The sequence below is a fragment of the Manis pentadactyla genome, chromosome 4 (assembly GCF_030020395.1).
Source record: "Manis pentadactyla isolate mManPen7 chromosome 4, mManPen7.hap1, whole genome shotgun sequence".
NCBI lineage: Eukaryota > Metazoa > Chordata > Mammalia > Pholidota > Manidae > Manis > Manis pentadactyla.
In genome coordinates this window covers 166,060,559-166,204,039 of record NC_080022.1, presented here as the reverse complement: position 1 = coordinate 166,204,039, position 143,481 = coordinate 166,060,559, and the positions used below count along the sequence as shown (strand labels likewise).

General features: G+C 44.3%; 4 protein-coding genes, 1 long non-coding RNA gene and 1 other non-coding gene across 25 annotated transcripts; 3 read left to right on the top strand and 3 right to left on the bottom strand.

Moving 5' to 3' along the window:
• Positions 1 to 4,298: 4,298 nt before the first annotated feature.
• Positions 4,299 to 4,370, top strand: TRNAQ-UUG (transfer RNA glutamine (anticodon UUG)). Its single transcript has one exon. It is a non-coding gene; the product is annotated as a tRNA-Gln (tRNA).
• A 10,057-nt stretch (positions 4,371 to 14,427) lies between these two features.
• Positions 14,428 to 18,138, bottom strand: GNGT2 (G protein subunit gamma transducin 2). Of its 3 annotated transcripts, none has more exons than XM_036879749.2 (3): positions 18,044 to 18,138; positions 15,965 to 16,054; positions 14,428 to 15,567 (listed from the first exon to the last, which is right to left on the bottom strand). In XM_036879749.2, exons 1-3 carry the CDS (start codon positions 18,110 to 18,112, stop codon positions 15,442 to 15,444), a joined length of 285 nt encoding a protein of 94 aa, XP_036735644.1. In that variant the 5' UTR covers positions 18,113 to 18,138; the 3' UTR covers positions 14,428 to 15,441. The 3 variants fall into 3 exon arrangements, with proteins under 3 accessions (XP_036735644.1, XP_036735645.1, XP_036735646.1); XM_036879750.2 differs by having other exon boundaries at positions 17,948 to 18,129; XM_036879751.2 differs by lacking the exon at positions 18,044 to 18,138 and adding an exon at positions 16,820 to 16,944.
• A 183-nt stretch (positions 18,139 to 18,321) lies between these two features.
• On the top strand, positions 18,322 to 27,724 carry ABI3 (ABI family member 3). Of its 2 annotated transcripts, XM_036879634.2 has the most exons (8): positions 18,328 to 18,728; positions 22,716 to 22,883; positions 23,886 to 24,062; positions 25,416 to 25,501; positions 25,676 to 25,771; positions 25,960 to 26,114; positions 26,616 to 26,747; positions 27,098 to 27,724. In XM_036879634.2, the coding sequence occupies exons 1-8, from the start codon at positions 18,612 to 18,614 to the stop codon at positions 27,259 to 27,261; spliced, it is 1,095 nt and encodes a 364-aa protein (XP_036735529.2). In that variant the 5' UTR covers positions 18,328 to 18,611; the 3' UTR covers positions 27,262 to 27,724. The 2 variants fall into 2 exon arrangements, with proteins under 2 accessions (XP_036735530.2, XP_036735529.2); XM_036879635.2 differs by lacking the exon at positions 22,716 to 22,883 and having other exon boundaries at positions 18,322 to 18,728.
• Positions 27,725 to 27,882: 158 nt separating this feature from the next.
• PHOSPHO1 (phosphoethanolamine/phosphocholine phosphatase 1) lies at positions 27,883 to 34,715 on the bottom strand. Of its 16 annotated transcripts, none has more exons than XM_036879637.2 (5): positions 34,472 to 34,683; positions 33,970 to 34,119; positions 33,283 to 33,375; positions 31,309 to 33,080; positions 27,883 to 29,640 (listed from the first exon to the last, which is right to left on the bottom strand). In XM_036879637.2, exon 5 carries the CDS (start codon positions 29,631 to 29,633, stop codon positions 28,761 to 28,763), a length of 873 nt encoding a protein of 290 aa, XP_036735532.2. In that variant the 5' UTR covers positions 29,634 to 29,640; positions 31,309 to 33,080; positions 33,283 to 33,375; positions 33,970 to 34,119; positions 34,472 to 34,683; the 3' UTR covers positions 27,883 to 28,760. The 16 variants fall into 16 exon arrangements, with proteins under 16 accessions (XP_036735532.2, XP_057357367.1, XP_057357364.1 ...); XM_057501384.1 differs by having other exon boundaries at positions 27,883 to 29,519; XM_057501381.1 differs by having other exon boundaries at positions 31,309 to 32,854.
• A 42,218-nt stretch (positions 34,716 to 76,933) lies between these two features.
• On the bottom strand, positions 76,934 to 136,711 carry ZNF652 (zinc finger protein 652). 2 transcript variants are annotated; one of them, XM_036879585.2, is made up of 7 exons: positions 136,323 to 136,711; positions 101,468 to 101,563; positions 97,185 to 98,340; positions 94,615 to 94,762; positions 94,140 to 94,255; positions 93,549 to 93,693; positions 76,934 to 86,066 (listed from the first exon to the last, which is right to left on the bottom strand). In XM_036879585.2, exons 3-7 carry the CDS (start codon positions 98,088 to 98,090, stop codon positions 85,555 to 85,557), a joined length of 1,827 nt encoding a protein of 608 aa, XP_036735480.1. In that variant the 5' UTR covers positions 98,091 to 98,340; positions 101,468 to 101,563; positions 136,323 to 136,711; the 3' UTR covers positions 76,934 to 85,554. The 2 variants fall into 2 exon arrangements, with proteins under 2 accessions (XP_036735480.1, XP_036735479.1); XM_036879584.2 differs by lacking the exon at positions 101,468 to 101,563.
• Positions 135,530 to 139,958, top strand: LOC130683566 (uncharacterized). Its single transcript, XR_008997362.1, has 2 exons — positions 135,530 to 136,072; positions 138,682 to 139,958. It is a non-coding gene; the product is annotated as an uncharacterized LOC130683566 (long non-coding RNA).
• Positions 139,959 to 143,481: the final 3,523 nt, after the last annotated feature.

Genomic DNA, 143,481 nt, shown 5'->3' with positions numbered 1-143,481 from the left:
AAAGTGACATGGATGAATCTCAAAAACATTATGTTGAGCAAAATATTTTTTTTGTGGTATGTTCTTTTTATTACTGACAGTATCCCATTATATAAATATATCACACTTTGTTTTTTATATACATAAAGTTTAAGAATAAGCAAAACTAATTTTTCAGTGATAAAAACCAGAATAGTGATTTCAGGGGAGCAGGGTAATGATCGGAGAGGGCCCCAGGGAGCTTTCTGAGGCGATGGAAATGTACCACATCTGCACCTGTGCAATGGTCACGCAGGTGTAAACATTTGTAAAACATAATTTATTTCTTCAGTTACGATTTGTGCCTTCTATTTTGTGTAAATAGTATCTCAAAATCACATAAACAGAATGAGATATGTATTGCTGTGGAACAATCCTCAAGTATGGTGCTTAGTAAATAAAACAAAGTACAGAACAGTGTCTTAACTTTTTTAGAAAAGGAGCATGCATATACATGTATATCCATATAAAAATAAAATGTCTCTAGAAGGGAAGTATCAGAAGTTGCCTCTGAGAACAGAAAATTATAGTTAAGAAATGTTATGTATCTGTGTCTTTCCTCCTATACCTTCTGAATTTTGTATTATGCACTTAAATATTTTTAACATTTTTAAGGAAAGAAAAAACAAGGTTTGTAAGTAATATGTTGTTACTAGGTTAAGTGCAAAGGCAGATATAAAATTATATATATAGTAAGACTGTAAAAATGGATCTGATAAAAGGAAATAAAATACATCAAATGTTAAAATTGTTGGAATTGTGGTTTTTAAAAATCTTTCTACTTTGCTGGGTTTTCTACATTTTGCATAATGGTTTACCTTTATAATCTGAAAAGGTAAAATAATTATTTTGAAAAGAGAAAGTAGAAACATTCAAGATAAGGATAAATATGTGGATGCTGTTTTGTTCAAAAAAAGTAAGTAGCCAGATTTCCCCACCAAAGCCTTAAGAATGACAGGCCCAAAGCAGGAGGCTGGGCGGTCGTGGTTGTGTGGGGCAAGTTTGGAGACTCAGACTGTCACTTATCACCCTGTACAGGAAGTGCTTATGGTTTGTCTGCCATAACCAGGGCTCCTGAGGCAAAGTAGAGGATTTGTGACAGATGTCACCTATTCTGGGTGGTACGGACACAGAGGAAGGCCAATTCTACCCCAGCTAACCATGAGCAGCCTCAGCATAGATAAAGGACTGAGCATAGCCTTGATACTGAATTTGAAGATTTTCCACTTCGCTCAAACCGTTATTGTACCTATTATTCCACTCACTATCTATTTACAGACTCACAAGAAGCTTGGGAGAGTATCTTAAAAATCCCTTGTCCTGGACTTTAGCCCTCTTTTCTTAACCGCCCTGTCTTCAACGTGCTTTCTGGGGTACACTCTGCCGCAGTTCAGCCTTCAGTCTGGGCTCCACAGCTGAAGCTGGGTAATCCCAGCTCTGCAGACCCCAGACTCCCCCAGGCTTCCAGAGCCACCTCGCAGAGGTTGAGAGTCTGTCCTCAAAGACAGCATGGGATGCCAATCTTTGGGATATCATGCACCATGGATTTCTGTTAAAAGAAACTAGTTATGCTGGTGCAGGGAGATTTCATATTGTCTCCGTTTTCTCTGTTACAAAAAATTTAATGAATGTGATGCTTTTTGTCTCTGACAAAAAACTGGAATGATGTTTTTTCCTCCTAAATTCTCCTGTGCCCTTTAAGGGGGTTCAATGAACATGTTTAGTAAGGCAATAGCCACATTTAAAAATAGCAAGTCCTGGGCTCTATTCCCCAAAGGCATTCACAGCCCAGCCATGCAGGGGAGAGAGGGAAGATGGGAGAGACTGAAACACAGGATACAATTACCTATTATTTCAGCAAGTAATGACAAAAACTCTAAGGGAGATCATCCTTTTATGACACTGAGGAATGTGCGAGTGGAGATTTCAGTAAGAGTCTCATTTGGGCTGGTAAGATTTTCTTTTTCAAGCTCAGAAAGAAGGTGGAGGGAACTGGCAAGGAAGTACTAGGCAATGGGGTTCAGGAGAAGGGGGAGTCACTCCTTAACCCTCATACTGGACAGAAGGAAAACTACCTCTTGTAGTTTCAAAGGCTATAATCATTACACCTTAAGATTTCTACAGTAGCTTTTAAAAAATTAATTTCAATACACTCTTGCTGGTACAGAACTCTTGTAGGAAGGGAGTAGATAGGAAGCCAGAGATGCTAAGGTTATTTGATATTAATTCAATATTAAGTCCCTCCAGGCTTAATGGAGACAGATTCCCATATCTCACCATAGGAGCTGAGCAGGAGTTTGCTTCATCCCTCAAAATGGAAAATCTTTCATGTTTATTTTGACAAAATACAAAAGTCAAAATTTTTTTTCAAGCAATACAGAAAATCATGAGAAAAAGCCCTCATAAATATGCTCCTCCAAAATCAGCAGATGTTTTCATATTTGGGCTAAGCAGGTTTTTTACACTGTATGCGGTAGGAATGGTCTCTGGTACCTTAAGCAGAAAAGGGACTTACTGGAAGGATGTCAAACAGCATTGGAAGGAAAGCAAACTCAGAAAAATGGGCAAGAACGAGGTGAAACTAAGCAACCAGGAGCCCAGCCAAAGTCAGGATCCTGGGCAGCCTGGTTCAGGCACCACTTCTGCTGCCAGTGGAGATGGCATGGCTGCTGTCATTGTCCATGAGACACTGGATGTCACAGCTCCCATCAGCAGCAGCACAAGTTCTAAAAGACCCTGTTTCTGGACATTAGTGACTTGGATTCTAAGTCCAACTGACAAAGCTAAGCACGCATACTTTTCACTCTGGCCGCCAGAAGCCTGGAGAGTGAGTATTATCTTCTTGGGACACAGCCCTACCGTCACTTGGACCCACACAGTGTTAGATCCATCAGGAAAGGGAGTCAGATACCACAGAGCAATTAAATGGCAAATGTTCTTTGCACATGCATATAGTTTTTCTGTTTGTATACAAGTGGGATTTTATTACACATACTAATTGGTAAGTAGGTTTTGGTTTTGATTTTGTTTGTTTAGGCTTGTGGATCTTTTCATGTCAATACGGTAACTTTCACCTAATTTTTGCACAGCATGTATTGTCAATATTAATCAATTTGCCCTTGATGGATATTTATTTTCTATTTACTCTCATAAATATCACAGCCGAGAACATCCTTGAACACTTCCACATTGTCCTAATAGTTCGTTAGGATGAAGTCCCAAAAGTGAAATTGCTGAGTCAAAGATCATATAAAATTTTATATGTTGGTGCCCAGATTGAGAGCTGAACTGCCGCTTGCTGACTGTGCCCCCGAAGGTACGATGAAGACGGGGTTTAACAAAAGAGAGCTAAAGTCCAGGATTAGGGACTTTTAAGATACCCTCCCAAGCTTCTTGTGAGCCTGTTAATGGATAGTGAATGGAAAAAATAGGTACAACAATGCTTTGAGTGAAGGCAAATCTTCACGTTCACAGTCAAGGGTGGGGTTCAGTCGGTTTTATGACATTTGACTCAGATGCCGTCAGACTGACCTGCAGAAGCATTGTTCATTTACATTCTCACTAATATACATGAGAAAGTCCAAAAAGGATCTTTCTCATGTATATTAGTGAGAATGTAAATTAGCAGTTTTAACTCCTCCAAGTTAGCAGTTTCACCAACTAGATTTTAAGAGTGGGACACAGGTAGAAGCGCAAATCGAGCGCTAGAGGCCTAGGCGGCGGTAACCACGTGGAATCTCACTGCTGAGCAGCCAGACCCAAACATTCCCAAAGCCCCAGGAGCGACCTGGGGAGGCAAGGCCTTGAACCGCTTTCTCTTCATATGTTAATCCGTTTCTCTCTCCACTTGGCCACACTCTCTCTCTCAAGGAACTTCTAGCGTAGGTAAATAAATAAATAAGTATGAAATCCAAGATGCATGCGGCAGCCTTCCGCTTGGGGTCAGGGGGCCTTCTCCCTCCGCCCCCCAGCCCGGCCCACTGTCGCACGGCGTGCTCCAGTCAGTCCGCCGCTCTCCCGGCTTTCCTGGACGCAGTCAGGACCCCGGAAGGAAAGCCGGAAGAACGGTGGCAAGCGATGATACCCCGGGACCAGGAACGTCTGGGACGCGGGGGACGCGGAAACCCTCACTGCTTGGCTTCCGCCCGTCCGCGCGGCCTCTGGGCCAGAGCCCGGAGTCTGGGCCGGGCGTCCCCGGCGTCCGCCGCTGTTCTGGGAAAGCAGCTCTTCAACGTATCATCTGGCTTGAGGGAGTTTCCGGCCGCCTAAAGTCGCCAGCGGGTCCCATGGTGTAATGGTTAGCACTCTGGACTTTGAATCCAGCGATCCGAGTTCAAATCTCGGTGGGACCTCACCCTTCGTTTTGATCCTACAATTACTACTGTTTTGGAGCCCGCAGGCGGCAGCACCAGTGTCGACCTGTGCCAGGTGCCCCTCTGACCTACGGGGCGCGGTTTAGGGTCCCACCCCCTCTCTCATCACGCTCTCAGGACAGTCCTGAGGGTCGCATTGCGCATGCGTGCGAGTCGGGGCGGAACTGGGGACGAGCTGATGGGCCGCTGACGCCACTCGCTTCTGGAGGGGACAACCGAAGGACCCCGAGGCGTCCCGGGGAGCTGCCACGGGCGGCAGTCTCCGGGCCTAGGACACCCGCCCCGCCGCAGGCCTCCAGGAATCCATCTTCTATGGACCACTGTGCAGAGTGCGACAAATCACTACTTTCTAAACCAGAACGTAGTGGCGGGACGGAGCCAAGGCACGCGAGGAGGGATGACAGGCTGGCGAGAGGGTGCGTGTTTGGGGGTTCGTCCGCCTGTGACCCCGTCAGATACAAAGTGTGCCTGTCGTGGTTGTCGGGTGCTAGGCAATAGTAGGGTTGTTCGTGTCTTTAAATGAGAAACAAACTCCGCGGGCAAGGTAATTGGTTCTCCAGGCCCGGCCAGCCGTCAGGTCTCGCCGGCGGTGTCTCACCACGTCGATGGAGCGTTCCTCCCGAGCGGACGGCAGGAATCTGGGGCTCGCCAGCTGGGCGGAGCACGTCCCTATCGGCGAATCTGCCCAGGATCGGTGTTTTGTGGGCTGACCAGGAGCATGCGATTTGCAGGAAAGGTTGCACCTCTGGGATACCGGGGGAGCGACGTGCGTGGAGTGCTTCCTCTTTGGATTGTACGGTTTTGAGAGCTGTCTCGTCCTCCGGGAGAAGTGACGAGGGAGCTCGCTGACGCATTTGTGATCTCCCCACAGGGTGATTGGCACTGTGGTTATATGCTCCCTGCCCTTGGGAGGATGCCATGGAAACAGGATCCTCGCAGTTCTATCCACATTTCTCCCGTGAGCACCCTTCGTCCCCACCCCACCCAGTACACTCCTTAAACGTCTGAACGGATTTGTGTGTTTCAGCTATCCCAGCCTCAAAAGTACCTAGGCCTGAGAGGTTGGAGGACTTGCTCTACCAGATATTGAAGCTTATGATCAACTGTAAGCTATAGGAATCAAAATAGTGTGGTACTGATGCAGGGACAGACCAATATACTAATGGACTACAATAGAGAGAGCCCCGCAGTACTCGGAGAAGTAATGTATGACAAAGTAGCACATCAAAACAGTGGGGGAAGGAAGGACCTGCTTTTCGGTAAAATATCCTGGGACAACTGGGTGTCCAAACAGAAACGTGAAACCAAATTCCTCCCAACTTACACTCAACACAGTAAAACATTCCATGTGAATTACAGGCCTTAATGGGAAAGGAAAAGTAAGAAGGCTTTTGGAAGGCAACTTAGGAGAATATGTTCATGACCTCAGGGTAGGGAAAGTCCTAAAGGAGACACAAAAAGCTCCAAAAGTGTGGTATATGTCACCACATTGATATATGGTACTCTGTGTTCTTATCAAAAGACCCCAATGAGAAAGTGAAAGGTTAAACCACAGTATAAGAAAATATATTTGTAATGTATGAAAGCCAAAGAATTGTATCTAGATTATTTAATGAATTCCTAAAAATCAGTAGGAATATAGGCTAACAGTAAAAAAAAAAAAAAAAAAAAAGCAAAATAGTTGAACTGGCATTTCACACACACAAAAAAGGAAATCCAAAGTAACTGATACACATTTGATAAGATGTAAAACATCCTTAGTCATTAGGAAAATGCAAATTAAAGCTCAATGAGATACCACTCTACACTCACCAGAATGATAGTGCTGAATGCTATCAAGAACATGGAACAATGTGAACTCTCACAGGAGTGTAAATTAGTGGAAAGCAGTTTGACATTAACTATTAAAGTTGAAGATACTCATATCTTATGATCTAGCAGTTTCACTCTTGTGCATAAATTTGTACACTTAAGGACACGTATAAAAGTGCTTTGGCAACATAATAGCCCAAAATTGGAAGGAACTCAAATCCAACAGTAGAATGGATAAATAATTTATGGTAGGGCCATATAATAAAATATTATACATCAGCAAAATAGATTTTTTTTTTAATGAGCAAAGGAAGGCAGACACAAAAGAATATATATGATTCCATTTATAGAAAGTTCCTAAACAGGCAAAACTAACTCCTGTATATTGTTTAGAGCTGCAAACTTAGATGGTAAAACTATCAAAGCAAGGAAGTAATTCACATATAAGTGAGGATACCCAATACCTTTGGGGAAGAGGCAGGGGCATGGTTAGAAAGGGGCCAACAGCAGTCTTCTGGGGGTACCAGTACTATTCAGTTTCTTGGGTGGAGGTTACATAGATTATTCACTTTACAAAAATGTGTTAAAATGCACATTATGTTGTATGCACTCTTCTGAATGTGTGTTGCATTTCTCAATTTAATAAGGCAAAAGTACCTATCCCTTACAATAGACAAGAAATGGAAGCAACCTAAGTGTCCACCAGTAGATGAATGGATAAAGAAGAGGTGGTACATATACACAATGGAATATTATTCAGCCATAAGAAGAAAACAAATCCTACCATTTGCAACAACATAGATGGAGCTAGAGGGTATTATGCTCAGTGAAATAAGCCAGGCAGAGAAAGACAAGTATCAAATGATTTCACTTATCTGTGGAGTATGAAAACAAAGAAAAAACTGAAGGAACAAAACAGCAGCAGACTCACAGAATCCAAGAATGGACTAACAGTTACCAAAGGGAAAGGGACTGGGGAGGATGGGTGGGAAGGGAGGGATAAGGGGTGGAGGGAAAGAAAGGGGGCATTACAATTAGCATGTGTAATGGGGGGGGCACGGGGAGGGCTGTGCAACACAGAGGAGACAAGTAGTGACTCTACAGCATCTTACTACGCTTATGGACAGTGACTGTAATGGGGTTTGTGGGGGGGGACTTGGTGAAGGGGGGAGTAAACATAATGTTCCTCATGTAATTGTAAATTAATGATACCAAAAAAATACTGTTATGACAAATTTTGATAGGAAAAAAAAAAGTACCTATCTGGTACATTTCTGCCCTGGATGCAGATGAGGACTCTGAGATTGTTTGTCCACAGATTGGGAGTTAGGATAGAGATCCTCTACTCTGAGCCAGTCAAATTTATTCAGGGTATTCAGAGAATCAGTTTCAATTCTAGGCATCACACAAAGGCATTGATAAATTTCATCCTGCCACTAACTGGCTGGGTGCATTTGGGGGAAGCAGTTTCAATGTTCTGAAATTGTAACTATGTGAAGTGATGAATGTATTAATTAACCTTACTGTAATCATTTCACAGTATATACATAAATCATTCTGTGTACATCGTAAACTCATACAATGATATAGGTCAATTATCTCTCAATAAAGCTGGAAAAAAAAAATATTCTGAGCCTCATCTGTGAAAGGACCACAGTGGTGCCTTCTGCAGAGTAGTGTTTTGAGAATTAGTAAAATAGTAAAGTGAAAGTCCTTTTCTCTGCCTCTGATCCACCAGAAGCTCAATAATGGTAACTGCTACAAGGACAACCAGAATAGTAAGACTGTGGAAGCTCAGCTCTTGAGAAAATAACACTCGATTATATGGGGAGGAAAACAAATGGAGGATTCCAACAGGCAGAGAATTAGCACTCAAGCGTGGAAGTTAGCGGGGCAAATAGGAAGAACTCTTCATCAGTTTGAGCTGCCATCAGTGGAACAGGCTTGAGAAACTTCTGAGCTTCTGATGGAAGTCTCAGGGTGAGGGCTCAGAGGACTTTGTCATTTGTGGGTGTGGGAAGATTTCGGTGCTGAAATGGAGACTGGGCTCCTGCAAAATTGCCTTGCTTTCTGCTCTGAGGTTTGATTCTGCTGTGAATCCTTGTGCCCACTCAGGACTTTACTCACTAGGACCTTTCTTTTCATTAATCCCGCAGCTTTCACCATTTTTATTTGCTTGTTCCTTTGTACTCAGGCCCTCAGTAAGATACCTGTTTTACATCACAAACCAATACGGCCTGCACAACACTGAGACAAAATAACAAATAATAATTCACCTTTATTAGGAGTAAAAGTACACTCTGATATTTTCTTTTTTTTATTTCTTAGAAGTTGGTCACAATCTACTAACTTGATTTCATAACTCACTAATGATTCTTAACCCACAGTGAAACTCTTATGAGCTCACCCCCTTCCTGTCCTAGCTCCATCTTTTCTGAGACCGCTCACTACACACACACACACACACACACACACACACACACACATACACACACGCGCGTGCGCGTGCGCGTGCACACACACACACACATTTCCTTCTCTGTCCACTGCCAGTAGTTTAAGGGAGAGCCTCTCTGTTCAACAATTTGAAGAGAAGTCAGCACTTCCCAGAAGGTACCTTCTGCAGTATGTTGTTCCTCACCAGAGTCACCAACAGATGGCAGAGCCCTAGGACCACCAGGGATGCCAGGCCTGTGCCTAGTAGCTCTGCTACTCCCTCCTGCCAGTCTCAGGGCTGTCCAGCCATTATCTTCTTTGTTTATTCATGTGCCCATGAGATAATGTAAATACAACATTTACCATAATGCCTGGCACATAGGAAGCCTGTAAATTATATAGAGAGCATGCAGAGTCATTTAACACCCGTTTGTTGAATGCCTACCATCCTCTAAGTGCTAGAAATACAAAAATCAAAGACTTGACCCCCACCCTCAAGGAGTTTGAAATCTTGACTGATAAATTGAAGACTAAAATAGATATTAAATGAAAAGCAAGGGGCTCAGGAGTGTATGTGGACAAAAAGGTAAGTGAGGTCCAACAAGACTGAAAAAAATAAATCCAGATGACAGCTCAGAATAACAAGGAAGTGGCACTATTTGTGTGAAAGGGGGGAGAACATTTAGACTTATTGGCTTGTGTATATATAATGCAGCTCTGAAAAATTACATAAGTAACCGGTACAGTAGTTTCTCCAGAAAAGAAACTAGGGGGAGAAGAGCAGGGAGGGACCGTTCTGAGCACCCTTTCACACCTGATTTTGAATGACCTGTTTATTCAGTCACGAAGGACAGGGTCAGGGACAGCTTAGTAGAAGTGATGTTTAGACCTAGTTGTGGCCTTATGTGAATTAGCTAGGCAAAGAAGGGGTAGCAGCATAAGGGGTTTGAAGCACAGCCTAGAATTGAAAGAATCTCGGCTGGCTGGAGCCCTGGGGGCAGCTGAGATGATCCCCGGGGAAAGCTGAGGCCTAGAGGGAAGCAGGGCTCCCGTGGATGGGGGGAGGGCCTTGGGCTAAACCTGGAAGTCTCGACTTGGTCTTACACGGGGTGGAGAGTCAAGAAGGGATTTAAGAAAGGAAGCGGCAGCGAACACACTAGGAGCCCAGAGGAGGAAGGGCTGGCGGGGGGCAGGGCGGAAGGGGCGTCCGCAGGAGGCTGTTGATTCACTGGGTGAGAGGGGCTGAGTCTGACTGGCTTGGCAGAGGAAGCAGAGGGTAAACAGAAAGATGAATTGTCAGAGGTGTAGAAGGTAGAAACGTCATGAATTTGCATCTGAGTAGATGGAATGGGGGAGTAGGCGGGGAGAGGCAAGTCCTTAGCTCTTCTTTGTGTCCGTCTCCTCTCCTGGCCTCCTCGGTTTCCGCGGCTCTGAGCGGCAGGTGATGAGTCACCCACTTCACTCATTTCCCGTGGTCTGGTAGAGAAGAGAAAATTCAGGGGGGGCCAAAGGGATGTTGAGAAACTACCCCAGGTCCTAACCTTCAGACATGGTGGAGAAGGCAGGAAGTAGGATAGTTTTGATGTGATTTTGAACCCCCACCCTAAACCCTGCTCTTGGATAAGCACCCTGCCTCCAACACCAGGCCCCAGCCTCTGTACCCCTAGGCAGGACTGGATTCAGAATATGTGCGGCCCAGTGCAAAATGAAAATGTGGGGCTCCCATTCAAAAATTATTAAGAATTTCAAGACCGTGACAGCAGTGTTAAACCAAGCACAGAGCGCTTCTAAGCAGGAGGCCACGACACTGGTAGAACTAAGCAGAACACAGCCATAAAGCTGGGCTTGTCCCCAGGCTGAAGCTCAGGTAAGCAATCCGTGGTGGTGGTGGTTCCGACTAGCTATCCTAGAGGCCCGGAGGTCGTGAGTGGGTAATCGTCCCTGCCTAAGGTACCAGGATGCCAAGCAGACCAGACTCCACCCCACTGTACTCCTCTAGGCTGCAGGGGTGAGATCGGGGAGGCACCAGGGGTGGGAGGGGCTGGCTGCCCGATCCACTCGGAGGGATTTCGAGCTGCGGCCAGCCCCTGGAGCCGAGCCCTGGTTTAACCAGGCAGCTGTTCCCCCCTTGCCCTCCCCTCCTAAAGGCCTGGGAATCCCATTGGGAGTCTCTGGTGAACGTAGAGTGTGGAGGGAAGGTGATAGAGAATTTGAAACTTGAGAATTTTCAGCTTGGTGTTAGTTGGCCAAGAAATCAGAAATCCTGGAGCATCACCCCTCTCTTCCTCTTTTCATAGCTTGGCATCATTTTACTGCTCAGGATCCTCAGGATTTCAATTATCTAGTCTCTGCTTGGCACGCTCACACCTCTGGTCCTCCCTTCTTGGTCCTTCTCACAGCCCTTTTGTGTCCATCTCAGCCTGAGTTACTGACATTCTCCAAGTTCGGTTTTTGGCCCCTTCTCTCTGATCCATGCAGCCATCTTAAACAGCCTCACCTACTTTTGTAGTATTAGCTGCTATGTCTCAGTGAGTCTCAACGTCACAAGAGGAGGGAGACAAAGCCTGGGGAACCATCTAGAATCAGCTGGTGGGAGGGCTTCCCAACTGGGGACACCACCATTCACTCAGTCATCCCAGAAAGAAGCCTATAGTCATCCTTGTAGTTTCCTTGCCATCCTGCCAACATTTAATCAATCTCCAAGCCCAGAAAGTTCTACTTCCTCATTATCATTACCTCCTGGTTCTTACTCTACTTCCCCAGTTCAGCTCCTAATCACATCCGAGTGCCTGGATCCCAGGATTCCCCTTTCTCTGGGAACTGTCCTTCTCAGGGGTGGCTCTGAAAGTCATCAGGGAAAGAGATTCCTTCCTGTCTGATTCCTGGGAAGCAATTAAGGATCTGGGCAGATGATCAAGGTATTGAGAACACAATCGAAGGACTGAAGACAAGGTTATAAGGGGTGAGCTATGTGGCTGGTTCCGTTAGGGTGAGTTCAGAGACTGCAAATATTCAAGTGTCACTGTAACTCCGGGGGAAAATCCTGGGGCAAAACACTTCTGAAACTGAATCAGTCAATGGGAGAAAAAAAGTTTAAAAAACCGGTTTACTTCTTACAAGCAGTCATCCCATCTCTCTTGACCAGGCTGCAGCAGAAGAGAGCTCCACCCATTCTCTCCAGTCCAGATAAACCCTCCCACGCCCTGGTGATTACCTATTGATATGTAGATGACCACTTTTCTCCACCCCTTGAAATACCTACTGATATGCAGATGCACTAAAGCCAGGTGAGAGATTCTGGAAATATTGCAGTTTTACCCACAGTCATGAACAGGTTTACCAGAAGCCCTCCCCGGCCCGTCTCACCCGGCAGAAGAGGCTCTTTCTAACCCCATAGATGGGATGACCACTAGGCTGACTAGGGCTCGTGAAACAAAGTAACCAGAGAGGTGGGAGTAGAGGTTATGCATGAGTGGAACAGCACGGGCTTCCTCTATCAAGGCCAATGCAGTTCCACCAATGAGCCAGCAATGGTGACAACCCTGAGCCCCTCACACAATACCAGACCTCAAGGCAACCTCAGATGGCAGGTCACTGGACGGAACAGGGAGTTGTTCCTGGAATAGGCACTTATGCAGGAATTGGAGTTGCGTTCCCTTCCTGTAGGGTTCCTGACAACATTGCCATCTATGGGCTTACTAATGTCTTCTGGATGGCCATGGTATCCCAGACAATACTACCGCCAATTTAGAAGCTCTTCCCTGCAAAAATAAGTAAGACACTAAGTGTAATGTGGATCCTGGAACAGAAAAATGACATTAGCAGAAAAGCTAGGGAAATCCAAATAAAGTCTGGAGTTTAGTTCACAGTACTGTACCAACGTTAATTTCTTCGTTTTAATAAAAATACAAATGATGATGTAAAACGTTAACACTAGAGGAAGTTGGCTGAAGAGTTTATGGGAACTTGCTGTACTCTCTTTGCAACTCTTCTGTAAATCTAAAATTTTTTCAAGATAAAGCTGTGGAATTAAAAAAAAAAATGAAGGCAAGAGGCTAATGTTGGCAGGATTTGCTGATCTCGCCATGTGACCATCATCTGGAAGCTGCTGGCTTTGCAGAGAGAAGAGACTGACGTGGTAAAGCCCCAGTTCGGTGCCAGCTAGCAAACATCACTTTGCAAAGATGAGGGGCTGTCAAAAGGCTGCTAGGTGTGCTCTGAACCACGAACAACACAAGATGCTTTTCATTCATGGCTAAAAAACTCAGGGCTCTATGGGATAAAGGTGGGGATGGATGGCTCAGTTCACTTCAGTGACCCACTCTCAGAATGATCAGTCTCATCCTCTGAACTTGCTAATGTGAAGGGCTGCAAGGAGGGCACACTGCAGCCAGGGCACAAAATATTAATTCCTTCGACACAGGAGCTGAGATTGCCCTCAGCCACTGGAGGCTCGTTCTGGCGCTAGGAAAACAGATCGAAAAGGGGGTCAGGGTGTTGGGCCAATGACTGACCTTGAGACTCAATGGACCTATGATTGTTACTACCCTACTTGGGATGTCTGGGAAGAGTCAACACATGGGGCACCCAGGGCACCATGCCCTGAGAAAAGGTGAAGAAACTGCTACTCAAGGCAAAGCACTACCACGAGGCTTAATATCTCAGGAGTAAAGATTAGAGGTACTCCCAGACCAAGAGCTCCCAGCCAGTGAGATTCTGCCTGAAGGTAGGAGCACAAGGTTGGGGTGGGTGAAAGAAGGAAGCCATAGCTTGTGGCCTGCAGCCCTGTCTGTTTTTCCTTCCTTACTGCTGGGGCCACGTGGAAATATTTACCCTTCCACATTTAGAAAAATAAGAATTACTGTATCTCAACGTTTTCTGTTTCTCATTCCTCTTCTTTTTCTTCTCTTGAGTGGAGTATATTGAGAGTGGCTCAGTTTATCCTAGGTTGCAGAATGGTGAGAGGGCATCAAGATGGAATTGGGAAGGGAACAGACACTCCCCGGGAGATCCTGGATTCTGACCAGTGGCCTATGACCTCACCAGCAGGAGGGTCCTGCCCTTGGGTTGTGACCTCCAGGGGACAGGACACTGAGCAAGTCCGCGGATCTATATGGCATCACTGTTTTATGTTAGGTTTGTTTTCAGATACTTGCTTTCAATTCTATCTAGTAATGCCCAAAGCCAGAAACTTGTCATTCTTGATGACGCCCACTCCCTCATCCATCATTCAGTGAGATGTCAAATCTTTTATTTCCTAAGAACTCTTCACCCCACCTGCCGGTCTAGATTTGCAACCACTGCCCAGTCAGGCCTTCCTTGACTTTCCCGATTAAACAATTACCTCCTTAAGCGTCTCTCCGCCTGCACTCTTTCCCTTTCAATCTTGTCAAAAGCCAATTTCCTGCTAAATCATGTATTACCAACTCACTCCCAGAAGATAAAGTTGTTTAGTACAGCAAACAAGACCCCACTGATCGCCTCCAACCCCACCTGTCCAGTAGCATATCCTCAGGATCTAGGTCTCTTCCTTGACATTCCAGAAACTCCGACCTGATGGGTGCTTGCATTCAAACCTGGTTCCTTTTGTTTTTCTCATATCTATGCCTCTGTTTATATTGCCCTTCAACCAGATTTGCCATGCATCCTTCTATTTACAACTTAACCATTTAGGACTCAGCTCCAGGTATCACCTCCTTCTGAGGCCACCTGACTTTCTCCCAGGATGCAACACACCCATTCAGCTGGAGTAGGTTAGCCCTGCTATGGGTCCCCCTCACTCCCCACAAAGGCCCACTAATGTGTCATATCACAGGTGTCTTTCTGTGGTTCCTTTAAACAGTTATCTCCTTGCTAACAAGGCCCAGAATCAATCTCCTCCTTCATTGTACCCCAAGTCCTTAGCAGGATCCACCCTACTTCTGCTAATCAAAGTCTCTCCCTCCGTGCTTAAATGCCTCCATAGGCTTCCTACTGCAATGAGGGTTAAGAAGAAAGTTTTAAACTGAGCTCACAGCAAGCCCCTTTCAGGCCTGACCCCATCTCCCTCTCTGGCCTCATGCCTTACCTCTGCCAGCTCGGCCCCCCACCACCACTGCAGTGCTTCACCATGACCTTGTTCCGTACCGTGGACACCAGTCTGCAAGGTGCTCCTACACCACCTTGATTTTCCTTTCCCTGTAGCAGCGCTTACTGCATTGATTGTGAGAATTTTGTTCCGTCTTCTCTGCTAAGTTCCATGTTAGTTTGGCTCACTCTTCTAGGGCCCAGCACACAGCAGTGCCCAAGTCATATTAATAAATCATGACAGCATGACTTTACAAACTCTTCTTGTCATCAGGCCATCTAGGGTGATCTAAATGACTAGGAGGAGGACTATGTGAGATGGAGAGAAAAGACACCCCAACTCAACCCCAACTACTCTGAATGGGAAGGCTGGTTCCTAGGAGGGAAGTGGAGGGGAAAACGGGAGGGGTTCGGAGGAGTAAGGGCTGCCCTCGGGGAACTCAGGGTTTTACAGGCTCTTCAGGCCCCAGCCCCAGCGGCCGAGCCAGGGAAGCTTTCCTCAGAGTGTTAGCGAGTGCAGTCAGCAGTGACGCAGCAAGTGGAGGAGGGAATGGGGGAGAAGGGCTGAAAGCGGGCTTGGGGAATGGATTCACAATGCATGAGCCAGGTAGCTTTAATTATTCTGTGCCCTAGAGAAAGTGGAAACTCACTGGTTCCCTGGATTTCCCAGAACACTGGTTCTTGGTGAGGAGTGGGACTAAGGGGAAGACATTCAGGGTGCCAGGCTCTGGTGCCATCAGCTTATCATACAAGTGCCTTTCTCCTTGAAGGGGTTCTTGTCCTCAGGGATGCCTTTGAGAAGAGGGTTGTTTCCTGCTTGGGCCTCCACATAATCTTTGATCTCCTTTCCTGTCTTGGAAATCTGTGAGAAAACAAAGTGTTTCCAGTTCTTGTTTGTTGCTCAGGGTCCATGATTTTGGTCAGTTCCAGAAAACAGGCTCCGGGCAGGGTACGGAGAGAGGCCGGAGAGGAGAAGGGACAGGCAGGTGTGGGCGGGGTGTGAGTTCCTTGACAAGAACCACAGAGCCTGCCTCTTACCTCCGAGGGACACTGGGCCGAGCCCAGCCCGAGACAGGGCTGGACACTAAGGCTTTCTCCCCAGCACCTCCACAGGGTCAAACCCCAGCCTCCTTCTGCATCCTACCCCAGCCCAGAGGCACCTCCCGCTCCTTCTACTGCCCCAGAGAGGCCCACCGCCCCGCTGCCCATCACTTCCTCCTCCGTCTCCACAAGGACCAGGAAGAGGCAGGGGTGCTCACTGGAGTCCTTGGGTTCTTCACTTCCTTCCTCAGCTGCTCCACCTCCATCCTCAACAGCTCCTTCTCACCGAGCTCCTGGGCCATCCTGCCCTGAAGAGACCCGGTTCCAGAGAGGATAACACAGCCGGGATTGCAAATCTCCTGGGCCCTCCAGCTCCCTCCTGTGCAGGCTCCACACCTCAACATCTCCCCTTTCCCTGGCCGTGCCCCCAGGTCCAGGCCCCTCATCACCATATAGTCACTGCCTCCACCTATCCCTGCCTGGTCACGGGCGAGGCTCAGGGGGGAGCATGCTCTCAGTCAGTCGGGGAGGCACAATCACTGCCCCTGGATAAGGACCTGCCTACTGAGGAAACAGGAGTCAGAGCATGGAGAAAGGAAAGGAGTTTCTTTCAGTGAGAAAACAGTTATTTTTCCACATAAGGACACAGGTGGAAGTTTTGTGTCCAGGACGCTCCAGGTCCATCAGGACAGAGGGTATTCTAGGGGTTAAGGGAAGGGCTCTGGAGTCTCCCAGCCCCGAGCTCTCCTGCTTACAAGCAGTGTGGACTTCGGCAAGTCACTCAACCTCCTTGAGCGTTAGTGTTACCCATCTGCAAAATAGGTACAATAAAGCACCTCTCTTATCCGATTATAGTGAGGACTAGGAAAGTAATGCATATAAAATATTTTAATACACTACCTGGCATATAATGAACATTAATACATGTATTATTTATTATTATAGTTACTAGTATCAACATCCTCTTCCTCCCCCTCCTCCATCACTACAGGGTTGCAGGAAGGCCTGCCTGGTGCCTAACCTCAATAATTCTAAGACTAGATTCCAGCCCATGCAAACTCAGCCCCTCTCACCTGCCAAGAAAAAGTGCTCACTTCACTTGTCCCCGATTCAGACAAGATGGTGTTTGAGCCTCCTAGCTCCTCATCAGCTCAGTCTTTAGCTAAAGCAGATGGTCTGGAAGCCAAAAGCTCTGATGCCTAAGCTGCTCATAGGCTCAAGATTCTAAGCCCATCCACCACCAGCCTGAGCCCCCAAGCCCTCCCCCTGCCGCCAGAGCACACACCCTGCCCCCTGCGTCTGCCCCAAGCCTCTGGTTTACAGCCGGTTCTCACCCTCCAGCCCTACATGTTCACCTCCCCCTGCCTTCTCTTCCAAGCCCTACCTGCAGCCTGCTCTGAGGCTGTTCTTCCCAGTGAGGTAAGTCCTAGGCCAGCTCCCAGCTTCTCTCCATGAGTCACCCAACAGTTTCACTTTCCAAAGTTCTCCTAACTCAGTCTTCATTCATTCATTCAACAAAAATGCACTCCCCTCAGGATGCTGGGCCCGTTAGCACTTGGGGCCATGCCCACCTCCCACACCTGTAAGCATGTTTCTTTGCCTCCATGCCTCCCTCTGAGATGCGAGTGTGGGTCTCCCTCATGAGTCCCAGAGCACAGGGCCCACATCCTGATCTTTCTCTTGCTCTCCTCCCAGGGCCACTCAAGGGCTATGCCGTTTAACAGGCACTGAGCTCCTGGTCAGGCTGACTCCTGTCCAATGGCATGGGGACCCTCTCGAGGAACAGATGCTTAGGGGACCAGTAAGGTCAGTGAGGCATCCTCTTTTTCTCCTGCCTCTAGGATAACAGACTGGGTGGTGGGAGGAGCTGGGAGGAGACCCGGAGTCCATCCTAACTTCCCCTGCTCCAGGACCTGCGTCCACTGACAGCTGTGAGCTCTAAGAATCTGAGATCAGGACAGGACCCTGGAGGTCAGCGAGTGCAACTCCCATGTTAATGTAGGAAATAGAGCCCATATCTCCTGAGACTGGCATGGTGACCTGTCCACTGCTGCTTCCTAAAACTGACCAGTTAATCTGGAACTTTAACTTGATCCAGGTGCTTCTCAAAGTTAAATCCTTCCTGTTGTCTAAGCTGCTCTCCTCATACTACATTTGGTCTTCATCTAGTCCTGCCCGCATCAGACACAGAGCATGCATACCACGTCTTCATTGCGTAGAAGCCTTTGGAGGCTTGGTAACACTTTTCAGGCCACCTCTGCTTGTATCTTCCTAGTGCCCAAGCTGATTCCTCTTACTGCTGCATTGGCTGTTTTCCATAATTGCTGTTCCACCACCATGCAGCCCTCAGCGTGACTGGCCTCCATATCCCATGCACCCTCCACTTCCCTGTCCCTTGGTGACTCATCCCTGAGCTTCCCAAGGAAGCCCCCACCCTCTGCCCTTTCCTCCCCTTCCATCAGTGGAAAATCCATCTCCACCCCCCCAGAGCAGGCCTGCCCCCTTCCTCCTCAGTCTTCCACCCCATCCCCCCACGGAACAGTTTCCTCTCCAAGCCCAGGGAGCAATCAGATGCCCCGACCTGGGTTTCCTCTGCTGGGAGGGACTGGGGGGCTTGTCCCCCAAAAGGGCCCCCGGCTTCCCCCTTCCTCTGGGCAGGGGACAGAGAGGCACAGGCCCAGGGAGCAGGGACTGACTTCCTCTTGTCCCGGAATGAGCATGCCTGCCCTTTGCAAGCAGGTTCAGGTCTCTCGCGCAGAGGAAACCAAAAGTGGTGAGAGGGAGGGAAGGCCAGCGACCAATCAAGGGCAGGGTGAGGCTCAAAACTAGCGGGCTCCCTGGGGAGCCCGCCAGAGGCTGTGGGCCATGGCGGAGCTGCAGCAGCTGCAGGAGTTTGAGATCCCCACGGGCCGGGAGGCCCTGCGGGGCAACCATAGCGCCCTGCTGCGGGTCGCCGACTACTGTGAGGACAACTACGTGCAGGTAGGTGGAGTGGGCACAGGCCCGACACTAGCCCTTCGAGGGACCGGAGCCCACCCCAGGGCAGGGCTGTGGGAACCGGCCCGACAGGTACTTGTCTGGGGCCTGTGGAGGTCCTCCCACTGCACTCCCACTTCCTCCCAGACCCCCAGACGTTCACCCCGACCCCAGGCCACCCGAGCCCAGCTGTGCTCCTCTCTCTCCCCGTGTCACATAGATGTCCGTCCTGTGATGGGGCCTCACCCTGGCTGTCTCCCTCTGGGACTCGCACTCAAATATAGAGGCCCAGAGACTTGTCCTCACACAATGTTGACACCATCACTCCATTTTCAGACTGCAGAAGAACTTCTCAAAGTTTGTAGGGAACTTGTAATGGACCAGGGAAATAATTCTTTCTCTGATATTTGAGAGTGGAGAGACCTCAGGCTAGGCAGGGTTAAAGAGACAGGGTCTGATGCAGAGGCAGGAGATGGATGACATGACTGCTGGGAGCAGGCTACCCCCAAAAGTGGCATTTTAGAACCATTTTCTAAATCGTGTGGTTGTCCCAGGACTATGGATGTAGATTTCTGGATCAAGGGATGAGGGGTGAGGGAAACTTAACAATGTGTGAGCACTTCTGTTATTTCATTAATTTTCATAACCACCTTGTGAGACAAGTATTGTTATTATTCTTATTTCATAGATGAAGAAAATAGTGGAGGGAGGTGAGGTGACTTGTCCAAGGTCACACAGGTTGGACCCAGCAGAGCTGGGCATCAGCCCAGGTCCCCTGGCTTCTGAAGCCAGGCTCTTGCCCTTCCACCTTTCCCTTTCTTGACTGGCTGTATGACTTTAAGACAGTTTATTTGCACTGGGAGGTGCAGGGACCTCCCAGCTCAGTAGGAGTGTTGAAAATAATAACACAAGGAGCAAGTGCTTATGGGAAAATTAAATAGAGTTTATGATAATAACAGTTATCTGCACCCTCACTTTAGACAGGCAGGTTGCCACATCGCCTCTTTTATTCCTCACTCCAGTCCTGTGATGTGGGGACACTCCCACTTCACAATTGGGAGACTGAGATTTGGAAAGGTTACTTCACTTTTCCAAGGTCTCTGAACTAGTGACAAATCTGGATTCAAACCCATAACTGACTCCAAAGCCCATCCTCAAACCTCCGATGGAAAATGCTGCCCCCAGTATAATTTCTGTCTGTGTAGATGTTGAATGACTTGTAGATGAGCTGGGATGTGGCTTGGAAACCAGCTCGGTTCCCAAAGCTCTGGAAGCACGCTCCTCCTATCCACAGGGATGGAAACACTCCCTCCTGGTCCTTCAGTGCTTCTGCGCATCCCGAAGCACTTCCAGATGGGTTCTCATTTGCACCCAATTTGCACACAGGATTTGGGTCTACAAAGACCTGAGTCCAATTTCCAACTCCACTATAGTCAGCTACAGGACCTGGGGCATTTCTCCTCTGATTCTTCTACCTTCCTTCCCTGAAGGCAGTCACATGGGTTAAGTGGGAAATGTGTTGAAGCCTTTAGCCCAGTACCTGCCCCTAAAGAAGAGCAGGAAAAATGGCAGCTATTACCATTGCTATTATTGTTATTATTATTATTATCATTCATCAGAAGAATGAAAGGCATGTATAGGAAATAAGATTCTAGTGAGGTGAAGCTGTCTTTGCTAAAACACCCAGGGTGTTGGAAGCTCTGACCCAGATCAGAAGCCCTGGGCTCCTGCTTCCTTCATGCAGAACACTGACTACTTGACCAGACAACCAGTTACCCTTCCTGGCCTGTCTGAATATCTGGGGAACAAATGCTTAGGAAGGATTTGGATGACTTCTCAGAACTGCTCTTAAACAAGGCCTGGTTCCCACGCCCTCTGTCACGCCCCCACCTGTCTCTCTCCACCCCAACCAGGTGTCAGGAAACCCGTGGGGAATGGGGGAGGGCAGGCTGGGGTCACCTGCAGCATTCTTTGTCAGGGTCCATTGAGTTTACAGACAGGGTAATTTGCATGACACACAGGCAGTCAGCCATGATGTTGGATCCCAGACCCTGTCCCTCCAGACCTAATTTTGGGCCAAGACCAAAGCCAGGGGTCAAGAGGTTTCCAGGTTCTAGCTTCCCAGAGTTGGACCCAAGCAGACATTTTTCCTGTTTGGGCTGACAATTCCACATGCCAGTCCAGGGAGGAGACAGTATAGAAGAGGTGAGCTGAGAAATCTGGCTGAAGACCAAACGAGTAGGCACTGCCCCATTCTAGGCCTTTGTTTCCTCACCTATTAAAGGGAGGTCTTAAATTAGAACAAGACCTGCCATCCTTTCTGGTTAACATCTGGGTTGATTTCTGTGCCTTTTCAAGGCTGTTGGTTATATATGCCGATGAGATGTAAATCATATGCAGATAAGCACCTCTTTTCCACTGTGAGAATAGAAAGGCAGGGAGGGCTTGTGAGGCAAGTATTGTCTTTACTTGACAAGACCATAGGAAGGGCTGTCCGGAAGGTTCTGGGCCTGCTCTTTGACTCTGGCCTGGCTCAGGCTACATCGGAGGCACCCAGGTCTCCCTCAGCACCCTGTTCTGATAGGTTCTGGGTCTCCAGTGACATGCTCTAGGAGCACCCAAAGGTCCTTGGCAAGGAGACCCCATGGTGCAGCCTTGCCTGGCAGCGCATTTGCCCAGACTTGCCCTGGACTCACCCCTGCCCCTTGGAGCCTAGAGTGCAGAACTCCATCAGATGAGGAAGCTGCCTGGGGAACCAAATGGCCAGAGGAGTTTACCCCAGCACCCATGGTGTTGTCTGGGACTGAAAACAAATCTCTTCTGTTTTCAGCCACTCCCTGCCCACCCCTCCACCACTGAGGTCAGCACCTGGCACTGTGCCTGGCATGCAGTAGGAAGATGCCCAGCAAGTGTTTGGGTTTGCATTCAGTCTGTTAGTTAACTCACAAATCTACATTTATTAAGCATCATCTGTGTGTTGGGCACTATTCCAGGATAGGATACAGAATAAAACAGACAAGTTCCCTGCCCTCCCACTGCTTATATTTTTATGTGTGTGTGTTGGGTGGGGAGGGATATAATAATAAAGTAATTTAGATAACTTGGTTGTGTTAAGTGCTATGAAGAAAAGAGGGCAGTGTAAATATGATAGAATCAATACAGAAGTGGGCTGAAGGAAATCTTAGGATGGTGAGGAGGAAGGTATCTCTGAGGAGCATATAATAAGAAGGATTCTAGAAATAAGTACAGCAAATGCAAAGGCCCTGAGGTAGAAACAATCTTAGCTTGATCAGGAACAGAAACCCAATAGCCAATGTGGTAGGGGTAGTGGTAGGGAGTGAGGGTGAAGAGGAGAGCAGGATCCAGCCCTGTGTGGACCTATCTAGGCCATGGTAACAAGTTTGGATTTTATTCTCAGTGTATTGGGAAGCTCCTGGAGGGAATGAACGAATGAAGGCACTCTCCTTCAGGCCTCAGTTCCCTTAAAATGGACCAGATCATTGGTTCTGAAGCACCAACATGTGCACTAGAGCTAAACAAGGAGCACAAAAGTCACCCAGGGAGCTTTTAAAGGCACAGATCTGTCAGCCTCACTCCCCGGATATCGTGGTTAGACAATGGAATGGGGACCTCACATTGGTTGGTTGGTTTTTTAGTTTGAAAATATCTTCTCCAGCAAGTCCTTCCTTCCACTTGTCTTCTATTCTTCACCCTTTACACCCAAGGTCCTCAGGAGGGTAGTAGGGTCTTGCCTCTTTGAGGAGTGGTTTCTTTCCCTCTCCTGGTACCCATTCTCCAGGGCTGCAAATTTGCTTTCCTAAAGTCCAGAGTCTGTCATACTACATTATTCTTATGGAAACCACCTCAAACATCTAAGGGTTTCTGCTTGCTCCCTATTCAGTCCCTACCTTCCCTATTCCCTCTCCCATCCTGCCTGCCCAGCCGAGGATCCAGTGCAAGGTGCAGGCCTCAGACCAGGGCTGTGTTTTTCAGGCCACAGACAAGCGGAAGGCACTAGAGGAGACAATGGCCTTTACCACTCAGGCACTGGCCAGTGTGGCCTACCAGGTAGGCAACCTGGCCGGGCACACACTGCGTATGTTGGACCTGCAGGCAGCTGCCCTGCGGCAGGTGGAAGCCCGTGTGAGCACTGTGGGGCAGGTAAGCAGTGTGGGAAAGCCTCTTGCATCAGCTTCCAACTCTTTGCCCCACTTGAACACTTTTTCCATCAAAACTAGTCTTTCCTGCCCACCTTCAAATGCCTGGCTCCTCCACAGATGCTTGGCACTTTCCCAGCATTGGAGCCCCCTTTCCTCTGTGGCTGAGTCTCAGTGCTAGGCCTTGCCACTCCATCAGAGTAAAATTCACTGAAGGCAGAACTCTTGTCTCTGAATCCTGCCCTGTCCGGCAGAAAAGCAGCCTCTACCAATCACTGTAGCCGCACAGTTCAAGAAAGAGGCCAGTGGTTCCAGCTTCCATCTAACCACAGGCAATGACTTCATAAATGTCCTAGACCCAGAGTGCTTGCTCGGCAAGGTCATCTTCAGCCCTGGCAGTATCACCGCGGCCGTCCAGTGCCCCCCGCCCATCTAGCACCCACACCCTCCTTCTTCCTTCCTGGATCCTTGGCCAAGGAATCGCCCCATCAACCACACGCATGGGCCCGTCTACACGTTGGCCCAGCCTGTGCATCACTGCCTGCTCAGCGTGGGGGGTGGCTTTTCCTCTCGCCAGCAGACCTGAGTTCCCAGCCTCTCATTGTAGGTTTCTGCACAGAACATTCCAAGAACAATTAATTCACTGACTTGTCTCCCAGAAGCTCATCCAGCCACCTCCACATTAGCCCGTTCTGAGCCAGCCCAGTGCTTGTCTCTTCCTGGCATCCCCTGGGATGCTGTATTCTCTTTTCCTCTGGTTCCTGTTCGCTAATAATAACCCTCATTCTCTTCCACCAGGAAGTTGCTGCAAAGTGGTTCCATCCTCCCCTGGCAATTCTTTTACTAAATGCCATGTGGCCTCAGGGACAAAACTCATTTTGTCTCTGGATCTCACTGCCTCCCATGGTCCCTGATCCCTACCCCAAAGTCTCCACCCTCTTCATTCCTTCAGGGGAAGGGTGCTGTACAGAAGCCACCCGCTGTCACTTCCAATCCTGTCATGCAGATGGTGAACATGCACATGGAGAAGGTGGCCCGAAGGGAGATCGGAACCTTGGCCACTGTCCAGCGGCTGCCCCCGGGCCAGAAAGTCATTGCCCCGGAGAGCCTACCTCCCCTCACGCCCTACTACCGGAGACCCCTCAACTTCGGTTGCCTGGATGACATTGGCCATGGGATCAAGGTAGAGAGAGGGGGCCCCTCCTCATTCTCCATGAACCACCCCCTTCTGCCTTGGTTCCCATCTTTCTAGGCCCCCAGTTCTCTTCCACATCCATGTTCTTGTCCCAACCCTCAACCCGTCTTTCCTCAGTCCCTGAAGCCGTCACCCTAGGAGGCCCCCTATCCCCACATCCTCCTTAGAGAAGCCCCCCTCCGCCTCCTTGGAAGTGGTGCATAACCCTTCTATCCCTGTCCTTTACCCTGTACTGAGATGATCTGCTGAGCCACCCCACCCCCATCCCGCTGGTGCTGGGTGAGGGTGTGAAGGGGAAGAGACGGGTAGGAGGGTGTCAGGGTGAGCATGAGAACGGCTCCCAGCCACATGAGAACAGCAACTTCCTCTGTCTGGAGGTTTGAGGTCACTGCACTGAGCAGTCACCCCAGAGATGCTGTTGGGTGGGGAGGGAAGGGATGCAGCCACTCAAAAGGGACATGATGAAGACAGGAGCATAAGGCTGGTATTTTCTTCTCTATCTCATTCTGAGAGGTGGGAACAGACACACACTCCCATCCCATTTTGTCAAAGTCCTGTCCCCACACTCCAACATTCCAGATTAAAGTTCCCCTGTATCTAAATGATCCCTTGAGATCCTTAACACACATCTCCAAAAAAGGAGGAAACTATACTTCCTCCTTCAGGGAGGAAGCCTTCCCAGGCTTCCACCCCAGTAAGTTCTTCCTATTGTCCAACTTCAGTTCTCTATGCTTCAGCTCAAGTCCCTTTTTCCTTGTGCCCGGTGGAGCAGAGGACATCACTCCCCATGTCCCCACTCTTGGGGAGACTCAGTAACAGAGGTGCTCTCTTGCATGTGGTTTTGCACCTTGCCGTTGGTATGCTCTCTTCTAAATGTTCTGCTTCTCTCTGCCCTGGGCTCCCCAAAGCCATTTCCACAGGCCTATAAAAATGACAGGTGGGTATTTCCAAACGTGATGGTCCTCTCCTTTTCCCACCACCTTCTCAGTCCTGTGCTGGGTTTGGGGCCTTTCAGAGTTAAGGCCCACCAAGCTGGATGCTGAGATGCTCTGGGAGAGGGGTGGGGATGGTGGGCCATGCAGAGGAAGTGGCCCTCAGACCGCTTCTATGGTCACAGGTTTCCGTGGGGCTTGTGGCCAACTTGCGGCCCAGGCAGTGTGCAGGAGGGGATGGGGTGGGGGTGGGGGTGGGAGTGGGAAGTGGAAGTGGGAACTCACTGTGCCTGCACCCTCCCTCCCAGTTCTCGGCCTTCCCTCACCCATTTCCTCTCTGGGATGACGGGGGTTTTTGCAGGGCCCCCATAAATGCCAGCCCCTGCCCTCTGTCCCCCTACCCCCGCAGGATCTCAGCACACAGCTGTCGCGCACTGGAACCCTGTCTCGAAAGAGCATCAAGGCGCCTGCCCCACCTGCCTCCGCCACCCTGGGGTGAGGCCTTGCTCAGACCCAAAGCAGCCCTACGCCATCCTGAAACTCTGCTCGTCCACCCTCACCTCCAAGCTAGGCGCCACACTTCCTCCTCCGCCGGCTGTCCCCCTCCTCCCCGCACCGACCCCGCCGAAGCCTTCCTCCTCCTGACGGCATCCTCCCCTCCGCCCCTAGGAGACCGCCTCGCATCCCGGAGCCGGTGCAGCTCCCCGTCGTGCCCGACGGCAAACTCTCCGCCGCCTCGTCTGCCTCTTCCCTGGCCTCGGCCGGGTGAGCCCAAGCAGAAGTGGGGACCAGCCATAAGGGGAGCTGGTGGTGGTAGTGGGGAACTCTCCTGCCAGCTGTCACGTGACTGCTGGGGTTAAGGGCTGGGGATAACAGAGCGGCACCTGCTGAAGGACGCCGTTAGGGAAGGTGCCCCCCCAAACTAGCTGAGCCCCACTTTCTCTGGTCTTTAGCAGCGCAGACGGTGTCGGTGGGGTCCCGCAGACCAAGGGGCAAGCTGCACACCCAGCCCCACCCCTCCCCAGCTCCCTGGCGCCACCTGCTCCACCAGCCACCGACGCCTTCCGGCTGCCCCCTGCGCTGGAGGACCTGGCCCCGCCCCTGCCGGGTAAGGAGCTCCGCCCTCTCCTAGCTCCCCTGCGGGGTCGCTTTCTCACCTTCAACCCAGCCCACCCCTGTTGGATCTAACAGGCCAGTCTCAGCTGAAGGCTTGGTCCAAGTTGGCAAGTAACAGGAAAGGTAGAGGACCAGGCCCCGTGTTTGAAGCTTCTCATCCATTTTCTCACCCGTAACCACCCGGAGAATATTCCTACTCTCATTTAACAGATGAAGCTGAGGCTAAGCGGTCACATTAAATGACTTGCCCGAGAGTCACTCAGCTAAGTGGTAGTCAGCCTACCCTGCTCTGTTCAACGGTTTCATGTTTGCTGAGCACCTACTGAGCTTTAGAGGCATTGTGGAAAGATCAGGATGGGGGAGGGCTGGGGGAAGGTGACATACAATGAGGGGATCCTGGTGCCCTGCTCTTGATCCCTGAAGTTCCCAGGGGAAACTGGAGGGGGTTCCCTGTGCCACACTTGCAGCCTTTCTGCTTTCCCTCCCACCCCAGAGCTGCCCCCACCCCTGGACCTGCCACCTCCTCCAACCCTGGATGCAGATGAATTGGAGCTGCCACCTCTGCCCCCACCAGGCTTTGGGCCAGAGGAGCCCAGCTGGGTGCCCCCTGCATACTTAGAAAAAGGTATCTGCTTCCCCGGACTTAAGGGCACCATATCCCAGGACCAAGGTTCCCCCAACCCTTCAACCCCAGAGCCATTCTCCCCTCCCTCCGGAGGTGTGAGCCTGCTGGCTGTTCACTCCCCACATGCATTTTCTGATGAACTGAGCCAAACAGGAAGAGAGGCAGCTGGCCTGGCATTAAATGTTAACTCAGCTGGGGAGGAGTCCCCAAGGGCTTTGGAGAAGGCACTCCCTGCTCTACTCCCTGCAGCCTTCTCCCCTAGATGCTCCCTTGAACCCAGAATGTGGGCCCCGGGGATCCCCACAGTTGGGGCAGGAGGCTTATCTCCCTGGCACTTTCTCCTCCTGCAGTGGTGACACTGTACCCATACACCCGCCAGAAGGACAACGAGCTCTCTTTCTCTGAGGGTACCATCATCTGTATCACCCGCCGCTACTCTGATGGCTGGTGTGAGGGTGTCAGCTCCGAGGGGACTGGATTCTTCCCAGGGAATTATGTGGAGCCCAGCTGCTGACCCAGGCACTGCCTGGAGTGAGCCTCTTGAGCCCCAGGCCAAGGCCAGCTCCACAAAGCTGGACTAAGCCTGCGCGCCTGTTGGACTGGGAGCTGTGTCTGCCCCTTCCTCTCACTGCAGTGGGAGGGGGTCCTGGAGAGGAGGTACACGGAATCCTGCTAAAGACAGCAAAGAACTGGAAGCCAAGGAGTTTGATGATTTTGACCAAGGACGACCCCTACTCCATGCAGGATGGGGGCTCCAGCTGCAAATGCCAACTTTGAATAAAACTCTGACCTCCTGAAGATTGGCCTGCAGGGCTAGAGGGCCAGAGGACTGAAAGGCATCCCAGCACTAAGGCTCCTGCTAATTGAGTCCCACTCTGTCTGCTCCTAGCAGCAATCTCTCACCCACCTTTTTGGTCCTCCTTAGGTGTTCTCTGCACTAGACCCCCTGATGCCCCCTTACAACTGACTGCACCTTGCTTTCACTTGTTGGTCGCTGTATTACCTGTTTAGTTTTGGTTCCTCAAGCTGGGTATTCCTCCAAGATGGGGACCAACTCCCTCACTGAAGTAGGACTCTCTGAGGGCAGAGATCACCTCACCCCTCAGGCTGCGGCGCGAGAGACCTCAGTCACCTCTTCCCCCTTCACCTCCTTTATAAGCTCTGAAACACCAAGGGGGAGGCTTCGACATCATGGCTTTCTGTTCCAGACGTGAGGGAGGGAGTGCAGAGGGCCCAGACCGCGGGGCGACTTTGGTTAAGTCCCTGATCTTTTGCTGCATAGACGAGATGGGGTGAGAGTAGACACCATCGCATGCTGCGAGGTCCCTGTCTGGTTCCCGAGCAGGACCGTTGCTACCTCACTACACCACCAGGAGGCAACTGCTCCCTCTGGCTTTTTTTCCTCTGGGGTTGCTGGCGAAGTGGGTGGGGAAAGACAGGCAAGAAAAGGGGTGTAGGGTGTACCTTGCTGTAGGACTAGGGTGTAGTTTGCTGTAGGACTATGTTCGGGGCTGTCGGTGGAGAGCATCATCTCTCCCTGCAGAGAGACGGCGCACGTGGGGAGGACTTCAAGACCTGAATCCCCTTGATAGAAGACTGGGGCAGGGAGGTTACGTGGCCCAAGGCAGCAGTTAAAGCAGTGGGAGATCTTCCTTTCCTCCCCTGCCAGGGAACCCCTTCCTCCCAGTTCAGAGGACAAGGTTTCTGGAAACACTGCTACCTTCCCAGGTATGCACACCACATTAGTGGGGCCGGACTCAGAATTTAACTGCAGGGGAATGTGAGGAGGCAGCAGAGCTGGGTTAACTGCATAGATAAGGACTCCCTCCCCCAACCTCCAGTGGACGAGCCCTAAACTCTAGAAAGTCCCGGAGGGACATACCAGAGTTAAAGGGAAAGGAGTAATAAAACTAGGTTTGTCTTTCCTATCTACCTCCACCTCTTGCCCCTCCCGCCGCAGCCCTCGCCCCTTCTCCACTCGGGCTCCCTGGCGCCCTCTGCAGGAAGCCGTTCTCAGCACGTCTTCAGCACCTGTTGGAGATGCAGGCGCACTTCGGTGGCGGTTTCCCAGGGCACCACGCTGGCGTGGAAGGAGCTGGGCTCGGACTTCTGCGCCTCCTGTACAAGGCGGTGCATGGGATAGCCGCGGCGCGGGAAGGCCACGTCGCCGCCCGCCAGCAGACCCATGGGGCAGAAGTCGTTGGCACCGTCGCCCACATAGAAAAGGCGCTCGAAGTGCACGCCCTCATGGGCCCGCTCACGCAGGTAGTCGCTGAGCGCCTTGTGCTTACACATGTTGGCAGGGCAGCGTGCGCAGCTGTGCGTATGGAAGGGCCGCAGCGCCAGCAGCCCACGCGCGTCAGGCCCCGACGGGTTGCTGAGGATGCGGCGAAACAGGCCCTGGTGGCCAGCAGCGCGCAGCGCGCTCTCCACGCCAAAGGTGTTGGCATCCGAGATGAGAATGACCTCGAAACAGTCACCCTGCTTAGCCACAAACTGCAGCAGGTCGCCCATGCCAGGCGACAGTGGGATAGCCTCATAGATTGCGCGCAGGTCCCGCGGCCGCACGCCCTGCTCGCCCAGGTACTGGAAGACGCGCTGCATGTACTCGTTATAAAAGCCTTCGCGGTAGGTGGCGCGCAGGCTCTCGGGCAGCCGCTGGCCCGGCGCCGCACGCACGATCGAGTCGTCGCTGTTTTCGTCCACGATAGTCTCGTCAAAGTCGAAGGTCAGGAGAAAGCGCGGCGCGCCCTGCGCAGCCATCCCGCCGTCCTGGGAGCAGGGGGGAGAAGAGCAGGAGGAGGAGGGAGCAAGCGAGAGGAGGCGCGGCGGGAGCCGGCCGGGGAGAGGCGGGTTAGCGGGCCCCTGCCAGAGGCGCTGGCACATCCGAGACCTGAGGAGGACCCAAGGTTGGTTAAGCTGGGCGGGGTACCCAACGCCGCCGCCCCCACTCCCAGCCTCCCCTGCCACCCCCTGGGCACCTCCAGTAAACTGGGCTGGGATTTATCCTCGGAGGACCATCCTCCTCCTGAACCCAGTGAAGGACTTTCTTGGCACCTGTTTCTGCTAATCCAGGGCCATCGGGACTTGACAAGGATCAGCTTAAAAGAGGGAAAGAACAGCTTCTAAGTGGCCACCCATTTGGAGAGGTTTCTGGACTAGACCTGAAAACTTCCAGTGGCTCCTGTCGTCGGTGTAGATAAAGGAAGGGTGGAGGGACCTCTCACTCCCTTCTTTCCTGACAGTCAAGGGAAGCTACCCATTCACCCAACTGGAGTGGGTAAGCAGCCTCCTCATTCCCCTTTTGGGCCACACCCAACCAGTGGGACTGTGGAGGGTAAGAAGGAGCCAGGCTCCAGGGAAGACTTGATGGCTTCTTCCAAGGCATGTGCACAATGTGCATCAGGTCCTTCGGCCTGGAGAGGAGCTGAGTGCCAGGCCTGGAGAGTTAGATGTACTGGCCAGAGAACTGGATTTTAGCTCTTGGAATAACCAGGTAGGTCGATGGACCACACAAGACCTAGCAAAGCTCTGGGAACTGCGTCCAGCTAGATGGCCCTCAGCAGGGGTCCAGGGTGGGGACCCAGCTTCTCCTGGGAGTTTTAGGGCTCTATGCTGACAGCTCATCACTAATCACTTGCCATCTCCCCAGGAGGAACACATCAGGAAGTGGAGTTTTTGCCAGAGTCCGAAGCAAGCAGGCAGCAGGAGCAGCAGGGGGCCTTGGGGAGGTAGTAGCCACATGCACCAGGCCACGACATACCTGGGAGACAGGTAAGGGAAGAGAGCAGAGGAAGAGGGAACATGGTGGGGATAAGGAGGCAGCGGTGGGCAAGGAGGGCTGGAGAAAGTCATGCTCCGGGAGCTGGGATGGGAGACAGACCGGACAGAAACAGAGCAGGGGTGGGGAGTTCCCGGAAGTGCGAATTTGGGCTAATTATGCTGACAGGGGACATGGGAGAGCATGAGGTTTAACAGGGCAAGAATGAGGGCACAAAGAAAAGCAATAAAATGGCAATAGCAGAGGCCCTCTGCAACTTTGCCTGCTAGCATGTGTGTGTGACAGACGGGTAGGGTGAGCAGATCAAGTAGCTGCAGAATATCCAGTACACGGCCTCTCTCCCGCTCGGCCTCCCACCCCACTTAGCTGAGGCAGAACCACTCCTCTTTCTGGTTTCTACCTAAACCCTTCTCTGGCATCCCCGTGGTGTTTATGGCCTGCCACTCCTTGTGAAATAGAAGTCCAAGCTCCAAATATCAGAGCTGGGATTTGAACATGGCTATCTACCTCCCTAAGAGACCTGTCTCTTTGACCTCATCCCTAGAGTCACCCTGGTCTCACTAAAATCCACCTGGGTATCTCAGTGGCCCAGTATCCCTGGAGTAGAGGACATAAAGCATCAGGACCCCATAACAGGGATGGAAGCTTCCAGGAATTAGTGGAGATTCAGTAGAGGAGGGAGCAAGACTGAAAGGGGCTAGCTAGGGCTCCTCCCACCCCATGATCGGAATGTGGGGGCTGAGACTTCATCGTAAGAGATCCCTGGAGGGACACACTTACCCTAGACAGGCATCGGAGGCCAGCAACTGGAAAACACCCACTCATTGTTGGTACATCACCCTGGGCACCACCTGTAGGGACTCTTTTGGCCTCCAACTGTTGTCCAGAGCTCCTGATAAAACCACACAAGGTCTGTCTGAGGGTGCCCAGCCAGCTGGCTTTGTTTCCACCACTAATGCCCACCTGGTTCAATCCACTCTGCTGAGCCCCAGGAACCTCTCCCAGGGGCTTAGTAAAAACAACCCCTCAGATGGGCATAGACCACAGAGCCCTTGCTAGGCTTCCTCTTAACAATCCTGTACAATGCTGGAGATTACAGATGATGATATTGCAGCCCTAGAGAGGTTAGCTGACTTGCTCAAAGGTCACCCACTAGAAGTGGCAGAGAGATCTCAAAACCAGATCTCAGAGTCTTGAGACCATTGATTTTTTTCCTCTATGATCAACTGCTCTTTTCTTGCATATAGTATGTCATAGTTGACAAATCCCCTTCCCTCATACTCTCACTGCTCATCACAGTCCCATGAATTCAGCACCTGAGAAGGGCTCAGAGTGGTTACATAACTTGCCCTAGGCCAGACTGCTTCCATGGAGCAGAGCCTGGTTCATGAACATTTGCTCACAGCCTTGCCTGCCCTCTGCCCTCAAAAGGGAAGGGGCTGATGACCAGGCTCACTGTGTCACAGCTGGGGTGCTGGGACCACTGGGCACACGGATGATCTGGGACTGGCTTCCTGGTGCTTTCAGTGGCTGGCAGTCAGCTAGGAGTTAGGTTGAAATTTCTGCTGGACTTTGCTGCCTGGCTTTGGAGACAGGGCTTGGCTTTGTGGGGGCTTCACCAGCCCAGTTACAAAGGAAGCTACCTACAGCCCCCAGTGCTTCCCCATGCCCCACCCAACTCCCCCACCCTCAAGTTAAATGAGAGACTGGAGGCACAGAAGACCCATCTGGAAAGATTAAGAGCCAGGAGACCAGACTGGGAAGGAGCAAAGGTCTGGCTAGCTGCTGCCCTCTGGTGGTGACAGTGGGTGACACTGGAAACCCCTCTGACTTTGTCAAGGTGACACTTTCCCCAGACCATCCCACCACAGACTGAAGAAGCTATTGTCCCCAAGACAGAGACTGGGACATCCCAGGGGCAGGGCACAGGTGGGAGGGAGGGGCTTTATCACTCTCCATCTTCAGGTACTCTATCCCTCCCACTCTCTGAGCACACCTTCACTAAACCCTTTCAGTAGGGATGAATGCGGGTCTCAGCCTTTCCCTAAGAACGTTAAATCTAGGAGTTCGGACAAGTGGCAGAAGCTGAATTGGGCAATGGGCAAAGAGAGGGAAAGGGTTGGGAGAGGCGACACAGTTCAGGGAGATGGGAGAGAAGGGGAGGGAAACACAGAGGATGAGGGAGTGGCATGCTTCGGAGGGTGAGAGGGCTGTCCCCAGGCCCTATCTGGAGGGAGTTCCAGCCTTCCAAAATCCTGGCTGGTATCACATGTCTGCGCTGGGGCCAGATGAGTCTGAAGAGAAAGGTCAGGGGATGCCACTTCCACTGTAAAAGCAAACACGGACAGACACGTTCTGTGTACGTGGAGAAACAAGGGTCTCCGGCATCCACCCAGAGACCAACTGTCATCCCACAGAAAAGGGGCTCCTTATTTTGCTTTTGTTTCTTTTTCTTCTTTTTTAAAAAATTTGGTGGAATATTCCACTGATTTTTTATCATGCTCAGAACTTCTCATTTCTCATAGCAAAAGGCACAGTTGCATTCTTTTCATCTAATAATAGTATAAAATGACATTGGTTAAACATTTATTGTCTGTTAAGTTACCCTTATTTCTTTAAGTCTCCAAAGCAGGTCTCTTCTCCTGGAAACAGACAAGGCTGTACAATGATACCCCACCCCTAACCCACTGTAGTCAGAAGGACCCTGGGCCCCATTGGAACCTTTGTGCCATGACTTTAAAAAAGGTTACTCACCTCTGGCAGCTCTGTCCTAAGTAGTCAAATCCTTCTGTGGTCACCAAAACTGTGCCTCAGAGAAAAGGGGGACAGGAGCCCAGCTTCTGCAGGCTAGAGCAGAGGGTAGAGAATGGTTTCTTTAGAGTGACAGGGAGTCCATTTATAGTGCCATTGAAAAGCGGTGCCTGCCTCCTGATTCCTCCTGGGATCACCACTTCCTCCCTGCTTCCTCCTACCTTTTACACAGATGCTTAAATGACATCTGTGGGAATGAGGTGGGAGCATCCCCTGGGACTTAGGGAGGAGGGTCTTTGGCAGGCCCTAAGTTTGAAATTCTCCCCATAATGGATAGATGGAGCCCACAGGACAACTTTCTACAGAAAATGTACAGAATAAGGATGGAAGGCAGTGAGGACCCCAGAGACATCACAGTAACAAGCCCTCTGTCCAGGGCCAGGTCGCCTTGTATCAATCACTAGAAATCAGACTCTGCCTCTAAACTGGTTCTCCCCCTCCCCCAGACAGCACTCCCAACTTCACCAGAGTCTCTTCCTTGCTCACCACTGTCAACAGCAAATAGGAAAAACAGAGGCCCAGAGAGGTCAAGCTAACATCCTGGGGGTCACACAGCATCAGAATCAGGGTTGGAACCCAGGGGTGTCTGGTGCCTTTTGGGAACACTGCAGCCAGAGCTTCCCTAATGACCCTGGAGACCGCCTTCAGCTGTGAGCTTGCTATCCTGGCTGGCTGGGGGCGATGACCAGTGAGGAAGCTGGGACCAGGAGTCACCTCTAGGCTCACCCTGCCGGGGTGAACAAGCTAGGAGGGGATCCACACTGGGCAGGGAGGTGGCAGCTGCGGGCGGAGTTGGGGGAAAAGATATTTTTAGAGGTGGCTGGAAAGCAGGCACTCTGGCACACCCCCAGCTGGCGGAGCTCCGCTCTAATGCGGGGCGGGAGGTGTGCAGCTTGGGGAACCCAGGGGACTCGTGGGTAACGGGGAGTAAGGGGGCACGGATTCCTTCGCGTTGCCGAGTCGGGGTCGGAGGGTACCGGGCACCACGTTTCTGGGGTAGGAGAAAGAAGACTCATTCTTCCACTCCAGGGATTCCCCAACTGGCACGATTAAGGAGCACCCTCAAACTCCCATAGCCCCACCCCACACTGGGACCCCAGCCCTCCCCTACCTTGGGGAGCCCAGGACTCACGAGAGGAGCGGCAGTGGCACAAGTCTGTCCCGGCTGAGTTTGGAGTGTGAAGAGTGGGGAGAGGGGCTAGCTGAGGTATTTGGGAGCAGGATGGGGCAGAGGGTGCTTACGGGAATTGGAGGGGACGCGGTGTCTTTTATCCACCCCCGGATATCTGGGCTCCGGCTCACGAGTCCCTCCAGTCCCGAGGGGCCATGGATGGTGTGCGTCTCGGCGGTCCCCTCCACTTGCCCCCCATCCCCCCGGCCGCCGCCGCGTCCCCTTTAAATGCCCGGCAGCCGGAGCCCAAGCCGCGGCTGGTGCTGCGGCTGCCGCAGCACCCGGGCCCACCGCAGTCGCCGGACGTCACAAGCGACTGTCCAATCACAGCGACGCCGGTGCACATCAAAGGGGCGGGCCGCCTGTGGGCCACGCCTTCTGGCTGTCCTGGAGGCTCCCAGAGCGCCAGCAAGGGTGGGATTGGGCGCATGGGGGAGAGGAGCGCATCCCTCCAGAGGAGCGTGGGTGGGGGGGCCTAGTTACAGCGTGTGGCGGTCTCAACGTGCGTCCCGCCCACACTCCTAGAAGTGCCAAGGCCGGGGACGTCCTCAGCCGCTACCTTCTGGGCTCTGATCCCTGAGAGCTGCAGAAATCAACACCTCCAGCCCTCATTCGGTTCTTGCTCCTAAGCCCGGTGGTAGGTGCCGGCTGAAGCCGCGTAGGCAAAGCCGTTTCTCTCCCCCGTGCGCGTAGCTAGGTGCCGTCTACCCTCCAGGCGCAGCCACAGCGCCCTGCCCCTTGGGATCCTTCTCCCGTTACAGGTTACAGGGGATTGCCGAGAAAGGGACTCTTCCGCTCCACTACACTGTCAGCAGAGTCGGAGAAGGAACTGTGTCTCTTTGCAAGTAGTGTTATAAGTAAGAAACCCACTTTCTCCTCTGCTTCTGAGTCCGTTCCTAGCCACCCACGGCCGCTCTTCAGCCGTCCCGGCCTGATGGTGTGAAGGAGAAATTATGTTCAGAGAGGACAGAGGTGAAACTTAATTTGCTAAGAACACATTGTGAACGGTGCTATACTGAATCGCTGCACTTAAGGTTGAATGTTCTCAACAGGAGCAATTACTTTCCGGAGTTCAAACTCAGGCGCAGCTGATTCACAGGGTCACAAAGGGGCTGTGTGGGTGGGAAGACTGCAGGCTTGGCTCTTAACATCAGTCCTGCCTAAGCCTCCAACTGCTTCGCTCCTTGAAGAGAGCCAGCAAATGCAAAGGCTGTAAGTGATCTGGAAGGTGGTGGGCCTGGAAACCAGAGGGAGTGAAGGGGACAAGGAATTACCCTAATCTCGGAGCAAGGGGCTGGGGGTGCATTAATGAACAGGACAAATGTGTGCCATATTTCCACATATGCCAAGGAGAATGAACGCTCCAAAACTGCAAGCCTGATGCTTAAAACTGGTGACAGGAACTCCCACTGACCCAGCTCCTTAAACTGGCCTGCTGCTCCACTCCATACCTCTGTCGGCACTCCTCACCCTTGTTCCGAATCTCCAGCACACCCTGCTCTTTGCTTGGGATGTCCCTCCTCAGGAATACACCCACCCCAATTGCTGGGCAAGCTCAGCCTTGACATCGTCTCTTGTCCTGTTAAACATTCTGAGGCTCCTTTAATTACCCTGATTGTGTGTGTGTTCTGCCAGAGCATGTAGTAGGTGCTGTCAGTATTTTTCCATATGTCAATTCATGAAATCCTCACCACCCTCTGAAGTGGGTTCAGGACTCATTTTACTCCTGGGAAATTAAGGCACAAAGAATTGAGCTCACCCAGGGTCAAGAATGGTAGAGCAGCTGGTAGGACTTACGACCTGGTTGCCTTAACCATTACCCGCACTGTCCCTCTCATTCAGTGTCTGCGATCTTCCCCTCCTGTAGGCAATGTGAGGGCAGAGACCACATTTGTCTTCTGTATGAACGTTCCCCTAGTCCCTAGCATAGAGATCCTGGCACACAGTAGGCCTTGGATGTTTGTTGACCGAAGCAAGTGCCCTGTTGTGTTCAGCTGCTAGTGCTCCAAGTGTGTTCCCTCATTATTATCTAGCACTACCTCCATCTTACAACAGGGAAATTGAGACTCAGAGAGATCAAACTGCCTGACCAGGCTCACAAGCCCCCAGGAGGCACTAGATTCAAATCCTAGACCTTTAATGCAGTTAGCAGCCCTTTCAACCTTGTTTCTAGATTCACCAATGGCCCTGGGGGAGGGGTGGGCAGGTAGCTTTCTGTTCCTGCCTATCACCCAATCACTTCCAGCAATGGGAATAGCACAGCTCCCAGGCGCTACACGCTAAGAGCCTTTGTGGGATAAATGAAACTCCTAGTTCTCTCCACACTAAAATTTTCAGGACACAATCCTATGTCTCTTTAAAAAAAACTCCGCTCTCATTGTGCCAATGAGCACAATTGGGAAATTGGTCAAGTTGGATGATCAGCCATGGGTTGGGACGGAAATGGAATGGGAAACCCCTTTCCCCACCTACCCCATCACCGCCGGCAGCATACTGAGACCTTTTGCCCAGCATTTGGGTTGCAGAACTTCCTCTCCTCCGGTGGAGTTCACCTTCCAAGGCAGGTCAGTTGATCTGGCAGAGAGCTTGTGGAGGCAGGAGTCATCTGAGGTGACAGGGAAAGGAGTCCCTGGTGAAGCCTGACTCAGGCTGCCAGGGAGAGAGCCTTCCAGTTGGTCTTCACAAGGACGGTGCGACTCTTGTCCAGAGTTCTGGTGTTAGAGCCGGTGAGGCCAGGAATCCAGGCACAGGGCCTCTGGCTCTCCACTTGGTCTGGTGGTGGGAGCGGTAAGGGCAGGAGTGGGGGGAGGGCGTCTGTGAGTTTGCCTGTACAGGCAGGACAGTGGCATTCTGGACACAGACTGGCTGCCAGGCACAAAATCCCCACAACAACTCTGGCAGATGAGTTTTAGTATACCCATTTTTACACTTAAAAAGCAAAAGCTTGGGGCCATTAAAGAAAGTGCCTTGCCCCAAGGATGCTGTGCAGCAAGTGGCAGTCAGCCCAGGTGATGAGGTCTGCACTTCTCTAGCTGAGGAAGGCAAAGGGGCCTTGGCAGGCTGGTGACTGAAGCAGGTGGGCCTGGGGGAAGAGGCCACCGAGGCACTCTGGGTCTAGGGCATTGTGCCAGGGATTAGGGACCAGGACTGAATAAATCCCTTTCCAGGTCTCCTGTCTCAGACAACAATTGCTAGTGTTGATGGAGCACTTGCTGTGTGCCAAGCAGTGTTCTAAAAGGCTTGGCTCTCTTCATTTTCATCGCAACCCTAATATCTAACTAATTCTCCTATTTTACAGGTGAGAAAAATGAGGCACAAAGTTGTATGTAATTTGCCCAAGGTGACAGTTAGGAAGTGGTAGAAGCAGGACTTGAACCCAGGGCATCGGCTGCAGAGCCCCATCCTTAACCAGAACTTCACTTGGCTGACCTTAAGAGCTTCTGCATTTTGAGCTGCCTTCTATGCATGGGAATAGGCACTTTGGTCCTTGGAAGAATCTGGTGATAACATAGATCAAGGTTCAGACCTTCAGGGTTGGGTCCCATCAGTAGCTGTGGGCAATCTCCTGCTCTCCAAGTCATCACTACAATTTGGTATTCTTTTGTTTGTGCTTTCATTCATTTAATGAATATTAACTGCACCAGGTATTGAGAGAGCTGACTTTGAACAAGGCATAGACCTTTCACTCAAGGAGCTTATAGTCTAAAGAGGAGACGCAGGCAAGCAGATAGGTCTTCCCAAAAAACTATCAGAGAACAACTGTCAGTTCTGTTCTACCTGCAACCACCAGGTACCTGCTGTCTCACCTTTCAGCAGCTAAGTCTGCTGGGACCTGAAGTGCCCCCAGGATAAAGAGGATCCATTGGTTGGGTGCCCCAGCAATGCCCATCTTGACCACTCTCCTTCCTTGTCCCACCCCAACTACTGTTCTTGGCTGCTGCTCATTGTCCCCTCGTCTCTCTTCTCCACTTCCCCTGAGCAGCCCAGAGACACCCCAGAACATCCTCTCCGCCCCTGCATCTTTCCCTCCCTGCTCTCCCCAGTCCCAGACGCTCTCCATACAACAGACCCACCCTGACAGAGCTGTCCACGGTCCTCCCTTAATAAGCAGCAAGGATGGGGAGTAATGTAGCGGAGGGAACAGGAGAGAGAAGTGAATGAGTAAACCTTCTGCTACCTGGCAGACGCAGCAGGTAAACTAGAGAAAGTAATCCCCCAGGGTCCCCTTTGGGCCAGGAAGTTCCCACTATCTGATTCAAATCCCACTTGCTGGAGTATTTCCTCTCATTTGGCTTCTAGGGCACCCTCCTGTATAACAGCTTTCGGGGGCTTCACATCTGCTACTCCATCCAGTTCCTTCATCTTTGCAAATGTCACATTAATGAGAATGTGATTATTTAGTTTCTGCCTGCTTTCTGTCCCCGGTTACTTCTTTCACCCCTCTCCCTCTCATCTGTACTCTAAGCATACCATCCTTTCAGACTTTCAAATGTGCTACCACAGGCCCTTTGCAGTTGCTCTCACTCCCACCGTCACGGCCTCTCATTGAGTTCAGGCTCAGCTCATATGTCACTTCTGAAAGGAAACTTGTCCTGCCTCCCACCTCACCCACCCACCCTGAGATCTGAACTCCCATTACCCATGTCCACAGCACACTATCTCCCCTTAGTGATTGATTAATATCTGCCTCACATTAGTCTGTCAGCTCCAGGATGGTAGGGACCCCCAGAGACGGGTTTACTCCCATGGTTTCCCCAGCACCTGGCACAGGCCTTGATCTAGAATAGCTGCTCAGTGAATATGTGTTGCCTGTAAATATGTGTTGCTCAAAAAATGTGAATGATTGCTGGATTCGCAAACTAGTCACTTGTGTAGGGTGTGGCCTTAAGCCTGGAATGAAACCAAAGTGAGCTTCCCAGCTTCAGCTGACTGTAACCTGGTCATCTGACTCTGGGTAAGAACAAAGGACAGGGCAGGTACCTTCCTCAGGGCTTACTGCCCCACCCAGGAATCCTCCCATCCCCTAGGCAGGTCTGTGTGATGGAACTGGAGGCTCTGAGGGCTGGTTGATGCAACTTCCTTTTGCCTAAATCCAGAAGCACCCACTTAAGTAAGAGTACAACCAAGATAAGAGTAGGTGTTGTAGCTTTGGAATGCTGTCTGTAATTCACGTTATTTTCCTAGTGATGAAAATGAGGCTGAGGTTAGATGACAGGTCCCAGGTCATACATTTAGTAAAGTAGCCAAGGCAAAACTTGAGTGCAGCTCTTTTGAAACCGGCCAGTTTTCCTAAGGCACTTAAACAAGGGGAGAAGATGTGTTGCTAACTAGCAAAGTCCAAAATTCTGGCCTTTTGGGCAATTAGTTGACCCTTTGTTCTTTTTTTATTCACGCATGCATACTTTCATCCACTAGTTCAGGAAACACAAGCCCTGGTCACTGCCCTCAAGGAGGCTACTGTCCTGTGCCAGCGTTGTGACTCTGCCGTCCGTCTGGGAATGGCCTAAGCTTATGATAAATACTTTGTTGTGTTTACATACAAATGTGCATTTTTCATGTAGACTTTCAAAAGGTTCCATGACACCACCTCCCCTCTATTCCTCTCCCAGCAAAAAGGTTAAGAACTACTGGTATTAACACATTTTACTCCGTATAAGTGAGCAGCAGCCCACGTGCCCATCTGTCTGTCCTGCCTGTTTGGGTAACTAAGGCCCCAGCACATGACCATCTGTGGCTCAAGTGATAAACCTGGTGTCTGAACCACATGACCCATCAAGGCACTGCCAATCTGGGACAGCCGCTCTCAGCCACTGCTCTTGGAAAAGCAAGCAAATAACAACATACAGACACACACACACAGACACACAGCTTTAAAACTGCCCCTGACACCTGCAAAATGCTTTGATCTTCCCTCCAGCATTAGTAACACCCAGTACTGCCCATGGTGGCTGTATTTCCTGAGGGCTTGTGTGTGTGTCACATGTTATTGCAGGGGTCAAGAGCAGGCTGTCCCAAAATGTGCTATCGTGACATGTGAGCTGAAAACAATCAAGGCCCAAGACTCAGAACATTTTGATAATCCCCTCACCCCACCCCCCACCGCGGCCGCCATCCGCAACTGCATAACAGGAATTTGGATGGAGGAACTGCTCCGGGAAGAGCGCTACATCGCAGATAACCACATTGTGATGTGAACTAGGTGTGGTAGGGTGGAATATGGCTACATTAAAAAAAATCCCTCTTTGTGCCCCATTGTTTCTGTGTGGCCCATCAAGTATTTGTTTACCAAACATTTACTCTTTCACATTCCTGCGAGTTGTTTCCCTTTTCCTTTGAGATCGCAGACCCCTACCCCCTTATCCTTGCTTCAGGATGACATATATACCTCGCTGTCCCTGACTGCCTTTGCAATCTATGCCTATGGATTCCCCGTTGGTACAGAAGGAAACCATTTGTTTTTTTCCTCCTGTTCATCTGTCTCATGTCAGTTTGATTCTTAGACGAGCCAGTAGAACCTCGGGGGGCTAGAGAAAACTCCTTCCTTCGCAACAGTATGGTGCTTACACCCTCATCTCTTTTAATCCCCCCAACAAGCTTGTGAGTTTAGCTCAAGGCCGCGTGGCTGGGCAGAGGTGGAGCTGAATGAGAAGAGGGCAGCATGGGGGCAGGGTGGGGGTTGAGGAAAGTTGAGTGTGTGTGAGCTCCTTTGGAGGTGGGGCAGCCTGCAGGGCTATTAACTTCCCACCAGAACTGAAGCCCAGACACAACATTCTGTTGAAATCCTTCCTTCCTCCTTTTTTTCATTCTACAGTCATTTCTTGAGCATCTTCTATGCGCTGGGTATGTATTGGGGATTGGTGGCCAGCTGCCCACATGGCCTCGAAATGTGGCATCCTGGTGTCCACGCCCTTGTGCAGTTCCTTCCCACCCCCCCGTACCAGGCTGGTCTGAGTGAGCAGTGGCGATGGGCAGAAGTGAAGGCACATCTCTGCCACTGTGGGTTCTGAAAGATCATGGCTTCTGTCTTGGGTACCCTCTTACTCTACTGCTTTCTCCACTTTTTGGATGCCTTACTCCGGGGGAAGCGAGCTACCATGCTGTGGACAGCCCTACAGGGAGGCCCAGAGGCAGGGAACAGAAGCCACTAGCCAGCAGCCAGTGCAGACCTGGGGCTTCTCAGCAGCCACAGAGTGAGTTTGGATGCAGACCCTCCAGCCCCGGTCAGGCTTTGAGATGACACTTCGTGAGGATCCCTGACTTGAAGAAACGAAGATAATAAGTGCTGTTTGTAAGCTGCTACACTTTTAGGGTCATCTGTGTGGGTAAAATTGTAATATTTCCAGAATATCTCACCTAGCTTTAGTACATCTGCATATCAATGCAGGCGTTCAGAGGTGGAAAGAAATATGGCTTTAGAGTATTTGCAGCATTCCTCAGGGAGGGCTTCTCTGTACCTGAGAGGTGAGGGTAGGGCCAGTTTTGCTGTTGCTTGAGCTGGAGGGAGAGGCAGTTTTGTGAGCAATAAACAGATTTTAAACTTTATTTCTCCTTTTGACTGATTTCGGTTTTTAGAGATGTTTTGCCCCGAGGATTTCCTCTCCTCGGACTTACACCTGGCGCAGTTGGTAAGACTCCTCTGAACCCGAAATCTGTTATAATGGGTGAGACCTTTGGGAGGGCCGCCCCAAGAAATGATGGGGAGAAGTAGTGCTCATGCCGAGGAACATGTGTCTACACTCGTGTGGTCGTGAGGGTACCTCCACCGCTGCTGGCCGCACTGACCCCGGCCCTTGGCCCAAGCCTAAGGCTACTGCTTCTGCCACTGCTGCTGCTCCTGCTGCCGGCTGGAACCTGGTCACAACTATGGAAAGGAACAGAGGTCCGGGTCACCTTGATGGAGAAGCAACTGGCCGCTGCATATCACGCTTTGCTGGCTACGGAGCCCATCGCTGAAACAGCTCCGACCAAGGTAATAACCACCTATCCCATCGCAGGGTGGGTGAGAGACTGGACCCAAAGGCCATGCAGTGGTGTGGCACAGACACCTACTGTATATCATGTGACTGGCCACTTGCCTTTGGCATCCCCAGGGGATGATGAAGTAGGCACATTGGCCCAGGTGTGCTGGCTAGAAGGAAAGCCTGCCTCTGATGTGGCCCAATGGCTACATCAGTGTTTATTGCACGCAGGGCAAAAGACAATGTGGGCCTGTCGGTGGGGCTTGCCTTTCACCTTTGAAGAAGTCAGCCGAGCCCAGAAGAAGTGCCCTGCACGTTGTGCAGATTAGCAAACCACCAAGAGGGGCCTAGAGCATCTTTTGGTAGCCTATGGCTGGTCACCGGTGATTGAGAGCAATTAAGGCACCCACTTATTGGACATGCATTGCAAGGATGGGTGCAGCAGTTAGGAGTAAAATGGACTTGGCTTTGGACATTTCAACACAGGGACTGGCAATGGCTGTCTCTTCTGGCACCTTGGGCAAAAGGCCTTGAAGCTGGCCTCCTGTGTTATTCCTGGAATAACAGCAAAGTGGCCCCCCACAATCGTGGTTATTTGCTTCTACAGTCGTGTGTCCTGGATGTGCGCCCTGGCTGCAGCTGCTGCTTGATGGCTGGAATGGACGAGCTTCGGACTTAATCTGCATGGGACTTTGAACATAGCTGAATCCTCTGGCTTGAGAATTATCATGATTGTGTTGCTGTTGTCAAGAAAAAAAAAATGCTTAAAGAGAGGCTTGACTTTGTCTAATGTTTGGTAAAAGTTTTGTGATCAGTCTAACATGTTAGGAATGAGTAAACAAGTGTAGAAACATATTTTTGCTTAGTGAGAGATTGTGCTGTAAAGTACATTTACCTAATCTGCATAGGCTGAATCCTCTGGCTTGAGGATTATCAAGTTTTTATTGCTGTTGCTCTTATATGTTACTAGATTGTTTGAAAGAGGGGGAACGAGTATATTGTAAGGCGAGATTTCTGGAGGGGTGGCCTGTGGGTAAAATCGTTATATTTCCAGAATATCTCATCTGGCTTTAGTACATCTGCATATCAATAGGCATTCAGAGGTGGAAAGAAATATGGCTTTAGTGTATTTGAATCATTCCTCAGGGGTGGAGAGAAGTTCATCTCCATGTCAATGGGTAATTAATTACCTGGGCAAGAAGGGCTTATCTGTACCTGAGAGGTGAGAGGAGGGCCGGTTTTGCTGCTGCTTGAGCAGGAGAGAGAGAGGGCCAGACTGCAGTTTTGTGAGCAATAAATGGATTTTAAACTTTATTTCTCCCTTTGACTGATTTCGGTTTGTAGAGGTATTTGCCCCAGGATTTCCTCTCCCCGAATTTACAATCTGTTACACAGCAATGGAGAACTGAACCAGAGGTACATTCATAAACACAATCGCCATGGTTCTTATGTTCTAGGGAAAAGAGGCAGATGGTGGGAAGAAGGAAGGAAGGCAGGAAGGGAGAGAGGCAGGGAAAGAACCCAGTATGTCAGAGAGCAGTAAGTGCTATGGAGAAAAATAAGGCATGGAAATACAGTGGGAGTGTGTGGGTAAAATTGTAGCATTTCCAGAATATCTCACCTGGCTTTACTGCATATCCATATCAACAGGCATCCCTCAGGGGTGGAGAGAGGTAGTTCATCTCCATATCAGTGGGTAAATTACCTGGGCGGCCAGGGCTTATCTGAACCTGAGAGGTTAGGGGGAGGGCTGGTTTGCTTCTGCCGGAGAAGGAAAGAGAAATGGCCCCAGACCACAGTTTGTAAGCAATAAATGGGTTTTAAACTTTGTTTCTCCCTTTGACTGATTTTGATTTTAGAGGTATTTTGTCCCGGGATTTCCTTTCCCTGAAGTTACATTTGATGGTTGTCAGCAAGGACCTCTGAACCCAAAATCTGTCATAATGGATGTGACCTTTGGGAGGGCTGCCCCTAGAGATGGTGGGGAGAAGTGGCACTCATGCCAAGGGATGTGTTTGTACTCGTGTAGTTGTGGAGATGCCACCACCTCTGCTGGCCGCGCCGACGCCAGGCCATGGCCTGAGCCAAAGGCTGCTGTTGCTGCCGCTGCTGCTGCTCCTGCTGCTGGCTGGAACCCTGTGGGCCAGGGAGGCCAAGGAGAGGAGTGCCTTGTGCTCTCAGAGGAACTTACACTGAGTCCCACAGCAGCATGGGACAATAGTAAGGGGGTCAGTAGCCCTCCTCAGGTGGCAGGTAGACTATCCTGGGCCTCTGCCCATATCAGAAGGACAGCGGTATGCCACCACTGTTGTGGACACAGCTACTGGACTATTGGCTGCTTTTCCTGCACGTCATACAGATCAGCAAACCACCAAGAGGGGCCTAGAGTGTCTCTTTGCAGCCTGTGGCTGACCATAGGTGACTGAGAGCCATCAAGGCACCCACCTTACTGGACATGCGTTACATGGATGGGTGCAGCGTTTAGGAATGAACTGGAAATTTCATGTACCATATAACCCTACCGGGGCAGGCATGATAAAAAGGTACAACGGTTTGTTGAAATCTGGCCTGAAGTTGGACACCAGTAGTCTATGGGGCTGGTCGGTTTGCCTATGGGCAGTGCTTTGGCATTTGAATAAGTCACGTAAAGGAGCTTTGAGCCCTGTGGATATGCTAACACTCCTTGCTGCCTCTCCTATACAACTGTATGTGCAAACCAAAGAAGGGCTATTAAAGCCAGGATATGACCAGCAGAGCAACATCCTGCTGCCAGCCCCTACTGCATTAAACCCTGGAGACACTGTTGAATGGACATGGCCCTGGACATTTTGACACATGCACCAGCAATGGGTGGCCCTTCTGGCACCTTGGGGAAAAGGCCTGGAAGCTGGCCTTGCATGTATTCCTGGAGTAACAGCAGAGTGGCCCCCAAAGACCACGGTAGTGTACCTTAAACATCCAGGAGGTTATTTTCTTCTACAGTCCTTGTGGCCTGGATGCACCCCCTGGCTGCAGCTGCTGTGTGATGATTGCTCTGAACCCTCTATCTGAACCCTCTACCTCTTCAGCTACTGCCTGTCTATGGAATGGGTGAGCTACAGACTTAACCTGCATAGGACTTTGAACCTAGCTGAACCCTCTGGCTTGAGGATTATCATGATTTTATTGCTGTTGCTATTGTATGTCATTAGTCTGGTCACAATCCTCCAGTTTCCTCACCCAGGGACCATTGTGGAAGAGGGGGGACAAGTAGATTGTAAGGGGTGGCCTGTGGGTAAAATCGTAATATTTCCAGAATATCTCACCTGGCTTTAGTGCATCTGCATATCAACAGGCATTCCTCAGGGGTGGAGAATGGTACCACATCAGTGGGTAATTACCTGGGCAACTGAGGTCTTATCTGAACCTGAGAGGTTAAGGGGAGGACTGGTTTGCTTCTGCTGGAGCTGGAAAGAGAATGGCCCTGAATTGCAGTTTGTAAGCAATAAATGGATTTTAAACTTTATTTCTCCCTTTGTTTGATTTCGGTTTTAGAGGTATTTTGCCCCAGGATTCCTCTCCCTAGAGTTACAGAATGAGGGAGGTTCCATTTAAATAGGGTGACCAGGGAAGGTCTGACTAAGAAGGGGCCAGTTAAACACAGGTCTGCAGGAGTGAACACTATAGAAATCTGAGGGGAAGAGTGTCAGGCAGAGCGAGCAGCCAGGGAAAGGCCCTGGGATGAGAGTGTGTCTGATCATGTGACCCACTCAGAGCTCCTCTTTTGTATATTTTGCCCCTAGATTGATTATCACCAGGTCTGGCTTTGGCCACCTCATTGTCATGTGGCCTCTAGGAGTGGGGAGGCAGCATGCGGAGCACTCACTGCTCTCCTCTTCTCTCCCTAAAAGGCCTGGGTCCTGGACCTGTGCTCTGTGGCTTTATTTTCATGCTCCCAGAAGGTGCAAGCAGCCACAGTGACTGCATTTTCCTAGCCTCCAGCTGGGGCAGGTGATCTGGGACAAATCCAAGTGAAACTGTAGGATAAAGAAAATGCTGGGGAAAATGCAATTCAGATGCAGAAATACTAAAATTCCCCAGGTCCTCCTGTCATTCATGGGGATAACCACTAGAAAAAGTCTCACTCCAGCTTTGCTGCTGTAATTGTAGGTTACTTGCAGCTTCCCTCTTTGGAGCAAGGAAAATATAAATGTGTCTGCTTATCACAGGAGAAAGTGCCACAATAAGAGCCTGCCTGCCCACTTGGCATGCACACCGCCTGGCCTCCTGGTAACAGATTTGCTGCTTTTCAGTGACCCATGGCCTGAGGACTCCTTTTTGCTGTGCTCCCCACTTTCACCCCAAGGCTGCATGCCTTGTCCTGCAGTGCATCCTCAGAGCCCCCAGGGCTCTTCACCTCCCTCCATAGCAACTGTATTTTCCAGATTAGGATGGGTAGACAATGAAGCAGGCCTGAAGTTATACTTAGAGGACAGAGGAACAGAACAAAGTTGCAAATACCCTTCCAAGAGACCCCCTCATCCTGGAGGGACAGAGGAATCATTCACTTATTCATTCATGTATTTGTTCAACAAGTTTTTCTTAAACACCTACAGTGTGCCAGGACTGGGCTAGGTGCTGGAGAGACAATATGAGCAAGACAGAGTTCCTGCCTTGGGAGTGTTTATAGCCATCTAGGTCAATAGACAGGAGCATAGGCAGGGGCCTGGTTCTTCCAGTAAACATGGGAGGGTCATACATCTTAGTCCAAGGGGAAGACCAGTGGGGTGTGTGTGTGTGTGTGTGTGTGTGTGGTGACGGCAGACAAAGGTTTCCATAAGTGACTTCTAAGCCAACACCTGCAGGATGGGTAGGAGTTAGATGAAGAGAACTATATCCAGGCAAGGGGACAGCTTGTGCAAAGGTCCTGAGGTGAGAGGGGATAAAAATGTCAGAGGGTCTTGTGAACTTAATCCATAAGGGAACCACTGAAGGTTTGGAGCTAGGGGTTGACAGTCACATTTGCATTTCAGAAAGATCACTTTTGTTGTTGTTATTGACTGACCCCTTTCTTTTCATGGCCCTGTGGCTAAGCAGGAGCCTTTGGGGAGACCACAGGCCAGCCCAGGCAAACCCAGTTCCCACAGTGTTGTGGGGATAATGACAGACTCTACTCTTTTCTGCACCCGACCCTGCCTGGCAGACTTCAGAGTCAGGTTCTGAGGTTGCTATATCGGGCTCTTGTGGGTGAGGGTTCCATCCCGTCTCTGTCCACATCAGGCCAGCTTTCTCCAGGATTGAGGGGTCATTTATATCTGCAGGGTGTCAGGGCCTCCTCCCCAGAGCCACAGAGCCCAAGATAACAGGGCAGCTTGGCTGTTTATGAAAAGGCAGTCTAGCACGGGTGGGCAGGGCCTGTGGGATGGTGACTGCTGCCACAGATAGCATTTGGGGTGGGGAAGGCTGTCTCAATTACAGCTCCCAGAATAGAGGGGCCCAGAGGGAGTGGCAGGGCATCCTACCAGGGAAGTGCTGGCAGTCTGCCAGGCATGTCTGGGTTCTAGGCCCTGCCGCAGGCAGAGGTGGGGTGACCACTGGCCCCCGGGGCATGGGTCTGGGCAGCTGCGAGTGGGGCCAGGCAGTGGCAGGGAGGCTCCTGGGGGGTGTGAGAGAACCAGCCTGGTGTGACCTTCTGGAAACCATAAGGATGTGAGGGGACTGGAATGCTGGGAAAAGGGAGAGGGGGACAGCATGGCTGTCCCTGGAGGAGACTCCAGCTTGTGTGTTTGTGGATATTTCACATAAGAAGTGGGAGATACTGTAAAAATAACAAGAGTGACAGGCGTAATAATAGCAGGTATGTGTCAGGCACTGCTCTGAGCCATAATACACATCGCCTCAGCTCACCCTCACAGTTTGCCTCAATGTAGGCATTATTATCCCCACTTTATAGGTGAAGAAACTGAGGCCCATAAAGGTCAAGTATGTACTAAATATTGCTAGTGAGTGGTAGGCCTAGGACATGAGTCCAGGTCTGTCTGACTCCAAAGCCTGGGCTCAGAGTCAAGGACTCTGCTTGGAGCTTTCCCTTCCCTGGGTCTCGGTTTTTCCTTCTGTCACATGGACCATAGTCTCCTGCTTTGTATCAGCCTCCCGCAGCTGTTGCAGGAATCACACGGGGTTAGCATCATGTGCTGGGAAGAGCTTCAAGTCCAAAGGCCTGGCTGAATGGTGTGATCGATTCATTCCATACCCCAGTTTTCTCATCTGTAAAATAGGGTCATTATAGGCACTTCGTAGTGTCTTCTGAGAATGTAATGAGAATTTATGTGAATGAAAGTGTTCATGTCTTTGAAGACAGCTTATAAATCAGAAAGTGCCACATTTCAAATGATTATTAGTAGAAGCTGAATGTTTAGAAATGCAATGATTTCCAGTTCACTTGGGAGCTCACATACACACCATGTGCCCAGGGAGTGAGCATTTTCTTTAAAATGAGGAACTGATGGTGGGGGGGTGGGGGGGCAAAATAAAATGAAACGACCTCTTTGTTTATCCTTGGTAGATTGTGGGTAAGATTGTAGTATTTCCAGAATATCTCGCCTGGCTTTAGTGCATTTACATATCCCCAGGGGTGGGGAGAAGGTCATCTCCATATCAGTGGGTAATTACCTGGGCAACTGAGGGCTTATCTGACCCTGAGAGGTTAGGGGGAGGGCCTTGCTTGCTTCTGCTGGAGTAGGAGAGACAGCCCTGGACTGCAGTTTGCAAACAATAAATGGATTTTAAACTTTATTTCTCCCTTTGACTAATTTTGGTTTTAGAGGTATTTTGCCCTGGGATTTCCTCTCCCCGGATTTACATAGATACAGGCATATTTCAGAGAAATTTTGGGTTCAGACCACCCACAACAAAACCAATGTTGCAATAAGGTGAGTCAGAGGAATTTTTTGGTTTCCCAGTGCACATAAAAGTTATGTTTACACTATAATGTAGTCTTAAGTGTGTAATAGCATTATGTCTTAAAAAAATGTAGATACTTAATTTAAAACTTCTTTATTGCTAAAAAATGCTAGCCATCATCTGAGCTCTTGGCAAGGCAAGTCATAATGTTTTTGCCGGCGGAGGGTCTTGTTGGTGGCTGCTGGTCAGGGCGGTGGTTGCCGAAGGCTGGGGTGGCTGCAGCAATTTCTTAAAATAAGACAGCAGTAAAGCTTGCCTTGTTGATTGACTCTTCCTCTCACAAACAATTTCTCTGTAGCATGAGCTGTTGTTTGATAACATTTCACCCACAGGACTTTCAAATTGGAGTCGATCCTCTGAAACCCCGTTGCTGCTTTATCAACTAAGTTTATGTGATATTCTAAGTCCTTCGCTGTCATTTCAACAATCTTAACACTGTCTTCACCAGAAGTAGATGTGGTCCCAAGAAACCACTTTCTGTGCTCATCCATAAGAAGCATCTCTTTGCCCATTAAAGTTTTACCAGAAGGCTGCAGCAATTCATAATAATAATAATGAAAAAGTTGGACCTATTTCGAGAATTACCAAAATGTGACACAGAGACATGAAGTGAGCAAACACTGCTGGAAAAGTGGTGCAGACAGACTGGCTTCTTGTGGTTTGTAAAAAACGCAGTATCTGTGAGGCACAGTAAAATGGGGTGTGTCTGAAAATTCAACATCCATTCATGATAAAAACTCTCAACAAAATGGGTATAGAGGGCAAGTATCTCAACATAATGAAGGCCATATATGACAAACTCACAGTCAACATCATACTTAACAGTGAGAAGCTGAAAGCTTTTCCTCTAAGATCAGGAATAAGACAGGGATGCCCACTCTCCCCACTGTTATTCAACATAACATAGTACTGGAGGTCCTAGCCATGACAATCAGACAAAACAAAGAAATACAAGGCATCCAGATTGGTAAAGAAGAAGTCAAACTGTCACTATTTGCAGATTACATGATACTGTACACAAAAAACCCTAAAGACTCCACTCAAAAACTACTAGAACTAATATCCAAATTCAGCAAAGTTGCAGGATACAAAATTAATACACAGAAATCTGTTGCTTTCCTATACACTAATGATGAACTAGCAGAAAGAGAAATCAGGAAAACAATTCTATTCACAATTGCATCAAAAAGAATAAAATACCTAGGAATAAACCTAACCAAGGAAGTGAATAACCTATACCCTGAAAACTACAAGACACTCTCAAGAGAAATTAAAGAACACACTGACAAATGGAAACTCATCCCATGCTCTTGGGTAGGAAGAATTAATATTATCAAAATGGCCATCCTGCCTAAAGCAATCCCTATCAAAATGCTGATAGCATTCTTCAACAAACTGGAACAAATAGTTCTAAAATTCATATGGAACCACAAAAGACCCCAAATAGCCAAAACAATCCTGAGAAGGAAGAATAAAGTTGGGGGGGGGGTCTCACTCCCCAACTTCAAGCTCTACTACAAAGCCATAGTAATCAAGACAATTTGGTACTGGCACAAGAACAGAGCCACAGACCAAGGGAACAGAATAGAGAGTCCAGATATTAACCCAAACATACATGGTCAATTAATATATGATAAAGGAGCCATGGACATACAATGGGGAAATGACAGCCTCTTCAACAGCTGGTGGTGGCAAAACTGGACAGCTACATGCAAGGGAATGAAACTGGATCACTGTCTAACCCCATACACAAAAGTAAATTCGAAATGGATCAAAGACCTGAATGTAAGTCATGAAACCATAAAAATCTTAGAAGAAAACATAGGCAAAAATCTCTTGGACATAAACATGAGCGACTTTCTCATGAACATATCTCCCTGGGCGAGGGAAACATAAGCAAAAATGAACAAGTGGGACTATATCAAGCTGAAAAGCTTCTGTACAGCAAAAGACACCACCAATAGAACAAAAAGGCATCCTACAGTATGGGAGAATATATTCATAAATGACAGACCCGATAAAGGATTGACATCCAAAATATATAAAGAGCTCACGCACCTCAACAAACAAAAAGCAAATAATCCAATTAAAAAATGGGCAGAGGAGCTGAACAGACAGTTCTCCAAAGAAGAAATTCAGATGGCCAACAGACACATGAAAAGACGCTCCACATCGCTTGTCATCAGAGAAATGCAAATTAAAACCACAATGAGGTATCACCTCATACCAGTAAGGATCGCCACCATCCAAAAGACAAACAACAAATGTTGGCGAGGTTGTGGAGAAAGGGGAACCCTCCTACACTGCTGGTGGGAATGTAAATTAGTTCAACCATTGTGGAAAGCAGTATGGAGGTTCCTAAAAAAACTCAAAATAGAAATACCATTTGACTCACGAATTCCACTCCTAGGAATTTTCCCTAAGAATGCAGCAGCCCAGTTTGAAAAAGACATATGCACCCCTATGTTTATCGCAGCACTATTTACAATAGCCAAGAAATGGAAGCAACCTAAGTGTCCACCAGTAGATGAATGGATAAAGAAGATGTGGTACATATACGCAGTGGAAGATTATTCAGCCATAAAAAGAAAACAAATCCTATCATTTGCAACAACATGGATGGAGCTAGAGGGTATTATGCTCAGTGAAATAAGCCAGGCGGAGAAAGACCAGTACCAAATGATTTCACTCATATGTGGAGTATAAGAACAAAGAAAAAACTGAAGGAACAAATCAGCAGCAGAATCATGGAACCCAAGAATGGACTAACAGTTACCAAAGGGAAAGGGACTGAGGAGGAGAGGTGGGAAGGGAGGGATAAGGGGGGTGGGGGGAAAGGGGACATTATGATTAGCATGTATAATGTTGGGGGGGCACGGGGAGGGCTGTGCAACACAGAGAAGACAAGTAGTGATTCTACAGTATCTTACTATGCTGATGGACAGTGACCGTGAAGGGGTTTGTTGGGGGGACTTGGTGATAGGGGGAGTCTAGTAAACATAATGTTCCTCATGTAATTGTAGATTGATACCAAAATAAAATTAAAAAATGAGGTATGTCTGCATTCCACTTTCCTGTAAGTGGTGGCTTAAAGCAAGACACACCTGCATTCATCTCCTGTGAGGATCTGCTGCCTTGAATCTGTATTTCTGCTACTGTTTGTGCCCAAGGTGATGATTTTCAGCCAAAGTTGGGCACCCCTCCATCCCCAGGTTCCTAGTAACAGCTGTTTCCTGAGCTGGGGGTCTCCATATATGCACGCTTGGTCCTGGATGACCTTTGTCCCCAGGCTGCTGCTGGCTTCCTGAGCCTCCTGCCCTCCCAGGTGTGTTACTTAATGTCGTGCAAGATCCTCTAGTCTGCCCCAAGGGAAGTGCAACAACAAACCTCAGAGGCTGGCACTTGCTGACTCACTGGGGAGCCAAGGGCAGGTTAAGGACACTTGAGTGTGGGGAAAGGAGCAGGCCCCTGCCTGGCAGCCTCAGTGACACTCCTGTCATGCATGACTGCCTCCTCTGTCAGTCCCTGGCTCAGTGTCTGTGGTGATCAGGCAACCACGCCTTCCACCTGCTCCTCCCAACCCCTGTGGTGGTCCTTTTCCAAGGCAGAGTTTTCCCCTATCCTTCCAAGATCCTCCTCATCACCATGAAGTGCTCTTTCTAGTTGGCGTCTATACCTTCTGGTGAGATTTACAATCACACTGTTTCAGCTGCTCATGGCCTGGTGAAATTGCACTGGGATGTAACCTGCTCTTATCACTGTCCATGAAATCAAAGCTCCTAGCCAACGGGAGCACCCCTTTCCATCCTGGGAGGACTGTACAGAGAATCATTAAGAAGGAGTCACTCATGCACTCATGCATTCACCAAACACTTACTGCGTACCTACCACAGGTCTGGTGCTATTCCAGGCATCAGGGGCACAGACAATTTTGCCCTCGTGGAGTTCATGTTTAATGGGAGAGACAACCAAGGAAATAAATAGAATGCCAGATGGCAATACATGCTTTGGCGATATAAAGCAGGGAAGGGTGTTGAGAGTGGGGGAGAGGTGACATTTAATTGAGGGCAGTTGGAGGAGGTCTCACTGATAAGGTGTGCACAATGAGAGATCCAGCTGTGCCGATATCTGGGGGAAGGGCCAGGAGGCCGAGGAGGCTGGCGTGTGGATGGAGTGGAGAGGGCAGGAGGGGCACACTGGAAGGATAAAATTCTTATTTATGGAGAAGCAGATCTGAAGGATGGGAGATGTACTGTGCAGATCTTCCTAAATGCAATGAGGGTCCCTCAAGCAAGCTAAGCTGGGGTTAAGGGTCAGGTGCAGATTTCATCTGCTGTTCCGGCCACTCTGATGGTCCTGGAGGAAGAGTGGTGAGGCTTCCCCTGGCAGGCAGGGTCTCCCCCTGCAGCTCCGTCCCACCCAGCCCAGCCTTCCTGCGGCCTCTCCCCCCAGGCCTTCCCCACTCCCCTGCATCCAGAGCAGACTGGTCTGCCCGTCCACCTGCCAGTACCTCTCACCCAGCACACACCTGCCTAACGTCATCATTCTTTTTATGTCTTCTCTCTCCAGCTCTATTGAGAGCAACAGGAGGGTGGGACTGGTTTTAAACTGCTTGGAGTTTATTGTGCTGGGCACATCAGACGTCTCCATAAATACACTTGAATTGATTAAGACATAGACGCTCAAAGGAGGCATCTCTTCTCGGGGTGTGTGGGCTCCAAGCAGCCTTCTCTGGAAAACAGCCCTCCATGGGCTTGAGGGATGCAAGGAGGACTGAGTTTACCAAGCATGGGGGACTCCAGGGCTCACATTGAGAGAGTTGAGCTTGAATTTCTAATTCCCTTCTCCCACTTAGGATTTGACCATCTGAATACCAAATTCCTGTCACCTAAGATGAGACTGTGGTCTTTCAAACCCTGGGTTCCAAGGATGTGCCCCAGGGGCTGCCATGAGGCATGGGAGGCTTGGTGAATTCCCCTGACCCCACCCCACCCCCACATCCACAGGAGGAAGGGCTCTGTTTTTATATATCATACAGGTATTTCCAGGTACAATTTCATTTCAAAAAAGTATTTTCTTCTTCTAAGGACACATACACACATACACACACACATACACATGTGCACAGCTGCAAAAAAATTGGTGTAGTTGAAAGTGCTGGGTACTGGTTAAGGATATGGCATCATTTGACCAGGCCTGGCCACAGTATCCTCATCTAGAAATAGGAATATGTGGACATATTTGTTTTCCCAACTACAGAATGATAGATAGCCATCCGATGCTTCAAAGCACTGTTCTCCAATGTTAATATTTGCAGCCTGAGACACAGACACTGCTGATTTTGACTCAGGTGGTCTACAGACTCCGTCTTGACAAACATCAGTTTGAAAAAATTCCTAAAGGAGAGTATTTGATTCCAGAAGAATATATAAGAAACTATTAGGAGAGATACCTCTGGGGAGGCGGGGGAGGAAGACTTGCCTTCCACAGTATTCTTTTGTGCCTTTTGAATTTTGTACCACATGCATGTATATCTGAACCATATGCATGAATAAATAAATGTAAATCTATTTGAAAACTAAATGAACATTTAGAGCTTTATTCAAGTACAAAGTAAATGAACAGACACTCCAAATATGACCACTTGCTAGGCTCCCCCGGCAGACTGAAGCTGAGCCCAGGGAAAACCAGCAAACTTGTTCCTGAGGCCTTTAGGAAGACAGGGTGACCCAAAGACCCCTGCCCAAGAGAAGGGAAGAGGGGAGTCACCCATCAGGCCTCTCCCAAGCTGGGCAAAGGGTGGCAAGTCCTGAATTGCACGTTTCCATAAGGGAGCTGCCAGTGATAGCAGAGACGTTAAAACAACACAAAACAGAACAAAACAAACAAACAAACAAAACAAACAAACAAACCCAATACACCTGGGAGTGGAGGCGCTGCCTCCCTGCCTGAGCAACCTCAGCATGGCTATGCACTTTACAAAACCCACCTTGAGGTGGTGTGCTGATCTGTGCACTTGGCTGTCCCCTACCTTCAGCGTCAGTTCCTCTAAGGCAAAGACCGTGTCTCGTTCAGTCTCTGGCCAGCCCTGTTTACAGACTAGATGTAAATGCCTAAGGGCAGCTTCTCCTGGCCCCTCACCAGGCATAGGCGGCGTCACTGCTCCTACTGCAGCTTCCAACAATTACAGTTTACAGTTTACAGAGAGTCTCCCTTCCATTCCAGCAGAGCGTCCTACTGTAAAAGAGGCATTATCATCCTCATCAAACAAATGAGGAGATGGTCTTGTGTTCACCATCCCACATTTTGTGGTGTGCTCTTGGCCAGGTCACTTCACTCTCTGGTTCTGTCATCTGTAAAATGGGAGCCATTGTTTCTGGATAGATCCACAGGCCCGGGACCACCTGAGAATCCAAAGATTCAAAGAGGCCACGTGGCCAGAAGCACTAAGGGAGGGGCAGAGATCAAGTTCAAACCCAAGGCCTGAACTGAAATATTTCTGCTGCCCCACCAGCCTCAGGAGGAGGCCATCAGCCCCTCCCCACCCAAGGTGATGCAGATACTTGGCAAGGGTTGACAAACTCACTTAATTTTCTCTTCTCGCTTTCGGTCATCATTAGGAGTTTGTTAGGAGAGAGGGGACAGGCAAAAGTGTAAATTCGTATTTATTTAATAACCTTTTATTGAGTACTATTGTGTGCATAGATGCTGGCAAGAGAAATATAATTATGATACCGAGAAAAGGAAGAAAACTGAACTCCTTATGTAAGGTGTTGCCTTCAGAGAAAGTGAATTAGGATCCTGGTATATCAGTGCTGGAAGGATTCTTAGGGGTTAATGTAGTGCCTCTTACATAAATGGGAAAACTGGGCCTCAGAATGGGGCAGGGGCTTGCTCAAGTGCCACGAGGTAGAATACCCAAGTGGTCTTTGATCAGATTTATTAATGAGAAAATAGGAGTGCGGGTCCTCAGCCTTGGATCCTAATGGAGTGAAGCTAGGGGAAGACGGGGTGCGGGGATGGGGTGGGGGAGTGGGGACGCCAGGGAGCCCAGAGCAGGATCCAGGACCTCGGTCCGCCCTTCTTCATGACTTGGAGATGCTTGAAGCCTGCTGTTCCCTCACGGGAGGATACAGGCAGAACGAGAGGGAGAGTGGACTGTCCAGTTCCGAGCCCAGCAGCAGAGGGCTTCCCACTCGAGGACTGACGGTGAAGGGACAGGAACCCTCTCGTTTCCGGTAGTTGTGTCTCGCGATGTGCTTTTGGCCAAGTCACCGCACCTTTCCCTTTAGTGGGGTCGTCGTCCCGGCCACATCGCAGGCCAGGGCAGCATATGAGGATCAAGAGAGAGGAGCGCAGGGGCAGGTTATTTGTGCCCGGCTTGTCCTGAAAACAGACCCCTCCCCTCCCCAAGGACCTGCCCTAAAGAGGCGTCTGGAAATTGCGCAGAGCCAGCCAGTCTGGGAGTCAAACAGCCAGCAGCCCCGGCGCGGGACCCGCCGAGCCAGGGCAGCGCCTCCCCCGGCTGGGGCGGTGAGCGGGGGGCGGGAGCAGCGGGACCGCCCCCTCCCCGCGCCCGGCCGCCCGCCCGCACTCCTCCCCGCCTCGCTCCCGCCCGGGCGCCCGCCGGGCGTTCCCCCCAGCTTCCTTGTTTGTGGTCGAGCGGGCGCGGAGCCTGTCACGTCCAGGAAGGACGAGCTCGCCCGCGGCGGGACCCGGCGTCCGGCTGGCAGCGGCCCCCACCCAGCCCCGGGCACGCCTCTGCCGGCGCCACGTCCCGGGACGGGTGCGGTCGCCGGAGCGGCGGCCTCTCCGGCTGCGCTCGGCCCAGGAGCCGTGCGTCCCCGCCGCGCCTGCGCCCCTTCGCGGCGAGAGGTGGAGCGGGGCGTCCGCTCGCGGTCGGGGCGCGGGGCTTCTCGCTGACCTTCACCGCGCCGGACACGCGCTCCACTGCCCTTCCTCCCGCTTGGTACCACTCCCCGGCCCCTGTGCCAGCAGTCGGGGAACTGTAGGATGCCGTCTGCGGCAGAGGGGCTGCGGAGGGCCTCCGGTTGAACCCTGTGCGTTTTACTAATGAGCCACCGAGGCCCAGAGAGGGGCCCTGACTTGTTCAAGGTCCCAGCGACGCGTTTTTGTCGCCCAGCTCAGGGCCCTCTCCCCAACACTCTCCTACCTTACCTCAGATTAGATCCAATCCACCCTGGGGCTAAGGACAGACAGACTTTTTTGCCAAGAGTGGTTTGGCTGAATTAGTGAGGTGCCTGAAAAAATGGAAGGTTTCTAATAAAAGCTGTCTCCACAGGCCCAGAGCGTTACAAGCGCTCACCCACTGGCTCCACCCATCACCTGCACAACCTTGCTAGACATTTGCAGCCTGGCAGCCACAGGCCTCCCTGCTCTGAATCCTCTGCCCCACTCCCCCCAAACACAATGGCAATTTCTTCTCTGGCACCTGGAAGGGGCAGATGCCCAGAAACCTGGTTTGACCCCTACTGCCTGTTTTTCTCTACCTTTAAAAAAAATGCCCAGAGCTGGGAAGGAGGGATGGGAGGTGGATTTAAATTTTCTACTGTCTTATTCCTTTAGATGGGATCTGTCCATAAGCAGTTCTCAAACTGTGTCCCATAGTTATATTCAGATATCCCTTCTTCCCCAGTCTTTAGGGAGGGCTGATTGAGCTGTTATCCAGACACACCATGGCAGAGTTTCAAACCACACTAAGGGCGACCCTCTGCTTACCAGTCAGTCCCACATCAAAAGTAACTCTTCCTAGTTCCCTGCCCTGTCCCCAAACAGTTCAGTGGGGAAATGGCCAGCCGCCCTGTTGTAGTAGATTGCAAACCTTAGCCTAGTCAAGACTTTCTTGGTCAGAATAAACCAGAGGAGGAACTGTAAACTCCAGCCAAAAATCTGGATCACCCAACACCCAGTGTGTGCTTGGGCAAATCACTCAAGACCTCTAGATACTCTTTGCCTCTACCCCCATTCCCTTGGAGAACCACTCCCTCTTCCCCCCTTTTAGAGAAGCACCATTTCATCTCACATTGTGATGACAGGCCTCACAATGCTTTTGTGTGACTGACCTACACTCACAGAAGAGAGACACATCTAACCCCCAAATCCTTGTCATACGTGTATATATAATGTATACATATAATTTCTTTGTGTCCCAGAGGCCAACTAGGTTGGGACACTTGAATCAAGCATGCTTGGGTTGAGGGTTAGGAATCCTCCATCTTTCACCTCTCTGTGCCTATCAGGCATTGCATCTCGGTCCTGGATGTGACACTGAGTCATCACAGACTCTTAAGTAGGGAAGTTACCTTCAAGATCCCCCAGCCCAACCCTCTCTTTTTGGAGTGATTTGATAATCATTTATTTGTACAGGAGTACCTGCCATGTGGTCAGACTGGAAGCATGAGATGATCAAGACAGTTCTTCTCTCTCAAGGAGCTCCCAGTAGGACAGGAGACAATCAAGTGAGGCACCACAAACAATGTGACAAGAATCGGGACAGTTATGTGCGGAGTGTAGGAGAGACCCAGCTCTGCTTGGGGAAGAATCAAATATGGGAGGAGATGTTTGTTACTTGAACTGGGTTTTGCAGAATGAACAGTGGACCCAAAAAGGTGGGTTGGGTTAGAGGCTGTTACACTAGAACCCTATTTTCTAGTCTGGTGCTCTTTCCATACACGGCCACTAGTTGTATCACCTTGAGATGACGTGCTGGGGAAGCTGGGACCTGATTTCCCAGCTGCCTGAAGTGGGGCACGCATGCAGCATTCTGGGAAAGGCCATTATTATGTTCAGCCTTGACCCAGCACCCACCAGCAGGACAGGGCAGTAGAGGGAGTAGATGAGAGAGACAGCCTCTCAGGCAGACAGGCCATGCTGGACAGCAGCAGTGAAGATCTGAAACCTTCAAAATCTTGGCATGGCCTGGAGGGAAAGCAGGGTCTAGTTGTCCTAGGCAAGGAGAGGAGGGGCAGTTTTCATTTCTTTGTCCACTCACAGGCACCAGAAGTACAGCCTGGTGAATCTGAACATTTGATTCTTGATATCTCTGTGTGGCTTATCCACTAGTGAAGAAATTGCTTCCCAGACTTCCTGGTCCCTGCCATCTGGTGTGGGGCACTCAGAGGATTCAAATGACTTAGCCCAAGACAGACCCAACTCAGAATGGCAACTTGCTGCATAAATCATGTAATAATAGAATGAATATCCAATGAAAATGAAGCTGAAACTATCACTCTTTTTTGGATCAGTCTCTATATTGCTTCTCATCCTTTAAAATATTAATGAATTAGAATGTTTATATTATTTTTAAGGACTGGAATAAAGGAAACACCAGTATGCAAGCAAAAGGAGGTTCTGGACTGACTTCCTGAGGGATTAGCCTCAGCTTTACCTTGAACTTGCAGTGTGGCCTTGAGGGGCCATTCTCTCCAGGAGTCAGTTTCCTCTATATCTAATGAGAGCCAGGACTCCAAGGAATGTGAAACATGAAGTTTTTACTTACAGAGTTCTGACTTCTGAACCTAAAGACCAGCTGCTTGACTTTATTCCTCTGTCCCATGGAAAACAGTGTGCCCTGGTGACTGTCCTGCCCATCAGTGTAGAACGCTAAAGTGAAGGAACATGGGGAGGGGAGAGGAGGGGAAGCATGCACCCAGGGCCAGGCCTGGGTGAGGACGTGGGAAGGGAGGACAGGAGGATGGGCTCAGTGACAGGCAGAGGGCCACTAGGGGTGAGGGGACTGGTGTGGAGGAAATCAGGGAGGCCGAAGGGGTTTTAGACAGGCCAGCCAGTAAGGTCAGGTGGGCACAAATGGGCCTGCTCTCCTGTCATCCTCATCAACTGTTGTTCAGCTCACGGGGCAGCTCAGTGGAGGTTCCAGGCTCTCCACCACTGGTCTCCTGAACCCATCCCCAGCTCAATCCTTGACTCATCCCTAGGGTCTGAGAACTTGGACCATAAAGAGGTGGAAAAAACCCAATTCTTTGACAAGAACCCTGTTGTTTTGCGCCAGCCATTGGGTGTGGGTCTTACGGACCCAACTCAAACATGTCCCATCATCCCCAAATACATGATTCTATTCATTCTCCTTGTGGTGGCGACCTGGGCAGAAAGATGTGGCTCCCTGAGGGTGAGGAAGATAAATAAAAGAGTCTTAATTTGTGACTAGCTAATGTTTGAAGTTCTAATTTTGTAGTTTTCCAGGGTGAGCACTATTCTGTGGTCTGGGATAGTCTGGGATATTATTTGCTAACCCAAGCCACCATCATTCACCTCGGCCTGCCTGTGCTCTTGTTCTTTAAAAATTCTGATGTTCCTGGCCTGCACTGGGCTGGGTTTTTCCCAGTGAGCTGGCTGGGTTTTCATCCGCCACCATGCTGGCCTCCAGTAATGGATATCCTCTTAGCTGGCCCCAGCACGAGACAAAGCCCAGCTGTGAATGCGGTGCTTCAGTCAAAGCAGCTCAGTGGCTTCCTAAACTGATATTCTCAAAGTCTCAACCAGAAAGCAAGAAAAGTAATTTCCACACACTGGAAGCCCACTATTCTCATTTTTCAGTTCAGTATTCCTGATGCCAGGGGAGCATCCCTCATTACTCTGACTGGTCAATTTATCAGCCCTCTGCTTCCGCCTCCTTTCAGGGCCTGACCTGGTCACTTCACCCACAAGGAGCTGTGCTTCTGCATTCATCCTCTAGGACTCCTGGCCCCCCGGGCCCGAACATCAACCCCTGTCCATTCAGTCAAGGCGGAGACTTCCCAGTAAAAGTCTTCTTGATATCTACTCTGTACACACCCACTCAGGCTGGCCACACGCTGTGGTTACCATTCCTGCCACCCATTGACGACACTACCAAGTGTGACTGAACACCATCTGTGGTTGTTAACACTTCCTGGGCATCAGCAGGCAGCACGGCACAGGGCCCAGAAAGTTGTGGTACCAAATCGTTCTTTCCTTCCCCTATCTTGTCTTTAACATCCAGTGCATATTAATGGATATCACACAACAGGTGCTTGGGACAAGTCAGCGTGGCCTTGAGAAGGGTTCCCTGGAAACCAGTGATGTGGGAGCAGGAGGCTTACTGCCCCCTCCCACTCTTTCTTTTTTAAGCCCTCAGAAAGTGATGCCTTCCCAGGCCCTGTATCAGTCATATCAGTCAAGGCTCCACCAGAGAAACAGAACCAGCAGGAGATAGCTCCATCATCTCTATCTCTACCTACCTGTATCCGTATCTGGATCTATCACCTATATCTAGCTATCTATCTCAACAGTGTGGAGAGAGTTCCTGCAAGGACCTGACTTACACCCTCACCGGGACTAGCTAGACAAGTCCGGAATTCAGCAGGCTGGAAAGCTCAGGCAAGAGCTGATGCTGCGGTCTACAGTGGACTCTCTCCTATTCCTCAGGGAAACCTCAGGGTCGATCTTAAGGGCTTTCAGCTGATTAGATGAACCCCACCAAAATTACTGAGGATAATCTACTTACAGTCAATTGACTAGATGTTAAATACTATCATAGCAACACCTAGGTTTGTACTTGGTTGACTAAGGGTACTTACTATAGCCTGGCCAAGGTGACACGTAGAACTAACCATCAGAGGCCCTGTGGCAGGAGAGGCAAAGCCCATACTCAGAATATGTGTTGATTCCAGTCAAGATTAGTTGTTGCTTCGGTCAGAGTGGAGAGGGCCCGATGTAATCACTTATCAGCAAGTGGCTGGTTGATGTCTTTGAGGAGTGGGGGTGCCATCTCAGGGATGTAGCATTGGTCTCTTACCGGCAGGTTGGCTGGCAGCAGCTAGATGCATCTGGGTGAGTGGGAGGTCATGGTACCTGGCCCAGTTATGGCTCTCATTCTGTACTCCCACGGATCTCCATTCACGCACCCAATTCAGTGAGCACTGGGTTGACTCATGACAGAGGCTGGCTGAGGTCAACCGATCCAGTTATTTGGTCTACTTATTATGTCGTGCCTTTCCATGAGGGATGCTCTCTGATGGGCATTGATGTCTCTTCACCATGACTCCTGTCCCTGATCTTTCAAACTTTATTTCTCAAGCCCCTACCAACTAGTGGAGCCATTTGCTAGTGTGCATGGCTCTGATATAGTCTTACCTCCGGCTACTTGTCTTTCCACACATAGTTAATGTCCAGGTGCACTCGCAGTGCTCTGCCCGCTGGGAGGACTTCCCTCGCCGCTGTGTTTCAGGACTAGCCAGAGTCGACCTGTAGTAGAGCAGTAGTCTGTTCCCAGCTGGCACCCAGCAAGCCATCCCATCTGTGAAGCAAGCTCTGCTTTTTCCCTCTTCCTTCAGATGATCATAAGCCCCCCCACCTGCTCCCATGTAGCCCCCATACACAGAAGCCGAAGGGGAGGAACCAGTGCAATAGCAGTGGGCGGCACGGGGTCTGGGCCACATGCTGTGTAGCGTACTCGTACGTCCTATTTGGGCCCTCTGTTTTTGCTCAAGTTCAGTCTGGATATATTCCTGGCACCTGAGAGCTGCAAGGCCTACTGGATCTTAGGAATTATTGTGTCTAACAGAACTGAGCTCATGATGGAAAGTCCTGGCTGCATGAACATTGATGGTCATGGTCACATGTCCTATTTCTACCAGGGTCCAGTGGCACTCCAGACACTGTTTCATAAAAGGTTTATAATGAACTCATGCATATGGGATGGACCTGCTCCACACCCTGTGTGGCTACATAAAGATCTCCTACCGGAGCTTGCCGTAAATGCCACATAATTTCTTCACAGATACCTCTAATGCAGGCAGTAGGCCTGCTTGCACCATAGCCTGGACGGGCCGAAGAATTCTTTCTTACTCTGGACCCCACTCAAAGTTGGCATCCCTTTTGCGCCATCAATTATATGAGTTGAAGCAGCATTGCTAAGTATGGAAACATGCCTCCAGACCCACAGGCCTACCAGGCATTACACTTATTTCTTTGGAGTGGAGGTGCTGGATGAACTAATTTGTCTTTTATTTTGGATGCCCTAGATCACTGGACCTCTGAACATTTCACTGATGTGGCAGGTCCTTGAAGCTCTTAAGGCTTCTTTCCCACCCTCTAATGTACACATGAAAATAGTACGTGCAACGCGTCTGAATCACTCGCCACTTCTTGCCCAGTCTGACTAACACAGTGCCATCAATGCAGCGGATCAGTGTGATGTTCTTCAAGATGTCTAGACAGTCAGGTCCTCTTGGACTCAGGGGGAATAAAGACCATTATGTATACTTTTATCCATCTAAACGGAATGTAAGTTTTTTTCTGATTCTCCTTAGCAGGGATGGAAAGAAAGCTCTCATTAGATCAGTGCCTGTAAAGCATGTACCCGAGGCCGTGGTAGTCAGCTTTAGTAAAGATACCACGTGAGGCATGGCACTTCTGGAGGGACGACTACTTGCTGAGTTTGCAGTGGTCATTTTAGTCCCCTAGGCTCTTGTCTGGTGTTCACAGAGCCCAGACCAGTGAATCTAATGAGGGTCTAATGGAGCCCACCACTCCTGCCATGTTCTGTTTGTCACCCCCATAGCTCTGCAGGTGAGCCCCTCCCCACCCCAGATCTGACATGGTCACTCAGTATGGCAATTGAAGCCACCTGCTTCTGATGTTCAAGTGCCACCATCTGGCCTTTGTTATGTAAGGCTCCCATCATCCCTACTGTGATTAGGGAGCATAGTTCTGTGACCTCAGCTCTGGCCTCCAGAGGACAGACACATGGAACTTCGTAGTGAGGATGTTGTCCCTCTCACCAGAAGTTTCTGACCCCTTTAGTAAAAGGGGTGTCCTCAAGGTCCTCCTGTGGAGTACAGTTAGCTCTCCCATTTCCCAGCCCTTCATGGGTACCCACTCTGCTTTGCCCACTCCTGAGTCTTTATCTTCCACGGCAGTTGTAGCTTTCTACTTCTCTTGTACAAGCCATTGCTTTCTCCCAACTTCTAGCAGCCATCCTAGTAGCATGTTAGCACTGTCTCCTGGAGTTTGTGCTGGGGTCCATTATCAGAATGCTCCTATCAATAAACTATCACCTATCCAACCTTACACCACCCTGCATCCCTTGACCCAATACTAAACTAGCTTCTATCAGTAGATGTCGGCTAAGCCCTGCAACTTCAGGATATGGAATCTGAATCAGTCAGAGTCCAATCAGCAGACAGGAACACATAGTAATTTGAACAGGAAAACTTTAATATGTAGAATAATGAAATATAACAGGGAATTGGAGTAATGAAGGATTGACTAGTAAAAAATAAATAGAGAATCTGAAAAGCTTCTGTACAGCAAAGGACACCATCAATAGAACAAAAAGGTATCCTACAGTATGGGAGAATATATTCATAAATGACAGATATGATAAAGGGTTGACATCCAAAATATATAAAGAGCTCAGGCACCTCAACAAACAAAAAGCAAATAATCCAATAAAAATTGGGCAGAGGATCTGAACAGACATTTCTCCAAAGAATAAATTCGGATGGCCAACAGACACATGAAAAGATGCTCCACATCGCTAATCATCAGGGAAATGCAAATTAAAACCACAATGAGATATCACCTCACACCAGTAAGGATCGCCACCGTCCAAAAGACAAACAACAACAAACGTTGGTGAGGTTGTGGAGAAAGGGGAACCCTCCTACACTGCTGGTGGGAATGTAAATTAGTTCAACCATTGTGGAAAGCAGTATGGAGGTTCCTCAAAAAGTTCACAATAGAAATACCATTTGACATAGGAATTCCACTTCTAGGAATTTACCCTAAGAATGCAGGAGCCCAGTTTGAAAAAGACAGATGCACCCCTATGTTTATCGCAGCACTGTTTACAGTAGCCAAGAAATGGAAGCAACCTAAGTGTCCATCAGTAGATGAATGGATAAAGAAGATGTGGTATATATACACAATGGGATATTATTCAGCCATAAGAAGAAAACAAATCCTACCATTTGCAACAACATGGATGGAGCTAGAGGGTATTATGCTCAGTGAAATAAGCCAGGTGGAGAAAGACAAGTACCAAATGATTTCACTCATATGTGGAGTATAAGACCAAAGAAAAAAACTGAAGGAACAAAACAGCAGCAGAATCATGGAACCCAAAAATGGACTAACAGTTACCAAAGGGAAAGGGAGTGGGGAGGATGGGTGGGAAGGGACGGATGGTGGGGGGGAAAGAAAGGGGGTATTATTATTAGCATGTATAATGTGGGGGGAGGCACAGGGAGGGTTGTGCAACACAGAGAAGACAAGTAGTGACTCTACAGCATCTTACCACGCTGATGGACAGTGACTGTAATGGGGTTTGTTGGGGGAACTTGTTGAAGGGGGGAGCCTAGTAAACATAATGTTCCTCATGTAATTGTAGATTAATGACACCAAAATAAAAAAACAAAAAACAAAAAAACAAAGAGACTCAGAAGAGTATAGGAATGGCAGAATAAGGAACAGCCACTACCAGTAATGCTAAGATAGCGCAAGGAAGAGGCCACCCAAGGGCTGAGATCCAGATCTTAGTGAGAGGACACAGTCATGTCTCACTGGATGACAATAAAGTCACTGTGGCACCAAACAGGTGCAATTTGCTGGAAATTTGCCCTACAGAACCACCAAAATCTGCCCTCTAGGAAGCCTGGGAAAGCCATGAATGAGGCGATGCCACCAGAGGCAGTCCACTAGGAAACTGCCATGGGGGAGTGCTCAGAAAGGCTCCTGGCAGCTGGGTGCTGCCGACTGCCACGCACCAGACCTGGACCATGAAGCTGCCCATGCTGTGGAAGCTGGGAGCTGGAGAAGCTTCAGGAGGCTGCCAAGAGCAGCATGCTAGAGCTAGGATGGAAAAGCCCTTTCTCTGCAAAGTTTCTCCATGGCCCTCTAGTGACAAAGCTCAACATTGTGCCAACTGGCAAAGGAAAAATATTAAAAGGGCTCAGATCCATTTTCACTCAGCAGGAAATGAAGGGTATATTTGGATCTAAGAGGCAAAAATGGACAGCTGGCATAGTCCTTTTCTTCCTTTACCCAGGCCTGCACTTTCCTGGCTAGGCTGTGACTTGATCCTAGTTACTGGTCTGGTGGCCAGGAGAGGTGGGCTAGATCCAGAGAGGTGTACATTACTGCAAGATGGAAGCTTCTGCATCTTTTTTAAACAAAAGGAGAACATTAGCCTCTTACAGGGAGGAGTGAACCACTTCTGCAGTCCTAGAGAGTTCAGGAAGAGCTGGGACTTCCTGGACCCGAATGTCCCCATAATAAATCTCAGGGTCTCACCCCTTCTCAACCAAGGCCCCTGTCCTTGTCATAGTAGGCTTGTACCCATGAGGATTCAGCTTTGTGTGGACCTCTGCCACTCTTATAATGAAGTCCTGGGCTTGCTCCTCAGCTTTTCTGCTTTCTGGTTGCAGGAGGCGAGAGGTTCTCCTTACATGATGCTAAGGCAGTTAGTTTTCTGCTGCTACATAACAGATTACCACAAATGGTTGCTTAAAACAACATCCATTTATTATCATGCAATTCTGTAAGGTGAGGAGTCTGGGCAGGCTGGATCGGGTTCTGCTCAGGGTATCAGGCCCACTGTACCACATACCATAACCATGGGAGTAGAATCTCATACCAACAAGTTTCAGGGATTAGGGTGTGGAATCTTGGGGAACCATTTTTAGAATGCTGCTTACCACAGTCTACCCTCTGGTGCCCAGATTCATATGCCCCCAATTGCAAATACATTCACTCTTTTCCAAGGTTCCCAAGGGTCTCATCCTATTACAGCATCAGTTCAAAGTCCAAAATCTCATCTCAAAATCATCAGCTCAAAAGTCCAAAATTTCATCATCTGAATCAGGTGCAGATGTAACCCCTCAGAATATAACTCATTAAGTAGATCTCTTGGGCATAATTCCTCTCCACTTACGGGCCTGTGAAACTAAGGAAATAAGTGATATGCCCCCAACACTCCCAGCATACACTGGTGGAACAAGCATAGACAATCGTTACATTCTGGTTCAAAACGGTGGAAATGTCACCAGTCAATGCTGTTTTTAAATCTAGTCAAGTAAACTCTCTTAGGCTCCAAGGCCTGGGACTAACCCTTCATGGCTCTTGACTGTGGAGCCCCCTATGAGTTACTCTTCTTTTTTCATGAAAGATAACACCTGTTTGCACCTCACAAGTTTTGTCAACCTGCTTCCTGCCAGTACAATCTGGGTGGGGGTCCCCAAAAGCCTTCTTTCATTTTCCACTCTGTCTCTTTGATCCACATTCATGGTGTTTCTATGGGTTTAAATTTCTCAAGAACCTTGTGGGCTTTGCATGGACTATACAGGGATTCACTCCAGTACACAAAAGGCTCTTCCACAGATCTTTCTGGGTTCTCTCTTCTCTATATTTGGCTTCTGCTGAGAAGGCTAAGGGGCAATAACCCCTTAAGCTCCCTAGAGGCCCCTGGTTTGACTGAGGTCTATGAAGAATATCATTGACATAGATTGAATTGTATCCCTCCAAAATTTGTATCCCAATCCCAATACATTACTTTATTTGGAAATAGGGTCACTGCAGACATAACTAAGGTGAGGTCAACCTGGAATAGGGTAGAACCTTAATCCAGTATGGCTGGAGTCCTTATAGAAAGGGAAAGTTGGACACAGAAACACACAGAGAGAATGCCTTGTGAAGCTGGAGGCAGAGATCAGAATGGTGCTTCTATAAGCCCAGGAATGCCAAAGACTGCCAGCAACCACCAGAAGCCAGGAGAGTGTCCTGGAGAGATGCTCAGCCGCCAGAAGAAACCAATCCTGCTGATACCTTGATTTGGTTTTGTAGCCTTGGAAACTGTGAGACAATACGTTTTTGTTAAGTCACCCAGTTTGTGACATCCCATTGCAGCAGCCCTAGCAGACTAACACAGTCCTTGATCTCTTGTGACTGGCCTTTGGGTCTTTCTGAATCCAAAGGTTGCATAGACACATACTGGCTATGCTCTCCATACTGTACTACCATCTCTGTGGCCAACTTATATTATAATTGAGAATTTTTATAGCCCTTTACTCCCCTCACCCCAATCTCTCCCCCATGGTAACCATGAGTCACTTCTCAGTGTCTGAGTCTACTTCTGTTTTGTTCACTTTTTTTTGTTTTGTTTTTGGATTCCACAAACAAGTGAAATCATATGTTATTTGTCTTTCTCCAACTGGCTTATTTCACTTAGCATAATACCATCTAGATCCATCCATGTTGTCACAAATGGCAGGATTTATTCTTTTATGGCCGAATAACATTCCATTGTGTATATATGTACCACTTCTTCTTTATCTGTTCATTTACTGACGCATACTTTGGTTGCTTCCATATCTTGGCTATTGTAACTAATGTGGCAATAAACATAGGGGTGCATATATCTTTTTGAATCAGGTATTTTGTTTTTTTTCAGTTAAATTCCTGTAAGTGGAATTACTGGGTTGTATAGTGTTTCTATTTTTAGTTTTTTGAAGAACCTCTATACTGCTTTCCACAGTGGCTGCACCAATTTACATTCCCACCAACAGTGTAGGAGGGTTTCCTTTTCTCCATATCCTCACCAACACTTGTTATTTCTTGTCTTTTGGATAGTGGCCATTCTAAGTGCTGTGATGTGATATCTCATTGTGGTTTTGATTTGCATTTCCCTGATGATTAGTGATGTCAAACATCTTTTCGTGTGTCTGTTGGCCATCTGTATTTCTCTTTTGGGGAAATGTCTATTCAGGTTCTCTACCCATTTTTTAATTGGATTATTTGTTTTTTGGTATTGAGTTGTATGAGTTCTTTATATATTTTGGATGTTGACCTACCCCTTATCAGAAAAACTGTTAATTTTTTATGAATATATTCTCCGATATTGTAGGTTGCATTTTTGTTTTTTCTGTTAATGGTGTCCTTTGTTGTATGGAAACTTTTTAGTTTGATGTAGTCCCACTTGTTCATTTTTTATTTTGTTTCCCTTTCCCAAGGAGATATGTCCAGAAAAAATTGCTCATGCTTCTGTTCAAGAGATTTTTGTCTGTTTTCTTCTAAGAGTTTTATGGTTTCATGTCTTACATTCAGGTCTTTAATCTATTTTGAGTTTCCTTTTGTGTATGGAGTTAAACAGTAATCCATTTTCATTCTCTTGCATGTAGCTGTCCAGTTTTCCCAACCCCAGTTATTGAAGAGATTGTCTTTTTCTCACTGCATATTCATGACTCCTTTGTCATATATTAATTGACCATATATGAATGTGTTTATATCTGGGCTCTGTATTCTGTTCGATTGACCTATGGGTCTGTTCTTGCACAAGTACCATACTGTTTTGATTACTATAGCTTTGTAGTATAACTTGAGGTCAGGGAGCATAATCTCCCGTTTTGTTCTTCCTTCTCAGGATTGCTTTGGCTATTCAGGGTCTTTTGTGGTTCCATATGAATTTCAGGATTTGCTTTAGTTCATTGAAAAATGCCATTGGTATTTTGATAGGGATTGCATTGAACATGTAAATTGCTTTGAGCAGGATAGCCATTTTGACAATATTAATTCTTCCTATCTGTGAGCATGGGATAGATTTTTACTTATTTGTGTCTTCTTTAATTTCTCTCATGAGTGTCTTATAGTTTTCAGAGAACAGGTCTTTTACTTCCTTCATTAGAGATTTATTCGTAGGTATTTTATTCTTTTTGAAGCACTCGTAAATGGAATTGTTTTCCTGATTTCTCTTTCTGCTAGTTTGTTGATAGTATATTGGAGTGCAACAGATTTCTGTGTATTAATTTTGTATCCTGCAACTTTGCTGAATTCAGTTATTAGTTCTAATAGTTTTTTTGTGGTGGCTTTAGGGTTATCTGTATATAGCATCATGTTATTGGCAACTAGTGACAGTTTTACATCTTCCCACTTCTTCCAAAACTGGACACCTTCTAATTTTGATGCCTTTTATCTCTTTGTTTTGTCTGATTGCCATGGCCTGGACTTCCAGTATTGTGTTCAAAAAAAAGTGGTGAGAGTGGAATCCTTGTCTTGTTCCTGATCTTAGAGGCAAAGCTTTCAGCTTTTTGTTATTGAGTATGGTATGAGCTGTGGGTTTGTTGTATATGGCCTTTATTATGTTGAGGTACATTTCCTCTCTACCCATTTTGTTGACAGTTTTTATCATGAATGGATGTTGAATTTTGTCAAATGCTTTTTCAGTATTTATTGAGATGATCATATGGTTTTATACTTTTTTTGTTAATGTGGTGTATCACATTGATTAATTTATGAATATTGTACCATACCTGCATCCCTGGAATAAATCCCACTTGGTCCTGATGGATGATCATTTTGAAATATTTATGAATTCAGTTTGCTAATTTTTGTTGAGGATTTTTGCACCTATGTTGATCAGGGATATTGGTCTATAATTTTCTTTTTTTGTAGTGTTTTTGTCTGGTTTTGGTATTAGAATGATGTTGGCCTCATAGAAAGAGTTTCAAAGTAGTCTCTCCTCTTCTACTTTTTGGAATACTTTGAGAAGGATGGGTATTATCTATTTAAATGTTTGGCAGAATTCAGCTGTTAGTCATCTGGTTCTGGACATTTGTTTTTTGGGAGTTTTTTTATTACCAATTTAATTTCATTGCTGGTAATTGGTCTGTTCAGATTTTCTGTTTCTTCCTGGGTCAGTCTTGGAAGGTTGTATTTTTCTAGGAAGTTGTCCATTTCTTCTAGGTTGTCCAATTTATTGGCATATAATTTTTCACAGTGTTGTTTAATAATTCTTTGTATTTCTGTGGTATCTATTGTGATTATTCCTTCTTCATTTCTGATTTTGTTTCTGTGTGTACTTTCTTTTTTTCTTGATAAGTCTGGTTAGGGGTTTATCTATTTTGCTTATTTTCTCAAAGAACCAGCTCTTAGTTTCATTGATTTTTTTCTATTGTTTTATTCTTCTCTATTTTATTTATTTCTGTTCTGATCTTTATTATGTCCCTCCTTCTACTAACTTTGGGGTTCATTTGTTCTTCTTTTTCTAGTTTAGTTGTGAATTTAGATGATTTTTGGGGGATTGTTCTTGTTTCTTGAGTATAGATAGGTCTTGTTTCTTTATCCATTCTGCCATTCTATGTCTTTTGATTGGTGCATTCAGTTCATTTACATCTAAGGTAGTTATTGACAGGTATGTACTTATCAGCATTTAATCAATTGTTTTCTGGTTGTTTTTGTAGTTCTTCTCTGTTCCTTTCTTCCTCTTTTACTCTCTTATTATTTGATGGTTTTATTTAGTGTGGTGATTGGATTAAAAAATTTTTTTCTTGTATACCTATTATAGGCTTTAGGTTTGTGGTTACCATAAGGTTCATGGGTAGTTTCCTAAATATATCACAGTCTATATTAAGTTGATGATTTCTCTATTTCAAACAGTTTAAAAGTACTTCTTTTTTATTCTTCTTTCTCCTCCATATTTTATGTATTAGATGTCATAATCTGCATTTTTTTGTGTGTCACTTGACTGTTTTATGTATAATTGATTTTACTACTTTTGTTAACTTCATACTTGCTTGGTAAGTAATTGGTCTACTTACCTTTACTGTGGGTTTGTTTTCACTGGTGAAAAATATTTAGGCTTAAGGACATTTCCATCTACACAAGTTCCCTTTAACATATCCTGTAAGGCCAGTTCAGTGGTGGTAAATTCCTTCAGCTTTCATTTATCTGGGAAACTTTTAATCTCTCCTTCAATCTTGAATGATAATCCTCTTGGGCAGATGATTTTTGGTTGAAGGTCCTTTTGTTTCAATACACTAAATATTTCATGCCACTCCCTTCTGGTCTGTAAACTTTCTGCTGAGAAGTCTATCGATAGCCTAATGGGACTTTCCTTATAAGAATTTTTTTCCCTCTCTCTAGCTGCTTTCAATAACCTCTCTTTATCTTTAATCTTTGTCATTTTATTATGTCTTGGTGTTGTCTTCCTGGAGTTCCTTCTGTTAGAGGCTCTCTGTACTTCCAGGACCTAGTCCTGGTTCCTTTTTGTTCTACAGTCCTTTCCTTAATTTCTTTCTCCCCTCTTGTATTTTGCTAAGCAGCAAAAAGAAAGCAGGCTTTGCCAAGAAAACCTTGGCTAAACATCCAGGTTCATTAGTTGTAAGTTCTGTTTTCCACGTAACTTCCAAGCACTATTCTGTTAAGCTGTCTCCCACCACATAACAGGGGCCCCCCTTCCTCCAGTTTCAATATCACATTTCTCATTTCCTTCTGGGCCCTGGCAGTGTCTTAAAGTCCAGGTTTCTACTAATGGTCTGTTCATGGAGACTGAGGATTTCTCTAAGGCAGCTTAGGATGTCTCCATACTTTTTCTTTATGTTCTTCCAACCAATAGCATTTTTAATGCTACAAAAGAAATGTACACATTTCTACAAAAGGTCTGTCTGTTCAAGGCAATGTAGGCCTTTTCTATCATGCTCTTCAAAATTCTTTCAGCCTCCACTCACTGCCCAATTCCTACATTTTTAGGTATTTGTCATGATACCCAGCTTCCAGGTACCCACATCTGTTTGTTTTCTATTGCTGCATAATAAGTATTACAAATGTAGTGGCTTTAAACTGCACAGGGTCCTCTGACTTTTACACTTCCCTCCGGTTGGGGATTAAACCCCTGCAACGATTATCTTTTCCTAATGCATCAAATAATGGTGCCCATCAACAGCCATCAGAGTCCCCTGTCTTTAGGAATAGTTCTTCCCCCAACCTCTCAAACACCTGTGATGTTGCACACCCCGGCCCCAGTGCATTCCTCCCTACAGGTTCACTACTAGTGAAAGATTGGGACAGTGTCCCACTTCAGCATGAGAGGGGTGTCAGTTCTACCTACCGCTAGTGATGGGGTGTTCATCACCAGCTGTCCAACTAGAACCCCAAATCTCACTTTAGACTCTCCTTCTCTGAACTAGCCTGGCACCCACTGTGTTAGAGCAGGTTCATTGAGAACTAACTCAAGTATTGAGAACCAAAACCTGGAGAGTCTTCAAGGGTGTAGGATTGGGCAAAGGTCAAGGTAGGCAGAGCTCAACTGTGAAGATTCACAGCAAAGCCTCAGCTGATCTCACAGGGAACTGAGGAGAGGGTGGCTCTTCAAAACTGTCTCAAGGCAATAGGTCCAGGTCTACACCTCTGCACCAACCAGTCACTGGATGTGGGCTGCCCCTGGGAGGGAGGTGTGACTTCAGTGAGGCGATGGCTCTCTTCAGCCAAAGCAATTCCTGGAGAGGGATTCAGCTGAGAGTTGTTGGCACAAACAATCTGGGACCTTAACCCTGAAGAGGGGGAGCATCTGGGTGGCACAACACAGAACCCACTACAATTATTGTTTTCTGTATCTCTAATAGGTGATATTTGTTCTTTGTATCATCTATTGCTGTGTAGTAAATTACCCTGTAATTTGGTAATTTAAACTGGCAAACACTTATTATCCTATGCTTCCTGTTGGTCATGAATCTGAGCTTGGCTTAGATGGGTGTCTCTGGCTTAGAGTCTTTCATGAGGTTATCGAGCTTCCAGCTTGGGCTATAGCTCCCTGAAGACTCTGCCGTGGTGGGCGAGCCCACTCATATGGCTGCTGGCAGGCCTCAGAGGATCCACTTCCGAATTCCAAGGCTTCCATCCCTGATCATGTCCTCCACAGGCTGCCTGGGTGTTTTGTGACATGGCAGCTGATTGGAGAGCGAGAGACCGTGCCCAAGAGTCTTTTTAAAACTAATCTTGGAAGTGACATTGCATCACTTGTCATCGTCTATTCCTTAGCCAAACTAAAGGGGACAGGACAGCACAAGGGAGTGACTACCAGGAGGTGGAGGTCGCTGGGGGGCTGTTAGAGCCGCCTGTCAGAAACACTACCTGCCGAACACCGAGCGGAGCCTTTCACCTGCATCACTTTATTTAATCCTCATAATGACCTTAAGGGAGTTGCTTTTAACATCCTCTTCTGTAGGATGTGGAAACAGGCTCAGAGTGGTAAGTATCTTGCTGATAGCCATACAAATTACTATAGGAGGGAAAAGATTAAGTCCAGCTTTGTGTGTGAAAAGCCTGTTTCCAGTTCTCACTCTACTGTCTCCCTCAACAGCGGTTTGCAAAGGACCTAAGCTGTTGCAGAATATTGAAGCTGAATAGGGAGCTGTGATCCTTTTGGTGCAGGGACTGAGAGTGAGATGCACCAGAGGGTTCTGGAGACAGGTATTTCCCAACTCAGGAATTTCAGGAATAAGGCCAGGAACACAGAAGGGCAGGCCAGAAGATTGGGCGGAGGGGAATTCTGAAGTGATTGTGTTGATGAAATCAGCTGTGCCCTGAGGAAACCCTCCTTCCTTTCCAGTCCAGAGACTGGAAAGAGGTAGCAGGGACCTAGAAATAAATGAGCTAAAACTTGTAACTCAGTTCTGGACAAAAATATTAAGCTTCTTGCAATAATGGACTGCGAAACAAAGTTCCAAGTTCTTAGTAACTGGTGGACCTCACTCTGAGGGCTGTTCCAAGTGATCTACCACTGTGTAACAAACTATCCCGAACCTGAGTGGCGTATAACAATAATTTATTTCTAGTGTTTCTTTGGGCTGGTTGGGCAGTTTTTCTGCTGGTCTCTCCTGGGCTCCTAAAAATGCACTTAGTTGGAGGGCCAGCTGAGCTGAAGGGTCTGAGATGTCCTCACCCACCTGTCTGGAGCCTTAGCAGGGACAGCTGGGACCTCTTGCTCCATGTAGTCTCTCGTTATTCAATGGTCTGCCTGAGCTTCTTCACTTGGCCGTCATGTTCCAGGAGAATAAAAGCAGAAGCTGCAAGATATCTTGAGGCACAGGCTGCAGGACTTGCACAACATCATTTCTGTTGCATTCTATTGGTCAAAGAAGCCATAGGACCAGTCCAGATTGATGGGAGCTGAGAATAGCCACACCTCTTACTGGGAGCTTATGGGAAGAAGGGTAAGGATGCACTACAAAACTGTGTGGACACAAGGAGGTGTGACTCATCGGGGATCGTTCACCATGGAGACCTTGGAAAGGGAGTTTATGTTTAAATTGCAGTGAAGTCGTTTCTAGTTAGCTTGGTACAGGCCATGGGCTGTAGGCCCCATGAGAAAGGACTGCAGTGTGCCTGAGATTTGAGCTGTCTCTCCTGCAGGGCACTGGGATGAGCAGTGGCTCATCTGTGCAGGAGCTTCAGAGTTTGGACCCAGTCAGAAACAGAAACATGGAAGACGTAAGATGTTGGGATTAAAACAACCTATATGAAATGGAATTCAGCCTGCGGTTGGGATAAGATAATACATTTAGAACAGGGTTATTCAAAATGCAGGTAAGGACTTATTAGTGGGTCTTAAAATCAGTTTAGTAGTTCATGATCAGCATTTTAAAGAATAGGTTAGAAAATTTCAAAGTACAGCACATCCAAAGATATTTTGCTGACATTTTTACTTCATTTGAATAAATAAGCTCATAGACAAGTATATCGGATGGTCAAGTAATGGGAACATACATTTCTTACTATGGGTCACCACCAAAGTTTGAAAGCCACTGATTGGGGTGGGGGAGTAGGTTTTTGTATACATGGAAAAGTGTGTTAGCATCAGTATCTAGTCAGAGTTACAAAATGACAGAAAATAAGCATGGTAATTCTATGATTTGAGCAGTTCCATTTTAAGAGGTTTTAAACAAAGGGAACCTTGACCAGTACGACTGCCTTTCTATATGCTTAACTCCCTCGTCGGAATCCTTGTGGAACAAAACAGAGGCCCCTGAGCTAAAAACGCTGTGACAGAGAACGCTCACCTTCCAGTTGGCTACAGCAGTAGCTCTGAAGGCAAGCCTCACAAGGGATCTCAGCACCTGACATTACATTCATTGATTATTTGGTTATTGTTGAGTTTCCTCCACTGGAACACATGGTCCATGAGAGCAGGAACTGTCTCGTTCACTGATGCATCGCCAGTGCTAGACCAGTGCCCAGCACGTATTAGGCACTCAATAAACACCTGTGGCATAAACAGTGACTGAACTGGGTGGGGGGGGTTCATCCCAGGGGCCCTGTATTATGATCGCCACTTTTCACTGAATGTGCTTTGTAAGCTGGTTCCATCTATGTTTATTCTTCAGACTGGTTCAGAAGCCAATCATGCTCCTTTTTTTCAAATACTGTTTTCTAGGGTATGTTCAGATTATTGCTCAGCAGGACAGAGTAGTGTCACGGAAACTAATCAGCACCGAGCCAGGCAGCACGGATGAGAGAGAACTAATCACTCTAACTTCGGCCAGCAGCCTTGAAAACATGTTATCCTTCATAGAGTGGGCAGGGTTTGTGGGCTGGGCAACCTGGTACCAGGACCAGGGACAACAGAAAACAAGCAGCATATTGGGGTTGCTCATTTTACAGAAAAAAGACAATTCATTGAGCAAGGAGCCCCCGAAATGTTGTCAACTGAGCGTAAGGAAGAAGTGAAGTGAAGAAAGACACACACAGATATGGCTACTTTTGCTGTTTTACTTTGAACATTAGCATTCAGTGGGTTACCGTACACATCCAAAGGCCCAGCATCTTGGAAATATCATGAAGTGGCACACCTTGTACCAGAGTCTCAAGAATAAAATAGATGATGCTACATCAAGTGGTTAAAAATACACAAAAGAGTAGTTTTAACAGTCTATAAATTTTTTATACTTAAAATCATGATTGAGTTGAAATAAAAAGTGCATTTCAATTGCTAAAAAAATAATATTGGTATAGTTCACACAAGGGGAAATCAGTACATGGAGAGATCTGACCGGCGATGGGAAAAGATGACCCAGGGAAGTGAGGCCCGTCTGGAGACTCAGGAGGGAGCTTGGCGCGACCTCTTGTGGTCCTGGGGTCCAGGCAGCTCTCCTCTCCCCAGTGCCTTTCCCATCATAAAAGATCCTGTCCCATCTGTGTCACCTCCCCAACTGAAAGACTCTTCTCTCAACTTCTTTGCAGCATGAGAGGCACCTGCCCTAGGCGAGTTCAACTTGACCTTCAATTGCGTCTTTGCAGAGGTAGGAGAGGGATGGCGCCCCCTTCTGGACTGGACACAAGTACCCCAGCCACATGGCCTTAATTGTTACGGCCTAGCAGGCAGAGCAGGGACCAAGCAGCTTCTGTTTTGTCAAACTCCTTTGGACAAATGTTCAACATTCAACAACAAGCTTTGTAAACCTAACGCTAAACAATTCCTGGCAAGCAAACTGGATTTTCCTTTCTTTAAGAAATGAGGAAAAGTGCAAGTGATTTCAGTACTGTTGGGGAAAACAAAAATAAAAACAAAGTTACACCAGGCCACCTGTTACCTAAACCAATCACAGCTTCAGTTTCGTTTTTGGTCAAGTGTTGGAGTTACAAGTGGACACGTCTATCTAGCTGTATTACTTAGGGTCAGATTTGGCTGGGGAAAAGGAGCCAGGCACACAGCTGTTAAGAAGGCCATTCCAGGTGCAAATGCCTCCTGGCTCTACGGGGTAAATGGTTCTGGTCTGGCGTTTCCCCTTAGCTGATTACTGACCTGCTTATTGTGCAGAAGACGCTGTGATGAGCACAAAAACTCGTGGCCAGAGCTGATGAGTATTAGGAGCCCTAAGAGAAACTGACAGAGGGAACACAGACTGAATTCTGACCTGGAGGAGTGGCTGTTGCAGGGCACCTCCCATGGGTCAGCCCGCAGGGTCTGGGCCTGAGGACTTGCTCTCTGGTGTAACTGACATCTGGAACAGAGCAGGGGAGAAGCACTTCCTCATTCACGCTCAAGTTACCCCTGCTGCCTGTCTTTCTCAGAGATGCGAAGGTCTTGCGCTGGTGGTGGGTACTAGAAAAAAGAAGTAAGGAGGGTCGCCTTCCTGCTCTGCATTTAGCACACAATGGGTCCTCCGTGGGAAGGTCCTAGCTTTCAATCCCAGGGCACTATTATTTAAAAAGGCTAATTAAGATGCGTGACCCACAAGGGCCTCTGAACCCACACATTAATCTTTGTTTGCATCATGAAGGCAAGACAACTACTGGACTTGGTAATGAAGGAAAACGTCTTAAAAACTAAGATCTATTATAAATAAGCATTGAGCCAAGAGAGGATATTCTGTAAGAGACTTAAAAGCCAGGATCCTTCATTAGAAGGTTGAGAATAAAGACGCTAAATTACTTTGTTGCCCCCTTGTGGACAAAGCCAGTACTGCTGATGGAATAGACTCATACAGCCCATGCCAAGAAATGAACAAAATGCATACTCAGACTTAGGGAAGATTGAGAATTCATCCGATTTTCAGAGGTTGCATAAATATCCTTCAGGATACAACTTTAGAAGTAACACCAAAACTATGTCACACAATTTCTTTTTTACTTTTGAAAAAAACCTAATGAGTTGAATAATCAAGCATGGAAAAGATACTTCTAGGAGAGTTGGACATTCTAAGAGAATAAATATCTCCCACCAACTTGTCAAATGTGATTAAACAGAGCCTCAAGACCTTTGCAGAATGTGAGGTGGCATCTCTGTCCTGATTAAAGGAACCGTTTTCATCTGTAAAAGGCAGGGGTGGCAGGAAGCTGTATTCATTCAGAGGAGTCGGATGTTCAGAAGCAACCTGGTTCTTTGGCACATAGAGAGACAGGCTCTTTGCTTGACCAACACCAACAATGCAAGTATCAGGGTATCAGGTTTCCTTATGAAGTTAAGCAAAATTCAGCTTGTACCCCTTCTTGCCTCATCCCCATACGCATGGCCCCCAGATCGTTTTCAAGTAATCTGTAACATCCCTGGTCTCACCAGAGAAGCTCAACAGAGTGAGAAAGGAACCTGGAACTAGAAAGTGGAGGGGACACTTCCCAGAGGAAAGGGCCCTTCGATACTTGCACCAAACATTTCCTATCAAAGAAGACACGAAACAAGCCATTAATAGCCTGCGTCAGGGATGTGGCTCCTCTGAGTGCGAACACCACTGTACTGCCTGTGAGTCCAAAGAGAAAAGCCACAGACTTCAAAGTGGTTACCCTAGATGGCCAGATACTACCTAAAAGAAGCAAACTTATAGGTCAATAATGGGGACTATCAAGGCAAATTGAAGTCAAAACTATTTAAAACAACAAGAAAATCTTGTTACTTATTTCTGGAGAAATCTACCTTTTACATTTTGTCAACTAGTCTTCCAATTACCAATAGCCAATGAAGCTTTCAAAGATCATGACTTTATTCATTATCGAACATAACCAATTCTCACAATTTCACAGTCCCATCAGAACATACTGTTGCCAGACAAAAAGGGCTAAGAATTTACTAACAGCTGCCTTCTTAGACTTCCACTTCATGTTAGTCTTGAAAACCTGAGTATTAGTATTATTAACTTTAAGGAAAGAGGCGTGACATTTTAACTCAGAAGGGAAAGATTTTCACTAAGGCCAAAATACTCAATAGCTTCCATTCACTTTTAAGACAAAACACAATCCAATTTCCACATTTTAAAGAGTTCCATGTGTTTTCAGTTTTGGAGAATGGAAAGGGAGCAAGAGACCTGTACGCAGCACACACTTCGGTTCTCACCATGAAAGATCAGCCAATTGCAAACATGATTTTTCCATAAGGTGCTCATATCACATGGAGAACACACTGCAACCCTTTGTTTTTACATCCTTCATATATTACGTATCAATCATATTAAAAAAATAATTAGATGTGAGCAAGTAAAAAAGAAAGTACCTGGAAGTTTTTGAGGGATGGACAGGAGGATGATAGATGCAGACTGAAACTCAATAAAGGACTTTTGATAACCAGATCGCGATTTTAAATTCCTTTGAATAAAATAAAATTATGCCTTCAAGCTTGCAAAATGTTCTGGAAGAGACAGGGCTTATAGGAATAGGGCATAGCAACGGCAGCATTCAGGATCCCTTAATCAGAAAGGACAGCTATTCAGGAATACTAATATGACAAAAAGATGTTCAAAAGAGAGATACAATGACCTTTAACTTTAAAGGAACATCTAGTTTCTGGTGAAAGAAAACAAAATGAAGAGCAAGATAAGGATAACATCTTTCACCATTAGAGATGTAATATGTAAAGAAATAGAAGATAAATGAAAGTTTTAAATGTAATCTAAAAATGACACAGGGGAACAAATCTGTTCAAAATTCTTGTCCAAGGTTTACTAGTTTGTAGAGCCAAAGCAATTGGACTGAGGGTGTATCCCAATACTCATGGAAAATGAAATAATCAGAGGTAGGATTTAGAGACTAGGAAAAGAATGTTCCAGGATGCTGGTTTTTGAAGGCACTCAAGAACAGAGTGAGAGAGACGGAAGCTATAGAGAGATAACAAAGGATGAGAGGTGCATACTCACATATCTGTCATTAAGAAAATAAAAACTCCAGGAATATTGTGACAATACAAGTATTATCTAGTAATACACAGAGTAACAAGGTAGAAATCCACTTAATAAGTAGTTTCTTACAATATAGCTTCTACTTATGGAATAAGAAAAGAGTTTGTTTTCTCGATATGCAACTCTGCAAAATAGTTTTGACTTAAATGCGGAATTTGATAAATGGTATATTATCTGGTTCTTCAGACAAATTTACTGAAGCTAAAGCTCCAAAAAGCGGGGACAAAGTGTTTGATTTTCCGTTGAATCTTGCAAAACCTATCCTCTAAGACAAAAAGATCTGATCATAAAGTCTATAAAAAGTCTATAGAGTATAAAAGTATAGAACTATGAAAGTGGATACATTGATGGCAACTTTTATGGCTTCCATAGAAAGTGTACAGAGGATTTCTGGTTTGCTTTATCGAGGTAGTGTCCAGGGTTGGAAGGTCATCGTTGCTTATTCTAACTGCTACAGATGACAGAAGCAGGTTAGATAGGACGTTGTTATTGCATAATAATGCCACTATCTCTAGTGACTAATGACCTTTCATTCCTGAAAATATGATCTTTTGGGAAATTTCCTATTTTGCTTTAGCTAGGTAAAGGAAAATGAAAACCCAATCTTTACTTGCTCAATTTTATAGTCTTAAGAATTCCAAGTGAGCTAATTTTTGTCATGGTACATAGCTGATAAAATTCTTAAATGTAACTTACCCCCCGTTTTTATGTAATACTTCCTATACAGTCTAGAACAGCACCAAAATGTTAACCATGTGGATCAGCAATGTAATAAAAGTTGTCTCGTTTCTATACAGTAGCTCAAACAGAAGGATTCCTTTAACTGTAGTTTTCTTTTTTTTTTTTTTTTACAATAAAACCCCACTTACCATTCCATGTTTCACTAACCAAAATCTGCAAGATGGGGGTAAATATATATACATATGCAATGGATTTCTATTTCTGCTTGATCTTCTCAAAATTTAAAACTTCCAGTGAAATCAAAATTAAGCTAAACATACATATCCATTTAACAAACATAAAAACTGAAAACAATTTTGAGAAGTAGAAAATTCAAAGTTGACAAGCGTCTCTTCAGGGTATTTTGCCTTCAGTTAATACAATAGGGAAAAATTGAATGATAGGGAGCATTCTAACCACTGTGAAGAGGTATTCCAACAAACGTGGTTTTTAAAAAGATGGTACAACGACTGTAGTGTCCATGCTCAGTCATTAATTTAGAACAGCTCACGCAAATGGTAGATGGTAAAACTATACATGATTTGCAAGTTTCTTTGAACGATGGTAAAGTTTCATGTGGAGATCTCCCTGCTCGCTATGAGTAAGAATCAAATCACCAGTATAGATGCGGAAATGAAGCCTGTGCCTTTAAACTGGTCATCTTGTTTTCTTCATTCAAATTTAAAAATATCTAACTCAGTATGAGCCTACCTGACTCAATCTGAAAAAGCAGCAAGCAGCCTTCCAAGGCTAAGGAAGGGTTTACATTTGAATGATAAATCTGTAAGAATAGAAAACTGCAAAACAGGGGGAAAAAAAAAAGCAAAGCAATGTCAACTCAACAAAGTCCTTAGGAATTTCCTCAAGGAAGTCTCAACTTGAGCAATGGTACAAGCCATCAAAGACAGTAAAATTAATGAGAAACAGCCTAGACTTGATATCAACATAATGCTGAAATGTGGCCTTTGTTGCCTTTAAAAGACTTAAGTACAGATCAACCTGGGCTGAGAACTCAAACTCCTCCATAGTTCTTTCTCTCATGAACAGATAACAAGTAGGTAATACGTTTTTAAAAAGTCACAGGGCGCTATACTGTATGTGGGGAAACATACCACATAGAGCAACATTTATCTTAGTAAAGGACCCCAGTCAAATTTTCAACCCTGAGTTTGACTCTTAAGCATGTTAAACCTGATTCAAATGTATGTTTAAGGCTTAATCCTGCAGTTCTTATATTCAGAAGCATTCATGTTGAGTATTCTTAATGTATTTCATTATTAATAGGTAATATGATGCTGATGAGGAGTCACTGTGTTTCTGAGCATTTCTCCTGAAGACCTCAAGTCCCAAGTCAGGAAAGGTACACTTAACTAGGAAGAAAAAATGGGAAGTTTCCAGATTGTTTCACAATACATTTCACTAAGAACTGTACAGTGTGATGATGCCGAGGTTAAAAAAAAAAAAAAAAAGTTTTTTTTTTTGCTTCTGTTAAGGGTGGTGGTGATTATTTGCTTAATACTGGTTTTTCTATGTAGCAGATATTTTCTTATGGCTATATTCACTTGAATGAAAAAAATAAAAGATGACTACCTGAAGTTTCCAGTGTATAATTATAGTACACCTCACAAAGTGGTTGATTCAATGGTCTCAAGTCTAGAATTCTGTACATCTAGAATTGCTGCCCAATACTGTACATTTATTTAGAACAAAATATGGTACTTAATTAACTAAGCTGCAGTTTACATCTCTTAAGAAAGCCATTCTAATATTACAGGGTTGGCCATGAAGTAATGACATGTCTACATAAAGATGGGGACCCACAAACTTGTCATGGGATGCAAAGGAGACTAGGAATAAGGGGAGCCAGCCACTGAAGACGTCATAAACAAGGAATGAACTTTCCTGATTACTTCGGGTACCTGGGTGATGAAAGAATGTATACAAGTATTTAAAATAACAAATTACATCCAAAAACAGGAAGAAAAGTATGTTGTGAGATACTTTTCTGCCTCATTACAAAATTTTCCTATGTTCATTACAGAAGACAAAAGGTGATAATCAGAAAGACAAACACTGGAAATATTAAACCAAAAATCTAAAAGAGAATGTAGTATTTTAAAAATAGGGATTTAACCTCAATTGAAAGTTCATTTTTTCCTACCACAGAACTCATCAGCCAGAAAAGTGCTTGAAGTATATCTGCACATTTAATATTAAAAATAAAAAATAAATAAAAGCCAGGTTTTGATTCAGGCAATGATTTACAAGCCCGAAAAAAGAAAAATGAAGAAATTTCAAGATAAAAAAAATAGAGGGAGAGAGAAAGAAAGGAGACCTAGCTTTGGAACTCAGTTCTCTACAACAAAAAAAATACAAAAGTTTTCGCATATTGAGTCTGGATAAATTTGAGCAGTTAAATATAACCAGTATGTAAGCCCTTCTGTTCAGTCTTTCCCATAATAAGCTCCCGATTGATGGTGTTCTTTCAAAGTTCCCCAAACTTGAAAAAGTAACCTGCCTCAAGGTATTAAAGATGCTGCTCTCCTCATCATCTAGGAATGCTGCTATCACATGATTATTTGCAGAGGAGAGGGCAGGAAACACAGGTGTTTTCTTGCCCTCACTACAACTGAAACTGTGTTAGAATAGCTCAAAGTTGTGGATATAATCCATTGCTATAACAGACATTTTATAAAACTCATTATCAATTTGTGTTCTCATCAAAACCTCTCAGCCGCTGTCAGACCAGCAACATCATGCTTGTGATTTTAGTGTACTATTTTATATTTTCATAACCATTCTAGAAAAATAAAGCAACCTCAAAACTAGCAGTGTATTATTATGAGACTTCAATTTGTCAGAGCATAAAGGTGGAACACGGACGCGGTTCTGAAGAGGTGAAAACCAGACGTGGCTGAGATGAAACGATCTCTACTACTTCCTCTTTGTGAGGGTCAAGAGCTTCACTCAGATTCCAGAACAGGAAAGTTTTAGGTGACTGCCCTGGAAAAGGCCGTCCCTCTGCAAACCATCCATTTAATGCATCATCTGAACCACATGGAACAGGGAGGACAGGCGCGTGTCTGGAACCTGACAGACACTCAAGTGTTCAGCAGAGATTTAAAAACCACCAAGGACTTATACCAGGTTCTGAAAGTAAAACCTCATTTTTTTGCAGTAACCTGGTTTGGAGACCCTCTCAGATACATCTAGTCTCTGAAGCACCTTTGAGTTGTACGGATGTATGAGTAACTTTGAACTATAGAAGTTATATGCATCTTTAAGAATCACATTTTGATGATTATAAAATTTTTTTCTATTTTACAACATAGGCCCAGCTACACTGAAAAAATTACACCGCTTATTGAAATACATTTCATTTTAGAAACAGACTACTAAAGAAGTCTATACAAAAACTCTAAAATAATTTCTGTAGTAAAATAAAGAGTGCGTTAGGAGAGCTACACAAAGAAGAAAATGTCTGTCTTTATAATGCTTGATAAACTGTGAAACGTGGCTGGCCCAACTCTGGAGCCAGCACCAAAAGCTGAAAAGAATTCATTACGATACACAGTGATACAATTAATGCTCTGGATTAATCTCACAGCCTTCCCGATTAGTACAAAGGAAACCAGGCCTGTCCCCTCTTTGAGGAGAAGTCCAGGCTATAAAAGCAAGCATACCTCATCAGCTGATATGAAATTATAAAATTCCACGAGTCTGAATATTTGAAATTTATAAAAGTCACCAGAAAATGCAAGCAAAGTGGGCTTTAGTTGGGTGGTTCCCCTGGTTTAGGTGACAGTTTCCTCCGTGAGCTCAAGGTGGTCATCTTCTCCACCCCCTTGGGTGTGCTGATTCACCAAGACGAGGACAAAGCTCTTGGTGGATGCTGAGGAGAGTCTGGCAGCTATAGAAATGCTCCCAGCTCCCTCTCTGCAAACTCACATGGGGCCGCAGAGCACGGAGAACACTCTGAAGGGGATGGATGTTAATGGTGCTGTGCTGAACTGTTCTTCTCTGCCAGGTGCCGCAGGAAGTTGTCCTCTCCCTGGCCTCTGTGATTTAAAGGCTCGCTCTTAAAGAGAGCTGGGGGCGGGGGGAGGTGTGGGACTGGGGGGATAGGGAGGTGGTGCGGGTGGTGAGGGTGCGGGTGGAGGTGCAGGTGTGAGAAAGGGTGGGGGATGGGCCGCGGGGGAAGGGCACTCACAGGATTCATACTGATGGGCGGGGTTGGGGTTGTGGGTGTGTTCACCACAGAAGGAACTGGGGTGGCAGGGGCAGTTGTAAGTGGGATCTGGACAGCAGGCGGCACATTCACAGGGCTGGTCACCCGAAAGCACTTCTCCTTGTGGGCCTTCAGCATGTTGGAGAAGCGGAACCGCTGGCCACACACATCACATGGATAGGGCTTCTCGCCTGTGTGAGTTCTGCGGTGCCTCTTCATGTTGGGGCGGCTGGTGAAGCTTTTGCCACAGATTTCACAGATAAAGGGTTTCTCTCCTAAGATGAACACAGACACAAAAAAATGATTAACATCCTAGGCAGCAATTAGGTACTCATGCTAGTATTTATACTAAAAAAGTAGATCACCACTCCTCTCCAGCAAGGCATGCCATATTCTAAGGGTCACAGAAGTGTCCCCAAGTTGTGACCTAACAAATGAATAGCTACAAGCAAAGCTGACACACAACCTACGGCATCCACGGCAGTCGTCCTTCACATCCGACATACAGAACTGTTCACACGGCTTTCCTGGGCTCCAAGGAACTAAGACCACAGATGAATCTCTGTCTCTCAATTAAGGCAAGTTAATCTGTAAGTGATTTCTGACGTTCCAATCAGAAGTATGACTTTGCCGCAAATGTCCTGTGGAGCAAATAAGTCTGTTCATGCCTACTTGTACATAATCCTTAGCACGTGGCTTACTTTTTGGTACGGGACTTGGAAAACACTGGGCTGATCCAGCCTGCAGCACCAACTTCACACTGCAGTGTCTCAACGGGCGTGCTACTGGCATTTCCACAGGCAATTCTTCATTATGTAGGACTACATGGCACAAGTGAAGAACACTCCGCATTCAGGTGCCAGCATACTAAGTGCCCCCAAGACATTTTGACAATCAAAAACATCCCCACACAATTTCCATATGTCTATAGGTGTGGGAAGGATTGAAAGGGGGCTGCTGTTCCAGATGGAGAACTACGAGGCCAATGAGTCAAAAAGGAAACAATTCCACAGTTCTAAGGGCACGTAGGAGGAAATTAGGTTTGGTTTCTAGGGGCTTAATTTTTAAGCTTCCTAACTTTCCTTTGGACTATTGCTTAGTTGCATCTGTGCCCTGCCTGCATCTCTGCCCAGTTTCCCAGGCTACAGGGGGGAAAACAAGACGATTCATGAACATTTATATGTCCATTAATCACTTCATACGGAGGGCGGTGATGCGGTCCGGAATACCTGTGTACATGCATTTCAGGGACTTTATGCCTGCATTTACCAATTCCTTCAGTGAGCGCAGCTTGTGTTTTTAACTCTTGCTGTGACAGTTTGCTCTCACTCAGTTACTGCCCCCTCAGTTTCCGCTAGGTGTCCTTGTTCTGCTCTGTATCAGTAACAGCTCTGATCTGTTGAGTCTTACTGTGTGCCTGGCACCACTCCAGTCACTTTATATCTATGAACCTTCGGTGAGCCTCAGCAACAGACTGTATGAGGCAGGTATGGAATTATCCCTTTTTTACTAATATATAAATTAAGAAAGTTGCCCAAGTGTCTGAGCTAGGATTTAGAACTGCAGCTGGGTTCAGGAGTTTCTGTGCTTTGACAAATGACCTAGAGCACTTTAACACCTCAGTGCTTTGAGCATTCCTGCGAACTGAAGGAAGGTCATTTTCTTACTGCTTTCCTTCACTCTGGGACCCCTTCTTAAACTAGGAGCAAACACCTCTTTACCTATAATGTCTCTCTCTCCTTTGAAAACTGACATCTCCTGTTGTGTCTTTCCATGGAAGCCAGAATTTTAACAGTCAGGAGGGATCAGTTTTCTCAAAAATTCCCAGTACCCTTTTCTGACATTCATATTTCTCTCATTTTTCAGCTTTTCATTATTCAGTCACTGCCGCCTCCGGGCTCTTCACGGTGATTCATATCCACCTTTTTAGGTAAGTTCTGAGCCCAGCTTGTTTTCCTTCTTTTTAATCCATTTCCTCCCAATTATCTTAAAAGCTTCAAATTCTATGTTAAATGGAGTTGATTAAGTCAATTATGGCATACCCATCTGATGGAAAGTGCCATTAAAAACAATATTATAAAAGTATAGAAATGTAATTATTAACATATGAAAATCTATTCTCCATTGTCTATAGAGTATCAAGTTATGAAAATGTACTCATGGTATTATCCACTTTTGATGAAAAAATATATATAGAAAAAATATGGAAAGAAATACAAATGTTACCAGTGACTATTCTATGTAATGGGACTGTGAATGATGCTTTATTTTTTATGCTTTTATGTACTAAGCTTTTCTAAAATAAGCATGATATACTTGTACAATAAAATGTTTTAAAAGCACACCTGTTTGATAACCTATCAAACCCCTAGACGCTTCCTCCTTCACTCTCAACAGCCACTGGGAGGCAGAGCCAAAGGACTTTGTCTTTGAATTATTAGTCTAATATGAGCAAACACCCTCCCCTTGACTCAGTAATCACTCCTTACGTCATTAGACACTGTCTTTGCAAACAGCATGTATGCACGGAAAGCTTCTTCAATGTATGGACACTTAACTTCCTGTTGTATGTTCAACCTTGGATCTAATCCCGGATCTCTCTAATCATCTCTCATTTGCAGTCTTCTAGGCTACACAGATTTGCCATACAAAGACCCACAACTATTAGAACTGGCCTGTGACAAACCCATGGATTTGAAATAAAAAATTTTATTGCTTAATAACCTTTTATTCATTTCTTGATGTCTTACCAAATTTTCCACATGTGCTGTTCCAGACTTAAACCCACAATCCGACCTCTCTCTAACTCTCATTACTCATCAGGTTCTATCTCCTAATTGTGCTAATGACTGATATTAAGATTTCTCTGAAAACTCAAGGTAAGATTATGATGAGGCTGAAACAGGGGAAAATCAAAATGTAACATTTGAAATCAACCACCTGTACCACGTAGTGCCTTAAGAAAGAGCTGCTTAAAGGGATGACTGGAAGATACACTAACAGCTAAGTCCATCAAGGTAACTAGGAAAGGTTGTATCTCAATACATCTAAAGATGACCTGTTACATATAGATAAAGCTAACTTGAGTGTAAGGAACAGTATTGTAAGGAGTCTGAAGAAAGAACATTATAAATGATGACAAATAATCTTCATGAAAGATAGAAAAGAGTAAGAATTTGGCTAGTTGTCTTCTGCACTGTTCAAAAGAAAAAGTGATCTAGCCAATAAATACAAGCATTCCAGCCTGCTTAATATGAACATCCTTGAGCAGCATCAGTAATCCATGTTATTTATGTATCTAGCTTAAATCTCTCTCTTGAGCTTTAAATATATTTTGCAAATTTCCTACTGGATATTTCTGTTGAATGTCCCATAAATATCTCAAAATTAACAAGTACAAAATTAAATTCATTATCCTACCTAGCAAATCTGCTCCTCCCTCTGCTATCCTCTCTTGACAAATTGCGTACAAGCCCCAAATCTGGGACTAACCCTTGATTCTTCCCTCCCACACCACTGATGTCCAATCAATCACCAGGTTAATTCAACTCTTACCCTGTCAATCACTTAAATTTCCTCCTCTGCTACATGTGTGTACATTTCATCACACTCATTTGCCTGCACACCACAATATCCACTGGACTGGTTCACCATTTCTATTCTTGCTCCCCACCCTCCAATCCATTCTCCACACCCCATACCTAGCCTCAGTGCACTTTCAGATGTCACATTCTGCTTAAAACCTTTCTAGAACTTTCCACTGTCCTCAGAATAAAGTCCAAACTTTTTTACATGGTTTATGGGGTTTTCTGTGACTTGGTACCTGCTTATTGCTCTCCAGTGTCATGTCTTACCATACTCTCTGCCTGCCACCCCTACCCCTATCCATCAAACTCTAACCAACTTTATTTAGTTCCCTGTACCTACTGTGCTCTCATCAAACCGTTGTTAGGCCTTACTTGTCTATCAGCTCAACCTGACTGACTATAAGCTCTGTGAATTCAGGGACTACTTCAGTCTTCGCTACATTAGTTCCATTTAGTAGACTCTTAACTAATATTTATGAATAAATATTTGTTAATGCTAAGACATGCATCTTCCCCCATATTAACATCTCTGAACTTAACACAGACCTTACCATCAATGGCATGTTATTGTTAAGTCTACAGTATTTTCCTAGAGGTATATAAATTTTGTCTTACAACTGGTGGCTTCTTGGATTCAGTGAAGTATGGTACTCACCATTAAGATCAGTTACCTTCCTTTGCTGTAATTCCCTGTCCCTGACAATTTTCTGATTACAAGTTAGCTTCTAATACAGATTTTTCTTTAGGCAGAGAATATGCCAACCAAAGAAACGAGTACTGAACCACTTGCCATTCAGCCTTTTCAGTGTAAGTTAATAAATTAGCCATTTTATTTACATATCATTAAGGCTATTTAACATGTATCAGTCCCTCTGATCCTGATCTGCTTGAGCACATCAACAAATCCTGGAAGCTGAGAACCAGACTCTGGGACGGCACCTTTTTGCCTCATGATGTCCTGTGTATCCCTCCGTTTTATTACTTGCCACACTGAATTTATATCAGAATCACTAAATGTGTGGTTCTTGAATCAGATTGTCTTGGACAAGTTATTTAATCTCTGAGCCTCAGTTTCCTCATCTGAAAAAGTGGAAGATAATAATAATAGGTTATTGTGGTAAGTTGAAAATACAAGAAAAGTGCTTGGAGCAGTATCTGACACATAGTGGATATTCAATGCATTTTAGTGTTGCCCTCATTTTTGCTATTACTACCATCACTACGATTAGACCATAAGCTCCTCGAGGGCAAAAAGCAGGTCTTAATTCATCTTTGTGTCCCTACGGACTTATTAGCACTTTGCCTGGTAGAGGATTATTCTGTGTTGAACTCACCCCATAACCACACCATCCTAGGAAACCCTGCCTGAGGGCTGGTCAGCTTCCCTAGAAAAGATGTGCCTCACTTCTCTTTAACTGCAAAGAAACAGCCCAATCAATGTCGGTTCTTGCAGTGGCCTCAGTCCCCACCAAAACATACACCAACTGTGGCTGCATCCACTTTTGAAGAGCCATCCCTTTGCTTCTTTAAAGCTAACTCTTCTCTTCAATCTTCTCAGATGCTACTGTCACCCTTATTTAATGCCAAGGAACCAGAGGCCTACAGAGGTTACATGATTCACTCAAAGTCTCACTGCTGTTGAGTGGCAGTCAGGTTTGTCCATCCAGCTGTCTTCCCAATTCGAGTATTACCCACAATATTAAAAGACAGATGACAAACCAGCAGAAAGTATCTTAATACTGGTGTTAAATGAAGTGCAGCGTATGTAAGTATACATTGCGAGCTACTATAAACAAGAAGTCAAGCACAGCAATCGGAAGATGAACACAGAAAAGGCACGAGCAGTTCAGAAAACACAGTGATACCCAAGAGGCACATGAAAAATGTTCACTCGCACTTAGCAATTAAGTACAAATTAACACAATAAGAGACCATTTTTCACCTATCAAATCAGCAAGGGTTTTATTTAACATTGGAAAGGGCTGGGGAAATGGGTATTTTCATGAACAGCTGGCAAGAGGGTATGTGGATGGCTACTCTGCAATATATATCACCATGTTTTAAAAATGCATGCATCTCTTTGCCCTGGTAATTCCATTTCCAGGAATTTATCCTGAGCAAATAATCAAGGATGTGTTAGTTACAGACTTATTTATCATAGTATTATTTATAACAGTAGAAAAACTGGAAACAGAAATCATCTAAATGACCAATAGAGAACTGGCTAAACAAAATGGAGGTAACATCCTTCACATTACAAGACTGTTGTAAAGGTTAGATTGATTAAATGAGATAATGTGTGTAAAGCACTTATGATGATGCCTGGCATATATGCACATAATAAATAATAGCTATTATTAAAGCAAATTTACAAGAAGGAATATTATACAACTGTTAAAATGAGACTGCTGTTAGTGACATAATATAGTAAAATAAAAAGCAAGTTACAATAGAGTATAAAGACCCAATTTTTGTTTTATTACTATACACAGAACACATAAGCACTTATGCATAGTATCTATCTACATGTGTATTCAGAAACTAAAGAATTTTTTAAACTGTATGTCAAAATGTTAACATTAACGATCTCATAAGTGATAAGATTACAGGTCATTTTTATTTAGTTTTTCATTTTCATATTTTCTAATCTACTTTAACAAGTATATGCCACTCTTTTACTAAGAAGGATAAAAATTTAAGCAAATTTAGGTGGCTGTATTCTTTTAGAAGAAGTAGGAAATGTTGAACTTGCCTATTTGGTCAAAGAAAATATAAAACTTTATTCAACAAATACATTACTCAGAAAACATACACTTTGGTTACATATTATGGACATTTAAAGGTCTGAAGAAAGCAAGAACGAAGGGAAAGTAAGAAAAGAGAAAGATCTGCAGGAGGAGACAGGAAGGAATGGGAGACAGACACACAGGGAGACATGCAGAGGTGAGTGTGGAGGCAGAGGCTTGAATGGCTGGAGGCTCCTTTCAATCATGTGACATTTACTAGGCACCTATATGTGAATGTGACACAGCTTCTGCCTTCAAAAAACCTTATCTTCTGACTAGTATCATTGTTTCCTGCTTTATACCAAAAACCTGAATCCTAAAAGTGACTCAGAATCGAAAAGCCAGCAAATTATAAGAGGATAATTTGTTAATACTCTGATATACCCTGCTAGCCACTTAGGCTCCAAAGTTAGCATTACCTTTTGAGGTATAATTTGTTTAATTAAACCCTTCTCATGACTCTTCATCTAACCTAATCATTAAAATCTGATGGTGCTCTGCTTGGAATGGGAAAGAAGTCCACTAGGCAGACATTTTTCTTTGGACTTCAACAGAGAAATGGGAATTAAAGAGATCCAGCCATGGGCAGAATTTCCCCACCAAGAGTAAAGCAAAAAAGAACAGCAGGCTAAGGAAGATAATCTCTTGTGGTTCTTTCTAGCTCGGCTACTCTGTACTCTAACAGAACCTGGAATCCTATGACTCGATTTTATTTAGAAACCTGAAAAATGGTTCATACTGTCCAATTTGTGTAAAGACAGGAAATCCCAGGACATCAAGTTAAGAGTGAAATACAATGATACAGCACTTGCAGGGAGAGGTATTATTTTAGCCAGGTTCCAGGAAGTTGGATAATCAAATGCTTACAAGATTCAAATCCATGCTATGAAGCATATACACCTAAAAACACAAAGTGGCTAAAGTATTATTTAACCTCTTTGATGGATGTGTTCCTGAAAGGTTGTGAATTTTTGTACAGTAAATCCAATCCAATCAAACTTTAAGAATACTGACAGGGTATTCTATTTAAAGCAGCCAGGGTTCCACATTTGTTAAAGGTCCAGAATCCTTCCCTTGGAAAAATAACATATGCACATATACAAGTTTCACACAATTTTAGGGGATCCTGTACCCCAAGTAAAGAACCCATTATCCTGAAGGGACCTACAGTTAAAAGGCATTGACAAATAATCCTTCTTTAAATAGAGTTATGAAAGCCTAATTTTGTAGTATTATAAATCTGTATTTTTATATATCAGGTTTATTTAAAGTGGAATTTGTACTTAGAATGCAAATTTGTGGTTTAGACTTTTAGATAGAGAGTCACAAGTGATCATCAACAAGTGCTTGAGACACATCTGTACCTTTCCCAAGAAATTCTTACCAGTGTGTGTTTTCATGTGTTCATCGAAGTACTGCTTCATGTTGAAATCCTTGCCACACCACTGGCACATGAACTGTTTGTGCCCGATGTGGATGCTCATGTGGGAGCGTAGCTGGTACTTGTATTGAAACCTTTCGTCACAGTTCTGCATTGGACACAGTGGAAATTTTTGAATGCCAAGCACAGTAGCTTTACCTGAGCCCACCCTACATAGTTCCTGAGATGAGGTTTATTTTCTCATACTCAACAGAGAACCTGTGTGTCAACTATTTGGCTCTGCTATACTTCTGCAGCTGAGTTATTAAGAAAAAGGACATTTTCACATATAATTATCACTGAAGTACACCCAATCTTTCTGAATCACTGAGAAAATAAAAAGTACTCATCATGTGTTATTCCCAAGTTTAAGCTAACCTAACACTTCTCTACCTAGCAGTGAGGTAACATACAATGTTCAGAGCACATGTCTGAAGGTTCTGTGGAAATGCAGCCTTGTGCCTTGTGCAACAGCACACCTCTGCCTCACTGCCTCACCGTACACACGTACAAGAGAAGCCCCTAGGCCTGGGCCGGGCGGCTAGCATTCCTTACCTCGCATCTGAAGGGCTTCTCTCCAGAATGCTGCAAGGAGTGCACCTTGAGTGACATACTGCGTTTGAAGGATTTTCCACAGGTTTCACATGTAAATGGCATGTCTTTCGTGTGTGCTGCAACACAGAACGCATGTACACTCAAAGTAAGTCAACTGAAAAGTCCAGGCCGGCAGAGCTACATGACCTACTGTAAGGTGATCATGCCGTCTTCATTTTTGACACTCTACATTGCAAAGCTCTAATAGCAATGTTCTGAGGAGAAAACGAAATAACAATGTTGAAAGACCTGGGCGTGGAAGACCATGCCATCTGATTTGCTGATGCCTGCTGAAGGCATGCTGCATTCGGTTTCAAACAAGTCAACGCTGATGGAAGAAAGGCAGCTCCTCACACCTGCCCAATCCCAAGCACAAAACGCACCAAAGAACAGGGGAAATTACAGGTGTGAGAGAAAAGAGGCAGAAAAAACTTACCAACCATGTGTTTCCGCACATGAGCCATGGTATAGAATTTCTTCTCACAAATTTCACAGGAAAATTTCTTTTCTGCATATCCATGGACGATCTTGATATGTTCATGAAGGGACCAGAGTTTCTTGAATGATTTGTTACAGGAAACACACTGAGCAGGATAAATAGAAATAATCTTTACTTATAGGGGCTTACAGAGAGCCATACCTGCCTCTGGCAGATGAAATGGGTGTGCTTTAGATCCACGGCAGAAGGCCAGAATCCACACAAATGCTAGTCCTCCATGGAGTTGAGTTCAATACCATCACCTGCGTGTTCTATTTTCCAAGATACAGCTTTTAGAAACATGTGGAAGTATGAAAACAACAGTGAAAAGTAAGACAAAAAGAAATGGAAAAGTCCCCTAAGAGCAAAGGACCGACTGCTTTTATCAAGTTAGTATTGTACCTAGGAAAAGCTTCGTTTCTTAAATAAATGGATTACCAAGAGTGGCTGCCTCCTACAACAGGGTCACTATGCAGTTAATAGTGTTACCAGAGAATACAAAGGAATTCTAAATTAGCATAAATAAAAACAAAATAAAACATATTAATGACTACAGATCTGCAGAAGTATAACAATGTTTTTGTATCTTAGTGAATGAATCTGGAGCCTTCATAACACAAATTATTGAGATCTTATTGTATTTTCCCAAATCTAATCTACTAAACATTTCCCTCTGGCAGAATTTAATTTAACCTCTGAACTGGTGGTATCATGCTCCCTTCTCCCTCAGAGCCCAGCTATGGATCTCTTGTACATGCACCTACGGAAACACATAGAACACTGCCTAGCTCCTTATAGTACAAATCATTACTAGCCTAGAATGTCAGGCATAAAACGTATCAAAATAAAATATTCTGGTTAAAGCAAAACAGTACTAGAAAGTTCCAGGTAACCATCAGGCTCTGAGATACTTAAGGGAACAAGTCATTATTCACTGTAAATAAAGGTCTCTGAACATCACTGTCACTTCAAGAAACAAGGACTCCAAGAAGAGTTAAAAAGATAAGCCTCTGATGGGATATGGCTCGAGAAAAGAACCGACTACTCCTGTAAGTTATTTTGTGGGGCAGGATTTTAATTTTTACCTTGCCTGTTTCTAGGTTATTAGGGTTATTAGGATCTATATGTAAGAGCAAAGCAGTGTTCTGTAAGAAAGTAAAGAAAGCTCACTTATTAGAATCCACAAAACCTAAATGCAGGTTTAAATATATTATGGTGAGGAATAGTGAGGAAAGCCGCAAAAAAAAAGTATTAAATGTTTTCTTCTCTGTAACTTGAAGAAAGCAAATTTAAGCAAAAAAAAACTATGCAGAGGTCAAGCTCAAGATCTACCTTTCGTCAATGAATCGTTTCAGAACCTAAGTTTGACCCGTAGGGTGCAGCACCGCATCACCTCCCGTTGGCCCGAACTCTTGCAAACAATTCACAACCATGCGATGGCCCTGGAAGCTCCTGGAGGGTATGGGTGCTGTGACTCACAGTTACCAAGCTTGTCAGAGATCAAGGCACGACTAATGAATCAAAAAGCAGAGAATTTTCCGCAAATGTGACTTAAGAAATCTCTTTTTAAATAAAGCAGTGATCTCATTTGTTGATTAAAAGCAAGAGGAAAAGTGAAAAATAAGGAGTGCTTCACAATAGTAGCACTCCAAAAAACAAACTAGAACAATTTCACCTTTTTTTAGAAGTTTAGCTTAAAAAACGTACAAAATATTTCTATTTCACATATCTCAGAGACATTAACAGACTTACCTTTTATGAGTATTCATGAATATACATTCATGTGTGCAAACCAATATAGCTCAACAGAACATAATTCACTCAACATAATATTATCAGCATACCTCTTAACTTATCACAATATAGTCCATTCAAGACACCAGCCCAGTTCTGTTACCTTAATAATTCTGTACGGCAGCATTATGTAACCCTACTGCCAGGTGGGCAACCAGCTCAGCCTCTGTTTAAAGTCTGCATATTCCCATGGGCTCAGCCACTTGATAAATATAGTGTTGTCATCTCTCCATTGGTAAATGCAAACTCACTCCTGGAGCTCTTCCATTTCCACCGGTCTGAGTCATTATGGTTTCTGTCCCCATCAGCTGCACTAGAATCTGGCATCCTTTTAAGCCTAGAAGGGGACCTCTCTCTCTCTACTCCTGCCCTTTACTCAATATCTCCCACCTTGAAAGAGAAGATGCCAGAATGAATTATATTGCATGTTTTACAACAGCAAATCTCAGTGCCAAGTTGGTGTTGACTTCACCTCCTGGTCAACACCTAGAACAGATCCCCCTTCCAAAGTACCTGGGTTCCCACTAGTCCAGCATCAGTTAAATTTAATGCTTTTGAAAGAAACTGTTAAGCCTGGGTTTTGAAAAGACCAAAGTGGGAGCTTTTAAAAAGATAAATTGGTGAAAACTGTCCCTTCAGCCTCTACTGCATTTATTTTCTTGGGCAGATACCAGGTGAGTCTGAATAGCCAGGTTCTATCCTGGAAAGGTTGCCCTCTTGGTGAGAAAACCTACCTGAATATTTTTTTCACAGTCTGTTTGCTGGTGAAGGGACAGCTCACTTTCCAGCACAAACTTCTTGCCACACTTATCACAAATCTGCATGCGCCTATGAGTAACGTTCATGTGCTTCTCCAGGTACCAGCGAGTATTAAACACCCTGGGGCACTTTTCACAGGTCAGAGTCTCTTTCTCTTCACACTTAGCTTTCTGGACTGCTGCTCTGGGCTCCTTTGTGGCCCGCTTCTTACGCTTAGGTGGCTCTACACTCTTCCTACGGCCTCTCGTAGTCCTGGGCGCAGGGGAAGTGGTGGCCGCTGCAACAGAGGCAGCTCGCCTCGTCCTCCTTTGCGTGACGCTGACCTTCTCCACTATCTTCTCCTTCTTCTTCTGCCTTTCATTCTCTCCATAGTCATTGCTGTCATCTGTGGCCTCTTCCCCACTCTCATCCTCTTCCTCCTCGCTGCTTGTCTTAAGAACAGGAGTCTCTTTGGACTGAGAAGAGACACCCTTTTCCCCTTTAGATACATTTAATGTTTGATTATTAAGGTTTACCTCCACTATGATCTGCTCCCTTTTGTAAGAGTCTTCCTCCTCCTCGTCCTCCTCTTCTGTGTCATCAGAATTCTCCCGGTCTTCTTTAACCGCATGCACGTCAGACACTGCTCTTGTCTCCCTGAAATACGGCTGTTCCTCGGTTTCGTGGAGATGCGGTTTGCTCATCTTGGTGTCCACTAACACAGAATAAGGACTTCCTGATTCCCTTTTATACACTTTGGTGGACAGGTCAAGTTCTTGGTTGGCACCATGATAAAAGGTAGATGGCACTTGACCACGACGGCTATCTTCTTGTGCCATCCCTGCTACATGCACAGCGCAGTTTTCAACCAGCCCTTGACAAGAACTGGCTGTGTGGCTCATTGGTGAGTGGCCCAATTTACTAAGCAGTTCAGACTACAGAGAAGTAGCTTTAAAGAGGGTAATCACTAAGACTCAAATCTTTTCCATTCAGAAAGCATCACTCAAATGAAAAAAGGTATTCCTGGAACCTGTGTGTAATTTGTCGTGTTGCAGCACCGAAGCAGAAGTCAAAAGGTTTGGTATTATGGCAAGAGCAGAGCACTAGTGATTTTCCTTTGAAGAGAACTGCAAGTGACATGGAGCATCTTATCTACAAAAAAAAGCAAAGAGGAAAAAAGATCAGATACCACTATTTTCTTCTCAGACCATGCACTTGTGTCGTACAACAAACACTGATTAAACTCTGTATACATACAACTGTTTGCTCTGCTTAAATGGTCCAGTATGGGCCATTACTTTTCTGGGTTACATTAGTTAAACAAACATTTTGTTAGAATGTAAATTCTAAGATAGCAGGAGTCATTGTTTGTCCAGTTCACCAATATATCCTTAGGGCTTAGTGCTTAGTAGGTGTTCAGTCAGTATATATTTGATAGCTAAATGAATATCTACTATAGCATAGCATTTATTACCTTAGATGCTATGGGATATACTGATAGGGTAGAATATACAATCTCTGTCCACTGGGAGTTTACATCTCATTTATGTGTTGCATGTGAGACACGCAAGAGCGTTATCCCAGCTGACTGTCTAACACAGTGAGAGCTGGTAAGACAAAGGTGGTAGCGGGCTAGGCACTGCGGACCAGGAAAACACAGCAGCTAAATGATATCAGTAGAGAAGACAGAGAAAATGTCCCTGGTCATAGCTACCTAAATCCACTCAACAACTGGGTAATTCTTCATGTGTCAGTTGCACAGATGCCTAAATTCTAAGAAACAGTAACCATCAGGTTGATATGGTTCCAAGAAAAATAAAACCATCCATTAAAAAAAAAAAAGGAGAGATTAGAAGGGCACACAACTTGCTTTGTGACACAGTCTCACACTGCTGCTGAGCCAACCACCTAACCTCTGGGTCACACGGATATTACTGCAAGCATACACCCAGTCTGACTGACCAAAGTTAGGAAACTAGTGTTTATTGAATACCTGTTGCATGTATAAGCACTGTAAAGGTGCTTATTATTTCTATTCAATACCCACCACAAAACTTTGGGGTTGATTTTTAAACATTTTTAGTTTTTAATCTAAGTAATCACTAAAAAAAAAAAATAAACACACAGTTTTACAAGTAAATACTGCAGGGTTTATAACAAAAAGCATTAGTCCTCTGCCTACCTCATCCTGACATTTGAGTCTGTACCCCAGAGACAAAAATGTTCAACCATTTTAGCTGTCTCCCCACCTCCCCTCCATATTTACTTCCATATTTCTAAATAATATGATTATATTTCTATTTCTTGACTGTCCCCCAGTTGTGGATATTATCAATTGTCTCCCACTATAGTTTTCTTACCCTATTGCCCCCAACTCTCCCTTCATCCTCTCAATACAGATGTATCACAACTTTTTGTTAAATCATTATTTACTGCTTACATTATTAAGACTATAACATGTAGCTCCTAACTATTTCTCTCAATACTCTGAGATTATCTTTTCTTCCATTTTCTTTGTCTGTATGGACTTGTTCTTTCAAAAAATGATTTCACTTTCATTTCAGTGGAATTTCCGAGAGGAGGGTGATAAATGCCACCGTGTCTTACTTGACATCTGAAGAGATATACTACATTTTGTGTTTATAAATGAGGAAATTATGTCTGTGAGAGGTTAAATAATCTAAGATCACATATGTATCAAGAAGTAGTGTTTGACCCCAAGCTGGTCTGACTCCAAAGCTCATGACCTTTCTATTTCTACTATAACAAATGACACTCCAAAATAATTTAGATTCAATTATTCCTATAACCACACATCTTTTGTCATCAGTTTTAAATTATTTTATTTTGCATCGTATTTTAAATAGGAAAATCCTAGTGGCTTTATTTTGCATGTGCCAAAACTTTGGACCCACAGAAATAATGTAAACTACTACAAGTACCATACAATAAACTTATATTAATTATCTCAAATTAAGCAAGGGAGAAGAGACAGTAGATTTCAATTAACTACCAATAGCTAAAAATAAAACAAAAATCAGGAAGATAAAGAAAAATAAGTTGAAGGGAAGTCCTCTGTGGTAGTCAGAAATATCTTCTTCCCAAACACCTCTGGCCCCATGGCCTTCTGGGCACATGGTAGGATTGCACTTTCTAATGCTGCCCCCCGCCCCCCATGACTACCAGTGCATCGTGAGCAGAAGGCACCCAAAGAATGCCAGGGCATTTTCTAACCAACATGAGTCCCTCTCGACCTCTCTTCCCTCTGCCACGGAGACCAGCGATTTTCATAGGGATGACCACTATCACTGCTATCAACCTGGGTCCCGGAGGGACTAAAATGCCCTACAGGAAACAGAGTGCAGTGGATTCTTTAAAAATATGTATTTTTTGTTTATTTTATGTAGAGTGTGCTTTAAAGCCACTGAGATCTGGAGTTGTTTTTAATACACTGGCATAATCTGGCCTATCCTAGCTGACACAGGTGGAAACTAGAAGCGGGGCGCTGCCTCATCCAAACACCTAAAACACACAGCTGAGGGTCAGGGGCCGGGGGTGGGGAGGAGGCAAGGCAGCAGCCACCCGAGGCTAAGAGGACAGCACTCGTATTATACAGCACAGAAACTACTGGTGAACTGTCCCCTAACTATCTCAGAATATCTGAGATAATTAGAATATCTGCCACAAGAAACTCAGAGTTCCAGTGGGAAACCGGATTCTTAGGAGAGTGTGTGGTTACTGTTGGCTGTATTTGACAAATTATTACATGAAAAGGATGAATTTAGGAAAAAATCGATCGGTTTACAATCAAGAATAAAAAGGAGTCCAGAAAGTCAGTGATTTGTAAGGTTACAAGAAGCAAATGCTTAACACAAAACTGAGGTCTTTAACTACAAACGCTGATGAGAATTTGGTCTTGAGGCAAGAATCAAGTCAGCTTTGGCTTTCCTAACCACTGATAAGGCCTCCCAATTGATTAAGGTAGTGACCAATAAAATAGCTTTTCTAAAAAAAGGCTGAAGATGACTTCTCTCACCAAAGTAATCTCTTAAGTCTGTTTTGCTACAAGGCATATTTCTCTAAGGAGAGTCACTTCAAATGTTATTAGTAAATAAGGAAATGTTAGTAAAGTACAGAAGTCATGTTGGTTTGTATGGGATTTTTCTTTGCAAGTCAATGTTTGATGTGATCAGGACAAAGCTTTCTCAGAAATGAAAAGCAAGTCTTAGCAATACATGAAGACCTTAAGAAAAAAAAAAGCTAAAATTCACTCCTATACCTTCCTTTAATGCAAGAAGTGGCTGGTTCGGCTGTTTCATCAACTCCTACTTTCTTCACCTTTACCTGATAAAGTTGAGGGTACATGTTTCTTCTCCTGTGTTTAAAAAAGAAAGTTTTTGATTGCTGAACCCTATACACACATCAAATTCTTAATTGAAATGAAACTGATCTCTGTTGTAAGCAAATGTCTTCAAGACTCCAATCTCGAAGGAGGAAACGACCACCCAGGGGATTAAGTCTGTAAAGTTTCAACTGACTGACGCTGGGTACATATACCAGGAGAGATTAACTGTTACTATTTTTATTATAATTACTCTTGTTTTTATTAGTGCACTAGATACAGTATTCCACAGATTGAGTGGTCTGCTGCACTCCAATTTTTCCCATAAGCCCTGTTTATTTTAATGTTCAATTTTGCGGAACTCAGGAAAGCACATATGGTATTTGCTAGGTTGTCTTTTCCTACATATATACAATAATAGTATTATATACAACAGTAATAGTAATATAACTCCATTTGGGTTCCCAGACCCGGTAAGAATGTGTGTTAAGTGTGTAGGAGGGGATCTTCCCACACATAACACCAAGCAATTCTCAAACACCAGCAGGGTGTCCGAGAACTCAACTCAATTCTGATGCTGTCTGCCTGGGAGACAGCGCTCCATCTTACAAGACTGCCCTCCACCCCCACTCCAGACGCTGGCTGGTCACAAGCCTCAAGGCAGTTAACCTGTGCTTCTGACCTAGCGGCTGTAGAGTGGAGGTTCCCACGACCTACCCCTTAGGTCTGATTAATTTGCTACAGCGGCTCACAGAACTCAGGAAAACATCTACCTGTACCAGTTTAATAAAGGATTCCATAAAGGATACAAGTTAACAGCCAGATGACGAGATACATAGGGCAAGGTTCCAAATAAAGGCACTTCTCTCCTGTGGGGCCTGGCTCAGAGGCACGTGGGCGCCTTAGAAGTTCTCTCCAGCAGAGAAGCAGGATCAAGAGAGCAGAGAGCGGTATGCTCTTCCCAGGGGCTTTTGTGAGGGCTTCATTGCATAGTCATGATTGACTAAATTATTGGCCATTGGCTGATTCAGCCTCGCCCCTGCCATTGGATGGGGATCCAAAAGTCTCTCATTAACATGACAAGACACCCATTTCACCTTTAAGACTGCAGTGCTTTCAGGAACTGTGCATGAAGACCAAGCATACCTGGAAAATATATATTTGGTCATATATGAATGGCCAAATATGTATTTCTTATGACTCATTATATTGCAGTACTATAACAGAAATACTGTACTCAAATTAAGTCAAGGAAGAAATAGGGGACCAATAAGGCAGAGCTGTGTTGCAAATCTAAGAAGCATGGCTAGAAAAGAACTGTGGATGTGGCTGAATAAATAAATAAATGCCAATTACCTTTTGAGCATTATATTGCCAGAAGAACTACCAGATGGGGTTACAGAGATGTGACTGTTCAGCACTTTGGTTCTCAAGTGTCTATGGTAGGAAGTGGGCTGTGAAAGCTGTAATCCTTTAATAAAGGATTCTGTTAAAAGATACAAGTTAACAGTCAGATGACGAGATACATGGGGCAAGGTCCCAAATAAAGGCTCTTCTCCCCTTGTGGGGCTTGGGGCCTGGTTCAGCGGGGACATATTTCTGTCCCCTCCCAGGGGGACATATTTCTCATTGTCCATTTTGGATACAGCCAAGGAAGAAGAGGATGAGGAAGAAGATCCAAGAGGATGAAGCTAGGGAGCAAAGAAAACAGACACAGGAGCTATTCCTAAGGAGCTAAGTCAGGGTCTACTCAGGAACATTCCCACTCCTGGAGGGCACCCTCTCTATGACTGCTCAGAGGGATTTCAGAATTTGCTGGAGCCGAGTGACTGCTACACATCTCCTATCATTCCCCCTTTCAAATGGAACTGTTCATTTTTATTATTCTGTCCCTTGTCCTAATTGTACATTGTATGTGGCAGCAGAGATCACTAGTCAATTTCTTTCATAGGTCTCTGGCTCAACTAGAGCAACATCTGAACCCAATGTAGAGACTACAATGCTTCATCTCATGGATAGACCACCAATCAGTATACCCACGCATCACTCAGAGATCCTGGACTTTGAGCTGATGCCATGATTGGCTCGGACCCTGGGGTCCCCTCCCTTGGGGAGGAAGTGTGTTTTGCCTGACAGAACAGTAGAGTGAATATCTGATGACCAAAAGGATGGTGCTGTTTATCAAGTAATTTCCGCTTTCTGTCCCCCTGGCACAGGCAGTGGTGTGCTTCCTGGTCCCCGCAGTCACATGGGGCTACCTGACTAGTTCTGGCCATCATATTGTAAAATAAGCAACATGAATCACTTCTAAGCTACCACATTTAGGACCTCTTTTCCGTCTTAACACGGCAGCTAGTAGTGTACAAGAAGATGGCTATTCCACCAGCCTGGATTACTTGGTGGTCTGAGCAGAGTGCCCCTGCTGACTTATTATGGCCACATAGTGAGAAAAGAATCCTTCATTGTTTTAGACATGTGTGTGTGTGTGTGACACTGCAGCATAGCTCAGCTAATGTAGTTCTTTATGAATATGTATATGTAAACATATTACATACATCCACTGTCTCAGTCTTAAACTGGACAGCAGAGACAGTAGACTGAATAAGTGAAAAGTTAAAAAAATCAGAAAGCAAAGGGCTGAATTCATAGGGGAATTCTCTAAATAAATTACAAAATAAGACTACTATTGTTTTGGAAAAATTAGAATTAAGGTGCTTCATTTTATGTTAAATTATGTACACATATATATATTCCTGTACTAACCTGAAAGTGACATTGCATCACTATCAAAATCAGGGAAACTCACAGAAACATCAATAAATCACACTGTCACAATAGAAGATGCAGTGTAATTGTTCACCTTGAAACATACAATGGTTTTCTGCCCACATTTTACTGTCTTCATCTCATTCTGGTAACTTTTCCCTTGTCTGAATTTTGGTGATAATCTTCCTTTATTCTCTTTCAAAAACACTGAAAATGCCTCCTAAGGGCATAATAGAATAACCTTTACAAAACCAAAAACACATTAAATTAAACCTTCCATATTCCATTATCCAACTCTTAATGTGTATCGCTCTAATTCACTTATTACAAATTATCTTAACTTAGTTTTTTAGGAGATTATCTAGGTAAATACACTGAGCTCTAAGAAACTGCAGGTAGACAGAAGCAGCAAATAAAAAATAAACCTCACTGATATTCAAAGCTGTTTAAATTAATCTATGATATTAAATTAACACAAGTTCATCTGTTCTGAGAGATCAGTTTGTACTGTTTCTTAAATACAAATTGAATGGGTTGTCCCTTAGTGTCTTACTATAACTAATATGCACAACTTAGGAAAGACTATGGTGTGTATGTTAGGGGGTGTACAAATTGAGAAGCAACCAGTCCTGGTACTCTAAAACTTTGCTCAGATACTGGGAAGAAAATACAATTTTAAGAAAAATATTAGCAGATATGGCAGAATATTATAGACAGTAAAGCACAGCTTCCAGAATGTGCTTTTTTCAACACTATTTTTTCCGAAGTGGACTACAAAATAAGTTTATGCAGACTTCAAGAATGTTTAGTTGAATGGAAAACAATTAATTTTGTTCCCTGAAAAGTTTTAAAAGTTAATTTTTGACAAATTCAACAGGATTTTTTTCTATTAAAATATGTACCTTCATGCCCTCCTTGTACATTAAAAAGGTTCCATTTAGGATGAGCCTTTTCAAGTTGAAAGAGCAACTTTGTAAGGCATATTAATCTGCTGCCTCTGCCTACTCCACTTCCTTCCGAACCACTTTTACTAACCTGTTTCCAAAGCTCAAACTACCCAAGCATGGCCAGACCCCTGTCCTGCTGAATGAAGAGGATTCTAAAGCATGAACTGCCTACAGGGATCAGGCCACAACTAACACTACCAAGAAGTGGAAAGGAACAAGGAGGAAAAGATCAACGTATTGGCAAAGTTCTTCTGAAACGACCCACTGGGAAGAATGGACAGGATGACCTTTGGGTCTGTGAATAATACTGGTCCTGATACTCTACCCAAAGCTTTGCAGCTTTGCAGGCCACTCACTTCTTTCTCATTAGAAAGTATGTCAGTGACACATTTGCCAAAACACAAGCTCAAAGCCTTCGGATGGCCAGATAATTACTTAACAACTACTATATGCTTAATATAAGTTAAAAAATTATCTAACTGTTATATGCTTAATATGAAAAGTTTAGAAAAAAGAGGAAGTCACATCTAGCTGGGGAAATCGGGAAAAGTTTGGTGAAAGATAGTACATTCAGAAAAGCCTGAAGGGCAGGCAGTGTTAGACTGGCAGAAATGAAGGCAGAAAGTCATTTACAGTGAAGGAGAATCAGAATGGGGTAATAGTGGGGTATATTCCTGAATAAGAAACAGCTTAAATTGTGACATTTTGTTAGAATATAGGGTTTGCTGAAGGGAGAGATGGCAAGACAGGTGAATTACTGCCATGCTGTGGCCAACCTTGAAGGCTGGGCTGAAGAGTTTGCAGTTATGGATGGCAAGACAGAGCATCAAAGGTTTTTAAAGGAAGAACTAGTATGATTTGAGTTGTGTTTAGGGGTCCAATTATATGACAACAAATAATTATAGGCCTATATTTAAGTATAGCTTTGAAACATACATATAATAAAACAAATATACAATCAAACAAGGTCGAATAAACTTAAAATAAGTAAAGAAATTGAAGTAGAAAAAAACAGAAGCAGTACATAATATTAGGAGTTATTTTTAAAACAAAAGCACAACCATTTTAGACTAAATCCTATATTGGTACTGACAAAAATAAAATTTTAAGTATCTGAATTATAATTTTTAAAACTTTTTTAAAGAATGTGTTCCTTATAAAATATTTACTAATTTCCCTGACTAGTAGTTGAGTTTAAAATTCATGCCCACAACTGAAAGTTTTATTTTCCTAATACAGGAGGTTATACTTGCCTGAAATGAGGGGAATCTCACCATGTCCTATCACTTCCTTAGAGATAATCTCTAAGAGTGAGAAACCTTTTAGCATATTTATAGAATGCTCTGGAGGACTGAACCACCTAGGGTGCTAAAGTGCTGTGTAATTTTAACAAGTGTAGTAAGAATCATTTACTCCCTGGGAGCTGCTTCTTTAATATACAACAAGCTGTATTAATAAGGGAAAGAAAGGGTGCCCAATTATGATTAGCACACATAATGTAGGCGGGGGGGGGGGCACAGGGAAGGCAGTATAGCACAGAGGAGAAAAGCAGTGATCCTATAGCATCTTACTACAATGATGGACAGAAAAAAAAAAAGAATGGGTGCCCAAACAGGCTCCATGACGGGACTAATGACTAGGGCTCATTTTTTTTTTATATCATTAATCTACAATTACTTGAGCAACATTACGGTTACTAGACTCCCCCATCACCAAGTCCCCCCAACATACCCCATTACAGTCACTGTCCATCAGTGTAGTAAGATGCTATAGAATCACTACTTGTCTTCTCTGTGTTGTGCAACCTTCCCTGTGCCCCCCTCTACATTATGTCTGCTAATCGTAATGCCCCTTTTCCCCTCTTGTCCCTCCCTTCCCACCCACCCTTCCCAATCCCTTTCCCTTTGGTAACTGTTAGTCCACTCTTGGGTTCTGTGAGTCTGCTGCTGTTTTGTTCCTTCAGTATTTTTCTTTGTTCTTATACTCCACATATAAGTGAAATCATTTGGTATTTGTCTTTCTCCACTTGGCTTATTTCACTGAGCATAATACCCTCTAGCTCCATCCATGTTGTTGCAAATGGTAGGATTTGTTTTCTTCTTATGGCTGAGTAATATTCCACTGTGTCTATGTACCACATCTTCTTTATCCATTCATCTACTGATGGACACTTAGGTTGCTTCCATTTCTTGGCTGTTGTAAACAGTGCTGTGATAAACATAGGGGTGCATATGTCTTTTTCAAACTGGGCTCCTGCATTCTTAGAGTAAATTCCTAGAAGTGGAATTCCTGGGTCAAATGGTATTTCTATTTTGAGATTTTTGAGGAACCTCCATATGGCTTTCCACAATGGTTGAACCAATTTACATTCCCACCAGCAGTGGAGGAGGGTTCCCCTTTCTCTACAACCTCGCCAACATTTGTTGTTGTTTGTCTTTTGGATGGGGGCGATCCTTACTGGTGTGAGGTGATAGCTCATTGTGGTTTTAATTTGCATTTCCCTGATGACTAGCGATGTGGAGCATCTTTTCGTGTGTCTGTTGGCCACCTGAACTTCTTCTTTGGAGAACTGTTTGTTCAGTTCCTCTGCCCATTTTTTAATTGGATTATTTGCTTTTTGTTTGTTGAAGTATGTGAGCTCTTTATATATTTTGGATATCAACCCTTTATCGGACCTGTCATTTATGGATATATTCTTCCATACTGTAGGATGCCTTTTTGTTTTATTGGTGGTGTCCTTTGCTGTAGAGAAGCTTTTCAGCTTGATATAGTTCCACTTGTTTTTGTTTTTGCTTTTGTTTCCCTTGCCCAGGGAAATATGTTCATGAAGAAGTTGCTTATGTTTATGTCCAAGAGATTTTTGCCTATGTTTTTTTCTAAGAGTTTATGGTTTCATGACTTACCTTCAGGTCTTTGATCCATTTTGAATTTACTTTGGTGTATGGGTTTAGACAATGATCCAGTTTCATTCTCTTACATGTAGCTGTCCAGTTTTGCCAACACCAGCTGTTGAAGAGGCTGTCATTTCCCCATTGTATGTCCATGGCTCCTTTATCATATATTAATTGACCATATATGTTTGGGTTAATATCTGGACTCTCTATTCTGTTCCACTGGTCTGTGGGTCTGCTCTTGTGCCAGTACCACATTGTCTTGATTACTGTGGCTTTGTAGTAGAGCTTGAAGTTGGGAAGTGAGATGCCCCCTACTTTATTCTTCCTTCTCAGGATTGCTTTGGCTATTCGTGGTCTTTGGTGGTTCCATATGAATTTTAGAACTATTTGTTCCAGTTCATTGAAGAACGCTGTCGGTATTTTGATAGGGATTGCATTGAACCTGTAGATTGCTTTAGGCAGGATGGCCATTTTGACAATAGTAATTCTTCCTACCCAAGAGCATGGGATGAGTTTCCATTTGTCAGTGTCCTCTTTAATTTCTCTTAAGAGTGTCTTGTAGTTTTCTGGGTATAGGTCTTTCACTTCCTTGGTTAGGTTTATTCCTAGGTATTTTATTCTTTTTGATGTAATTGTGAATGGAATTGTTTCCTGATTTCTCTTTCTGTTAGTTCATCATTAGTGTATAGGAATACAACAGATTTCTGTGTATTAATTTTGTATCCTGCAACTTTGCTGAATTCAGATATTAGTTCTAGTAGTTTTGGAGTGAATTCTTTAGGGTTTTTTATGTACAGTATCATGTTATCTGCAAATAGTGACAGTTTGACTTCTTCTTTACCAATCTGGATGCCTTGTATTTCTTTGTGTTGTCTGATTGCTGTGGCTAGGACCTCCAGTACTATGTTGAATAACAGTAGGAAGAGTGGGCATCCCTGTCTTGTTCCCAATCTTAGGGGACAACCTTTCAGCTTCTTGCTGTTTAGTATTATGTTGGCTGTGGGTTTGTCATATATGGCCTTTATTATGTTGAGGTACTTGTAGGGCTCATTTTTAACCTAAGTTTTGGTACTATCAAATTCTTAAATTTTACTAATCTATACCTCAGTCTGCCAACCTGGAAAGTGTGAGCCAAGAAAACAAACTGCAAAATTGAGAGGCTTGATAAACTCTACTCTTTGATCTACAAAATGCATATGATAGTGGTGACAATAATTTTCATGTATATGATACTCTGTTGTTTACATAGAGCACATTTACCATACATTCGTTAAACACTTATTAAGTGCCTACTGTGTGTTAGGTAGTAGGAGCTGGAGCTATCAGGTGTTCTGAGTTTTACCTGGGGAGGCCGACATGAAAACCAGAAATCACAATACAGTGTGATGAGGTCAACTGCGAACAACAGCACAGCACAGTGGTTAAGGACACAAACTCTGAGGCCAGACTGAGCAGTAGAAATCTGGCTCTGACATACTAGCTGGGTGTCCTTGGGCAAATTACTTAACCTTTTCTCCAAGCCTCATTTTCTGCATCTGTAAAATGGATATAATAATAGTATCCATCTGGAAGGATTGTTACTGGGACAAAATGAGTTAATATGTATAAATGCTTACAAGAATACTTAGCAACAGTAAGCGTTATCGTTAAGTGTTTTCTGAATAAACACTCACCTACACATACAACATACAGAGGCTGTGCAAGAAAGGTGACTGACCGGTGTAAACAGTGATGAATATGTCAGGGGAAGTTTCAGTGATGAGATAAAGCTGGAGCTGGGCTGGAAGGACAAGCAGAAGTCAGAGATGGGAGAAGGGAGGTAGACAGGTTGCATGTAAGAAACACTATATGAAACCACACAGGTTTTTGTTTATCTTATTTAAGCCTCACTGCCCTGCAAAGACTTTTTCACAGCTGAGGCTCACTGAGGAATTTATTACTTCCCCATTGTCACTGCTGGTAAGTGATGGAGCAAGGGCAAGAATTCAAGTTTTCTAACCCTTAGTCCCAGTTTACCCAATATCTCCTATTGAGCTCAATGGAAAACAATAATTACCTTTAAAAAAATACACTTAGTTCTCAAACAAGAAAATACCTATATGACACCAAGTAAAGTAAAATTCTAGACTAGTATTCAAGGGTCTAAGTTTTATCCTTAGCTAGTAGAATTCACACCTCCCTTCAGAAGCCCTGAATGTGAGATTAATTCACATATATACATTTCAGTTTTTAATTTGATCCACATACAGTTTGTGCTGCACAGTAACCACATCTGACAAACCAAAAACTAAAAATTTAAATTATATTTAGTTCATTGTCTTGCAACAACATTCTTATCAATGGATAAAACAAATCTGTGGCCTTTAAACTTGGTGTGCAAAGTGGATGTTACAGATACAAAATTTACAGTTAAAAAGGCTCTGTATTACAGGCTCAACATACTTATAAATGTCTCTCATTTCCAAAGATGCTCATAAAATCCACCTGGGGTGCTCTAGAAGTCAACTCTACAACAAACGAAACCTCAACATAAGTCACTGGGGCCTTATTTTAGCTGAGCATTATAAAGTGTTCTCAGATGCCTGTATTTTATATAGCTGAAAAATATAACTAACTTTAATGCAATGTCATCTAATAAAATTTATTAAAAATTATTTTTAAGCAGTCCATTTAATCTCTTGCCTGTAAAAAATAAAACAGAATTGCCTGTCACCTTGTTTTAGTCAAAGCTTTCAAAAAATAAGATTTCACTGTAGTTTTTTACACATGCATTTAAATGAGACTGCCATTGTGTTTCCTCAATAATATGCAAGTGAAGCTAGTAGAAGAGGACAAAGGAAAGGTGCTCCTAGGTACCATGTAATTACCTTCAAACATCAACAGTCTCCACATTTATAGACAATAAAAACTAATGTGCATTACACACCACACAGTCAGCTAAGCAAACTTAACTTTCACCAATCACCCCCTTGGGCCAAAGAAGAAATCAAACACTAAGGAGGCTACACCTCAGGACCTGGATAATCATAATATATATTCAAAACATCTTTCCATTATTCAACTCAATTCACAAACATCATCTACAGACAGGAGAATACAATTTGAACAAGGGAGTTATTTTTAAAAGAAGTGGAAGAGTTTTACATTACTGTTATCTTTTCTGTTAAAATCTGACAAAGGCTGGCTTTGCGAATGCTCAAGTAAGATTCAGTGCCCTGAAAAACAACCAGAATATACCCACATTATACATAATCTTGGAAGGTCTCAGTCTAGCCTTGACCAAAGTTGTTGTATGGAATGCAATTATTTAATGCACTAGTCCATTTTTGAAATGGCTATCTGTGTATCTTAATCATTATTAACTGATAGCCTGCCTATTAGCTTTACTAAGGAAAACAGAGACTTAAAAGGCCTTGTGAATCCTCCTTTTCATAACACCTTGGGTTAGAACTAAGATATATTTAGCAGGTACAGATGTTCACACTGTGGCTACCTATAATGTAACCCATTCATGAAAGGCCTGTATGTATGTAATTTGACTAGATCATCATGAACTTGAATTAAAAACACATTTAGAAAATGAAAATAATTGAGAAAGGCCCTCATTACATTATTGTATTTTACAAAAATGTGTGAATAACATAAGGAAATGTTGGAATTTAATTTACATATTTGACCTACCAAAAGACAAAGGACTGTTAGGTTTTCTCATTGACAAAAACATTTGACACTTCAAAAATGAACACTTGGAAAAAAAATTTAACTGTACTAGTCTTAAAACAACTGATATAAATAGTCTAAAACAAAAATATTTAAAACCACATGGGAAGGTTTAACCCAAACCGTAACATACCCAAAACATGGCCAATGGAAAAAGACAAATTGATAACATACTGCCTGCCTTTCCCTTCCCATGTCTTTACATTATTCTCCTTAGCAGCAATTCTTGAACTTTGGAGAATCTTTGGAAAATCACAAATCTTCTCTCCCAGAAAAATGAACATGCAAAAGTTTACATGACATTTCAAGGAGTTTGCCCATTTCCAGAAACACACCCAGGGATCTCCTAGGGGTCCAAAAACTCCAGGCTAAGACCCGTCATAGAGCAGATTTTACTTTTCCTTCTTTGTAGTGTGCATGTAGATCAGATTTATACATTAAATTTTTCTCCTCTTCCTACCTTCTCTCAATCCCTCCAGCATTTCTATGGTCATAAGTGAATTAAAAGCTGAATAAAGGAAGAGTGATGAGAAACATCATGAAATGCAGAACAAAAGATCTTAGTATGAACCCCAATATGCTACTGAACCAGTTGTATGGCCTTGGACAAGCCAATCTTGCACAATCTCAGTGTGTTCCCCCGTGAAACTAGAGCGACAGCACATACACCTATGTCATCTGATAACACAGTTCCCTGCAGGGGAACTGGTGCTTTCACAGGGGCCTCTCAGCACTGGTTCCCTTCTCCTTTCTATTTGAGAAAATCTTTCTTAAAGCAGCTATAAATTATGGGCAACAGAGCAAAACTTTATGTAATTTTAAAGTTTGTTGCACATCCTTTCCCATAGGGAACATGAGTTGATGGAGAGGGAAGGAAAAGATTGGGTGGGAAAGTAAGCTTAAAAAATGAAACAGGCTATAAGCGACCAAAGAAAGAAGATAAATTGAACTTAATCAAAATTTAAGACTTTTGTACATCAAAGGACACTATCAAGAAAGTAAAGAGAACCCACAGAATGGAAAAAGCATTTGCAAATCATAAATCTGATAAGGGTCTAGTATCCAGAATATATAAAGAGCTCCTACTACTCAACAATAGAAAGACAAATAACCCAATTTAAAAATGGGCAAAGCATTTGAACAGATGTTTCTCCAAAGAAAATATACAAATGGCCAATATTTACAGACAAAGATGCTCAATAGTGTTAGTCATTAGAGAAATGCAAATCAAAACACAATAGGATACCACTTCACACCTACTAGGATGGCTATAATCCAAAATTGGAAAATACTAAGTGTCAATCAGGATTTGGAGAAATTGGAAGACTCATAAGTTACTGGTAGAAAAAATAACTGGTACAGCCACTTTGGAAAACAGTCCAATAGTTCCTCAAAAATTTAAACATAGAGTTACCAAATGACCCAGCAATTCCACTCTTAAATACATGCTCAAGAGAACTGAAAATATATGTTCATACAAAAACTTGGGCATAAATGTTCCCAGCAGCATTACTCATAATAGCCAAAAAGTGGAAATGATCCAAATATACATCAACTAATGAGTGCATAAATAAAAAGTATATCCACACAATGTAATAATATCAGTCAGAAAAAAAAAGTAGTACTGATACATGGCACAAGATGGATGAATTCTGAAAACATGACACAAAGTGAAAAAAGCAACACTAAAGGCTACACATTGTATGATCCCATTTATACGAAATTGTCAGAATAAGCAAATCCACGGAGACAGAGAGTAATCAGCAACTGACAGGAGGAGGGAGGGACTGCTAATAGGTTACCTGACAGCTGCACAAACTTGTGAATATACTAAAATCCACTGAATTGTATACTTTAAAATGGTGAATTACATGGCAGATGAATTTATCTCAATAAAATAATAAATAAAATGAAATAAGGCTATCCGGACATTAATAGTCCAAAGGTGGTCTGAAACACTAGTATTATCTGAAACTTCTATTTTATATAAAAATGACATTACTGATTCATTGGATAGATAGGTCATTAACTACACACTGGGCTCTTAACAGCAGTGATGCAGTGAGACTGGATAGAAAATGAAAACACCCACAGTGCTGGGAAAAAGAGGACCTGGGTGGGCTCTATCTGGGGCTCTTCCCTGCCTCTGGGCTGGTTACTTTACCTTTTGAGCCCTCAGTTTTCTCAACTTAAACTGAAGGGATTCTCTTCCACCACTAGCATTTGCTGACTGTTTCCATTCTCTCATGTGATTCATCTTGTCACCTATTTCCAGGCAATTCTCAACCTTTTTTTTCAACACTGAGACTTATCACATGCTTCCCTCTCCATACCCCCAGCCCCCTGCCATGTTTTCATGGAGGATTTTTTTTTTAAATAGTTATATCTAAAACTGTACTGAGGTCATGCTTCTTTCTTTTTTTTATAAACCAAATATGTAAAACAGCCTATTATAACTTTTTGGTTAGACTGTCCAACTTTACCATAATTTCCATTTGACTTTTGAACACTAAAATTACCTTATGAATCTCAGGTTGGGAATGCGTGGGTTAAGGGAATATACGGTTGACCCTTGAACAACACAGATTTGAACTTCACTTCAAGATAAGAGATCACTTATATGTAGATTTTTCAACATAAACATATTGGAAAATTTTTTGGAGATTGGTAACAATTTGAAAAAAACATTTAGTTTTCTGTATCTTACTTTATTGTAAAAATACAGTACACATACATATAACATACAAGATATGTGTTAGTTAACTGTTTATGTTATCAGGCTATTAGTAGTATTACATTTTTGGGGAGTCAAAAGTTATACATAGATTTTTGACTGCACAGGGGTCAGTGCCCTTAATTCCCACATTGTTCAAGGGTCAATTGTATTATGTACAGTCTTGAAATAAGTGTGACATTAAATGGATTGAGCCTACAACCATAACCATGGTATAGTTAAGTATTTGCAAAAACAACCCTGGCTCCAGCACTTTCCCAGGATGGAGGCAGACATGACCACACTTCTCATCACTCCTTGGATGATTCTACTGAGTCCTCTGCCTTGATTAGAAAGCATTTAAGGCAACATGCCAAGTGGGATGTAGAAGAAACCTGTGAGGACTCAGACACCTCCATGCGACCTTTACTTTATTAATGATCCTTTTTTTTAAAAAAACTAAGTTATAGGTGGAATGAAACAAAAGCAGGTAACAATGCCACAACTGTGTCAAAATTAAAGGCAGAAGTGCCCAACTATCCCCAGGTGGTGCAGAGCACACATTTACTCAACAGTGGTGTTCCACACTGGATGTTGGCAAACTGACCGGATGGCTAATCCCCCTCCCTCCCTTTTGGTAGCACAGCTGCACACAGAGAAGAAGTGAATTACTGGGGCTGGGCTGTAACCCTAGCCACCCTGAGTTATGGCTAATGAGTCTTCACAAGTCATCCAGTATACCACAGTCTTGGAAGTTCACTGACTCTGTTCCTCAAACTGCTACTACTCAAACATGGGGTTTATTTGTGAATGCTCAGATCTCCTTTTTCCTCCATAGGGAGGAACAGCTTTTTATTTGTTTATTATAAAGGTGAAGTTTACAAGTCAAAAGGATTATACACCAAATGTTTTCTGTCTACTTCCCACACTCTTTATTCACAAGCTTTGACCATCATCTACATGCAGAGTACCAAGAGAAAAATATAAGGAGAAGATATTTATTTACTTATTCCTTCAAGCAGTTATTGTATTGGCCCTAACCTAAAAGCGAAGGAGAAAGAACTATACACAAAAAATAAATCACAATTGCCAAATAAAACATTTTTTTAAGGTGCCATCAATTTAAAAGGTCGAGAAAGATGTAGAATTCACAGGCTACGGAAGGCCCTATGCAGACCATGAGATATGAGTGAGGTGTAGCATGGGAGGGATCTGAAGAGGCAGAGAGGGTATTAAAAGGCAGGTTGAGGAGAGGGCCTTGTGAGTAAAGCTGTCATCATGAAAAGCAGAGTATATCAGGGGGTGACAAAAATACAGGCCTAACCAAGGGACTCCACTCAAATTTGTAGGTTATAAGGTTAAAAATACAGAATAGGGACAGAAAATGGAGGGTTTTAATCGGAGGGCTGAGAAATATACACATCACACTGAAAACAGCAGAGAGAGCCACAAGGGGGAAATCAACAGACTGCTCATTAGATGTGAAGGATAAAGAAGGAAGAGAATAAAAGATGATTTAGACAATTTGAATTTCCATTCCCGTATTTAGTAGGAAAACACAGGTGGAAGAGATGAAAAGGCACATATTTTTTATTACTGCTAAGACAATCAGCCTCAAATACAGAGATAGTATCTACTTCTCTTTCACACAGTACAATACAGTAACACAGTAGTAAGTTTTTGCTACATATTGCTAAAATTCCTTTACAGTGACATCCATTGCCAAAAATTAAGTCCAAACTTCCTTCCAGATTAGACCCCTCGTCTTACCTTCCTAACCTCATTTCCCTCCACACCCTCTATAAACCCACACACCAGCCAGCCAGTCTGCTCAGTGTCCTGTACGTATGCCGGACCATTTCTCTAAGCCAGTGCACTAGTGGCTAATTCTCCCCTTCAGCGGAGAATGCCCTTATCTCCTACTCTCACTGAATCTCATTAATCTTTCAATATTCCGTCAAAACACCACTTTCCCATTCTGAAATTCGCCGGCTCCCATCACTTCTCCTGTGTTTACATCCACTCTACTGCTCCTACTTCTATTATTCTTATTTCATTCTATTTTGTATGAAAACTGTTTTTTATGTCCATGTTCCCTTTGCCAGTGATTGGTTTAGAGGTGGGCCTGTGGGCAAGTTTTGGACAGTGAGAATTAATTGAAAGTTGGCTTGGGAGGCTTCAGAGAAAGATTTCCAAATCCTTAAAAAGCATAAGAAAGCAGTAACTACAACGTTCTGTTGGATGGCTTCTTGTCTGGATATGGCTGCAACCATACCCATCTTACATCCATGATGGGAGCTGGCCAAGGGCCGAAGCAGGTATGTCCAGGATGGCAGAGCAGAAAGGCAGGAAGAACATGGGTCCTTGAGGTCACTAAACCACAGATTTAAACCATTCCTAGACTAAGACATCTTGTGACTTGTAATGATAAATTTTCTTCGCTTTCAAGTTATTTTGAATTATATTTTCTATCATTTAAAGCCCAAGGCATCCTAATTCATAGTCATGTTTCGGATGCATGTTAGACATCTCAATAGAGATGTCAAATAGTCAATTGGCTAGAAGAGTGTGGAGACCAGGGAAGATGTCAGGACATCACCATACAGAAAGAATTTAAATTTGGGGGCTAAGAAGACAGGACAAATAGAGAAAAGAAAGCTTTAGGGCACCATCAGGGCAGAAGAGAAAGAGCCATAAAGAAAGAAGAAAAATTAATACTGAGGTAAAAGGAAAACACTAAACTGCATTGCACAGAAGCCAAGAGACAAACAAAATTTTTTCAAGAAAGAACTGGTCAACTGTCTCAAATGTTGCTAAAACACCGAGTAAGAGAGAAAAGTAACAGTGACTGAATAATTAACACGAAGGGCCTCCTGTCCTTCCACAATCCTCCTCCCAGCAAAAACAGCAGCCTTGAGTTAATTCGCATAATGACTAAGGGCTCAGACTTGGGCTGAGCTCAGGAGCTGTCGCTTGCTGGCTGCAAGGCCTACTCCACCAGCCAGGCTATGGCTGATGAGGAGGGAATGGAAACCGAGGAACCAAAGCTGGAGTGGGACTCAAAACAGAGAACAGGTTTGAGTTTGGTTGGAGATGGGAGAGACCTGAGAACACGTTTAAATGCTGATAAGAGGGAACACCTCTTACCGCACAACTCCATTACAAGAAAACATTCCGGAATTCATTATAGTAGGAGGTTAGTTCACAAAGCTTTTAAAAATTACATATGGAACTTACTATACTGATGGACAGTGACTTCAATGGGGATGAGGGGGACTTGATAATAAGGGTGAATGTAGTAACCACACAGTTTTTCTTGTAAAACCTTCATAAGTGTGTATATCAATGATACCTTAATAAAGAAGAAAAAAAAATTACATATGGAAGAAAGGGTATGATAAAGCCACAACCTTAAGCTCCACCTCATTTCATAATGTATCAACCAAAAGAAAGAAGACAGTACGTTACTAGTAATAGTAAACAGTAAATGAAAAGTGCCTAAATTTCTCTTATACTATAAAGATGATTCTGATATTAACACACAAACTCTAAGGTACTAAACCACAAAAGTTCAGATATTTTAAAAGCTGAAGAAACTTAAAATATAGCTACCTGAAATCACTTAGAATATCCTAAAACACTATCGGTCTCCAGTACTTTCTCAAACCTGAAGCATTTTTTTTCTCCTTTGCCCTTATTGAAGAAACATACTGTCTGGAGGTAAGCTTTCTATATACTTGTGTACAACAATCACATAAGAAAATATTAAAACATTTTTATGTTCACTTCAGGAAATTCTAAAATTTAAAACCACTCTGAATTAAAATATGACCACTTCAAAGAAAAGGGGATAATCTCAAAGTTAAGACCAAAACAGCTTTTGATACAAACCACTGCACATTGCAGAAACAGTAACCTAGTTTCATTCTGAGTGTAGTTTGTTGCCCTCAAGGGATATGCAACTTTTCAGCAAGATTCTTCATTAAATGCCAGCTAACAAGTAAAGCTGAGGGAAAAAAATCAACACATCTTCATGCTACAACACAGCTCAGTTCTTCAACTGAAGGGAACAAAAAGCACAGCCCCGATGAAAGCACACACACATGCATGGACCGTATTGACGAGTCTGTTAGTTATTGGTAACACAGTACTAAACTACAGAGCATGTGCATATTAACAACCCGCTTGTAAGGAGAAAAAAAAAACCCCAGCACGACACAAAATTATTTTGGCTATTGCTCCTTGGCACAACTAGTCAGTAAGAAGCTGAGCAAGGAAAACTGAAGACAATCAAATGCACACAGTTTTTTTTTCCACGTGGAATTCTTAATTCCCTTTTCCCAAAATACGGTTTTCTATATCGAACTGTGAATGACTGTGCATGTTTCAGGAAGACAAAAGTCCCAAATATCCATATAACAGCCTGTTTCACGTCTGCCATAAACTCTAGAGAAGTTACTTTTTGGACATAAAGTAAATTAGTAACAATACACACTTTAGAGATCTATATTTTAAATACACTGGACTGTCTAAAAAAATGAGTCTAAGCCTAAGAGGATGTGAGCATACTTTTGGCTTGCAGACAGACAAGAAGGTGGAGGAAACATTTATGCCTGGAGGATGGTTTTTATACCCTGCTTCTTAATTGAAAGAAAAACCACAGCTCTTCACATTATATGTGCTATAAATAGATGTAACCAGTCAAAACCTGAATAAATATTTGTTTGCTTGGTTGTTTGTTTTTTAAATAACTTTTGTCATAACCCAAATACAATGAGCGGCCAAGATCATCAAGCCAGCATGACCCAGCAGACTGGCCCCATCTGGGTCATGCCCTGAGGGCATATCACTGCCTGATTCCCCTCCATCTATTTATATTGAAGAAAAGATTTTAATTAGTAATGTGGATTTTTATTATAATATTTGTAAATACACTTTCCTTACCAAATCAAAGAATTTTCACACTAGTTCATATCCATGCAAATTTTCTATTACTTTTGGCAATATCTGAGAAATGTAGCTAGAGCAACCAAAGATAGTTCACTTGAACACAAATATTGTTCAAGTAATCACTCCCATCTTCCCCAGCTCCTTCCCACCAAAACACCCACATTTACCTAAGAATCACAAAGTTCCTGTGAAATAAGTATTAGCCTCTCCTGTAAATGGAGGGCACTAAAGCCCACTGGCTAAAAGGTGAGTCAGAGGGAATCAGAGAGCAAGAATTAGCTGAGTATATAACTTCCATGTTCTTTTCTCCCTTCAAATAAACCCAACCAAGAGAGAGATGGGTTTTTTTTTTTTTTTTGGTGTTGTCTTGGAACTAGAGGTGAGAATTGGTGGTGAGGTGTTGCTTAGATTTTCTAATTTTTTTTTTTTTACAATGAACATGTATTATTCCTGTAATAAACTAAACAAGTAATCTTCAACTTAAAAAATAAACGAATTCACCAAACCCAGACAGATTCAATGTGTAAGATTCTTTAGATGCAAGAGTTGATGGAATTTGAAAAAAAATGCAAACATAATTTTACTAAGCATAAAAATACTTAAAATCTACAACAAGCCTCAAAATATCAGATTTTAAGTAACAGTCAACAAATACTTATTGAGCTCCTACTGTGTGTGAGGTGCCACAGACATAATTGTGAATGTGACAGATATGATCCCTGGTCTCAGGAGGCTTACAATATTGCCAGTTGTTCGTAAACAGGGTGACCATATGGTCTACTTTGGTGAGCAAGTCCTACTTTATACTCACTTCTCCCAGAGTATTAATAATGTTCCTCTCATATACCTCTCAATCTGAACAATGTTATATAGTTACCCACTGGTGCAAAAACAAACTATTGTTCCTACAGGGCTACATGTCTGTAAAATGTTTGTCATTTCAAGATTTTTATCTTTCTTTTTTTTACTCATTTTTATTACACAGTAAATTTTCTTAAATTATAAAAGCAACTTATTTTAGACATTCATCTCATTTTTTAAATATATATCTGTCATACAATGAAATCAAAGATTTGCTTTAATTAAATAAGAGGGAATTAAAATCTGATTTTATCACATCAGAATGTATGCAAAGTAAATAAATCAAATGAACAACAAACCAAAAATTTAAAGACCATAAGCCCCTGAGGGCAGGCAGTTCTTTTTAAAATACTACTATAACATTCTAGCCTGTGCGTAGCTCAGTACTGAGAACATATTGTGGCTTCCAGATATTTCCCATTAAAAGGAAACAGGACAGGAAATGTATGAGTCTAGAATATCTTATCAAAATGGAAAGTAAGGAAGCTATCGAAGACTGCCAAAGTTTTGTCAAACAGACTAAGGAGCCAGCCCAATAAACTCCCTGGAGAAAGATAGGACAATTGAGTATCAACAAGGATTAATAACAGTAGTAGAATGAAAAACATCAAATATGCTTAAATCCATGGGTCACCTTTAGAGGATGCTAAGAGGTCCAACTCATTCTTAGGAAAACTGATAAGGGAAGGGCAAGAATTAAGCATTTAGTCTGCCATTCCTACCAGATCTGTACCTTAGGGAAACTAAATACTTTTGAGGGGAAATTTCTATTTATAGAAGTCCCCCAGCTAACAACTGAAGAAGAAATGATAGCATTAGATATCATTTTGCAACTAATGAATTAACAGATATAAACAAAGATCATCAATGGTTGATAAAATACCAAAAAAGAAAACCAGCACTGACTTATGTGTCCTGGTAGAATTATATGCTACCACCTATTAAACAGTCTTGCCCCCATCCACAAGAAAACCTGAACCTTGATCTGATCAAGCCTGTAGATCAAAAACACAATTTACAGGAAACAAAAGGGATTGAGGACCATGTTAAATGACACCACATGGAAGCAATCAGCAAAACCAGACTATGGGAAACTATACAACAAATTATCTGGATTCTTCAACAAAACTGCAAGGAAAGGAGACAGAAGAAAGGAAGGAGAAACTACAGATTTAAAGAGATTTAACAGACCTATTAACCATTCATTCTTCTTTGGATGTTGAAAAAACCACCTAAAAAACAGCCTGTGTCTGAATGTTGAAAAAAACTAAAAAAACAACGATGAGTCAACTGGGAGATAGAAACACTGACTAAATGCCTAATGATATTCAGGAAGTTTTTTAGTGTAATAGTGGTATTGCAGTTGTCTTTTTAAAAAACAACTCTTCTATTTATAAATAATGTGATGTCTAGAATTGCATCCAAGTAACCACATGGAGGAGAGTGTAGTGAGCACGGATATCTATGAAACAAGACTGGCTATGTATTGGTAATTATTGAAACTGGAAGATGGGTATTTTAGGTTCATCATATTTTTCTCTTTTTTTATATTTAAGAATTTCTATAATTTAAAAAGCTTTTCAAAAACCAGTTGTTACCTCCTTCAAAAAACCAAAAACAATATAATTTAGAAACATACAGGTCACTGTAACCTGACAATGGAAAAAAATATTTTATAACAACTACAATTAAATCTGACTTAATTTTTTGATATGACTAAGGGATTACAGAGGAAGCAAAATACAGTGTGAAAATCCTTCCATATTATGACTACTGTGTTTTTAATATTCTCTTAATACAACTTAAATTTCCCTTCTCTAAAAACTATAAAGTAATATAGTATATTTCTGATTCAATAAAACTTTTACCCAAAATATGCTAACACATAATCAAAAGTATAGAAGAAAAACATGTTAGAAGTAAAACAATTTGCCTCATAAGATCATTAGTCAAGATTAGAATCCAACTTTCTAGACAGTAGCCACCATTGTATCCCAGAGACTAATTTAGCTTAAAGAAAACTGTATTTTCAAGGACAGAACAATAAAACCCAAGCAAAAACTTCTGTCTTCATGTGAAACTTACTATGTAGATCTGGCTACAGGTAAAGTTTTAGATCTATATTGCTCAAGTGCACAGCCATTCACTATGAAGTGGTATAAAGATGCTTTGTGTGTGTGCTCCTGCTGATACACCACACATCGAGTTCCACCACCACAGCACACACAGGTCCAAATGAGGGACCACTGTGCAAACAAAGCACATGCATGTTTATAGAGAGAAACTTAAAGGTGAGCAGAAGGCCATTTTGGATGGTTTTGTGAATCTGCTGTTCTACGAAGTCACCAGGATTCTCTTCTTGCTCAGTGCTGTGGTAGCCTTGTTCGCTGTGTAAGAATCAGATAGAAGCACAGCCCATAAACACACTCTCACTGTCAGATGAAAACCTACCTTCTTCCTTCCCTGGTTTGCTCCCTCTATTCGGACTGAGCAAATATCATGTACCCTCAGTTTTAAGCTGCACATTTCACTGCATCTAAGCCGTGAACTATGTCCTTTTCCTCAGTTCTAGGATGCTACTGATTATAAGGTGAAGTCTATGGAAGTTTCAAATGAAGCAACTATAGTTACTGACTGAAGCTCCAAATCTCATGTTCATTGCTGGCTGTTCTTTCTATCTTACCCCAGTATCTAATGAACCAAGTCCTGTTTTTAAAAAACTGCCCTGTTCTCCCTGCTCCAAGTGCTAACACAACCTCCCAGTTCAGGCTCTGATCACCTGATACACAGATTGTAACAGTCCAACTCCCTCTTTCAAGCCACTTTATAGAGGGATCTTCTAAACTACATTTTCCTAAAGAATTTGGATCATGTAACTCCCTAGCTACACCTTTATTGATTTTTGGAGCCTTGGAATAAAATAAAACTCCTTAGCAAAGCATTCAAAAGCCCTCCACATCTGAGCTCAACTGGCTTTTTTCAGTCTTAGCTCCTAAAATCTTCCTATCCCACCTAACATCCTCATGCTATTTCTCATACATACCTTGACTTTTTCCACCTCAAAACCTTTGATTATGCCATTTTTTCTTCTACCAAGAACATCACTGCCGCCCCCACACGATTACAAAACCCTGGCCGTCTTTCAAGACCTAGCTCAAATGCATCTTCTTGAGGATTTCCTTGACCACCATTTTTTGTTTCCTAGAATGCTTAAGAGACCTTTTTCTCTTTTTAAAAAATGTGGTATGCTAATGGATACCAAGGTTTCATTTAAGCTGGGAGGAAAGTGATTTTTAAAAATCTGTATCTACTTAATGCTGCCAATTTCTTCTTCCTCTTCCATAAACTGTTTGAAGGAATGATTCAAATTAATATAGTGAGCTTGGATGCCATGGCTGGTCTCAGGAGGGATTCTTTGCATTAGCAAGTGTGTAGTGAGAGATACCCAACCACTACCCTAACTACGATGGTATTCTGCCTCAAGGCCAGCACCTTTTTCTACTTCAAGAACCGCTTAATAGTTAAATTCTCCCAGAGCCAAATATTACAGTGAAACCACTGGCATAGTGGATTGTGGCTATTATTTCTGATGAACAGACAAGTTAATTTCCCAGCAAACTAAAGGTGGCTATTTCCCATGTGCTCCTGGAGACAGGCACTTGTAACTCTATTGAGAAGGGTACCTTGTGCAAGAGCTACACTCACCAATGTCAGAAACCATGTTTTTGCATGGAACTAGGCTGGGGAAAAAGGTCTTAAATATTACCCTAAAACTGTCTGTGAATGTCAAAAGATAACTTTCAATGCTATTAATGTCAAAGAGGGATTTGTCTAAATACAGGCATACCTCATTTTTATCATGCTTCACTTTATTGTGCCTTGCACATTATATACTGGGTGTCTTACAAATTGAAGGTTTGTGGCAACCCTGCATTAAGTGAGACTATTGACACCATTCTTTCAGCAGCAATTGCTCATTTCATGTCTTGTGCCACATTTTGATAATTCTCACAATATTTCAAACTTTATTATTATTGTATTTACTATGGTGATCTGTTATCAGTGGTTACAGCTCACTGAAAACTTAAATGGTGATGAGCAATTTTTAGCAATAAAGTATTTTAAAATTAAGGTATGTACTTTTTTTTTAGAGATAATACTATTGCACACCTCATAGACTACAGTATAGTGACAACACAACTTTTATGCATTGGGAAACCAAAAAATTAATTTGACTTTCTTTATTGCAATATTTGCTTTATTGTAGTGCTCTAGAACAAAACCCACATTTCTGAGGTATGCCTGTATAAAAAGCCAGCTACCTATTGTACATACACATGTACAATGTTATGACTAAAATTAAATCTATCTATTCAAGCTTATTTAAGTATAAAAGCTTAATTTAGGATGTTTCCAATAGAAAAGGGGAGTATTAGTTGAAAAATTAGTGGAAGCTTCATTAAATCTGGAGTTGATAGTAATATACCAATGTTGTTTTCTTAGTTTATATAAGACTTTAACAGGTTATGTAAGCCTTTAACAATAAGTGGAACTGGATAAGCAGTATACAGGTACTCTCTGCAGCTTCTCTACAAATCTAAGATTATTCTAAAGTTAAAAATTTATTTTAAGAGTTTAAAAAACAGAAATATTTGGGATAACACAAATTGAATTATCACTTTAACTCAAAGATTTTCTTTGAATTAAAAAGCAGGTTGTACACCTTATGGTGGTGACAATAAAGGTCAAATCACTACACTGTACACATGAAACTAATATAATATTGTATATCAACTACATTTAAAGAAATAAGCAAGCAAGTGGTTTACTTTATCAGTTTATTTTTCTCAAAAGTGATATATTTTTAAAATTCTTTTTCTAAGCTTAAGGGTTTTTAAATATTCTCAGATTTGCTTGATAAAGACTATCAACTAATGTGTTGGGAGTTTTCAGGAGGATCCATGTACAAACACGTATAGATATGTTTTATGGTTTTAAATCCCGAAGTAGCTAATGCCAAGAAAATCTGACAGACTTCTGACATTAGCTGGCATAGCCGACTATGTGAATATGGACTAGCCTTTCTTAGGGAAGTTTAGCACTATTTTCCTAAGAGTGAATTGTTTACCCCTAAGAGTAAAACATACTTTCGGGGCCAACCATCACAGAATTTACCATAGAAGATAATACTACAAGTATAAAAAGATGTGTAGGCAAGGGCATTCATTAGAACACTATTATTATAATTAAAAACTTAAAACATAAATAAAGGTACACACAGACACTGGTATACAATGTAGCCATCTAAACTATATGATTTATATTCACTGACACAGAAATATACCCACATGAGAAAAAAAAACTAAACATCAGGAATGGGATCATGCCACCTCATTATGTGAAACCATGTACATACACATAAATATATAGATACATGTACATACACGATATTGAGAGCTATCTCAGCATGGGGTAAGGGAAGGAAGGAGATACTTTTATTTTCTTTTTTATATTTTTCTGTAATCTTAAATCAGCATGTTCTAAATAAAAATAAGCATGTACAATTTTTTAGAAAAATAATAAAGCTATTCTTTTTAATGCTATATAGAAGCAATTTATCTCACACTCAACCATGACATTAAGGACAAATACCTAAATATAGAATTTTTTAAAAAGTGATCTCCTATTCATGATAAAAAATGGCAAAATATTCATTATTTAACTTACTGTAAACTAACCTCTAGGAAGCTAAGACATTAGCCAAATGACCATGGGTTGTCAATGTTACCTGCAACATTAGCTATACAGTTTTTGCTTAGATATGACACACACCATCATGGTATTATGTTTTGCTTGGACTAGCTATAGTTATAAATACCGAGTTATTTCATATGGATTCTATTTATAAGTAAGTATACTGCTTATAGTGTTTCTACTTTAGCTGAAGATCAGTCAATAGATTTTTTTTTGCTTAGGCAAACACAAATCTGTCCTCTGCCCAAGCATTTATCTTTCCGTATCAATGATTTTGGGAGCTGCAAGAAAACTTACAATGCATTCAATATCTTCTGTTATATGAGATATGAGGAAACAAGAGGCTCAGGAAAGTCAAATGGCTCCTCTAAAATCAACAGCTAATTGATGGCACAGCTGAGCGTACTGTCCGGATCTGGTCATAAGGCTCAAAGTGCATTATTCCTATATATTTATTGGATGGCTAAAATAAAAAATACTGAAATATCAAGAGCTGACAATGATTCAGAACTGGAACTTTCATGTTTCTGGTGGGGATGCAAAGGAGCACACTCATTCTAGAACAGTTTGGCAGTTTCTTATACAGTTAAACATGCTTACCATCTGACCCAGCAATTCCATTCCTATATATTTACTCTAAGGGAATGAAAATTGATGTTCACCCAAAAACCTGCCCATGAATGTTTTACAGAAGCTCTGTTCATCATCACCAAAAACTGGAAACAATCCAACTGGTGATTGTTTTTCCTTCAACTGGTGAACAGAAAAACAATCTGTGGTGCATCTACACAATGGAATATTACTTGGCAATAAAAAAGAACAAATTGTCGATATACATAACTCTCAAAGGCATGATGTTGAGTGAAAGAAGCCAGTGTCAGAAGGTCACATACAATATTATCTCATTAATATAACATTCCCCAAAAGACAAAAAACTACAGTGAGACGTAACATATCAATGGTTGCCAAGAGTGAAGGGGAGGGGTATGAATACAAAGGGATTGCAATAGGGAGTTTTTTGGGGTGATGGAACTGTTTTGTATCCTGATTGTGGTGGTGGTTACACGAATCTACACACATATAGGAGTCAAAGAACTGTACACACACCACAATGTCAATTTTACTGTACACTAATTTAAAAATCAAAATAAATGACTTCCTTAGTCTCTGTTTTCTAAAAGCCAGAAATATTTATGAATTTTTAAAATCTATTTTTTAAATTAATTTTTTGAATTGCAAGATAAAATAATCAATGGGTCTTTTCTTACAATCTCATTGCCAAGAAAAGAATACATTCAACTTGGCAAGTTAATTAACCTCACTTTGTCTCAATGTCCCTGTTGGTAAAATGGGGACAACACCTACCTCAAAGGGTTATAATGAGGGTTACACAGTAAATGCTATGTAAAGGTTTGTGAAATAAATAGATATACAGGCATATACACAGCAGATATAAGGCTGGGTGTAGAAACGAAAGACAACTCCAACCAAGAAACTTTTAAGTGCTATCATTCTGGAGAATGAGGTTCTGATAATTGCTTCTCTGATAGAGCTGTGTCTGAAACATAGCCTGAGCCCAGAGTCTGACTTCACACAGACATAAACATTCACAGGAGTCCTTGCTGTATTTTTATTCTGTAACTACTCTACCAAGCAAATTATTGTTTAAACCAGGCTGTGTGTTAAAGAAAGTGACGGTATAGAGTTAAAATTTTTCTTTCCATATATTAGTTAATCCTCTTAGTTGTACCTAACTTAATGAGTAAACAGGGAGATAGCACGTGTCTGTGTGTCGTGGGTATCAAGCAATAGCAAGTGCACTACCTCTTTGGACACCACAGCTCAAACACTAAGCAAATGCTGGATCCAAACTTAACCCTTCCAGAGTTTCAGGTCTTTAAGAATTACCCCTCTGTACAGAGTAAAGTCAGTCCTAAACAGAATGATTTTCTTCATGCCCCATTTCTTAGCTTCTTACTTTAAACTTAATACCTCTAAGCATGGCCTTTATCACTTTCCGCTACCTCCCATTTAATCCAGTAAGCATTTGTTTAGCATCTACTTTTAAAAAGCACTATACAGTGCAGTAATTTTCAAACAGCCTATTCCAACGCATTTTTAAAAAAGAAACAGAATAGAATAAAAAGTAATAGACTGCCTCACAGGTAGTAAGAGTAAGTACTCTCTCCTGAAGCTTGTGTTTCGGTTGTGGGTGGGGGTGTGAATGTGAGCGAATACATGTGGACCTGCATGCATTGCCTTTTACTGCGGGTCACAGTAAAACACACTTTGAGAGAGAGTGCTACAGCACATTAACTTAGAACAGTCCCTCTGCGACAGGTGGCTGCTGTGGACGTGTCTTTCAGTGCTCACTATACCCCTGACCTTATAGACATAGTCATCTTTAAAGGGAAAAAAAAAATCTAACTTTCCATTTGAAGTGATGAAAAGTTGAGGAAAAGACTGGAAGGCAGAACAAACCATCTTTTGCATACTGCTAATACTACCTGTAAATTTTAATAGATGCAGACATGTACACATTCTTTACCACAACCTGACAGGAAGAAACTAGCCATTTGAAAATAGATAATTTTTCTACTTTGCATATATTTTCCAAACTTAAACATTTTCTCACTTGGCAAGATGTTTTCTTAGCTTATCATTTTATATAAGATTGAAGTGTATTTTATGTCAAATACCAAATATTTTAGAGCAGAGCAAGAAAGAAAGACCATAAAAGTAAAAATGTATCTACTTTTGAAAAAATTATTCCCCTAAAAGTCATCACATATAGACTTTTTTGTCTTTGTGAATAAACTGTTAGATTAACAGGTATATTTGAGATAATCTGGCTTTACCATCAGGAGACTATAAACAGCCTATTTTTTTTTTAAAAGATGACTTGTCCACTAAAACTTATACTGAAATCTTTATTCATACTTAAAACTGTATTAGTACTTAGGAAATTAGCTAGTTTATTTCTTCTCTAGACTAGATACACTAAGTGTGAATTTCATGTGCTAACTCTAACAGTCATTGCTAAAATTGCTTAGTAGCATCAGTTTAGTGAAGGTGCTTGTAGCAGTGTCTCTCAACCTCAACACATTCAACATTTTAGACCAGGTAAATCTTTGTCCTGTGCCCTGCAGGCTGTTTAGCAGCGTCTCTGGCCTCTACCCACTAGAGGCCAGCAGCACAATTCGGGGACCCACTCATGACAAGCAAATGGCTCCAGACATTGCAGAATGTCCCCTGGAGGCAAAATTGCCCTTGGTTAAGAACCACTGCTTTGCAGGTTTATACTTTAACCATTATTTCCATGTTTGGAAAGAAAGAAAGAGGAAAAATGGCAATACTGCAATTAAAACAAAGAATGTGATCAAATGCAGTTTTAATAAAAACGATGTTTCAGCAGTTTAAAGTGCACTCATGCAGTGCATACAATCCCACCAACCAACTGGTTGACAATACTACCAATTTCAAAATAGTACAGCAAGGTTCGCTATATTTAAGTAAGTTTTTCATGTTGCTATTTGCTTTAAACCTTGGGCTTCCAAAATGCTTAAATATACAGCAGTTATAAAAATAATTTAAAAATTTAATAATTAGCAATGCAGGAAGGACTGTGGTTTCAATATTATGAAGATAGTAAGGAATATTTAGCTTTTACAAAAACAAATCTTTCAAGAATTATAATTATTGTTAAGACACAGTCCATCGTATTTAACCCCTCTTTATTTAAGGATAGAAGTATAAAGGATTTGCTTTTAGGTTGACCTGGGAATTTTCTTAATATTTTGAAAATCCAAATTAGGTCTTTGAGAATATACTAAAAAAATTCTTGGAAATTATTTTCAATATATAATAATAAGTAGTAATAATAATAATAAATATTTCAACATTTCACTTAAAATAGGATATTATAGCTTTCCTATGGCTCAGTTGGGGGATATTATAAATTAAAAGTTTACTTAATAGACACACATTCACATGTATCAAAAGCTTTAGGTATAGCAGAGAATATAGTGAACAGAGCAGCATTACTCATGATAGCCCAAACCAGAAACAATTCAAATGTTCATCAATGGTAGAATGGACAAATAAGTTATAATACAAGCATACAATGGAATAGTATATGAGCATATACTAATTACTGTTATACACAATGATATGCGTAAATCTTTACTATAAACATAATTTTGCGCTAAGGAAGCCATAAACAAATGAGTATACACTGTATTCTACTTATATATAGCTTAGAGATTTTTCCATAGCAATATATAGTTTCCTCATTCTTTTCTGCAGCTACATAAAATTCATTCTATTGCATGAATATACCATACTTTCTTTATCCAATTTTATACTGTTAGATATTTAAGTTTTCCCCAAACTTTTGCTGAGTTAATTTAAATGACTTTGTATGCTTCGTATGCAAAAAGGCAACTGTAGGGCCCTCTACAAGGAGGACCTTTCAGGCAAGGTAACTTCAAACTCCAGCTCTAATAGTATATTAATACAGGAGACGTCCTTGGGCACATTAAGAAGAATTGGGCAAAAATACAGATTCATCCATAAATTAAGACCACGTTCTCCTCTGCACCCCTCAAAAAAAAATACATAAAAACCACTTTATCATGTATTTCAATGTTCACAGGGCACTGATATTACTTTAGATATATTAAAATGATACATTCAAAAGGGTGAAAACAATTCATAAGGGCCTAGTTATAAATCTCATTTTATAGAACACACAGTGCAATTAAGAAGTTTTACCCCATTGAAACCTCAAAACTGAATCAAAATTCTAAAGCTGAAAAGTATAAATGTGTTAAAGACTATATTCTTCACTAGTATTAAAGGCAAAAGATCCCAACACTATGTATCTTTGTGAAATCCAGCTAAGAGTCATAACCCTCTGATGTCATATGCATAGCAAAGACGAAGAAATCAGGCTCTGGAGCTATTCTTTGCATAATTTATATTCCTATTCTCTTCCAACAACCCATTCTCCCTTGGTTTATTAAGAAACTGACAGAAGAAACTAGCTATGTGCTAGGCCATTTAAACCAGAAAAAAATAATAGTTTAAAAAAAACAGCACCCCCACACCAAGAAAAACTTCACTGAGCAAAATGTATTATTGTTGAGAAAAAAATAATATGTAACTCAATCTGGGCTTGCACAGCATAAGTGTTGTTATTATTATACATTCTGGCCAAAATTAAGTTTTTTCAAGTGTTCTGCAAAATCTAGGATAAGTCTAAGACCATTATTTGCCAATCCCTCTTTATCAGCAATCCAATACCAGCGACTGATTCCATTGATGAGCAAGCCCATAGGTGGCTTACTAATAAAAGAGAATAAGGATTAGCAGATTCCCCTGAGGTAAATCCTAATGCACCACTGATGTGTCTACCTTATCTGAACTCATGGGGGTTCACAGACTTATCACAATGATATCCTGCAAAAATGATGGAATAATTTAATTCTATAGAAGCAAAGAAATCCTATTTTAAAAGTTCTAATGCACTCAGTTAAACTGTATATAAGCCCTTGAATCTACTTCTCAAGAGTAATCAATCTCTTAAACTATGTTTAAAAAAGGAAAAAGACAATGTCCTATTTTACCATAAAACTAGGCAAAAAACGAGTCTAGGACCAAAGACACAACCTATAGGTATTGGTTTAAAGTGGAGAATTGATAAAATTTCACAGGTAAATTTTCTTTACTTCACCCACCAAAGCAAAAATGCCTAAGGCACTCAAACTTATAGCCCTAATAACAGTTTTATCAAAATCTCAAAAGAGCAATGGGAATTCTGTAAGAGAAAATGTTGATCAGTGTTTTTAAAAATAAAAGATAACTGCTATATAAACAAGCAGATTAACTAAAATAAACATCTGATGTCTTCACTGATTTTACCAAGCACTTTATGGCTTGCATTAACTATGAACATTTACACAAGGCTTTGCACGTGATTCAGCTCTGGACACAGAACTCACTGAGATATGTTAATGTCCTGAAAACACCCCTTTCACCACATAAGCTCCAAATAGCCTTAAAACAAGCACAGCTTACGGATAACACTACAGAATTTGGAGCTAAGTTTTATTAACTCCACCAAGTTCAGCCAGTCACAGAGCAACAAATCAAAGTTCCAATAAGCACACTGCACCTGCAAGGCTTTGGTATGCTCCAAGTCAAATATTTGCAATTTTTTCATCCCAAATCTGCACAAATGAAAGTATGCAGATCACAGTGCCAGACCTCTAAATCTTGTAAGCCAAAATGATCTGTAGTTTCTCTCCCACATCACCTATATCCTACCATTTACTGAGTCCTCAAATACGTACATGTGTCAGGAACTGTGCTAGAAGCTTGCATCTATAACCAGTAATCCTCACAACAAATCCTATTCTGTTGATGAGGAAACTGAGGCCAGAAAGGTCAGGCTGACTTGCCCAATGCCATAAAGCCAGTAAATGGTGGAGCTGGGATGCAAACGTTGTCTGCCTGGCTCCAAAGAACTGTTTCCCTGATTTCTCCTTCAGCTAAAATCACAAATTGCAACACCAGCTCACCTCTGTCAAAGTAAATTCAAATGCTAACTGCTTGAAATGATGACAATAGCTGAGAAAAGTATCATACCTAAAACACGGCCCAAGACTTAAGAGTTCCCACCAAGGAAATGCAGTCACCAACTTGAGAATAACTAGTTCCAAAGGGTATGGTTCAAAATACAAGAGAATCCACAGGTTTTTTATTTTTGTAGTTGGCTGTCTCTCAACTGACTTTTTAGAACAAGGGAAATGAAAACCAAGAGTATATTCACATTTTTGGTGAAATTACCTAAAACTCTTGAGAAAACGGTGATTTTTTTAAAAAAACAAAACAGTTCATGTTGGCAGTTTACTTCTTCCACAGGCTTCGGACATTCAGGAACAAAATCACATCAATAGCATTACTGATTACCTTTTTTTCTACAGAACTTGAAAAGTATTTTCTTACCACACTACAAGATTACTTCCCATACTGAGTGCAGAAATGGAAACAGCTCTGGGTGTCACGAATCTGATCTTGAGGCCACAGTTGCAGAAAGTAGGTGCTGTTTCCCTTGAGTAGGAGCTGCTGATCTGAAACCTCCTAAGGGAAGGGTGTCTGAAGAAGAGTGTTGAAGAAACTAAAGCAAGCTGTTTGTATTAATGAGTGAGCTGCTGGCACCACTACTCTTTTAAGTGTTTCACTGCCATGCAATTGTTTTCCAGCTTCCAAGCTCTGAATCTGGCAGAGAGAATGCTGTTCTCATAGCCATAAGTGTTATATGATCAGCTGCTCTGTGGTGTGTGGGTATTTAACTAGGTAAGTGACTGGTTAGAAGAGGTTCTGAAATAAATCAAGGAAGCACACTGTCTCCTGAGCTTTTAATGATCTGTCACTACACTACACTGACAAAGAAAAGTAAAATATTTGCAACTTTGAAATGGTTTAGATTTAGGATAGGCAAGTAATTTCTGACAGTAAAACTTCAGGCATGACATGAACAAAATATATAACCTATAATATAAGCCACTTCAAGCATATTTATTAGATAATAAAAAATGTAATGTTTGCAATCTCAGCATGCTTTCAAACTTCACAGAATACACTGCATAATTATTAGAATAAATGCTTTTCTTCAGGTGTGTGGAACAGGTTCTGTGCAAGATCTCAAGGCTCTCTTGCTTTCCAAAAAACTCTTAATGCCATGAATTCCTTAGCCTCTCAGAACCCCTTTAAAGGCAAAGAAAAAACCATGAAAGTCTCAAAGGATTAAAAGTGAAAAATATTGTCAGACTTGTAAGCTTCTGGAGGGCTGGGGACTGCATTTCTTTAATGTCACTGCCCAACAGAACATTATCACGAGCTGAAATAAATGTCTCTTGATTGAAATATGATCGAAAGGCAAATGCTGGGTGCAGAGTGATTTAAGCAAGAATAGCTGATACTTATCCCCTGCTTACTGATAGAAAGAATGGTACAACTTTCACCCCTAGTTTTAGAGCCTAAGCATGAAGACTGAATATCCTAACTACAGGGAAAATCCTTCCACTGAAACAAAATATTAAAATGGGTGATTTTGAAGGCAACATCATCCTGAATAAAGACATGAAATTATATTTAATAAAGTTGAAAAAATCTTCTCAGAGCAGGGGCTCAAAGCCTTTTAAGAGATCAGATCAACTTCAGCCAACACATACAGATTCTGGAGAGGCATCATAAAACAGACCACTGCCTTTGCTGTTGAAATCTGCTACATTCAGAGTCTAGTGAAATCTGCTATATACATTATCAATAGGTCAAATTTAGACAAGTATTTTGACTCTTCTCTTGACTTTTCCTAAAACTCTCATATCTTTTTTGAGGAAGGCAAAGAAATGACACCTTACAAATACAAATAACTCACTGTAATGAAAGAGCAAAACACAAGAACACGTATATAATTTAGTTGGTTGCTTACTGCTCAGAACCAAACTCATGCCAATCCTTAAGCAACAACAAAACAAAGCACGAAACTCAAGCTCCTTTCACTTTGGCAAAATATACATCTTAACCTGAGGTCCCAGGGTCAGTTTCAAGATGACTGTAATTGCCTATAAAATTATGTGTCTATTTCACTGAGAAGAGGGTCCTAAAGGCTTCCATGACCCCAGAGAGAGGTTAAAAACGACTGAAGTAGACATTTCTAGATCACTAAAACTCAGTGGTGAACATCTAAACAAAATTGTATTAAAGGTGGCGTCTACCTGAATACAAGTGCATAGTCCTGATACAAACAGCCAAGCTGCCCGCCAGCCCTGACCACCAGTGCGGCTCACACTCTCAAAACAGACCTATGAGGGAACATCACCTGTGTTCAGTGCACACACACTCACACATGCCAGCCACAGCAGCTCTTCGTTCCTTAAGCAGGTACATGTTGTCAACAAAGCATGTGCTAGTTGCCATTCCCAGAACAATACGGGCCTGGCCATCTCTGGAAAAAAATACACATTTCTTTCCAAAATATTACTCTATTTATTTACTATGCCTTGACAAACCATGTTCAGCATTACAACAAAATTAATGAAATTCCCACACACCACAGGTATCTAATTGAGAAAAGAGCATCACTCAGGTATTACTGAGGGTTCATGGAGATGCACAGAAGGGAAATACTATGATAATGATGCTTGAACATGGTGACAATCAAAGACAGACTCACACAGGAACATCCTGAGAACATGGTTGTGGAAAAATCCCTGCTCCAAAGGCAAAAGCACATTCCTTTGATTGGCACAAGCCATTCCTGACAATGGATCTGCACTGACAGGGGCTGCTCGGCAACCAGGAAGTGTGTGTATATGCGTGCGTGCGTGTGTGTGTATGTGTTTGTGTGTTGTGGGGGAGGGATGTACTAGATGTGATCAAAGACTGGGCCCTTTTCAAAGAAGCGCATATGGGATCTTAAATCGTGAAGACAGACTTCGAAGGTGAGGCAGGGACATTTATCATTTCTACAGGAGACGTCCCTCGACAATGAATATGTTCTGTGCAGATGTAACGGGGGTGTCACTACCTTGAGTGTCTCCCATCTAAGAATCTTTTAAGTAGAGCCTGATTGGAGGGGAGGAGGAGGTGGGGGTGGAGAAAGGTCTGCATTGCCCTGTGGGGTGAGTGTTGGGCGGGTGTATACTGGATGCATTTTCTCTCAGGCGGCACAATACTCCCGGGGGCTGGAGGTTTTGGGCGCAACCGCAGGGCCGGGGAGGCAGAGGGTGCAAGCCACCAGCCGCAGGGCAGGAAAATGCTCGCAGGAGGACCGCTGCGAACCTCCCCTCGGCCCGCTAACCCGTGCAACCCCAGTCTCCCCGCGGGCCTCGGGGCCAGCGCACTCTGCACAACTGCAGCCCAAGCCCCGGTCCGGGAGGGTGGGGGCGAAGGGGCAGAAGCGGGCGCCCCCGGCCCAAGCTCGGGGCCATTAGAGTGCAGCGCCCAGGGCCTCCCCGCCGGATGGGGGCTGCTCCGGCCTAGTGCACGCAGCTGCCTCGGCGAAGGGTTAACCCGGCGCCCGAGACCCAGCCGGCCCGGCGGGCGCCGGAGAGGAAGGGCTGCTGCAGGGGCGCAGCCGCGACTGTGGCGTGTGCGCGAGGGCAGGGGCCCCTACTCACCCGGGCCGGCCGCCTCCGCCTCCGCCGCCCCGACCGCCGCCTCGACGGTCCATCCCTGCGGCGGGGGGCCTGCAGCCGCGGCGCTCGAGTAACAACCGCCGGTCGGGCCGGCCCCTCCCCCCCGCCCAACGTCTGTCCTCAGGGCCGCTCCGCAGACCCGGCCTCGGCCGCCGCCACCGCCGCCGCAGCGCTACGTGGCCGCCGCTCCGACGTCTCGCGACTCCCTTCCGAGCGCGCGAGGGCGAGCGGGGCCGGCGGGGCGGGCGGCGCGCGGGGAGGAGGCAGGGGAGGGGGTGTGCGTGTGTGGATGTGTGTGCGGAGACGGGGGCAGGGAGGGAGGCTGAGCCGCGGCGAGAGCGCGCGCGCGCCCGCGGCCCCTTCCCTCTCCGGCCCCCCCGCCCAACAGGGATCCCGACACCTCCCTCCGCCCGCCCCCTTGGCATCCCGGCCGCAGGGCGCGGCGGCGCGCATGCGCAGCCCCTCGGGGCCGGCGGCGGCGCACCTTTTCTCCCTGCTGCCACATTGTGAGCGCTCCGCCGCCCAGATAACTGCCGGCTCCCTCTCCACCCCCGCCTCCCCCTCTCCGCCCACTCCCGGGCGACCAGGTAAAGGCGTGGACTGCGCCTGCGCACCGCTCTGCCTGGGTCTGGGGGCGTGGTTGCTGAAAGGAAGCCAAACGTAGAGTGGGAGGGATCCTTGGGCAGGAGGAGTGAGCCCCGGCGAAGTAGGGGAGTGGTTGGGATTAAGGAAAGGTGAAGTGCAGACAGGGGTCCAGAGTAGGAAAGTGGAGTCAAGTGAGACTTAGAAGTGAAAAAAACCTTTGGTTTACGAAATAAAGTAAAAAAAAGAATCTTTTCTGTGGCCACCTTGTTACTTACTGGAGGGCAGTGGAGTGACAGAGGACGGAAAAAAAGGAGGCAAAATATAAGCAGTAGTGGTCATTCACTAATGAATGGGACAGCTGATTAAAACTGGAGAAATTTAAGAGATTGACAGAATGGTCAGAAAAACAAATTTAGAGCCGCGTTGGTTCTGCGGCCAGGAATAGGAAAGGGGATGTGTGTGTGCTTGAGACATAGAGCTGCTGCAAGAAAGGAAGCCTCCGTTGTAGGTATTACAGCATTATGACTAATTAGCTATTAATCATTAATATAATTAATGGTACCATTAGCTAACAAGGTAGCATTTATCCAAGCTCAGCGCCAAGAGAGGGCGTTCATAACTGAAAGTGCTTGGAGTAGACAGGGGAAATGAACCAGGTAAGGTGAAGGCCTAGGGTGGAGCGTCAGAAGGAACTTTTCCCACCCTAAACCAAACTTCCCTGGTGTTTTCCAAATCTTATCTTAATTGGAACTCTTTCAAATGTCCTTCCACTAAGGCTGACCTCTCCTTCTACACATTTTCAATACAGATGCAGATCTTTCTCCCCAAAATAGCACCCCCTACCTCCAAAAAGAAATTCCTGTAGGAAATAAAATGACCGGATCTGGGACAAGGTTAGGGAGAGATTGAAACTTCATGAATAGAAGGCTTCAAGAGCTAACTCTGTCCTTGGCCCCTTCCAAAAACAGATACTTGGTTTTTATTACACCTGGACTCCAGACTCCAGGGAGGGTAGTTTGGCAACTCTGGGTCATGTTCCTCAACAATGAGTGTCTCGGTGGATAAACACTAAAAATGATATCATATTTCAGCAGATAGAAAATCTCCAGGCAGAACAGGAGGAAATAAACACAAGTAGTAAAAGGAAAATGTAAGAGAGAACTTGGCATCTATGGGGGCTGGTGAGCCCAGAACATGACTGAGATGTCTAGCTTTGCCTCCTAGAACACTTAATCCATTCCCCTCTCTCTGCCTGTCAGGGCAGTCCTCCTTGGAAGGGAGTGTACTGAGTGATGGCTAAAGACGTGAGGTGACCTTCCACCTCTCTACGCCTCTCCACCCACAGGCCAGCCCTCTGAAGGCTCTTCGTAATTTGAACAGTAATATTATTACCTTCCATTTGAGGAGTGCTTTATGGTTTTTGCAAGGAGGTTATGTCCATTATCTCATCAGATCTTCCAAACCCTGTGAGGCAGGCAGGGCAGGTATTATTTCCAATGAAGGCAATTCAGGCCAAGGAATATTTAATGGCTCAGCCAAAGTCACCCAGCCAGGAAATAATGGACCCAAGATTCCTGACTTGCAGTGTGCTGGACTTCCAGAGGGCTTGACAGGCCCACTCTGAAAAATCGCTACATATTCCTATGGGGTAAAAGAAAGATAGCCTTGCCATTTGATGGAGAATAATTCTAACATTCAGTTCTACATATGTATCTTGTTTATTTCATGTTTTTTTCCCCCTTCTTTTTCTTTCTAGGGCCCTGGGATGTACCCCTGTTTATCTGAAGCCTTGGTGACTGATACTTTAGAAGGCCTCAGGCTGCAGGTCTAGCAAGGAGAACCTGGCCCTGCCTTAAGTCTTCCCCTTCATATACCTCCCCCAGAAGGGGACTTCCAACCAGTGTCATCATTAGACTTCTCACAAGAAGAGGGCCTCTGCTCTCAGACTGCTTAGTTCCAGTGCCTCCCTTCTTCAGATGCTGGCACTGCAGCTTAGCAATCCTTGTAGACAACATTTAGCGCCCACAGCCAGCCTTACTGGAAGATCAGCCTTCTGTCATCTTGGTTTCTTGGCCTTAAATAGTTCTTCACTAACTTACTCACTGAGGCAGTGGGCAGAAACCAGCAGAACCCAATTTTTAATTAAAAAATTTTAGCATGAATGTCTGTACACTTTGACAGTTCTGAAAACCTTCAAAGATTTCATTTAAACAGCAGTAGACATCTGGTTCCTGGAAGGTGAGCTGGATGGCCTGGTTCAGTCTCCCTGTTCATGGCATTTCCTCGTTCCCTAAGCTTTCAGAGATGTATTCCCAGTCAGTAGTAGTTCTTACCACCTGTACTTAATAGGGGCAGTGGCCATGGCTCACTGCCCACCCATTAGTTAATATAGCCCTGTCTTACCCCACCAGGCTTGGAGCCAGGGCCTTGGGCATGGTGTCCTAGTTGTCATATTTGTAGTACTGCAAATGCCACCCATCACTTCGCCCTTCAGGCTTTGTATAAAGAGGGGATTATATGGTTCTTAGAGTCTTCCAGATCCTATACCTAGAATTCTACTCTTAAAAAGGTGACTGTGCTTATTAATACCTGTAATGCCATGAAACATCTGAATTTTGATTACTCTGGTGTCCTTGTCACCAAAACGTATTTTATAATGTTTTATAAACCATATTTACGTGGCAATTTCTACAGATCTTTCTTCTCATTTCATCCTTCCCTCAACCAGGGAGGAAGGACGGGCAGAAAACGTTTTCGTTTTTTTTAAACGGTGAATAAAAACAAGATCCAGGTATTAAGGGTCACACCAGAACTAAAACCTGGGTCTCCAGGGTCCAAGTCCAAGACTTCTCTGTGACACTATGCTGCAGCCTTTGCTGGACACCATACAAAGCAAACTGAGCAGATGTGGTCTCTGCTCTCTGGAAGTTTGGACTCAAATGGACAGCCACAGTTCTAGCAAACAGAAAAGGACAAAGTGATTCACAGTCAACTCATATGCCAATAAATAAATGAGTTAAATAGATAAGGAGAGCCATGGTTACACAGTCTACTAATTTTTTTAAACTCCAGTGGGTAGACAGGACAGGTTAATAAGGCTAAGATGTAGCCTAGTCCCATCTCTGCCTACTGGCTTTGCACATGGAAAAATATTTGTTGTTGAACTGCATGCTCTTTCCCTCCACGTCTTCAACATTCTATCAGCTTTCCTGGAGCATCTACCAGGTGTTACACAAAGTGGGAATCAAGGTCCATTAAGAAATCATCTCTGCCTTTAAGCAATGTCTTCAACCAATTTCCTAATTCAAACCACGGTGAAAGCTTCAGTTAACCCTTCTTCTACTATCTGTACTGATTGAAAAAGGACAGATCAACTCAGGGTTAGAGGGCCTGAGGGTCATCTTTACCCGTGCAAGATGGCCAGTTAGGACAACGGAGAAGTGGACTCTGGAATTTGAGGGACATTGTTGCTTTCCAAGAGAAGTGATGCCACCACCCCACTTATGTCAAATAGCTTGGCTTCCTGGATGTCTAAGCAAAGGCAATGAGGACCATGGGGTTAGGCTGTGGGGGCAGCTGACAGAAGGAACCCTAAACAGGAGAAAGTCCATTGCAGCCCAATTCTCCCCTGGGGGTTCTGCCTCAGGGTCTGTCTAAAGCAGAGTGATCTAAGGCAGTTAGGCCTGAATTCTATTTGCATTTAAATAGAGACTCACAGATTCTTTTTAGGCAGCACGCTTAATTGTTGTCTGTAATTTGATGTGACACATGCCTCAGAGGCATGCACTGAGGTCCAATTGAAGAGATGGGTTTTTTAAAAATTGGAATAATTAATTAATAGAAGGCAGTTGCACCGGGCCAAGCTAGGTAACCCTAAACCAGCCAACCTCCCAACCAGCTTCACCACCTGAGGAACAATCCCAAAGTTCTCATGGAGGTGGGATGGGAGACCTGGATACAAAGCAGGAAGTGGGGGCTACCAGGGGGAATGGCAGGGACACTTTTTAGCTTTCATAACGCCCAAAAGACGTGGCACTTTAGACTGGGCACCAAAAAATGTGTGGGAAGGCTAGGACACTGCAGAAGGCAAAGGAGGTATGGGAGATGATGGGGGAGAGGCAGCCAAGGTGAGTGAGGGGGTCTGAGCAGGGGGCTGGAATGGGAGGGGGAGCTGAAGTGAGTGAAAAGTGGGAGGCAGGAGTCAAAAGTGATGGAGCTGCTGAGACAGGGAGCAGGAAGGTTTGGGAGTGGAGAGGACCCTGTGGGCGGAGCTCAGGGGAGGTGGAGCCCAGATGTGGGGGCGGGAACATCGTGCCTGGGGCCTCTGGCATTCAGAGGAGCTATTAATTAAACCCCTGACCTGAGGTAGTTAACAAAGCTGTGGCAGCTCTTCATAGGAGCTGGGTTAATAACAACAATAATAACAATTAACGGTAATGAGACCTTATCTGCAGCAAGTTGTTCCTAGAGCTTTGTGGGCATTAAGTCATTAATTCCCCTGGCCCCTCAGGGCCACCTTTTTCTAGAAGTAATGGAGGTGCAGGAAGATACAGATAATCCCAGCACACATCCGCCTGCTGCCATTTGCTGGGCAGGTTAGTTCACTTACAGAAAGATAAAATCCAAGGTTCTTTTAGGGCCTCATAAACTGTTAAAATCTCGTGCATTTATTCAGAAATGATGCTTAAATGGGGTGGATACAGAAATGTAGAAATTGGTCACCACAAAATGCCTAAACAACTTTGGTGTGAAAATTCAAGCCCCACCTGAGAGCACCAGGCTGAACAGTGGAGAGTGGCCTGGAAATGACCAGGATGACACCTGGAAGTGACAGATGCATGAAGCCCTAACTGGTGGCAGAGCTAAGCCTCCATCTTCAAATGAGGTGAATGGAGGACTTATGTGTCTACTTCCTACAGACCAAGGAAGGAAATGTAGGGCAAAGACTCAAGGGATGCAAAAAGGGGAGGGTCGTTCTAGACTAGGGGAATCACATGGAATGGAGCCTGGGAGCCAAAGTCTAGAGCAAGTATTAGTAACAATGGCTAGCCTTGCAGATTTCATTTATGTGTTTCACATAACAGTGATTACTACAAATTATACTCACTCAGTCCAAAGACAGACTTTCATTTACATCCTGTAGATGGTGAGGTCATCATTGTTATCCTAGTCAAGATCAAAGACAACAATAAGTGCATCGTATAACACTTAAAAAAATAATATAAAAAATCTCAATATACTTGAACAAAGTAGTCTGGTGGCCCTAGGTCATGAAGTAAGCAAGGATGATGTTCCCCACTAATGAAGGGGACACGTGAGATCCAGAGCAGGAGATCTGAGCTTGTCTGGATTTCAGAGTTGGGCAGAAGTGTCTGTGTTCCAGTTAAAGAGCTATCACCTTTCATGACAGTGAAATAAGAAGGACAAGTCCCTCTATTGTGACCCTTGCCACCCCTCTAAAATCATATGCTTCCTTCCCTTACCTGTGTTTCTATAAGGTAAGTCACCTCTAAGAAGCACAGAAGTTTCAGTGCTTAAATACAATCTACCTTGTAGGTTGCACTAAAGAACATACAGTAAAACGTTATATGGTAAAATTATGGAACGGAGTGTTCTGATTAATCAAATAATCTGGTTAGCAATGTAGTACCAAACATATAGTAACATTTGAGACATACTAAAATGATTTATTGCTTATCTGAAATTCAAATTTAACTGGTTGTCTTGTATTTATCTGGCAACCCTACCTACAGGTAAACCACTAGGAGATGCCTATCCACTCCTTTAAAGTTCCTTAAAGAAATAAGCAATAAGAAGAAGAGAGATACTTTGATAATTTCAGGTTCACTGGTCCTAGGGGATGGGGACAGAAAAGATAGCCAAAGATGTATTACAGAAGCAGGGGACTCAGAACCAGGTGCCTGTCAGCTCTGATAAGCACCCTTATCAAACTGGGTGCATGGGGAAAATGTCCCCAAGTCTTTAATGGGTCCCATGTCAAACTAAATGGTTGTTTCAGGAATTTCAGGGAAGAAAGCTTAAGACAAAATATGTCTACTCTTTAATATTATCCAACACCGTGAGAGAATCACGCCATAAAATGGGAACAGGTGGTGTCAGCCTCCTTTCCTCATTTCTTCATGTCAACAGAGAGGTGGAAGGTGAGTGCTATACTGAGCAGTGTGCCGTGCAGAGGGGCTGCATGTTTCCTCTGCGCTAGAGAATCCCCCCGTGCTTGAGAAGCTCCTTCACTATCATGCTGATGGGCATGGGGAAATGGGCCCCCTAGGTTCTGCTTTTCACGGCATTGACTGTGAATGTCTTTTTCTTGACCAGGTTGCTGTTCTTAGCACTTACTGAGCACCAGGGTATTCCCCACGTATTGTTTTCTGCTGTCCTAAGTGTTTCACTTCTATTATCCATATAATCTTTCCAACTCCCCTTTGAGGTAGGTATTCCCATTTTAGAGGTAGGAAAACCAAGGCAGAGATAAATGAAGTAGGAAATGATACAAGGTCACATAGCTCTTACGTGGCAGACTCAGGATTGAGTTGAC

What these genes read in the sequence shown, in the direction of transcription:
- GNGT2 (XM_036879749.2), bottom strand. Translation starts at nt 18,112, where the DNA reads ATGGAGGCCAGTCACGCTGAGGGCTGCATGGTGGTGGAACAGCAATTA. An exon ending in GGAAAACAGCCAATGCAGCA is followed by an intron (nt 16,055 to 18,043) that starts GTAAGAGGAATC and finishes GGGTCTCTTCAG; the next exon opens with GGCAGGATGGCCCAGGAGCT. An exon ending in TGAAGAACCCAAGGACTCCA is followed by an intron (nt 15,568 to 15,964) that starts GTGAGCACCCCT and finishes GTTTTCTCACAG; the next exon opens with ATTTCCAAGACAGGAAAGGA.
- ZNF652 (XM_036879585.2), bottom strand. Translation starts at nt 98,090, where the DNA reads ATGAGCCACACAGCCAGTTCTTGTCAAGGGCTGGTTGAAAACTGCGCT. An exon ending in TGTGCGGAAACACATGGTTG is followed by an intron (nt 94,256 to 94,614) that starts GTAAGTTTTTTC and finishes TCTGTGTTGCAG; the next exon opens with CACACACGAAAGACATGCCA. An exon ending in ACACATGAAAACACACACTG is followed by an intron (nt 86,067 to 93,548) that starts GTAAGAATTTCT and finishes TGTTCATCTTAG; the next exon opens with GAGAGAAACCCTTTATCTGT.
- ABI3 (XM_036879634.2), top strand. Translation starts at nt 18,612, where the DNA reads ATGGCGGAGCTGCAGCAGCTGCAGGAGTTTGAGATCCCCACGGGCCGG. An exon ending in CCTGCCTCCGCCACCCTGGG is followed by an intron (nt 25,502 to 25,675) that starts GTGAGGCCTTGC and finishes CTCCGCCCCTAG; the next exon opens with GAGACCGCCTCGCATCCCGG. An exon ending in CCCTGCATACTTAGAAAAAG is followed by an intron (nt 26,748 to 27,097) that starts GTATCTGCTTCC and finishes CTCCTCCTGCAG; the next exon opens with TGGTGACACTGTACCCATAC.
- PHOSPHO1 (XM_036879646.2), bottom strand. Translation starts at nt 29,633, where the DNA reads ATGTGCCAGCGCCTCTGGCAGGGGCCCGCTAACCCGCCTCTCCCCGGC.